The 122,917-nt window shown below is 40.1% G+C and overlaps 1 protein-coding gene and 1 non-coding gene across 2 annotated transcripts; one reads left to right on the forward strand and one right to left on the reverse strand.

Annotated features, from left to right (window-relative positions):
• Positions 1-13,907: 13,907 nt before the first annotated feature.
• On the reverse strand, positions 13,908-96,252 carry MCCC1 (methylcrotonyl-CoA carboxylase subunit 1). Its single transcript, XM_004464620.3, has 19 exons — positions 96,036-96,252; positions 86,903-86,949; positions 85,174-85,310; positions 81,809-81,904; positions 69,609-69,730; positions 69,031-69,178; positions 68,829-68,950; positions 64,412-64,523; positions 49,724-49,805; positions 48,093-48,220; positions 43,938-44,121; positions 41,778-41,887; positions 40,207-40,423; positions 38,235-38,321; positions 25,651-25,700; positions 23,666-23,803; positions 22,196-22,303; positions 20,578-20,649; positions 13,908-14,718 (listed from the first exon to the last, which is right to left on the reverse strand). Exons 1-19 carry the CDS (start codon positions 96,122-96,124, stop codon positions 14,590-14,592), a joined length of 2,178 nt encoding a protein of 725 aa, XP_004464677.2. The 5' UTR covers positions 96,125-96,252; the 3' UTR covers positions 13,908-14,589.
• On the forward strand, positions 86,534-86,609 carry TRNAG-CCC (transfer RNA glycine (anticodon CCC)). Its single transcript has one exon. It is a non-coding gene; the product is annotated as a tRNA-Gly (tRNA).
• Positions 96,253-122,917: the final 26,665 nt, after the last annotated feature.

The raw sequence follows: 122,917 nt of genomic DNA on the forward strand, positions 1-122,917 counted from the left end.
GGCGGTTCACACACCTCAGAAACTATTCCATGGCTGGAATTGGAGGCTCCGTTTTCCAGGGGTGGGCAGGGGAGATGGTTGGGCACTAACATTGGCTGCTGATTGGTGGCTTCAGCTGGCTGGGGTATGGTCCTGGGAGTGGCTGGGGTTCGGGCCTGTCCAGGTCAGGGGGAGGTTGGTGGCTGCCATTTTGGCTTAGCCCCCAGCATGAGGGGAAGTGGGGTAGACAGAAAATCACAATGCTGGTGCAGACTGGCTTCTTTCCTTCCAGACTGGATTTCAGCTCTGGTCTGGGCCCTGACCCTGATTCTGGCAGGGAGGGCTGGGGGAGCCTGCACTGGACTCTCCGCAAAGCTGCAGACCACACCACGGAGGATGGTGCTCATACTACTTTGGTGATGCAGGCTGTCTCGGGAGACGTCCTGTGGCTGGGGTTGGAGATGCCATTTCTGAGAGCAGGGGAGGGGGAGATGGTTGGTCACTGGCTTTAGCTACTGATAGGTGGATTCGGCTGGCTAGAGTGTAACACTGGGAATGGTTGAGGTTTGGGCCTTCCTGGGTTTGGGGAAGGGTGGTGGTTTCAGTTTTGACTCTGCCCCTGGCATGAGGGGAAGCAGGGCTGATTGAGGATGGCAGTGATGGTGGGGACTGGCTTCTTTCACTCAGGTCACCTGGGCTTCAGCCCCACCTCTGGCAGCAGGGAGGCTGGCAGGACCTGCACAAGCCTCTCCTGGTAACTGCAGATATATTTGGCCGGCATAAACTGAATAGGTGGAAGTCTACAGGGGCAACTGTGGTCATTTTGCACCCTCATGGCAAAGATTGCTGCCCACACCTGCAGCTCCATCCCCAGGCAGGGGAGTAAGGGTGTGAATTCACCAGTCTCTCTGGGCAACTACAGTCTAGGCCTACATGCCTTGGGCTATTACACAGGGCCGTGACTTTGTCCCTACCCCTGGAAAATGAGAACAGTGGGAGAAGCTTCATCAGTCCCTGGGGCAATGCAGGCAGCTTGAGCCTCCACAGTTTACAGCACCAACTATGTCCTTGGCTCCTACTACACAACCAGCAAGAAAGAAGGACAAGAAAGCCCTAAACTAAAGAGAGAAACTGCACCCAAAATAAATACATCTAGTAAGCCAGATGCCAAGACACCAACAAAAAACTACAATCCATACTAAGAAATAGGAAGCTATGGCTCAGTTAAAGGAACAAGATAAGCCTCCAGATGACATAAAAGAGTTGAGACAACTAATCATAGACAAACAAATCTTAATAAATTCAATGAGATGGCTGAAGAGATTAAGGATATTAAGGAGACATTGGATGAGCACAAAGAAGAATTTGAAAGCATACATAGAAAAAGAGCAGCTCTTACAGGAATGAAAGGTGCAATAAATGAAATTAAAAATACACTGGAGTCATGTAACAGCAGATTTGATGAGATAGAAGAAAGGATTTGTGAGCTTGAAGATATGGCCTCTGTAGCAGTTTGATATTATTGATGAATTCCAAAAAGAAATATTGGATTATGTTTGTAAATGGATCTTTTCCTCTGGGCATATTAGATTATATTGGATTCAGAGGTTTACTTGATTAAGTAATCAGGTAAACCTCTTGTGCAAGGAGGGCGTTGATTTCCCACCCTTGGTGGGTGTGGACTCACAGATAAAAGGCATGGCAAAGGACAGAGTTGGAGGGTTTTTGGTGTTGGAGGTTTGATGTTGGAGAGAGAAGCAAGACTGTGGAAGGGAGGAACCCAGGAAGCCTGAATCCTCACAGACGTAGGCAACCATCTTGCTTCAACACATGAAAATAGACTTTGGAGGGAAGCAGACTTGGCCAATGGATAGGGCATCTGCTTACCACATGGGAGGTCTGTGGTTCAAACCCTGGGCCTCCTTGACCCGTGTGGAGCTGGCCCATGCGTGGTGCTGAAGTGCACAAGGAGTGCCGTACCACGCAGGGGTGTCCTCCGTGTAGGGGAACCCCATGCACAAGGAGTGCACCCCGTAAGGAGAGCCACTCAGCACAAAAGAAAGTTCAGCCTGCCCAGGAATGGTGCTGCACACACAGAGAACTGACACAGCAAGATGATGCAACAAAAAGAGACACAGGGAAAACGGACTTTGGCCCAGTGGTTAGGGCGTCCGTCTACCATATGGGAGGTCCGCAGTTCAAACCCCGGGCCTCCTCGACCCGTGTGGAGCTGGCCATGCGCAGTGCTGATGCGCGCAAGGAGTGCCGTGCCACGCAAGGGTGTCCCCCGCGTGGGGGAGCCCCACGCGCAAGGAGTGCGCCCGTGAGGAAAGCCGCCCAGCGTGAAAAGAAAGTGCAGCCTGCCCAGGAATGGCGCCGCCCACACTTCCCGTGCCGCTGACGACAACAGAAGCGGACAAAGAAACAAAAGCAGACAAAGAAACAAGACGCAACAAATAGACACCAAGAACAGACAACCAGGGGAGGGGGGGAAATTAAATAAATAAATAAATCTTTAAAAAAAAAAAAAAAAAAAAAAAAAAAAAAAAAAGAGACACAGATTCCCGTGCCACTGACAGCAGAAGTTGACAAAGAAGAACACTCAGCAAATGGACACAGAGAACAGACAACTGGATAGGGGAGGGGGGTGGGAGAGAAATAAATAAATAAATAAATCTTAAAAAAAAGAAAATAGACTTTGGTGGGGGAAATAAATTATGCTTTCAGGCCTGCTATCTGTAAGCTCCTACCCCAAATAAATACCCTTTATAAAAACCAACCAATTTCTGGTATTTTGCATCAGCACCCCTTTGGCTGACTAATACACCCTCTGAAAGCAAACATACAAAAGAATAGAAGAAGGAAAGAATGGAAAAAATTGAACAAGGTCTCAGGAAACCAAACGACAGCAAGAGCCATACAAACATACATGTCATGGGTGTTCCAGAAGGAGAAGAGAAGGGAAAAGGAACAGAAGGAATATCTGAAGAAACAATGGTAGAAAACTTCCCAAACCTATTGAAGGGCATAGATATCCATGTCCAAGAAGCACTATGTACTCCCATCCAAATAAATTTGAATAGAGTAACTCTGAGACACATACTCATCAGAATGTCAAATGCCAAAGACAAAGAGAGGATTCTGAGAGCAGCAAGAGGAAAGCAATGCATAACATATAAGGGATACCCAATAAGATTGAATGCTGATTTCTCATTAGAAACCCTGGAGGCAAGAAGACAGTGGTGTGATATATTTAAAATACTACAAGAGGGAAGCAGACTTTGCTCAATGGATAGAGCATCCACCTACCACATGGGAGGTCCAGGGTTCAAACCCAGGGCCTCCTTGACCCGTGTGTAGCTGGCCCACGTGCAGTGCTGATGTGTGCAAGGAGTGCTGTGCCATGCAGGGGTGTCCCCCATGTAGGGTAGCCCCACATGCAAGGAGTGCACCCCATAAGGAGAGCTGCCCCATGTGAAAGAAAGCTCACCCTACCCAGGAGTGGCACTGCACACACAGAGAGCTGATACAGCAAGATGAAGCAACAAGAAGAGACACAGATTTCTGGTGCCACTGACAAGAATAGAAGTGTGTACAGAAGAACAAATAGTGAACGGACACAGAAAGCAGACAACTGGGGTGGTGGGGGGGGGGGGGAGGGAAGGGGAGAGAAATAAATAAAAAATAAATCTTAAAAAAAATTACTACAAGAGAAAAACTTTCAGCCAAGAATCTTATATCCATCAAGGTTGTCTTTCAAAAATGAGGGTGAGCTTAGAATATTCACAGATAAACAGAAACTGAGAGAGTTTATAATCAAGAGACCAGCCTTGCAGGAAATACTAAATGGTGTGCTACACTCTGAAAGAAAAGACAGAAGAGAAGGTCTTTTTTTAAAGTACTTGGCCCTGGTACCTAAAAATAAATAAATAGATAAATAAATAAAATAATAAAAAATAAAAATTAATGGGGGAGGAGCTCAGTGGTTTGAGTGCCTGCTTCCCAAGTACAGAGGTCCTGGGTTCAACCCCCAGTATCTTCTAAAAAAAATTAATGGGGAATTTATAGGACAAACTTTGTGAAGCAAGGCTTATTCTGTAATATCCCCTCTGTCCTTATCTTTTTAATTAAATTATTTATTTTTCTGAGGTGCTGGGGCTGGGGATTGAACCCAGGACTGCATTGTGGGAAGCCGGCACTCAACCACTGAGCCACATTGGCACCCCTGAGTTGGTTTTTTCATTTGTGTCCTTGTTGTTTGTTGTGCTTTCACCTTTTCTATTCTTGTGGTAGGTGGTAGTTTGTTGGGTCTTATACCCAAAACATGAGCAACAAAAGAAGAAATAGATAAATGTTCCTATCATTTTTGGTTTCCAGGCCTAGTAGACTGGATTCTAAGCTAAACTCAAATCTCCCCCATCTTTCAAAACCCACCTCATCACCCATTGTTTCCTAGATTCATTTTAATGAGTCAAATTCAGTCAAGGTTAGGAGAGGGCCTTGGGAGAAGGATAGACATAGAAAGACTGTGGAGGAATTCAGGACGACACTTTCAGTTTTTGTGATTTTTTTCTTAAATAGTTTCTTTAGTCAGATTTTTATATGACCTTTTTCATCCCGTTTCGCTTTTCTAATTTGGGCATTCATTTACATATATACCTGCTTGTTTAATTTTTAGCAATTTGAATAAAGCTCTTTTAAGAATTTTCATTTGTTAATTTGATATTACCATCTGGAAGTATGAAAATATACACTGAACAAACTGACAGACACAAATAGAGTTAGACACACTACCAGAAACATAACCTCACTAATCCTACTCACAGTGCTCTCTTTCAGTATGGTTGTCTTCAAGTTTTTCATCATTCCACATCTCTGGTTTTTACTGCTTTTAAGATTTCCCCTGAGATCAATGTTGCCTGTAACATGCAAGCTTGTTCTTGGAAACACACACACACATATATAAATTGGAAGAAAAGTTATCTGGGTATTATTTAGTTAATTAAGTTTTTTTGCCTAGGAAGCTATGCTTTAAATATTTGTTTTTAATTCAGTAGTAAAACTCCCCTCCCCCTGGACCCTTTCGGTCTGGGCTTGTCTGTTCCCACCAAGCTCTTCTTGGGGTTTGGCCTGGGGGCGACTAGGACAAAACCTTGTCCAGTGTCCTTCTTTGCAATATGTCCATTCATAGGTTCTCAGTTCAAAAATTTCTCCCATCCCTGGAGGGGTGGGCCCAGGGGTCTTAGCTTATTAAGGAAGTCTTGTTCTGATTATTTGCAGTTTATTAGAGCTTTGAACAGTACACTCACCTTCTGAAGAGCAGGTTTTCTTTTTTTTTTTTTTTTAAAAAGAAAAAGTGCAAATTTAATGAACAGATAACAGTTATAAATGTGGTAGATATTATTCCAGCTATATTAATAATCACTTTAAATGTGAATGGTTTAAATATACCAATTAAATGGCAGAGATTGCCAGAGTGGATTTACAAAACAAACAAAGACTCAACTATATGTTGTATATAATAAACCCACTGAAAGTAAAGGATTGGAGAAAGATAAACCATGTTAACCTTAATTAAAAGAAATCTGAGTAACTATATTTATCTCAGCAGATTTCAGAACAAGTAAAATTATCAGAGATAGAAATGGCATTACACAATAATAGAGGGTCAGTTCTCTCTCCAAGAACTTTCTAACAATCTTTGTCTAAAAATCTAATATGTCAAACAATCCTAAACATCTATACACCTAACAACAGAGCATGAAAATATATGAGGCAAAAATTTTAGACATGAAGGAGAAACAGATACATCCTCTATTAAAATTGTTCACTTCAATACTCCTCTTTCAGTAACTGATAGATGAAGCAGCTAGAAAATCAGTTGGCCTGAACAATGTTATCAACCAACTTGATCTAACTGACATTTGTAGACTCGAGCAGGTTTTCTTTAACCTAGTCCCTATCATAATAAACTTCCTAGGCAATGCTAAGTAGACTAGACGTAGGAAATACTAGTCCCCCATCAAATTTCTGTAGCTTCCTTCTTGTATCTGGAGAACTCTGGGTAATAAAGGTTATGTTTAAATGTCCAGGGAAGCGGATGTGGCTCAAGTGATAGAAGTCTGGTATTTTCTGGGCTTTATGGATCCATATTAGTGTACTGTCTATAGGCAGTATAAATTCTAGGGAAGCAGAGGGACTTTCTTCTGATTCTTGAATTATGTCACTTACCCTTTGTAAGTTGGTATCTTCAGGGACCTCTTTCTGCTCTAAATTTTCCCAGTCCTTAGCACCATTAGCATTCCATTTAAGGTTCTTGATGGGTGCCCCTAATTTCTCTCTAGCATACCCTGGGTTGTCGGGATTTTTTCTGTTTCTTATCTGTTTCCTGCTCTGTTTCTTATTTACTATTGATACCAAGCAAAAGCAGGTTCCTTTCATTTACATATACACACAGTCTTAGGCTTTCTCCACATTCCACCCTGAGAAATCATTTACCCTCAGATCATCTGCATCAGAAATTATTCCTATCAGGAAGCTGGAAGCAAATGCTACTGAGCTGCAACTCCCAAAGGCATTACTAAGGACTCAACCTCAGAACGCTGTATGGAAGCATCAGAAGGCCCACTGCCACACTGCAGGAGGCTTCTGAACATTATCCAAGTGAAAGGAGGCTCATTTTCTGATTTCGTAAAGACCCATATTTTCAGTATAAATGAGAGCTTTCTACCACCTTCCCCAGTGGCGAGCCCTTAACCTCAGTGCAATGCTTGATTAGATTTCCTCTCCAAAGTTTGAACACGCATAGAGCCAGTCTGCTTTCACTCCGCCTTATGGGCTCCCGGAGAATTGGCCTGTTTCAAAGAAAGCCTTAGGGGACAATGGGTCTTTCCTGGGTTGTTTCCTCCTCCATAAATATGGGTTGTTACCCTAGGCACAGTAAGGATACCTTCAAGAATTAGTCTTTAGCTTAATTTTTCAAAAAATTATTATAAGATAGTCTTTCACCTAGCATTCACTTCTAGGAATTTATCATAATACATAAAATTGTGGACATGCAAAATAAGGTATTGTAGGGTTATTTGGTGCATTTTTTTTTGTAATAGCAAAATTTTGAAAACAATGTCCATCAATAAGGCTCTGGTTAAATTATATCCATTTAGTGGACTGAGTAGAATAGCATGCAGCTATGAAATTGAATGAGAAAACTATATATTTTTATGAAAGAATTTCTTAGCCATATTGTTAAGTTAAAAAAAAAAAACATGTGCAGAAAAGTGAGCATAGAATGCTACCTTTACTGTAAAAGGGGAAATTTAGACTCCATATTTATATTTACTTTTGAGTACATAAAGAAATAATAGACAGACACACAAGAAACAAATAGTGGCTAATTTTTGTTAGGGGTGGGGACTGGATGGATTGGACAGAGATTTTTCACGGTATACCTTTAATATATATGTTTATTTTTGAACCATGTGAATGTATTAACTAATACAAAATTGAATTATTGAAAGTGGATGTGGCTCAAGAGATTGAGCTCCTGCCTACTACTGCACGGGAGGTCCCTGGTTTGGTTCCTGATGCCTCCTAAAGAAGGCAGCAAGCTGGTGTGACAGGCAGGTGTGACAAGCCTGAAGCAACAAGAGGATGCAACAAGAGACACAAGAAGAAAAAATATAATGAGAGAAATAACAAAGAAGGGAGCAGAAGTTCCCAATGCCTCCTAAAGAAGACGAGAAAGACAGCAAGCTGACATGACAGGCAGGTGTGTGGTGAGCTGATACAACAAGAGACTCAGGAAGAAAATCATAATGAGAGACACAACAAAGCAGGGAACAGAGGTGGCTCAAGCAATTAGGTGCCTCCCTTCCCCTCCAGAGGTCCTGGGTTTGGTTCTCAGTGTCTCCCAAAGAAACAAGGAAGACGAACAAACATAGCAAGTGAAAACAACGAGGGGGTAGGGAGAAATAAATAAATAAAATCTTTTTTAAAAATTGAATTAATACTTATTTGGCAAGAGAAAAATCAAATTTACATGGTCAGGGAAATAAAGACGCATGGTTTGTCTTGCATATAATAAATCTTCAGTAATTATTTATTTTTTAAATGTAGAGTAACTTCAGAGTTAAGGCTTATGATGGGTTGGGCTTATGGTCTGCTTGGCCTGGTACATAAAAAATGGAAGCTCTAGGAGAGGACCAGATGGGCAAGAAGGGAACAAATTTAGGAGGGATGCCAGCCTGAATTATAATGAAGCCTCTTTGAATAATGGGAAAAACTACAATGCTTCCATGATTTACTTGGAAAATAATAAAGGAATAATAGAGAAGGGGAGAAGTCCCAAGTTACCTTTTTTTGGTTAGTAAGGTTTTTTTTTGGGGGGGCGGGGGCGCAGATTTTGGACTGAGAATTATTTCTAATACCATCAAAGGGTTTAGCAAAATTCTGAGGGTTGGTATATACAGAGATTTCAGTTATCCTTTCTTCAGAAGGTGGGAGTTTGCGTCAGTGCTGCGGCTTGGAGATTTGAGGGGAGCACGCGCTGTCCTTGGAACTCACTGTGGCAAAGTGAGCAGCAAGCCGCGCCAAGGCATTCTGGTTCCCTGGGAACGCAGCGGGCGGGAGACGGATGTCAGGGTGACCGGGTCATCATCATCATCTCCAATCATCACTGACCTCAGGGCTGTGGTCCGCTAACGCCCAGGCACCCGTCAGTCCAGAGGGGAACGTGCCCCCAGGGTCTTCACGGCGGGGGGGACGAGCAGGGCAGCTCGCGCCCTTTGAGAGCGTGGGCAGGGCCTCCTGGGACGCGCCGTCCTCACAGGCCGGCGGGGAAGAAGTGCTAACCCCAAGGCTGCAGGAGCCGTAGGCCAGCTCTCAGGGAACAGTGTGCCTGCAACAGGAAGGACCCACTGACCCAAGACTCCCTGCTCCGGCACGAGGAGACGTCTTTGGGAACCTCCATCTCCTCCACTCTCACCACGCGGTTAATTTTCCTCTTCCTGGATAGTCTGAAACTTGGTATGAATATGTAGAAGTGTTTTTGCGCTCCTCCAATGAACGGTGCAATAGATGTGCAAAGTATTACTATCGACTCTGTAACCATTGTAATGACCATAGCAGGAGTGCCATGGCTGGGCAGAGCGTAGATGCATATTTAACCCAGAAGAACTAGTCGAGGGTTAAGAAGAGGAAGTGTGCAAGACTGAGGGGAGAAACCAGTCACGGAGGAAAACAGTCACTGGGCTCCGTTAAGCAAGAGACCTGCTCACTCTGCTGCCCAGGGGAAGTGGTGGTGCCCACCCACACTGCGGCTGAAGCCAGCCTTCCCCTCCAGCACAGCTACACACAGGCATGGCAACCAACGGGGCAGCGGCAGCACGGCCAGGCCAGGCCCCCAGGCAAGGGCAAGCTGCTCCGGGGCATGCTGCTGTCCCACTGGCGCCCAGGCTCCAGTGACCTGCCGGGCTGGCAACCAACTGACACAGGAGGAGGGGATGATGGGGGCTTCCCCTGACAGCGATATAATCTGCTGGTGCTTGACAGGTGCCTGGAGGACACTGGGGACAGGCTAGAGCTGGGGGAGGGAGGGAAGAAAGATGGACAGAGTGACACATGTCAGGCAGGGATTTTCACTACCCTTTCCTGATGACCTGGGAATTTTGCTGGCAAGAGATATTGGCTAGGCTGATTTGAGCAGTTTCTTAATTGCTCTTGAGTAATAAATGGGAGTTAGAATTAATAACTACCAGTCGAGGGAAGCAGATATGGCTAAAGCAGTTGGGTGCCTGCCTATCACAGGGAGGTCCAAGGTTCGGTTCCCAGTGCCTCCTAAAGAAGATGAGGAAAACAGCAAGCTGGCACAATGGGCTGGTGTGGTGAGCTGATGCAACAAGATGATGCAACGAGAAGACACACAAGGAAACATGAGAGAGACAACAAGCTGGGAGCAGAGGTGGCTCAAATGATAGAGCTCCTCCCTCCCACATGGGAGGGCTCAGGTTTGGTTCCTGGTGCCTCCTAAAAAGAAGACGAGCAGACACAGAGAGCACACAGTGAGTGCAAACATGGGCGTGTGGGGGTGTGGTGAGAAATAAATAAAATAAATGTAAAAAAAACACCAAACCCTACCACTTGAGTATATAAATGATGTGCCAGGCATAGTCTAAATGCAATTTCTACAGTTTCTCATTTAATCTCCAAAATCCTGTGAGATACTGCTGCCATCCCTAATTTACTGATAAAGCTCAGAGAGAGGAAACGACTTGCCCAAGGTAGTATAGGTAGTTAGAGTTGGGATCTGAATGCAAGAATTCTAACGCCAAAGCTGTGTTTTGACTAGGATGCTGTGTGCTCCCCAGGGATTAAAAAGCAGCATCGAGGATCTAAAGTTGTGTTGTTCTCCTGGTTATCAAAGACCTTAGCATACAGCATGCAGAACGCTACTGTCAAAGATAAGGTAACAAACTGCTTTCATCCCACTATATGACTCAGTTTTTGATTCTGTGTCTAGAAATGGATCTTATCCAAAGAGGAGCTACTTGAACGTCTGTCTTTCCCACCCCAAACTCTCAGCACAGGCCCAACACTTTGTGCCTCTTTTAGACTCACCATCTCGGGGCTCTCTTTACTTTCTAATTAGCACTCCAGACTGTGGACCGAAACAACTTTGGAAATCTGAAGTCTGTTTGAATCTCCAGTAGACCCTCACTGCCTCCAGCATAAGCGCTTTCCCGGGACAGGCAAAGCCCTTCCCTTCTGGACAGCAGCTTCTCCAACCCCTCTGAGCCAGACCCCTGTGGTCCAGTCTTGCTGCATCGCTCTGTGGCCCACACACTGTGCACTGCCCCAACTTCCTGTTATTATCAGTCCTTGCGGGTCCTTCTACCCGCAAAGGCCTGGACTCAGGCTTCTTTCTCCATCTGGCGAATGGCTAGCCTTCAAAAGCCCAGCTCAGATGTTGCCCCCTCAGCCTCTCCCTCAGCCTCCTCTGACCCAAAGTAGATTTTTTTTCCCTCTCCTCTTCCCCCCCCCCCCCCCCCGGCCCCTACCAGGTGTCTGCTCTCTGTGTCCATTTGCTGTGTGTTCTTCTGTGTCAGCTTGCATTCTTGTCAGCGGCACTGGGAATCTGTGTTTCTTTTTGTAGCATCATCTTGCTGCGTCAGCTCTCCGTGCGTGTGGTGCCACTCCTGGGCAGGCTGCACTTTTTTTGTGCGGGGCGGCTCTCCTTGAGGGGTGCACTCCTTGTGCATGGGGCTCCCCTATTCAGGGCCACCCCTGCGTGGCACAGCACTCTTTGAGTGCATTAGCAGTGTGCATGGGCCAGCTTACCACATGGGTCAGGAGGCCCTAGGTTTGTACCCTGGACCTCCCATATGGTAGGTGGACAGTTGAGCCAAATCTGCTTCCCCCAAAGTAGAATTTATTACTCCATTCACCTGGCCTCCAGTGGCACCCAGTGCACGGGTATAACATACAACTTACTATCAAATATATCACATTTCTCTATATAGCTGGGACCTGTTTTCCATTAGAGAGTTAGGGCAAGGGCAGAAATCATTTCTTACCATCTTTGTACTCAAGGACCCTGGTATACAGTAATGCATTATTATATAGGGCAAATGGAGGCAGTCGTGCAAAGGAACTCTGCGCACATAGCACCACAAGTGGTGATGATCTTAGAGAATTCCAACATGTGGGTAATTGGATTAGCTGGCTTCAAAGTTCTTTCTATACACACATCCCCAACACAGTCACTTAATGAAAGAGAGAACTCCAGTTTGTTCCACTGAAGGAAAGGAAAGGGACAAACAGGAATCCAAAATTTCTACCAGAGTACCTCTGCCTTTCCCTCTTTTACAGAAAGTTTTGTTTGGGAAAAGGTCCTATTGCCACTGTTTGAGATGGCCCAGTCCCTTCCTGCCTAAATATCTGTAAGCAATTCCTAACTCATTTTCCAGCCTCTAGTCTTATCTTCTATCCAACTTGCATCCTGCTGCCAGGTGAATTTCTTTCCTTTATATTTTTAAAAATACTATTTGAATCATAAAAAGTTTATGTGTAACATGTTAGTTGTGAAGCTTAACTGTATAAAGTATATAACAAATCAACTGCCCAACCAAACATCCAGAATATTAACAATAGCTCGTATATGCCTCACCCCCCTGCTTAATCCTCCAAGTTAATTATTGTCTCCAACACTCAGTTCTTTAAGCCGTTGCTTTTCTAAGAATAAAGGTTTATCAGAAATAGATATGTGCATTAACAATATATTGCTGAGTTTACGGATTGTGGAGGTCTGTGAAGGTAGAACCATACCGCAGGAAGTTCTGGGACATGCTTATTTCACTCACAATTATGATTCTAAGATTCATACCTGTTGATACTTTTAGTCTATTTTGTTTCTACATAGTCTTCCACTGTGGGTCCATACCATCCTTATATACTCCTTCAGCCAACCAAGTCTGATTGCTTCCAATGTTTTCCTACCATGGGGAATACAGGCTGGAACATTTCTGGTATACATGGGCACTTCTGCATTTCCAGGAGCAGAATGTTAAGTTATAGGATATATGAATGTTTAACCTTGTGAAATAATGTTAAAGTTCTTCAAAAGGATTTTAAAAGCAAAGTAATTTTCCCCAAATTATCAGTTTTCCCTGCTAAAAAACAAACCAAAAAAAGCAATGTAACCATGCCTTGTAAGACAAATTAAAAAATGGCATTCATTGCCAGCTATAATCTGGTCCCCAACCCAAATTCCATACTTTTCTCTCATAGCACCCCCAAGAACCTCCCACTCCAGTTGAGTAGATCTGCTCCACGAACACACCACCTTCCTCAGTTTCAATGGTGAAGCCCTGCTTACAACTTGAGTTCCCTCCTCATTTCTAGTCTATTACTCCCAGCCCTGGGTTCTCTCTGAATTCTATCCTGATCACAGCTGCCCACAGAACTGTCACTTACTCTAGCTCCTTCAAATACCTATTTTCTGTACCAGTCACATGATAGCAGTCTTCACCCCCATCCACATTTTAGGAGAATATTGGGCTTCAAGTTGCCTGTTGAGAAAATGGGCATTCTAACTAAGCTGTGTAATCAGATTTATTTGAGAACTCACCGTTTCCAATATAGTATCCAGAAATTTTCTCAACACTGTCTTGGCAATAGAATTGCTTCCTTAGTAGTCAGGAAATTGATTTTGGATTTAATCTTTTCTCTTTAACTTTTTTTTATAGTGGTAACATATATATGTGGTATAAAATTTGCCATTCTAACCATTTTTAAGTGTGCAGTTCAGTGGCATTATTTTTACAATGTTGTGCTACCATCACCCCAGAAACTCTTTGCCCTTTAAGCAATAACTCCCATTCTCCTCCTCCCTGGTAACCTCCAATCTACTTTGTCTCTGTGAATTTGCTTGTTCGAGATAATGCATATAAATGGAATTTTATACAAAATTTGTCTTTTTGAGACTAGCTTATTTCACTTAGCAAAATGATTTCAAGATTCATATAGTTGTAGCATCAATCAGAATTTCATTTCTTTTCATAGATAGATAGTATTCTATTGTTTGGAGAAACCACATTTGTCTATACATTCACACACTGAAGGACACTTTTTGGCTATTGTGAATAAAGCTGCTATAAACCATGTTCACAAGTAGCTGAGTCCCTACTTTCGATTCTTTGAGATATATATCCAAGAGTGGAATTATTGGGTCATACATAGAAAATCTGAAGCAGAAACAATCCACATTAACTTACAATAAAAAGTATACTTCGACTTAAAATTTTTTTCCTTTTTAAATTTTATTGTGGTAACATATATATATATATATATATATAACATAAAATGTACCAGGGAAGCCATTTTTAGGTGTACAATTTATACATAATCTTACTAATATGAAATATTTTTTAAAATTTTTATTTTTTTATTAGAGAAGTTGTGAGCTTACAATCATGGATAATGTGCAGAATTCCCATATATCACCAGTCATATTAGTTATACTCACTATAATGTGCTACCATCAACTTTATCCATTTTCACACTTTTACAGTCAAGATAATTGAAAATTCTACATACATTAAGCATTAGTACCCCTTCTCAGTCCTCATCCTAACTCCTAGTAACCTATAGCCTAGGTTTTAATTTCATGTGTTCATTATTAGTATTTAGTTCATATTAGTGAGACTTTACAATATTTGTCCTTTTGTGTCTGGCTTATTTCACATAGTATAATGTCTTAAAGGTTCATCCATATTATCATATGTGTCCCAATTTCATTTCTTCTTACAGCAGCATAGTATTCCATCATATGTATACACCACATTTCATTTATCCATTCATTAGTTAATGGACACTTGGGTTGTTTCCATCTTTTACAAATTGTGAATAATGCCTTATCTATGAACATTGGTGTGAATATGAACTATTTTGAGATAATTTCTTATAGATTTGTGGCCCAAGTGCATGGTTCTCAAATATGAAAGGGTTTTAGGTCAATCATACAATCATTTAGTAAAACTGCTGTTGATCAGACCCAGAGAAAAGCAGGAAGACACTTTCTCTTTCTGGTTTAACTGGCTATTTCTTTGATGGATTTTAATCTGATTCCCTTTTGTCAGATTCTTCCTCCTCAAACTCGACTAAAGGAGCATGTCTGTTGGCCTGAGAACCTTCTTTGTAGAAGACTTTCTTTATCTTGCCATCCTTTGGAGCCTTTATGGTATGCTGCAGAGACACAAGACATGACAAACACTGGTTACAATATTAAGGAGGACTGAGTGCATACCATGTTAAAAAAAATAGGTGAAAAGTGGAAAAAGTAGCCAACTGTTTGAACGTTTTATAGTCTAGCAGTGCCTCCCAACCATTTTGTTTTTTAGAGAAGCTGTAAGCTTATGAAACAATCATGCATAATATGCAGAATTCCCATATATCACCTCTCCACCAACAACAAACACTGTTGTGGAACATTTGATACAGATAATGAAAGAACATGATCAGACTATTACCACTGAGTATGGTCCATAGCATAAACTTTGTATATATTTTCCATATGCCTCCTATTATTAACACTATGCATTATAGTTGTACATTTATTATAGTTCATGAGAGAATACTCCGTATTTGTACTGTTAGTCACAGTCCATCTTCCACCACATGGTTCATTGTGTTATACAGTCCCATGCCTTGTGCGTTTTATCCAAAGTGCACTTACTGGCTTTCGCTTTCATCACAGATTTGTGCTGTCATCACCCCAGTAAACCTTTGAACATTTTCCTTAGTTCAAAAGAAAAAATCCCATACCCCCAATGACTGACCCTTAGTACCTCTGTAGTACCTTTGTTGACAGTGATGCAAGTATATTACAATATTGCTGTTAACTACAGTCCATAAGTTACATTCATTGTATTTTTCCCATGCATCATTATATTCTTACCACCACTAACAGTGACATACATTTGTTCTAGCTCATAGATGAACATTCTTGTATTTATTAGTAACCACAATCCTCCCCCTCCTCCAGGTTCACCATGGTACTCAATCCCTAGATTATTTTCTACCTTTTCTTCAGTTGACATTTACACCTCGAAACTACTCCTTTTAGCCACAATCCCATTTATAAACTAGCCGTGTTACTTATATTCACTATAATGGGCTACCATCAACTCTATCCATTTCCACATTTTACAGTCAAGCTAATTGAAAATTCTACATACACTAGGCAGCAGTACACCTTCTTCAATTCTCTTCTGATGTCCTAGTAACCTATATTTTAGGTTTTAACTCCATGTGTTTATTCTTCATACTTAGTTCTCATTAGTGAGACCACGTAACATTTGTCCTTTTGAGTCTGGCTTATTTCACTTAGCATAATGTCCTCAACTTTCATCCAAGTTATTATATACATCCCAATTTTATTTCTGCTTACAGCAGCACAGTATTCTACCATATGTTTATACCACATTTTGTTTATCCATTCATTGGTTGATTAACACGTGGGTTGTTTTCATCTTTTGGCAATTGTGAATAATTCCACTATGAACGTCAGTGTGCAAATGTCTGTTTGTGTCTCTGTTTTCAGTTCTTCTGAATGTATTTCTAGTAAGAGGGGTTGCTGAATCCTATGGCAGTTCTATATTTAGCTTCCTGAGGAACTGCCAAACTGTCTTCCTCAGAGACTGCACCATTTTACATTCCCACCAACAATGAAGCAGAGGTCCTATTTTTCCACATCCTCTCCAGAAGTGAGAGGTGATGTTTTCTGTTTTTCAAATAATAATCATTCTATGAGGTGTGAGATATCTCATCGTAGTTTCGATTTGCATTTTCCCTAATAGCTAGTGATATTGGACATTTCTTCATGTGCTTTTTGGTGATTTGTATTTCCTCTTTGGAGAAATGTCTACTTAAGACTTTTGCCCTTTTTTCACTTGGATTGCTTACACTTTTATTGTTGTGTTGTATGATCCCTTTATGTAGCATGGAAATCAAATCCTTATCAGATATGTGCTTTCCAAATATTTTCTTCCATTGAGTAGGCTGCCTTTTCACGTTTTTGACAAAGTCCTTTGAAGCATAAGCACAAAAGTGTTTATGTTTGAGGAGGTCCCATTTATCCATTTTTTCCTTTTGTTGCTCATGCTTCCAGGATAAGGTTTAAGAAATCACCACCTACCACCAGGTCATTAAGATATTTTCTTACATTTTCTTCTAGGAGTTTTATGGTTTGATCAATTTTGTGTTAAATTTTGTATAAGGTGTAAGGTAGGGATCCTCTTTCTTTCTTTTAAATAGCATATCCAATTCTCCAGCAGCATTTGTTAAATACTGTTCTGCCCCAGCAGGGTGGGTTTGAAAGCCTTGTCAAAAATAAGTTGACTATAGAGGTGAGGGTCTGTTTCTGAACCATTAATTCAGTTTCATTAGTCTATATGTCTATCTTTATGTCAGTACCTTGCTGTTTTTTACCACTATTCCTAGGTAATATGATTTAAAGTCCAGAAGTGAGAGTCTTCAACTTCATTCTTTCTTTTCAAGGTTTCTGGGTATTCGGGGCCTCTTACCCTTCCAAATAAATTTCATAATTGGGTTTTCCATTTCTTTAAAAAAGGCTTTGGAATTTTTTTTAGGATTGCATTGAATCTGTATATCAGTTTGGATAGAATTGATGTCTTAAAAATATTGTCTTCCTATCCATGAACATGGAATGTTCTTCCATTTATTTAGGTCTTCTTTGATTTCTTTTAGCAATGCATTGTAGTATTCTGAATACAAGTCCCTTAAGTTCTTGGTTCCCTGAGATCTTGCTCAATTTTTTCAATTCTTTTCTTTATCTATTCTTTCTTACATTCACTTTTAGAGGACGGGTCTTCAAGGTCACTGATCTTTTCTTCTGCCTCTTGAAATCTGCTGTTCCATGCCTCCAGTGTATATTATATATTTAGGAGGTACTTGGGATCAAACTTAGAACCTTGTACATGGGAAGCAGGCACTCAACCACTCAGCTACATTTGCTCCCCTCTGGTGTATTTTAAATTTCATTTACTATGCCTTTCATTCCCTTAAGTTCTGCCATTTTTCTATGAATGCCCTCAAATTGTTTTGTGCTCACCCAGTGTCTTCTTGATGTCCTTAACCTCTTCAGTCATCTCAGTGATTTATTAAGGAGATTTGTTGGAACATCTATGATGAGTTGTGTCAATTCCATTATGTCATCTGGAGGCTGAGCTTATTCCTTTGATTGGCCATATCTTCCTGTTTCTTGGTATAGATTATAATTTTTTGTTGGTGTTTGGCATCTGATTTACTAAATGTATTTATTCTCTTGCAGTTTCTTTCTTTAGGGCTTTCTATTTAATTGGCCTTGTGCTACAGCCCCTCTTTGATACTTGATTCAACTTAAATTGGAACTTTATAGTGGCTTTGGTTTAGACAATCTGAACTTTTTTCAGCTCTTTTTCATCTGTTTCTCACCCTTTCTCCCTTGCTTGTTGTGGAACTGGAGCCAAGAATGTAGTTGGTACTGTAAGCTATGGATGCTGAAGATGCCTGCATTGCCCCTAGAACTGATGAAACTTCTCCAACCTTTCTTTCCTGCCAGGGATAGGGACGGAAACCCATCTGTGTGCAGAAATTCAAGGCATGCAGGCTAAGACCATCTGTAGTTGCCCAGAAAGACTAATAAAGCTTCACACTCTTCCTCCCCTGCCCCAGGCAGGGATGGAGCTGCAGGTATGGGCAGTAAACTAAGTTGTGTGAGTAAAAACTGACTGCAGTTGCCCAGGTAGACTGAAGAAGCACCCGCCCCCTCCTCCACAGCCAGGGGCAGGAATGGAGCCCTTGGTGTGCCCACAATTTAGTCCGTGCAAGCTGAAAGTGACTCCAGGTGCCCAGAGAGGCTTAGGGCAAACTATTCCTCCTCTTACTCTGTCAGGGGCAGGGACAGAGCAAAAAATGTGTCCAACAATCTGGTCAAGTGGGCTAAAAACAGCTACAGTTGCCCTGAGAGCGTTAGGGAGCACTGTTCCTTTTGCCCTGTTGGAGGTGGAGATGGATTCACAGTAGTGTTCATCACTCTAGTCTGTATGGTCCAAAAGCACCTGCAGTTGTCCAGAGTGGTTGAGGAAACACCGCCCCCATCATACCCTATTGTGGGCAGAAATGTAGCCAGATTTGCCAACCAATTCAGTTCATGTGGGCCAAAAGTGCCTGCAGTTCTCTGGAGAGGCTGGTGCAGAGCCCCCAGCTTTCTCCCTGCTGGAGGTAGGGCTGGAGCCGAGGCAAGGTCTGCAATGCCCTGGATGGAAACAATGTGGTCCCTACTTTCCCTGTGATTTTCAATCAGCCCTGCTTCTCCTCATGTGCGGGTGCAGTTAAAATCCTCTTTCCAATTTGGACAGGCTCAAACTTCACCTGTTCTTAAGATTAGCCTTTAGCCAGCCAAATTTATTAATTAGTAGCTGAAATTGGTGACCGACCGTTTATTCTTCCCCTGATTTTGGGAAATGGGGCTTCCAACTCCAATCTGGGAATAGCTCCCAAGGTAGTTTGAGCTGCCAGTGTGGGATGGGCACTGGCCTCCACAGCGTGAAATGCTGCTCTCATGAATCTTCACTGCAGATGTGCAGTCTCCTCTTTCCGTTCTTCCAAGGATGTTCTAGGATGCTCTTCTGGTCTCCAGGGCCCACCAAACAGATAACTCTAGCTGGTTACTAAGTGCAATGTAGGACGAGCTGGAGTTCCTTACTTGGCTGCCATCTTGCCCTGTCTCCTTTTCTTTTTTAAAAAGATTTATTTATTTATTTCTACCCCCTCCACCAGTTGTCTGTTCTCTGTGTCCATTCACTGCGTGTTCTTCTGTGACCGCTTCTATCCTTATCAGCGGCACCGGGAATCTGTGTTTCTTTTTGTTGTGTAAGCTCTCCGTGTGTGTGGTGCCATTCCTGGGCAGGCTGCACTTTTCTTTCGCGCTGGGTGGCTCTCCTTATGGGGCGCACTCCTTGTGCGTGGGACTCCCCTATGCAGGGGACCCCCTGCGTGGCAGGGCACACTCCTTGTGTGCATCAGCGCTGCGCATGGGCCAGCTCCACACGGGTCAAGGAGGCCTGGGGTTTGAACCGCAGACCTCCCATGTGGTAGGTGGATGCCCTAACCACAGGACCAAGTCCGCTTCTCCTTTTTTTTTTAAAGTCACAACACAGAGGAAATGATAACATTTTTATGGCATGCTTGGGGGCTGACAGGAAGCAATACCTTGACCCTCCTGTAACCCATTCCTGGCACAGCGAATGGGAAGCTCCGGTCTAGTTAGGTAGTTCTCAATTCCAGCTTTAAATTAGAATCTTACCTGGGAGCTTTTTAAAAATACGGATCCCTTAGGCCTCATTCCCAGAGATTCCAATTCAACTGGTCTGGGAAGTAATTTTTTTTTTTTTTTGGTAAGGTCCTGGGGGCTGAGGATTGAACCCAGGACCTCAAATGTGGGAAGCTGGTGCTCAACCACTGAGCTACATTGGCCTCCCTAAGTTGTTTTTTTAAATTTGTTTTGCTTATTGTTTGTTTTTGTTTCTTCAGGAGGCACCAGAAACTGAACCCGGGACTTCCCGTGTGGAAGGCGGAAGCTCAACAGCTTGACCACACCCACTCCTGGAAGTAATTTTTAAAAGCTCCCCAAAGGAATTGTAATACAAAGCCAGGACTCAGAACCATGGGTCTATATATTCCAACCAACTAAAATTTAACCAGGTAATTTAATTTGATGAGTTTTCACTTTGATACTGATGCTTGGCATCCTAAATTTAGCTCTAGACAATAGCAATAATTAACATTCGGTTGGGTTACTGCCTGATTCCAAGCTACTGGTAATTTCATTAATTTCAGAATCAGAAATGACAAGCAACTTCACAAAATTAGAATGAAAATTTATTTAAGAGAAGGATGGTTTAGTTTTGTTTTCTTACATTAATGCTTTATCAATCTATGATTCTTAATATTTAAAATGATATTATAAAATAAGGCTAAGGAACAATTAAGTCTGATAGCTCCTTAAATTTACTTGGAAACTGAACTCATATCTTTACTTACCTCCATTTTCATAGCAATCAGAACCATTAAAGAATCTCCAGCTTTTACTTTGTCTCCAGCTTTGACAAACACCTAGAAATTTAGATTGACACATTAATATTTAAAACACATACATCCTTACGTGGCCACAGAGCAGGTAGGTAAATGTGCTCAGAGGTACAAGTGCATGCGGCTGTGTTGTATGCCAAAGTCAAAAGTACATGTGCAAACTGGACACCTATAGCTAAGTCTGGCATTGCTGGCATTGCTGTCATAGCCCAGTGCTGTTCAGTACCCCCATCTCTACCTCCAAAACCACCTAGTTTTGCTGTCATCAGATGAATAGGTTTCATATATCTTGGAATCCTTTTGTGTTTTTCATGAATGTACAACAAAACACATCAACCAACTTTGAAGAACTAATCTAGCTAAAGGTCTTCACCCACAGGTGAGGTAAAGGTCTTGACAGATTTTCTATTTTTTTTGTGTTGTTTAGGACAGTGTTTCAACTATTCAGGGCCCTGCATAATAAATATGTACACAATCTTCAAGGGAGAGAATTAAACTCATTAGTAGCTCCAGAAAAATGTCTCTATTTCCCTTCTATGTATATAAATGAATATATACATCCCATGTGGCCTCACTTTCTTCCTGCTTAAACAGGTTTGCCAAGGAGTTTTTGGAAACATCACATAGTGGGGCTAGGTTCTAAAGTTAGTGTATAGAACCCAAATTGTGAAGTCAGAAACACCCTTGAAAATCCTGTAAATCACCCAAAGCTGGGAGATGCTAAAGCAGAGCCAGATGAAATCAATGGCTTGGGTTCAGGAGCCCAGGTATGGGAAAAATATACCTCTTTAAGCGTAACACTTAACGCCTCACACAGAGATGCCCCCACACTATGAGAGGCCTGTGGGAACTGACACCAATGAGCTAAAAGCAGATCCAGGGCTCCTATCTCATACCGGCTCTGGGAAACACTTGCAGAGGGAAACAGTGAGTGGGCATAAAATTGCCCAAACTATTTGAAGAGTCATTTTCTTTTTCTTTGTTTTTTGGTACCAAGAATTTAAAGTTGAATTTTTATAACAAATGCATTTGAGGGGACTCCGTTGTATTGAGGAATATAAAAAGGGGCTACTTATCTACCACCATTTGAAGGTATGCCAGCATAAATCTCAACTCTGAACATATACTTCATTCCACACAAAATCAGATTGTTCTTGACCAATACTGGTCTTTAAAATTTTACCTTAACCCAGATGCAATTATAAACAGGGAAGAAAATGCCATTATTTCATGATAAAATTGTTTGCTGTTAAATTTAACATTAAAAAACAAGGCCTTGTAGATAATGCTGAGTGAATGTTACATTTTAATCATAAAAAAAGCCAACTTGGATTATTTGTCATTTTGATGAACATTCCCATCTTCAAAAACAGCAGTCTTATCATCAATTAGGTAAATGTGTATTTTCAATGAAAATAGTAAAAAAGAACTTGAATCTATAACAGATCCTCTTGTTTTCTCAAATTGGATGCTTTCCAAGATGGAAAAGGATATATATGAAAAAATTCAACAAGGCATATGTTAAGTCTTACTGGGCCTCATTCTACATAGGTCATGTGTAATTTATTACCTTTTCAACAGTTCCAGTCATAGGAGCTATGGCACCTCCTTGATTTGCTGCAGAGCTCACTGAAGACAAGTATTTGGGTACTGGAATGCCAATCTGAATACTTCTGTCCTAAAAGTAGAAAACAAACTTACAATGGAACTAAGACCTTATCACTGTATTCTTACTATTATACTCAAGGTAATGATTGTTTTCAAACTGTTAAATATTAGTTATCTTTAATATTAAGGTTCTAATTCAACTTTGTGACCCTGAACAAATTATTAAGCCCCTCTCAGTTTTAGTTTACCATTGTAAAGGAGCATGCCTCCCACAGGCTTACCTACAAGCTCTGTGGACATGCAAGAACCTCTGTGTTTTTAAATATAAATGTATCACTCTAAATTTCTAGGTGTTTGTCAAAATGTATAGGAGTGTAGGGAGCCAGCTGGAAGCCACCATTAGTGGTATCCTCGCTATCATGATAACAATAAGAATACTGTAGCTATCATTTATCTAGTGCTTTGTTTATGCCAGGAATTAGTCTTAACCTTTATAAATCTTCTGCCAGGTAATCATCACAACAATCCTATGAGGTAGGTACTGCTATTATTCCTGTTTACAGACAGGGGAACTGAAGTACAGAGGGTTTAACTTGCCCAAGGTCACAAAGCTGATTAGCAGCAGGGCCTGAATTTGAACCAAAGCAGCTCCATTCCACAACCCATGCTCTTTGCCATCCCCCTATAACTGCCTCTACCATCATACTGCTATAGCATAACAGACTACCCAAAGGAAGTCCTTGTAAAGGTGGATTATCCTGGACTTCACATACAGTAGTTCAATGATTGAAATACCTAAGGCATCTCACCACAAGGCAGTCTGATCTGTAAGATGGTTTCTAAATGTGAGAAGACTCCAAAGAGGTCACAGTATATTTTGCATACATTCTCCTTCTTCTGCCCATACAGAATGCTAAGGACTCACTGGGGAGCAGGCTCCTAACTGAAAACAATGGGTTAGGAAACTAGGTCCTAACCAAACCCATGCAAAGACTGCCTTAGCTATCATCTGACTGCCAAGAGTGCACTACCAACTTCACCTGTCTCCCTTCCTACTGTCCACCTTCCCCACAAGGAACATCCCATCCACAGGCCCCTCTCTCTGTGGTCACCTCCTCTAAGCTCTGAGAGCAGAGCCCCACAGAGCAGGGAGATACTCTCGGACAACGAGGGTATAAGAACATGTTTAAGAATTAAAGCAATGTTAAGTGTGTATCAGTGAAAATTCATGTGAACTAAAGGGATAAATGGAGAGATCAGGAAAGTAGGAACGTTACAAAGAAACAGAGTGGAGAGGGAAAGTGAGGGAGAATGGGCACAGCAGTGGTCATATGAAGCTGGATTCTTCTAATTTCCTTCAGTGGAGTACACCACTGGTCAAGCAATTTTCTCCCAAACCCCAAAATGTCTCTTATAAAAAAGAAACTATTACCATGGAAAATAGGTAAATAGTGTTTTCCAGGATAATAAGCTTAGCTTTACTAGCAACTCCATTAACAGAACATTTCAGGTAAGTGCAGTCTCCTTCACTATAAAGAGTACCAAGGACTTGGAAAGTTTTATCTTCAATCTGAAAAAAGCAGAAAAATAAGACACTTAACACCACAGAGTCAATAAAACAGAATCAATTTTTCACAATTAGTAATTTCAAAAGGTAATATGTAAAATACTTAAAAAACAAAAACCTTCCTCCTAGGATTCCTAAATGATATACTCCAGATAGAAACTTTAATAAGATAACTGAAAGAAAAAAATCTAGTTAAAGGACATATCCATAGCACTGAAATGCTACAGATTAAGAATATAAAGACTAGGAATACAAATATGAAGTAAAAATACAAATGAAATAAAGCAAAATTATTAAAACTTGGTCAAGCATATCACATACTAGTACTAATTTCTGGGTACCTGAAGTCAAAATTTAATTTTCTTGTGCCAAAGTCAGTATTGAAAAAGCCAGAACCACATAATTAGATGGTATTTATTTCACCAACATATAGATCTGACTTATTGGAGATTGTCCACAATTTTCTCACTCTAAAAATGAAAGAATGCCAAAGGAGCGTTTTCACACTTAACCTGTCAAGTAAGCTGACAAAAGGACATGGAAACCTCCATTTTAAGAATTTCTCACATATATTCAAGAAAAAAGTTCCCTTACACATAAAAAATCGATTTAAATCTTCTCCCACCCCCTCTTTTTTTCTTTTCAATTCCCATGATATTAGTGTCTAAGTCCTGTGGCCTTTCTTTTCAAATATTATTCTGTAGACTAGAGTGAAATAGATCACACTGGAATATTTACACATTGGTTCATACCTATTCTAAGTTAAATATTTCACTCTTCTTTTTAAGTATTACAACAGCCATCTGAATGTTTCTCAGGACATAAAGGTTAGATGCACATTCTAAATTTGTGAATGCAGCTCCATGAGTAGATAAGAAAAAATCTGAAATTTACTTTGCTATTTATCAAGGGATAGAAGGGGTCCCCAAACGAGAGGCATCAAATTTGAATTACAGCTCTCACTTACGACACAGTGGGGTAACTGTCCATATTTTCTGAGTCTCAGAGAAAGAGCCAATGGTATTAGAGGGTTGGGAGGTCTAAAGTATATCACTGATAAACCCATTTTACAGGATTTGGAAACTCAGCTCATATAAAAAATGATATATGCTATTTCCTGAATTAGTACTTTACTAGAGGAATTTGGTTAAGTTTTCACATTTTTAAAAACCTTTTTACCAGTTCATTTTACTGATAGAGTGGACTTCCGTTAATTGAGGGTTATCAAAATTTTAGACCAGAGATTTTTCAAAGTGTGATGTGCATATCTCTTGGGGTCTCCAAGATCCTTTCTAGGGGTCCACAGAGTCAAAACTATTTTCATAACCATATTAAGAGTTATTTGCCCCTTTTGCCCATATTGTCTCATGAGTGTATAGAACATGTAATGTTATTGCTCTGATGGCTAATGGAATGCATGCTTATGGAGTTTTATATTTTAAAATTGTCTTAATTTTCTAATACGGCAAATGTTCATTGATAAACAAAAGCTCTTCAGAGACATCAATAAGTTTAACAAGTGTAAAGGTCCTAAGACCAAAAATTTTGAGAACTGCTGCTTTAGATGTAAATATATGCAAGTATTTTAGGGGCTTGTTAGGTGTCTGATTCAAAGCTATTACTTATTGCCAAGTTTTTATTTGTAAGGGAATCACAGCCAAACTGAGTAAATATTCAGTTAGAAAATGTATAGGGATAATTCATTCCTCCCTGAAATAAAAGCACAAGACAAACTCCTAACTTCAGTTCTACTAGTCAACGGCTTAAGAGAAACCAGAGGGTGGGAAAAAAAGACCCACCCAGCATGGGAAAGGTCAGATTTAGCTCTGAACAAAAGCAACAGGGCTTACCTGCATGCTGTATGATCCATTGTGGTTATATGTTACAGCTATGGCTACATCTGCACATACAAAAAAGGGGGAAATGAAGAAAAAAATAGAAGATATTTATTCAGTAACAGATTTCAAAAATATCACTTTCAACCTCAAGATAACCAGCTGTTCATGGAGAATGGCTCTCTGGCAATAATCTTTTTTATTTCAGTCAAGGTGAATTTAAAACTTTTCTTTTTTAAAAGTAGAATTTTAGATCTTTAAGGTTGCAGACCATTTTAGATATTTTTCCCTCAACAGGAAAGGCTGCAGTGTATTAGTAGAAAAGGGAAAGGGGAGTAGATGTGGCTCAAGCAGTTGAGTACCTGCTCCCCACACAGGAGGTCCCAGGTTTGGTTCCTGATGCCTCCTCCCCAAAAAGCAACAAACAAGCAAAAACAAAAGGAAAAGAAAAACAACTTATGGGAGCCAATATGGCTTAGAAGTTGACCACCACCTTCCCACATACAGGTTCTGGATTTAATCCCTGCTACCTAAAAAAAAAAAAAAGTGGGGGCAGCAGGGAAGAAATTCTGGTTTCAGATGCAAATCTGCCTTGGGTGACACTATCACCCCTGTGATCTTGACCAAGACACTTAAACTCCTTGGCTTAGTTTGCCACGGGGCTGCCAATGCGAAGTACCAGAAATGGGGTGGCTTTTATAGTGGGAATTTTTTACTTAGGAAAAAAGATTACAGTTTTGAGGCTGTGAAACATCCAAACTAATCCATCAGCAGAGATGCCTTCTCACCCAAGTGATCACCTGGTGATCCTAGGGTCCTGCCATGTGGCAAAGCAAGATGGCTGCTCATCTCTGCCGAGTTCCGAGCCTTCCCTTCCAGAAATCTACCATCTCCAGGATCTCAGCTGTTGACAACCAGGCATAGGGCTTGTCTTTTTCTGGACCTCCTCTCTCAAACTTGGCTGCTCTGCCTTCTTTTTGAGTTCAGCTGTGGACTGTGAGGCATATGGCTTGTCAATTCAGCCTTGAGTTGCTCCATGTTGAACCTCTTGGAAGCTTCATGCTTAAGTTTTGGCTGCTATTGATTTTTGAGTCCTCTCTTAAATGGCAGGATCAAAAATGGCAGAATCCCTTTTCCTGTGTGTTAGTTTATATAAGACCCAGCAAGAGGGCAGAAATTCGACCTAAGTCATGCTTCACTGATAAAGTGCAATCAAAAAGGTATCACAACTACAGGAATGGATTAGTTCAAAACATAGTCTTTCACTTTTTGGGATTCATAAAAGAACTTCAAACTGTCACACTCCCTGAGCCTTAATTTTCTGAGCCATTTAATGGGTATGAGAATATAATGATTCAATAAAATGTGAAAGATATCACTCATGTTATCCCCAGTGAATACAAAATTAGTTTAAAACTATCCTAGGAGGTAGAAATCAGAAGTATTGTGGGGTAGAATACATAGGCCAAGTCATTTCATTTACCTCTGATACTTCTACCATCATTTTGATGATTCTAGCTCAAATCTGCTTTTGGCCCTGCCCTTCCTTCCCCAGAAGTCCAAGTGGTCATACCCAGGTGGACACTCCACTGGTACCTTAAAATGTACATGGTGGGCCCAACAAGTCATCGCCCCTTCTACTTGTTTCCCCTCCTGACTGGTGAGCTCCATTCTGGGCACCACAGTTCTCCTAGTCATCCAGGTTTAAAACCTGTCATTCTTGCCTAATCCTTCTCCTTTGCTTTCCACATTCCTTAGTCACCAAACAGGTGCCAAAATTTCCCCCAGTACCTATCCTTTGCACTCCTTCCTTTCTATTCCCATTACTCTACCCTGCCTGAGGCCTGGCTGACTGATGAGGTCCTTCCAGGCCTTCCTGCTTCCAGTTTCAACCCCTCCAGCTGATGTCCCCACCACACTCAAAATACTTGGCCTGGTATTGATGGTCCCACTCTCCACTATCTCTTCATCCATCTTTCTAACATACACATTTCTCCTTTGACAAATGGTAAATTCCTTGACAGAAGAAACAGGGTCCAAGAGATCTTTTTATCTCTTCTCCATGCCACTCAGCACATCTAGTTTTTCAAAAATTTGCACCAATGTGTCCCCACAAGAATAATATTTTTTTCTGAATTTTCAATTCAAGCTCACACCCCCCCCCCCAAAATCTTTGGGTCCATGGACCCCTGGTTAAGAACCCCAGGGTTAGATTGACCTTACCCTTTGTATATGGCCATTTCTAACTAAAAATCTGCCATGGTGACTATTCGACACATCTTACTTTCATATATGGTCATTTCTAATTAAGACCTGCTATCATGATGATTATTCCAGATGGACCTTACTCTTGTATATGAATATTTCTACTGAAATGTTAACCACTCCACCCTCCCATCTGAAATCCATAAGAAAAATCTTTTTTTTTTTTTAAGATTTATTTAATTTCCCCCCTCCCCCGGTTGTCTGTTCTCTGTGTCTATTTGCTGCCGTCTTGTTTCTTTGTCCGCTTCTGTTGTTCTGTTGTCGTCAGCGGCACGGGAAGTGTGAGCGGCGCCATTCCTGGGCAGGCTGCACTTTCTTTCGTGCTGGGTGGCTCTCCTTACGGGGCGCACTCTTTGCGCGTGGGGCTCCCCTACGCGGGGGACACCCCTGCGTGGCAGGGAACACCTCGTGTGCATCAGCACTGCGTGTGGGCCGGCTCCACACGGGTCAAGGAGGTCCGGGGTTTGAACCGTGGACCTCCCATGTGGTAGACGGACGCCCTAACCACTGGGCCAAGTCCGTTTCCCAAGAAAAATCTTATAGTTGACCCTCTTCTGTACCCCCTAGCCCCAGAGGCTATGTCTCTGATAATGATTATTTTGTGATTATAATAACCTTGTGACTCACCTCTGTTTTTTACTCCCCCATCCTGTTCAGCCCCTTAATGATTATTAATGAAGGAACCTGAGCCAGCCTAGCCCCAATTAGTATTAGCATAAACCGCTAAGCCTGGATATAATAAAACTACCAGGATTACTGCAGTTCTGAGAGGCAGTTTTGGGGCCCTCACTGTCCTCTTTTGTTATGCACCAAGTGAGTAAACTCTCTTTAAAAAGCCCAATGTCGAAGGAATTGGTCATTAATGAAGTGCACTGGGTAAGAACCCACTTTTGCTTGGTACCAACACTGGAGCAGTTTTAGTTCAACTTATAAAGCATGAAAAATATTTATATATTATGTGATATAGTATAGGAAACAGAGAAGGCAGCTGGCTGGTCTGAACACAGCCATGAGTCCCTGTGAGGAGACCCGGAGGGAAGGCAGCTGAGAACACAGTCATAATCCTTACAGCTGAAAAGTCCACCAAGAGCCTGGTCATGAGGTCCCATTTGAAACTCCTGGGCTCAAAGGCAGCCCCGGATAACTCCAGACAGAAAGCCCTCCACTTTGGTTCCCTGAACGCTGAAAGGTGAGGACAGAAGGGCAATCAATTATGGCTGCAATCCCTCCATAATATTCATGTGGCCTGTGCAAGTATTGGCCTGTGTGTGTATTCAAACTTATCTAATTCTGTATCCAAGTCTGCCTAGTTTCCAGAAAGCCAATTAAGTGATGTAGACTCTACAGGCTTTGTATATTCAGAAAAGATGTAGACTGAATGTGTAGTCGAGCTTGCATTCAGATGGAATGTGGGAGGTATGTTAATTCAAGCTTACCTGGTGTCCAAACAAACCCTAAGACCCTAAGAAACTGAAACCTGATCTAACAAAGAAAGTTCTGCGCCAAAAGCACTGCTTGACTCCCACTCCTAAATCCTCTGTATAAGGACATGGAAATCTTGCTCTGAGCTCAGATTTTTGGACAGAAGTCTGCTGGGCCTTGCCAGTGGTAATAAATCTTCCTTCTGAGAGAATTCTTGCCCCCCGGCTTTCAATACTGCGAACACTGACTTCTCTCTGCTGCCACAACATCTCTGGAGGCTCATTCAGAGTCGCTGCAAAGGCCAGAGATGGCAACAGTGGTTGCCCCTCTTGGACGCCTCTGAGGAAGACAGGAGGGCCCAGGCAAACCCCAGCCCAGGGCGCCCCTGTACCCCATTAGTCCAGAAAGAGGCTGTGGACTCCACCAGAGCCCTCCCAGAAGAAACCGGAGACACTGAAGGGTTTGGAAGAGATCTTGAGAATTAAACAAAACAAAATTCTGCTCACTAGATGAGAAAGTCCCCTGGGGGCATAGTATAGGAAACACCTAAATGTAAATATTAGAAAGGGAGCCTGATCAACTCCAGAGAGGACCCTAGTACTCCTGGGAAGTTTGGGGGGAAGCTGTCTTCTCCAGGTCTGAAAAGGGAAAAAAAAAAAAAAAAAAGTGGGCAAGACGCAGAAACACACTTCTGTGGGGCAAGAATAGAGTTCTAATCCGAAGCTCCGTGGCAACCTCATCTGGTAAAGGGCAGTGAAGGCACCCTCTGGGGCTCTTCATCTGAGTCAGGGGTTTATACTGACCTGCTGTTTGGTTCTGGCTAACTGCAAGTTAAAGGTTTGGCGGCAGTGAGAGAGGTTGCATGGGTTAAAGTCCCACTCCCTTGTTGGTATCCCAGTGTTTCCCACTGAGATGCATCCTGAAGAACTGGTCTAAATTTGGAAGATCTTGGTTACAGAAAAATGGATTGGTTTTTGTGATAAAGCTCAGTCTGAATATGAATTGAGTGACTGAGAAGTTTGGCCAGAGATAGGTCTTTAAATTTTAGATTTAATTGCAGTTGAGCTTGTTTTATAAGACAACAAGGGTAGGTAAAGAGTCCTATTAGAGGTTCCCCCTCACTAAATTTGCAATAATTAACAAGCTGTGGCTCAGTTCCCCCTGATATGCATTGAGGAGGGATGGGCCCCACCACCCCATGGCCTATGTGTCTGAGGGCATGGCAATTTCCCAAAAATTGAACAAAGAGACCACCTGGAAACGGGAGTAAAGAGAAAAAAAAAGCTTTACTCCCTGCAGATCAAAGGAACTGAAAGTTGGTAAATTAATGCTTTGAGTTCCCTTAGCTCCAGCCAAAAACCTTAAAAGCAATAAAAATAAAAAATGTGAAATGATGGAAAACTTAAAAACAACCATACCAAAGAAGTAAAAATTATGAGTCAAATTAATGAACTTTATGTTTCTGTCTGTGTGCTGTAACTCTTTCGTGTTTATCCATTTGTTCAATGCCAGTACATCTATTTTCATACCTCCAGCTGGTAATAATAAATTATGTAAAATGGTAGACTTAAGTTAGACTAAGATTCTAGGATGCTGGATCAGTTGACTAAAAAGGTGTGAATAGAAACCAAAATTAAAAAAGCTCATCCGCATCAATTAAAAGAAAAAAAAGTTCCTAGAAATGCTAAAGGTATAGAATTTTCTCTTCTGCTTTAATCTGTGCTTAACTCTGTGTTCGACTTTAAAATCTGCATTTAACTTTGACAGTTTGCTCATGCCTAGAAAATCACGACTTGGAATTCACTTGTTAAAAATTGAATAACAATGAAAGGTAACCTAAGAATAAATCTTTAAATGTAAATACTTGTTTTGTTAGTGAACTTAATGTGTAAATCACAAGCGAAATTTATTTAATTGCTGAAAAAACAGGATCTTCACAAAGTTGTTACTAATAAAATTGTTTTAACTGCTTAGTTAATAAAGGTGCCCAAATTGATTTTAAGTGAAAACTTTCTAGAAACTAAGAGTTAAAATCATTATAGAAATACCTTTGTATATAAGACAGCAGAAAAATAATAACAAATTGTTATGGTGGAGTGGATGTAGACTAGATTTTGGCTGTTGTAATGGTAATCTTAAACTAATTTACCTTTGTTTATGGCTACTTCAAAATCTATCTTGTGCTCCCTATAGTAATGGTAATTATAACTTAAACTTATCTTTAATTATGGTTATTTTATAACTAGCCTCACATAGCCCTTAAACTTCAGCTATTGTGATAGTAATTACAAACCGAGTTTGCCTTTGTTTATGGTTACTGCAAGTCTGGCCCCACCCCTAGCCTCTGCTTATGGTTATTTCTTAACAACTTCTGCCCCTATGGCTCAGGGAAAGCAAATTTAAGACATCCTTGTCTCCTGTTCTACTGGTATTGGTAACCCTGCTTTCTCTCGTGGCTCCAAGTGTGGACTGAGTTGCTGCCTGGTGAAATTCTTGACCCTCGAAGTTAGACGTCCACTCTCCCAGTCCAACGGTCGCTGGAGTCTTGTTAACCTCCAAGGACTGGGAAGTAAAAGTAACCTGCCTTGACTGTCCGAGTTCCTAAAAGTAGCAATTCATGAGAGAAATCAGTTCCCCTGAGGCTTTGATAGCCTCAGTGAATATACATGTAAATAGTGTTGCTCATCCAAAGTCTGCTAAAAGTCAAAGTAAAATATAAACTTCCAAGGCAAAGGAAAATTGTTTTAGAGCATTGGGAACATTATGATTATAAGCCATTAGTTAAGAAACAAAATTCTTGTGTAAAACTGCATGGTCATAGTGCAAATTAGAAAAAGCCTTCTGGAAAATCTTTCAAATGTTGTTTTACAGTTAAACTTTTTTGTAAAAGAATGAAAGTTTTAAGTAAGTTCTGTTTCCATGTCAAACTTTTCATGTCTGCCTATTTGCTCAGTATATATCTTCATACATCGGGATGATATATCAAATTAACAAATAATTCTTTAAAAAGCTCTATTCAAATTGTTAAAAATTAAATATGCAGTTTTATATGTGATGTATTTTCCTAGCACCCAAATTAAGCTAAAAAAAAAAAAAAAGACAAAAAGTCATATAAAAATCTAAACAAAGTAACTATTGAAAAGGGGAAAAGGATTTTCCTGAGCTCTTTAACCTACCCAGCCCTGAGAGCCTTCTCTATGCAAGAACTCTGAGGGAGGGGATAGGTGGAACAGATTAAAACTCTTCTAAGCAGAAGGAATTAAGAATCGGTTTGTATTAAAAAGGGGTTTAGCCCCTGTAAAAAATGGAAAAAACATTCTTTGTATAAACTATAACAGTTTCAATTTATTTAGCTTGGGTGTTATCTCTTTGGTTTCTAAAATACCAAATTAATAAATTAACATTATATATATATTAAGTCTTTAATATGATAAAAATTCTAAGTTCATATCTAACGAAATTAAGTTAAAGAAGTGTGTAGATCTGCCCTCTCTTAAATGCATAAAGTAAAATCCATCAGTTGCTAATTGTAATGTAAGGTAAATTAATCAGTCTATGTAGTTGTGGTTAATTATAAAGAGTTTGTAAAAGCATCTTCTAAACTGAAGTATTTAAATGGTTAGTTCTAAGCCATTAACTAAAAACCTAAATTGATGTTAACGGCAAAAGGTAACTTCATAGCAATAAAACCTGTTTGGAAGTCACCTCAATGTGCATATTCAAGTGGGGGTAATGAAAAGTTACCCTAATTCAACTGGGAATCTTCAGTTTTTATTTTAAAAATAGAAAAAGTAGTTTTTCCTCTACTGCTAAAGTGAAATACTTGCTAATTAACATCTTCATGGTAAAAGTGTAAAAGTAAAAAAGTACTAAAAGTTCATTTAATATGTAACACATTGCTTTGGAAATGTTTAAAAGGTATATATAAATCAAAAGATAAACTTCAGCATTGTCAAACTCTCTTGTACACTCAAACCAGGCCTTCAATACACTGCAGGTTTGCCTCTCTATATGAGTTACTGGCTAAAATATCTACTACATCTCTGTTTGTGGCTCCTGAAGTGGATGGAAACTATGCTGCAGTTTCAAACTCCTGCAGCAGCCAACGATGACTCAGTACAGCCAAATGTACAATGGATATTACCTCCAGACTGGCACTGTTGGATAGTGCCAAAGAGTGCTATGCACCAGGCTAGTGGAATACTGGAACCTACTTTCCCAGCTTCTCTCTAGGGTCAACGGTGCTGTAGCTTCTATGAAAAACATACCAAGTGGAGCAATGATCACCAGAGTACTGTGAGAAAAACTTAAATACAATTGGCATTGTGGCCTGCTCCCATGGAGAGATAACATGTAGAGTACTGCAAACCCGGAACTTGAATCTATTAATTACAGCTCAAAGAGAAACTCATGCATTAAATAGTCCATTAATTAGTATTAAGCACTGTACCTAAATCCTATTCTAAATTTATGTCTGATGATTATGGTGATATTTCTATTAAATCATACGCAGGAAAACACTGACCATGTTCATAGTCTGGGTAAACTTCATTCTCTAAGTCGTTAATAAACATGTCTATAAAATAAAGGAATAGCCACCTTGCCTGAAATCAGTAGAGCCAATGACCCTTTTAATTAAAAAAGCCACCAAATTGGCTTGGGGGCAATCTCTCACAGTCGTCACTCCACACCAGTAAAGGATATGCTTAAAGCCAGGGGCCACAAGTGGCTTACAGGTAGCCAGTTAATTAATAAGAGACTCAATTGCTGGAAATCCTTGAAGTGCAGATAAGGGTATCTCAGACTCTCAGCCCAGCCACCCTACTACTGGTAGAGGGCCCAAAGTCTCTATTCTTACCTTAAAACTCTCACCCAGTTTAGCCAAATGAGTTTTCAAAAACAGCCTAATAAAAACAGTCAAAAAAATTACCAGGAATTACTCAATTAAAGCCAAAGATGTAAAGAACTTTACTCTGTAGTTCTGATCACTCCCACAGCTATTAAAGTTAAAAGAATGTCCAGCTTGGTGCACTAATCCTGAGTGAAGCCAGCTGCCTAAGAAAGTAAGGAAGTGCCAGTTTACCAGAAGCATCTGACGAAATGTACAAATGCCAGTCACTGGACAGCCTGAAATACCTCTTCAAAAAAATCTAAGTAGTGTGTGTCAAAGTCACTTGTTCCCTCGAACTCTAGCCCAAATGCCTTAAAAAAAAAACAACAAAAAACCTTGTCTGTTTTCATCTCCTTTAACTTAACTAAAATACAATACTTCTTCCCATTCTACTGAAAAAAAAAGGATATCGTTTTCTACCAACTTTGGAAAAACGCAGCCTTTGCAGGCACCTGACCTCTTCTACTTCTGTGATCCAGTGTTCCCTTGTAAAACCATATACTCACAGAATTCTAATCAAATTTACTTCTTCCAGAACCAACATCTTGTTAGCCATATGGGAAATACATCCAGCTTCACCCAGGATGCCAGATCCGGTTTCCTCCAACCAAAATATAATAGTAAGAGAGTTTACACCTTGTCAGGTAGGGCCGACTGCTCCTAACCAGCAGGAAGTAGCTACAGAAAAAAGATCATCTCCCTTCAGCAACCCTTCAAGATTAAAGGTATAAACTCTCTGAGGAAAGAAATAAAGCAGGCTAGTAAGACAGAAAATCAATAGATGGATCTGAAACCTGGCAAGGAGTCCATGCGGACATCAGTGTCCCCCAGGATAGCTGCTGGAAGACCCTCCTCAAGATTCTGCCACTTGGAAGGGAACTTCCTCCTGAGGTCAGAAGGAGCCCCGAATATTCCCCAAGGACTTTATCATTAAACCCTCCTATAAAATTGGTGGAAAAAAGAAAAAGGGCAGTCAAAGTAGTGAGCAGCTGAAACTCCTCCCATGCTCTCATCATACTTCCCTGCTTCCTCCCCTTAATAATAGCTAAAGTACATAATTTGATAAATAATACAATCAGAACACAGACAGCCACCCACCTCATAACTCTGACAACAGTGATGCCAAAGCTTAACACACTTAAGTAGGCATCCAAGGGGAGAATCATGTGGCCTGTGTGTGTATTGGTTTGTGCGTGTATTCAAACTTATCTAATTCTATACCCAAGTTTGCCTAGTTTTCGGAAAGCCAATTAAGTGATAATAGACTCTATAGGCTTTGTATATTCAGAAAGGATGTAGACCAAATGTGTATTGGAGCTTGCATTCAGATGGAATGTGGGCAGTATGTTAATTCATGCTTACCTGGTGTCCAAACAAACCCCCAGACCCTAAAAAACTGAAACCTGATCTAACAAAGAAAGTTCTTTCTGCACCAGAAGCGCTGCTTGACCCCTGCTCCTAAATCCTCTGCATAAAAAGGACCTGGAAATCTTGCTCTAGGCTCAGATTTTTGGACAGAAGTCTGCTGGGCCCGGCCAGTTGTAATAAATCTTCCTTCTCAGAGAAGTCTCATGTCCTGGCCTTCAATACTGTGAACACTGACTTCTCTCTGCTGCCACAATAATAAGGGGGAGGAGGAAGGTCTTAAAAATATCTACCCCAGGGCCCCACACATGCGCCTCACCCTGTAACACGCTTGTACCCATGGCTGGAGTGTGTATTATCTCTTTTCTTGTTTCTTAATAAACTCTTTACTCCCTTGCCTACTCTATGGCTAGTCCTTAAAATTACTTTATGTGATATAGCCAAGAACCTAGAAACCCAGAGTGAGTGGTTGCTAACATAAATGCTATTAGAATCACAGTAAGGTCACTGCTGGGAAAACAAAATTCTTTTATATATTACAGGCAACTTAACTTGTGTTTTATCTCCTACAAGAGAACCTGAAGTATCTTCTTTTATGTTTAATAAGATATGAAAGTTGAGCATGGTGCAGTATTAGGAAAGCACTTGTACCCTGCAGTGTGGGTTCAAATCTTGGTTCCACCAATTACTTTTGGAAAATAACTAATTTGTAACCTTGACACTAATAATAGCGCCTGTCTCATTAGCCTGTTTTGAAAATGCAAATGAAATAATCCTTGACAAGTACTTAACAGAGTATCAGGCTCATTCCAAACAATAAATCTTAGCTATTGTAATACTAAGGGTAGGGCAGGGTTTTGTGAAACATGGCCACTGGTAACAAAGTAAGAACAGTTTTCAAGCCTTTAATATTTAAAATACCCTAGTATTTTAAATCTCATTCAGATGATTAGAAGTTGGCTCCATTTGAGATTTGCAAATGCTTTTAGGCCCTTAGGTTTCCTGTTTGGTCTACTCTCTTATTCAACCATGCTAGCTTCTGATTGGCATTTGTAAGAGGTGCATCATAAGATTTCTGAAAGGGGTTACATTCAGAATTGGATTATTTTCATAGAATATCACCAAGAGGGTATAGTGAACAGTAATCATGTTGGTTTTTCAACAATGTATCTATTTGTTCTTTAATTAAAGCTATTTTTTTAAACTTCAGAAAACCCTGCAGCATATACAAAGTACAGCTCAATGAAGTTATAAGCCAAAAATAGTTAGCTCATTTGAATTATAATCACACCCATGATTCTTCTGCTTCATTTAGATTAAAAAGGCCCCTGAAATTTTACTGTTCCTGATACTGTATACAAAACGCAAGAGTAAGATATAAAACCTTCAGATTTTGGAGGCTGTTTTTTTAGAATGGAATGAGTAAATACATCAGCATAAAATGGATGGGTCAGCCCATTTACAGAATGTAACCATAGAAGAGAAGTTTGCAAACTTTCTATACTTAGGTTTAGGAAGTACTCAATGTACTTAAGATAAGGACCATGTGGAATAACTTTAGCCTAATCAACTTTTATGAACAAAGAATGTGTTAATAAATGAGTGATGGCCCAAATAGAACGAGATAAGGAAAATCCTACCCTGTCCAGGGAAGGAGGATTCTATTCTACCTTGTAGGCATATTCTATGCAGCTAATATAGTTCAATGATGCCTGACATTCAAGGTTGTACAGCACTCCCAGCTCTGACTCTGTACCCACCCAACTTCCTACGCACTTTGTCCTGCAGTAGAAGAGACAGTCACCAGCTATCTCAAGATTCTGGTCTCCGTGGCACAGCATTCCAGCCATAAATTAATAAACTGCCCTCTGGCTCAGGAGTCAGCCTCTATCCGAATTCAATTAAAATCAATCAGCTCCCACCTGGAGCCAACCAAATTAGTTTTCAGTCAAAAATCAAATCTCTACCTGGAAAACTGGCAGAACTAGCAAGGGAGTCAAGGTCAGAAAGAAAGGGTGTCAATCAGACTCTGCCACTTACTAGCCTTGAGTAAGTTACTTTACCTCCTTGCCTCAGTTTCATCATATGTATGTGGGTACAACAGTAACTCCCCCTCATCAAGTTGTTGTGAAGGTATAAATTTACATGTGATGAGGTGCTTAATAAATTATAGCTCTTTAGTGACTAATTTCAACTGTAAACACTGCTTGAGCAGTAAGTAATCCTCCTTCTCTGACATAGTTTCGGATTTTTTAAAATTTAAAAGTAACATATTCTCTTTGTAGAAAAACTGCAATGCAAGGAAAGAACAAAGAAGCAAGAAAAAAAAGGGTTGCCTGAAATCCTATCACCCAATGGTATCCATCCTAGCATCATGGCATTTTTCATTACAGTCTTTTTTCTATGTATGCTTTATACATCTCCTATATCATATGCCTTATTTTTAGAATATTTTAAAAATATAGAAAAAGTGAAAGAAAAAGAAATGCCATTAGCTCCACTGCCCAGAGTTAATGAATTCCATTATTTTGGCACATTTCCTTCCAGTGTTTAGGCTAGGCATTTTAAAAAATGTAACTGATTGTAAACCCTTTTGTTCAGGTAAATGTGGAGATTTCTGTGAATCACCTTTATCTTTAAATGAAACATTACTTACCATTTTTATCATCCCTAAGAATCATGTTTCTGGTGTAACAGATATTTAGACGTCTTCCACTGCTGGATGCAAATGGAGAGAATTGATCTAGAAAATTTTAAAATTCATTAACAAATTTATGAACATTAAGGCTACTAAATACACACTTGCAAAACAAAATCTAAAAACAAAGGTTCTAAACTGACAGGTCAAATGTGTTTTCTTTATTCATTCCATTGTTTTAAATTTAAATTAGATGCTTTCAATTAAATCTCAATTAAATCCCAGATACTCTTGACAAATTAAAACACTTGCAACCTAAACTCTCATCCACTGGTGGCAATTAAAGGCACTGTGGCTGCCCACTCTGGGTAGGGCATTGCAGGTCACTAAAATCTCTACCACTTGCTATTCTTCTTTCACCTGGGCTCTTTAACCCTTATGTTACCAGTCTAACTCCTTTGGGAGTCTGAGTGTACATCCTATGTTTGACAATACCCAGGAGCCCATTGCATAGCTAAACTGAAGTGATTTATTCTGAAGCTCATAAGTGTGCCAATTATAAATTTTAAAATGGAAGGTGTGAAGGTTTGGCTAATGTGTCAACTCAGTCAGGTAACAATGCCTAGTTGTTTGGTCAAGCAAACACTGGGCTCAATGTAATACAAGGGCATTTCATGGACTTTTATCATCAGTGAGTTGACAGCATAGATGGCTGATTACATCTATAATCAACTGAAGAAATAGCCTTCAGCAATGAGTGACTTTATCCTATCAGCTGAAGGCCTTGAAAGGAGAAGTGATTTCAGCATTCAGAGAATCTCCATCTCTACTTCAGATAGCCAGCATCTCCTGGGGAATTCAACAAGGACCTTCATCTGAACCCCTGGCTTGCAGCCTGCCCTCCGGAATCTGGACTTGTGTATCCCCGTGGTTGCGTGACACAATTTTATAAAGTCTCATACAATTTACAGATATCTCCTGTTGGTTGTTTCCCTAGAGAACCCTAATACAGAAGGTGAGAATAAGAGGAGACTTTCTATTAAGAATGACAAGTTTGGGCTTAGGAAACTGGGGGCCCAGTTAGATGCATTTTCATCTACTGTAGGAGAACAAAATAAGGACAATACAAATCTCCTAAAGAACTAGTTACACATTTTAAACTTTCAATATAGCTTTATTGTACAAATTTTAAAATTAAAGATCCTAAATAACAAAGGGACAAATGAATTAAGTATTTTTTTTCTGTTTGTTTCAAAAGCCAGAAATATTTGAAAAAATATTATGAGGGAAGATTCTGGCTCAATTTTGACGAATGAACTTTCTAATGGAGAGCTGCCTGAAACTGTAATAAGCTACCCCATGAGGTAATGAATTTCTGACTTCCTGAGATGTTTGAGAAGTGGTTTTGGCAACAATTTAGTGGGGATGCTAAAGGGGGGATGTGTATATCTCATTAATGAATCCTTGCCATGGTCTGTCCTGTGCTAGGATTTTACAAATTACTTAGTACCTAGGTATCTAGATAGACAGAAATCAATCACAGAACGGGAAAGAGAGCAGGGAATACCTCAACAATTAGGGAGCCCAAGGGCATGGAGAGCTGCAGTGTTCTGTCTCTGGTCCCCAGGACCAATTAAGCTGCTGCAGGTACAGAGGCTATAACAAAGTTAGCCATGAAGAGTGGCAAGCAAAAGAAGTTGGGAAGGATCAGCATGCAATGTAGGAAGAATTAGTGTTTGGCTGCAAAGAGACCCATTTCAACAAGGTAAGGGGATTAGTTAAGACATATTGAATAGATTAAAAATTGTTTATGGTACATCTATAATGTGTGGATAGCTTTACTTCATATTTTAAAAAACATAGTAACAAAGGATAGTATCAATCACTGAGAGAGGAAAGGGGATAAAAGTGGCCTAAAGGAAAAAAAAAACATGGTCAATGAGGATTCATAAAATCTCACAAACACAGGAAAGAGAAAAGCATTTCCTACCTGATGTCTGAAGTTTGAAAGCATTGGTCATAGCTTTCTCCTTGAGAATGAGACCCAGAGCTGCCTGGCATAAACACTCCTTGGCTGTGGCCTTCCGAGTGGGAAACAATTCTCTGTGGTGTTGAGGGATGAAATTCGTGTGCACATTCCCAGCCTCAAACATTGGGTGGCCAGACAGGCTGAGTAAGAAGTCAATGTTGGTGTGCAGTCCGACAATCTAGGAAGAGAACAAAGCCCCCAGTACCTACTGAGTAGGGAAAGTAACATATTCAGGAAAACATCTGTATGGCAACTACTCTTTCTACTAAGAACCTTCTACTAAGGATAATTCTCAAGAAAAGCAAAACAAAACAAACCACCAAAAAACACTATCAGCACTGCATATCTGAATTTAACACTTAAAACTACCTTTTGTTTGTTTTCTTTTTGGTTTTAAACACTATCTTTTAATATGACAAAGAGGACAGAGTAAATGGCATTCAAGTAGGTGGCATGGAGACTTTTAAAAAAAAGGTTAGGGAAACACTAAAAATTAAAAAACATAAAAGAAATTCATTTGCAAGATGTGGAAAGGTGTCACTCAGAAACACTCCCACAAATCAGGAAGACTACAGATAGCAGATAGGATTGTTTCATCAAATAGGGGATAGGATTAAATGACCCAGAAGAGAGCTTCCTTCCAACACTAAGATCCAAATTTTATACATTGATATAACAAATTAAAGTATAAAACTAATCAAAGCCAACCCAATCAATAAGAGCAAAGGTAAAATCAACCATTTGAGACTCAGGTTCATTTGTTCATTTATTCATTCATTCATGCATTCCTATAAGAACCAATTACTGAGCATCTTTTAGGTACCAGGCTCTGATCCAGGCACTGGGGACGCAGTAAGAAACAAAACAGCCAATGTCGCTCTTCTCACAGAGCTTACATTTTAGGGAGGGAGACAGGCACTAAATAAATATCTAATATAATGTCAGGTGTTTAAAGAAAAATCTACCTGGCTAAAGGGATAGAGAACAGCAAGGGGTCCTATTTAAATAGGACGGAGGAGGCTGGTGTGAATAGAGCCACAGAGATCAGAGGTTTGATCAAATTAATAACATCTAACAATTTGAATCTCATAAGGTAAGAAAAAATCCTTTTATGAAGCCACATCAATATGGACTCCTACACCAAGGAAATTAATGTGCTACAGAAATGCAACAAGCTCTATCAAACTGTATCAAATTTTCTTCCCTATGGAGATAATATAATAGATTGCAGGTCACTCTTTTGAAGCTGGCTTATCTACAGAATGAATAAGAATTTCACAGAGGATTTCACTGAAGTTTAAACACTGACACTGTTAGTGTCTTTTCTAACTGAAATCAAAAAGTTCTGAAACCCTAGCGTTATCCAGGGCCAATTCCTCCACGCGAGGTTATTTTGTTTGTGGCATATGTGAAAATAAATTGAGAAGACCAAGGCTCTGACAGGAACAAAGCCTGACCAGTTGTGACAGACATACTTGGCAGCAAAGATGCAAAGGCCATCAGGGTCATCAATATGACCCCAGATCACTCACATTGTACTGACGGAGGCTGGACCTCAGTTTCGTCAAGGCCACCTGGCGATCCGCACCCCACACGACCAGCTTCGCAATCATGGGGTCATAATGCACTGAAACGTTATCTCCTGACATGAGAAAACTACAGTTACCACTCAAAGCCAAAACCCTAGAGAGATAAAATATGAGCACATGGTAATAAGCAAGAGGTTCTTTGGGGCTTTATGTATGTACATTTTCCCACTTGTTCTTCACAAGCTCCTGCAAGGTGGATATCATTATCACTAATTTATTCACGAGAAAACTGAGGCTCATAGGGGATTTAAAAATTCACCAGAAGTCTAATGAGGGTATAGCCATGTGAGAGCATAAGGCCCTAACATGGGGACTCAATAACACCCAGGCTGGTTTTCCCTGTCCTTCCTTCTTCTGGGCTTAGAAGCCCATGCAAACATCCTCTATCCTCTCACCTCACATTTACTTCTCGGCCCTTGGCATTGCCTCACCCTCACCCCCTCCCTCCCTCCAACCGCTCAGTTTCCTTATTAGTAAAATAAGGATAATAATTCCTCTAGGAGGATTGTCAATAAAAAGCCAAGTGCCATGCCTAGCAGAGCCATTAAAAATATGACCCCAGTCATTCCTATAGTGGATAGAGTCCTAGACAACAAGAATCTGAACGACAACACATTTCACTGGTTAAAAGTGGTTCAAGTTGATAGGATGTGATATATACTATAAAGAATACTATTCTAGTATCTTTTTGTGATTTGGGCAGGCTGCTTAACCTCTCTGAACCCGAGGGTCTTCATCTATAAAATCAAGGAGTTGAATTACACTTTCTCATTCATTCATTCACCCACTCGCTCACTCATGAACACACATTAAACCCCAAGGCCTATGTTTGAGCAAGGAGTTGCAAATATAGACACAAAAGGCACAGTCCCTTCCTTAAGAACCTTAAATTATGCCACAAGCCCTGCCTGCCCAAAAGATTATTGACTACCAAATCTTGTTGCAGACAAGCCAGAGCTCTCAAAACACTACCAATTTATCATGAAGACATAATTCCTCATTTGGGTTTTCAAGATCCTGTATGATTTGCCCTCAACCTAAGTCTCCAGCCACATCTTCAACTACTCACCTTCCTGAACTCTCTTCTCCAGCCACACCTATTTTCTTACAGCTCCTCGAACATAACTTTTTTCTTTCACTTTTCCTTATGCTGAAAAATCTACCTACTTAAATCCTACCCACTACTCCATATTTTCCCTTAAAAACTTGTCCTGATTATATCAGCCTGACATACCTTTTAGCCCTGAGAACTGCCATATCCCATCACTCAACTTATGTTTAACTCCTGTGGCAATGGAAATTAAGATGGCAGTAGGCAGCGGTGGCTCAGAGCATGGACTTTGGAGCCAGACTTCCTGAGTCTGAATCCTGACTCCAAGGGTCACCTAGAGCAAGCCACACAAATACTCTGTGCCTTGTTTTCCTTATCTATAAAATGGGGATGATGATGTCTACTCATAGGGTAGTTCTCATGGTTAGAGAAGCCCATATATGCAAAAATCACTTGCAACAGTGCCTGTTCACAGTTAAGTGCCACGTGACTGTTAGCTGTGAACACTGCTAGTAATCATATGCTGAACTGTGATAGCGCTTACATTATTTTTTACTGTTGTTTCTTTCTTTGCTTGTTATTTACCTGGTACTTAAATTATATCTTGATTCTCCAGCTGGACTTTATGTCCCTCAAAAGCAGAGTACATAAAACATAGTAGGTATCAGTCCTCTTAAATCATTTTTGGAACTATGCAAAGTAAAAAAAAAAAAAACAGTAGACACAAAATCCTTGTTGCTTTGAGACCAAGTACTGCCACATGTCAAATGAAGAATGCATTAAGAATACTAGTCGTTCTTTAAAATTAATTATTCCAGAAGAAAATTAGAAAGTAAATGAAAAATCAACCCAACCACCCCCCGCCCCTATCCACACCCCTTTTATAAAAGGTACTGGGGATGGAAACTGGGATCTTGTACATGGGAAGCAGGTGCTCAACCAGCTGAGCTATATCTGCTCCAACTTTTTATTTTTAAAGCACACTAAACATTTTTATAAGACTCTGTCCAAAATAACAAAATTCAAAAAGAGACTTTAAATTTCCACTGTACCTTGCCGGACTCCAGTTTCAATCCTAGTGGACAGGTCTGCTTGAGGGGTAGAGAGATGCACCAACGGCCCGGCTCCCGGCATGAAGTTATTGTTAGGATCTTCTGCGTATATTCTAGCTTCAAAGGCATGGCCCTGCAGGGTTATTTCTTCCTGGCTCAAAGGGATCTTTTCTCCTGCTGCAATCTGTAATAGCAGAGTATGGGCTTCTTGTGAAAGTCAACCTTTTAGCAGATATGAACCTTAGTAAATTGATGGTCTTGCTTTTTTCCTACATAAAATATACATTTGGGTTTAATATGGAGCCAAATGAAAACTTTTATTTCATCCACCCTCTCCAGTTTTGGGCATAAACAAAATAAAACAAAACAAAGTGTTAAAAAAAACTGGATGTTGCTTGGGAATAGCCTAGTAATTACAGTGGATTTCTAGAGTTCTTAAGTAGAAAAATGGTAAATTATAAGTATAAAAAAATCAGGGTTTACTAAATATAATCAAGACAAAAATTTCTTACTGGCAAGAACTTCCCAGTTTTCTTGTAAAAATCAGTATTCAGTTCCCAAACAATCTTTTTTATAGTAAATTATTAGGTGCAGAGCCATGGACTCCATGTGGCATCAGCCATCCTACTGTGCAATCTACATCAGCAAGTGAGTGATAGAGCAAAACAGAAAGAGGACCACAGCAGCTTTTCAAGTTTATGTTTGTAATACTGCATAATACTAGGTTATAAAAATGACGACTATTGTTTATCATTTCTGTAATTATTATTAGTTTGGCTATTATGAACCAATATGACAGTTCTCTGCCTTCGATTAGTATAACTTGGAAAAGTTTATTAGAGGACACTCTCTCTCTCCTCTTGAGGTTTTCCTCAAGATGAGAAAATGATAACCCTGAGAAAATATAGATACTGGAAAAAAAGAAGATAAAACTCTTAAGTAACTTAGCATGACATTTAACTAAATAGATGAGCATAAAACAGTCAAAGGTTTCCTCTCTTTGAATTGGTAAATAGGAAAGATCAGGAACCACACCAGCTATGAATGATTGGAAAAATAAATTAAATTGAATGCCTTTATGGCACAGTGTTTTAAACCACAGACTATGAAGCCATATTGCCAAATTCTGACTCTAAACTATGTAACGTAGACCTAGTTTCTTTAACTTGCCTATGCTTCAGAGAAAAGTGACCAGAATTAGCCAGCATGATTAAAGAGTTAGGTATTATCATTTCGTTCTTACTCTTTACAATGAAATAATCTTTTATGTTTTAACAAAGAATTCAATTTTAATATAAAAAAGGAAAAGGGGGAGCAGCTGTGGCTTAAGCAGTTGAGCTCCCACCTCCCATATAGGATGTCCCAGGTTCGGTTCCCGGTGCCTCCTGAGAAAACAGAAATAAACAAGTAAAACAAATGAAAAAACCAACTCAGGGAAGCCGATGTGGCTCAGTGGTTGAGAGCCGGCTTGCCACATATGAGGTCCTGGATTCAATTCCTGATACCTCACAAAAAATTTTTAAAAATTTAAAAAAAGAAAGAAAAGGATGGCAATGTGTTCTGTGTTAATATTCCAAGATGTGATCTTATTTCTGACCAGAGAGCCCCATTACAACCTGGCTTATCTTTGCCTATTTTCCTCTGAGGCTGCTTCTACTTGAGCCCAAAAGGAACTTCCACAGAGCCCAGAGATACCACGTCTCTGAGTATTTGGAATTCTGTGCCATCTGAGTTCTCTCAGGCTTACATATTATCTCTTTGGAACCACTAGGACTTGAACCTTTTCACCCAGCTTCACCTAGACACTGCTAACCATCTGCACCTGCAGCCTGGACCCTGGCTGTTTACATCACTGAACCCTCATTCCTGGAAGTCTCCAAATACTGGGAAAGGTCTTGGATTTACCAGGGGCAAGTCTCTTGTTTTACCTCTGCTTGGAAGCCAGACACCAAAGTGCCTTGATCCCTATAAACCATGTCCAGGATTGTTCCCTGAGCTGTAGGATCCCTCCCCAGATGATAAAAGTCTGTTTTTTTTCTGGAACAACTTGGCAAACTAGGACAAATTCTTTAATTTCAGAAAGAAGTAGCTTCTGATTTTCCTAACCCCCCAAAACTTTCTCTTTCCTTAACCCTTAGAAACCTTTTATCCTTTCTGTAGCAGTTTGATATTATGAATTCCAAAAATAGATATTAGATTATGTTTTAAATTGGTCTGTTCCTCTGGGCATATTAGAGTACATTGGATTCAGAGGTTTAACTTTTACTTGATCAAATAATGATTAAGGCTTTGACTGGGCCATTTCAGTAGGATGTTGAGTCTCTGCCTCCTTGGTGGGCAGGGACTCACAGAGAAAATGACAAGGCACCAAAGTTAGTTGGCATTTTTAATGCTGGAACCCCAGGAAGTAAATACATAGAGAAGCAGATACACGAGGAAAGAGAGAAGGCTTCGCTAGACACAGCAGAGGCCCCGGGAAGAGAGATGAGCTATTTGCCTGATAGTCTATAGCTAAGCTTGTAAAGAGAACAGAGCAGCTGAGCCCAGAGAGAAATGAGCCCTGGGAGAGAGATAAGACTTATCCTATCCTACACCTGGTACTGAAGAAGCTGGGACCATGGAGACTTAAGAAGAGGAAGCCTGAGCCCTTGCAGAGAGCAGCAGCCACCTTGCTCCAACATGGGGCAACAAACTCTGACGAGGAAAGTAACTTATGCTTTATGGCCTGGTAACTATAAAGTTTTATTCCAAATAAATACCCTTTATAAAAGTCAACAGATTTCTGGTATTTTGCATCATCACCCTTTCAGCTGACTAACACACTTCCTACTTTAAAATTCTAGCCCTTCTTGGTTACCTAAGAACGTTAAAGCTGCTTAAGAAAAAATATGCTCCTTTTCCTTGATGCTCACTAACTTTTATAGTCTGATGTGCCTTGTTTTCATTAGTTTCCAAGGCTTTGGAGGCTCAGAAGTCTTTTTGCTCAATTAGAACCACCACTCACCCCCAATGAACTAGCAAAAGGAACATCATAATATTGTCCACAGAAGTTCTGAAAAGACAAAATCATCAATATTTCAACATCACAATGTGGAAAAAGCAATTTAGATTCAAGATACAAAAAAGAACCAAGAATCCCAAAGAGACTGAGAACAGACTGAGAAATGGATGTGGCTCAACCAACTGGGCTCCCATCTACCATATAGGAGGTCCAGGGTTCGATGCCTAGGGCCTCCTGGTGAGGGCAAGCTGGCCCACATGGAGTGCTAGCCCACATGGGAAAGCTGCCCCGTGCAGGAGTCCCACCATGTGTGGGAATGCCACCTTGTGTGGGAAAGCCACTCTGCACAGGAGTGCTGGCCGATGGGGAGAGGTGGTGCAGCAAGATGATGCAACAAGAGACACAGGAGAGAAAATAAGATGTAGCAGAACTGGGAGTTAAGGTGGCACAAGAGAGTAACTGCCTCTTTCCCACTCCAGAAGGTCCCACGATTGGTTCCTGGAGCTGCCTAATGAGAATGCAAGTAGATAAAGAAGAACACACAGCGAATGGACACATAGAGCAGACATGAGGAGAAGGGGGCGGGGTTAGTAAATAAAAAAATTAATGAATCTTAAAAAAATACACAAACCAACATTTGAAAAAAAAGAAGAGATTGATGCTACTTTGGAAAGCAATTAAAAAAATAAATAAAGAGGAGTAGGTGAAACTCAGTGGTTTGAGCACCTACTCCCATGTACAAGGTATGGGGTTCAATCCCCAGCACATCCTAAAAAAATAAATAAAAAATGGAGGTTAAGACAAAAATCTATTTTTTTTTCAATAAAGGGAACAAAACCAGATTGAACTATTATTATTCATATATAATGGAATATACTTTGTGTAACTCTCATTTGGACCAGAGCTGTGGAAACTATCTTCAGTAAAGGAGCAGTGTGGGCTTTATACCTTGTGAAATACAGGAAACATGTCATAGCAATGTTAAAAACACCTTAAAAGTTTCTAAACGTTTACCTGGGATTTCTATACTTATGTCATCATGGACTGGTAATAGTCTGTGGACCAGCACTGGTAGGTGGACCACATATTTTTCAGGAGGCCAGAATTAACTTATTCTCAAGATTGATATTTAATAGAAAAAAACATTCACTCACTCTAAGCTGCCACTCCACCAAGTCAGTTCCCGTGATCATCTCAGTAACAGGATGTTCCACTTGCAGTCTTGTATTCATCTCCATGAAGTAGAAATTGTGCTTTGAGTCCATAATAAACTCCACAGTTCCTGAATGATGAGAAACAACGGTCATGTTTCAATAGTACATAATCAGTAGCCAAATCAAACCCTTCCAAGATGTACCACATGGTCGTACTGCTGCCTTTATTTAGTGATAAAATATTTTGCATTCCCTAAAGAAAACATCACGTTTTGCAGCAAAGGATTCTCACTCAAAAATAGAGTGCTGCATGAAATTTAGCAACAGAAAAGGTTACTTGAGGTTTTGAACAAATGGTAAACCCAAGTTTGGAATCAGTCTCAGTTGTTGCAGCAGTGAGAATATGGCTTCAGGGCACCAATATCCCCAGGGGCTTTATAATGAGACATCCCATCTCCCTTTAACCCTGTGGAGAAAAATAAAAATAACATTTTTTTTTCTGATTATGTATTTTTAAAAAGGTTCTTAAAAAGTTCTTTTTGCTGGCAACCCATTGAAAGATTTTTTTTAGCCACTAAAGTTATATTAATATCTGATCTGTTGGCATTCTATCAAGCACTATAAAAAGTATAATCTGGTTTTAATAAAAAATTAAGTAAATCTACTGTACTGAGTTTTTGTTTTTTTAAGATTTATTTACTTACTTATTTCTCTCCCCTCTCCCCCCACCCCGGTTGTCTGTTCTATTTGCTGCATCTTGTTTCTTTGTCCACTTCTGTTGTTGTCAGCAGCATGGGAATCTGTTTCTTTTTGTTGTGTCATCTTGTGTCAGCTCTCCGTGTGTGTGGCACCATTCCTGGGCAGGCTGCACTTTCTTTCACACTGGGCGGCTCTCCTTATGGGGCACACTCCTTGCGTGTGGGGCTCCCCTACGTGGGGGGACACCCCGGTGTGGCATGGCACTCCTTGCGGGCATGAGCACTGGGCATGGGCCAGCTCCACACGGGTCAAGGAGGTCCGGGGTTTGAACCACAGACTTCCCATGTGGTAGACGGACGTCCTAACGACTGGGCCAAGTCCGTTTCCCTGTACTGAGTTTTAACAACTGTGTAAAGTTGTGTAATCACCACTTAATGCATATATAGAACACTTCTCTCATCCAAAATGTTCTCTTGTTCCTCTTTGCAGTCAATCTTTTCCCTAGACCCCTGGGTCCCAGGCCTTCTGTCACTACATTTATATCACTTTTAGAATTTCATATAAATGAAATCCTATGTGGTCGTCTGTGTTTGGCTTTTCTTCACTTAGCCAAAAGTTAGTTTCATATATGTTCTTCACAATGTGGGCCACAACCCACTAGAGGATCATAAAATCAATTTAGTGTTTGTATTTTAAAATGAAACAAGAGAGAATATATCAAACATCACACAGAGGGTTCAATAAATTTTTGTTTCAAATATATATGTATATAAATACACAACTTGTGTATATATTTAGGTCTTAATATAAAAGGTATTTCTTACTGTGGATCTAGTTTAAAAAAAGCCACTGATTTAAAAATTATGTTTCTTTTGACTTATGAGAAGTAATGATTGTTTCTTATCTTCTATTAGAAGCAAATCTTAACAAACCTGCTCCCACATAATTCACAGCTTTAGCAGCTCTGACTGCAGCCTCGCCAAGCTTTCTCCTTACTTCAGGTTCAATTCCAGGCTATGAAAAAAATATTTCAAATAAATCTCCATCATTTCTATGGTTTACTAGAAATGCCCATTAAAATCCAATATTATATTTCTATGTATCAAATATTTCATTAAAAGGGTAACAGGAAAAAAAAAGATAACAGGAATAAAAAGCTAATGTTGTGTATTTCATCAAGAAATACTTTTCCACAGCACAGTTTATCACTATAACAAAGTTTAATGGTTTTGCTTGTAATTTCCATGAGTTACAGACATTAATCAGCATAATTACATCTTTGTCATTTGTACCTACATAGTAACTTTTATGACTACATGTCAATTAAAATGAAATATATCAATATGAAAACTTTCAATGATTTGAGGATGAGAAAGTGATCTGGGTCATGTGTCTAATAATTATCTTGGAATAATGAAGAAACCTTGAGATTCCAAGTTAATAAGCTAACAAGAAAGGTTTAAAAAGAAATACATATCAATAAATAAGCAAAACTTTTAACATTTTAAAGCAGTGCTCTTTCCAATCACTGCTTGGAAATAAGTCTTTATTGAAATTACTGTTGACATTTACTTTAAATAGTACTACATAATCTGCCACAGAAATTAAATTTGCATGCAATATACAAGTAGCAAACTGATTAACTAAAAACCTTAGATTTCTGACTTTAAGAAATACTTACTGAAAAAACCACATATATAACCTGGGCAAGAAGTCCATGGCAGTAGCAGGCTCCAAAGAAAGATAATTCAAAAACAGGTAATCTTAGGAGCAAGTGTCCACCCAGATATCCACTGAACCCTATCACAAGGAAGTCTCAGAGATGTGAACAATTAGCATTGAGGGAGCAAAAGATGTCAAGCAAGAGCAATCCTCTCCACAATATAATCTCTAAGGCAGGAAGATGACTAATACATTTCAGAAATACCTGAAAGAGTAGTTAAAACAAGAGAGTTTTCTTCATTAAAAAACACATTCAAGGGAAGCAGACTTGGTCCAGTGGTTAGGGCATCCGTCTACCACATGGGAGATCTGCGGTTCAAACCCCGGCCCTCCTTGACCCGTGTGGAGCTGGCCCACGTGCAGTGCTGATGCATGCAAGGAGTGCCCTGCCACGCAGGGGTGTCCCTGCGTAGGGGAGCCCCACATGCAAGGAGTGCGCCCCGTAAGGAGAGCAGCCCAGTGTGACAGAAAGTTCAGCCTGCCCAGAAATGGCGCCTCATATATGGAGAACTGATACAACAAGATGATGCAAACAAAAAAAGAGACTCAGATTCCCATGCTGCTGACAACAACAGAAGCGGACAAAGAAGAACATGCAGCAAAATAGACACAGAGAACAGACAACTGGGGTGGGGGTGGGGGTGGGGGAAGTGGAGAGAAATAAATAGATCTTTAAAAAAAAACAAACAAAAAAACCACATTCAAGATGTCATCACTGTCGCAAAGTAAGACATCCCCTGAAAAAGCCTCCCCAGAGATTTATCAAAAAAAAAGAGGATAAATTCTACTTGCCTAGAACTCTGGAGGACAGGAGAGACTGGTGAAAGACTCCACAAATACTGAATCGAAGAAAAAGAAAAATACCAGGAAGGAAAATTCCATCCTGGATTGCTGGTTGGTTCCCATTTCCCTCGCCCTCATTCGGGCCCACGCAGCTTGGGAGTCGCAGACATAGACTATAGAGCAACTCAGAGCAGCCAGTGAGAACTCCATACATATCCAGGCCACGGGGCTTAATCTACAGAGATCCAGGGTGAAACACCTCAGGGCAAAACACAACCTGCTGAGGAGTGCTGCTTACAAAAAGGTTCTCCCTGGGGTTGGGGGAAAGACAGTGACAGAACTGCTAACAAGAACTGTTGTGCCCTAAATCAGTCCAGTGTCAGTAAGCTGGACCACCTCATTGCAGAACGGTCTTTTCTGAAGTGATTCACCTTTCTGGGTTGGTCCCCATCCGGCTCCCCAGGGTGGGATAACCTAACAGTGAAGAAACCAGAGGCCGAAAAGTCTCACAGGGGGAAAAAAAAAAGGTGGGGAGGAGTTTAAAATGAACTGCTGTATGACAGGACAGGTCCCAGAACTGAAAAGTATAAGGAAAACGGCATACTGAGCGGAAAGAGAATTTAAACCAACCATAGGGCCTGGGGAGAAAATTCTGCATAAAAACAAATGGAACAGACCAAAATCCTGGAGAAGGAACAGAGGAAGGAAGCTTTCTCCTGGAGGTAAAATAATTGCACAAAAGTGCAATCTTAAAAATGTACTGTGAGGAGTGGGTGTAGTTCAGTAGTTGGGCACCTGGTTCCCACATATGAGGTCCTAGGTTCAATCCCCAGTACCTCCTAAAAAAATGTACCACTTATCAGTGGGAATAATCAGATAAAGGAGAGCTGAGAAAATCTGAACAGTAAACATAAGCTATTTGAAAGGTCTAGAATAAGTTGGACCAAGTGTCAAAGAAGAACACTGGCATAAAGCCATTTAACAATAAAACCCTAGACAAGAAGAAATGCAACTTCAGAGTTACCTCATCAAGATAATCAGATGCTAAGACATCAGTAAAAAATTAAAAGCCATACTAAGAAACAGGAATGTATCGCTCAGTCAAGGAAATGAATTAAAACTTCAGAGGAGACTCAGAAGTTCAATTCAAGGAGATGAAGGAAAATGTGGCCAAAGAAATAAAGGGTATGAAGAAGACAATGCATGAGCATAAAGAAGAATTTGAAAGTATAAAAAAATAATAAATTACGTGGATGAAAGGCACAATGACAGAAGTTAAAAATAAACTAGAGATATACAACAGCAGATTTGAACAAGCAGAAGATCTAATCAGCAAACTAGAGAACAGGACAATTGAAATCTTAGAAGAAGAGAGAGAGAAAAGAACAGAAAAGAAAAAATTGAGCAGTGTCCTCAGGGATTTGAGTGACAGCATGAAGCACACAAATATGTATCATGGGTGAACCAGAAGGAGAAAAGAAGGGAAAAGGGGCAGAAAGAATATTTGAGGAAATAATGGCTGAAAATTTCCCAACTCTTACGAAAATCATAAATACTATGTCCAAGAAGTGCAACGTACTACAATGTGAATACATCCTAACAGACCTATTCTGAGATAAAGATGAAGAATTCTGAAAGCAGCAAGAGAAAAGTGATTTGTCACATACAAGGGATCCTCATTAAGAGAAAGTACCGATTTCTCATCAGAAACCACGGAGGCAAGAAGGCAGTGGTATTATATATTGAAGGTACTGAAAGAGAAAAAGTGTCAGTCAAAAATTCTTTATCCAGCAAAACTGTCCTTCAAAAAGAGGGAGAGTTAAAAATATTCACAGATAAACAGAAACTGAGAGAGTTAATCAACAAAGGGCCTGTCCAATAAGAATTACTAAAGGGATTTCTGCAGGTGGAAAGGAAGACATGGGAGACTTGCTTGGAATTGTGTGAAGAAATGAAGATTATCAAAAAGGGTAAATGCAAAACACAAGAGTACTGCATCCTCAATATACAACTCTAATCTTTAATTCCTAAGAGAATCCAAATATAATTGAACAAGAAAGGGCATATGATTATAGACATGCAAAAAATAAAGTGGGAGAGTGGAACAAAAGCAATATAAAGAAGGGAAACTGAGAGACATGGGAGCAGAAAACATGTATGCTATTGACACTAAGTTGGTGTGTTTTCAAATTAGTAAATTATAGATAACAAATAAATCCCAGGGTAGACACAAAGAAAGTATTTTAAAAATACACAGAAAGAGAAATGAGAAAGGGATCAGTCAGATACATCACAAAAGTGCAACTATACAGAAAATGAAGTTGCAATAAAGAAGAAGAGACAAAAAGACAGACATGACATATAAAAACCAAAGGACAAAATAACTGAAGTAAGTACTGTCCTTACAGAAATAACACTGAATATTAATGGTTTAAACTTCCCAATCAATAGACAGATTGGCAGAATGGATTTTTAAAAAATGATCCAACTACATGTTGTGTGCAAGAGACTCACCTTAGACAGAAAGACACAAATAGATTGAAATTTAAAGGTTGGAAAAAGGTATTCCATGCAAATATTAACCAAAAAAGGGCTTGGGTAGCAACATTAATATTGAACAAAATAGACTTTAAGTCAAAACAGTTATAGAAGACAAGGAAGACCACTATATATGACTAAATGGAGCAATCCACGAAGAAGAAATAACAATCATACATATTTATGTATCTAACCACAGTGCCCCAAAATACATGAGGCAAACACTGGCAAAACTGAAGGGAGAAATAGATTGCTCAATAATGATAGTTGGAGATGTCAATACACCACTCTCATCAATGAGTAGAATATCTAGATAGAAGATGAATAAGGAAACAAAGAAAATGAATAATATGATATATGACCTAGACCTAACAGGTAGATACAGAACATTACATCCCAAACAGCAGGATATTCATTCCTCTAAAGCACACAAGGATCATTCACTAGGACAGATCACAAATTTGGACATAAAACGAGCCTCAAATTTAAAAAGATTCAAATTATACAAAGCATCTTCTCTGTCCATAATGGAATGAAGCTGGAAATCAGTAACAGGTGGAGAACCTGAAAATGCACAAATATATGGAAGTTAAATAACATTCTTTTTTTAAAGAGTTATTTCTCCCCATTCCCTCGTTTGCACTTGCTGTTTGCTCTGTGTTTGTTCACTGTTGTCTTCTTTTTAGGAGGCATCGGAACCAAAGCCAGGACGTTCCACGTGGGAGGGAGGCACCTAATCGGTGGAGCCAACTCCCCTCCCTACTTTGTTGAGTCTCTCATTGTGTTTTGCTTCTTGTGTCTCTTCATTACATCATCTTGTTGCATCAGCTCACCGCACCAGACTGTTGCATCAGCTCACTGTCTTGCTTGTCTTCATTAGGAGGTATTAGGAACCGAACCTGGGACCTCCCATGTAGTAGGTGGAAGCTCAACTGTTTGTGCCACATCTGCTTCCCAATAACATCCTCTTAACCAATTCATGGCATAAAGAAGAAATTGCAAGGATAATCAGTAAAGGTGTCTATTTCTCCCTTCATTTTGGCCAGAGTTTGTCTCAATTATTTTGGGGCACCCTAGTTAGGTGCACAGATATTACTGTTATATCTTCCTGGTGGATTGTCTATCAATATATAATGGCCTTCTGTATCTCTTTTAACTTTTTTGCATTTAAAGTCTGTTTTGTCCAATATTAGTATAGTTACCCCTGCTCTTTTTTTGTTACCATTTGCATGAAATATTTTTTTTTCAACCTGTCACTTTCAGCCAGTTTTTATCCCTGGGTCTAAAGTCAGTCTCTTGTAAGCAGCATATGGATGGCTCATGTTTTCCTTTTTTATCCATTCTGTCAGCCTATATCTTATGATTGGGGGAGTTTAAAGGGAGTTTAATCTATTCATGTTCAATGATATTACTATAAATACATTATTTACTTTCACCATTTTATTCTTCGAGTTTTCATATGTCATATATTTTCATATGTCTTTTTACTTTATGGTTATCCTTTCTGCTATTCTTTCTTCTATACTCTCCTCCAAGCCTCTCTCTCTTGCCTTTTTCTTTCAGGCTCTAAGGCTTCCTTTAATATTTCCTACAAAGGTGGACTCTTTTTTTTACAAACTCCCAGTTTCTGTTTGTGAATATTTTAAACTCACCTTCATATCTGAAGGATAATTTTGCTGGATAAAGAATTCCCGGCTGGCGGTTTTTCTCTTTCAGTATTCTAATTGTATAATACCACTATGTTCTTGCCTCCATGGTTTCTGATAAGAAATCTGCACCAAGTCTTATTTGGCATCCTGTTTGTGATGCTTTGCTTCTCCCTTGCTGCTCTCAGAATTTTCTCTTTGTCTTTGACATTTGACATAATGAGTAGTATGGGTCTTGGAATAGGTCAATTGGATTTATTCTGATCGGGGTATGGAATGCTTCTTGTACATGTAAGTTCATTTCTTTTCTGAGAGTTGGGAAATTTTCAGCTATTATTTCCTCGAATACTCTTTCTGCCCCTTTTCCCTTCTCTTCTCTGGAACTCCCATGACACATATGTTGTTGTGCTTCATGTTATCATTCAAATCTGTGAAGCCCTGCTCATTTTTTCCCGTTCTTTCTTCAATTTCAGCTATTCTGTCTTCAGTATCACTTATTCTTTCTTCTATCATTTTGAGACTGCTGTTATATGCCACTTTTTTGTGTGTGTGTACTGTGGGCTGGGGATTGAACCTGGGACCTTGTATATCTCTAATGTATTTCTGATCTTACCTATTATATTTTTCATTCCCATGAACTCTGTTCCTTTTCTATTCAGGTTTTCAAATTCTTCATTGTGCTCGCTCAATGTCTTCTTTTTCTTCTTCCCCCACCCTGCTGTTTTTGCTGTCTGTGTTCATTCACTGTGTAATCTTCTGTACCTATTCCTCTTTTTGTCTTCTCATTTTTTCTCTTCTAGGACTCACTGGGATTTGATCCTGGGGACCTCTGATGTGGAGAGAAGTTCCCTGTTATCTGAGCCTCCTCAGTTTCTGGTTTTCTGCTGCGCTTCAACTTGACTCTCCCCTTTGTCTCTTCTGTTCAGTAATTATCTTGCTGTGTGACTCATTTGCACAGGAACTGTCTCAGCGCAGGAACTTGGCTCACTGTGCTGGCACTCAGCTCGCTACAATGGCATTGGCTCGCTGCATAGGCACCCACATGGGCACCTGGCTTACTGTGTGGGTGCTCAGCTCACTGCACGGGTACTGGCTTGCTGTGCAAGCATGCTTTCTCTTTTTCTTTTTTACCAGGAGGACCCAGGAATTGAACCCAGGTCCTCCTGTATAGTAGGCGGAAGCCCTATCACTTGAGCCACATCTGTGTCACTCAATGTCTTCTTGATGTCATTTATCTCTTTAGACATATTGTCTTTCAATATGATTTTAAAAATTATGTGCATTTTGTTAATTAGTTGTCTGAAATCCTGTGTCTCTTCTGGGACAATGATATATTCCTTTTCTTGAGCCATGTCTTCCACTTTCTTAGTATGGCTTGTCATATTTTGCTGATGTCTAGTTTTCTGATTAGGATGGTAGTTTACTCAGATACTCAATTTCTTTCTTTCTCCTAGGGACTTAGTAGTGAGAGGCTGTGTGTTACTGATGTTCTTTGATTCTTGGTTCAACCTAGATCATTAGGATTTTCTATTAGTTACTCAAAACTGGGTTCTGGACCCAGTAATGGGTTGCAGACTCGCTTTCAAGGGCCTTGGGGAGAGAGGCTATAAATGCTGGAAAGAGCCTCTCATACTTACTTACTTTTAATTTTTTCATATGCACTTCTTTGGTCTGCCAGAAGGTGGTACTCTTTGACAGTCCTCTCAATTCAGTGCTTGGTCAGAGTGTGTTTGCTGTAATAGGGACTGGATCAATGTGATGGAGGTTCCTTCCTGGAGGCTAAGAGCCCTGTAATTCAAACTTTCTCAGAGACAGTTCTCAGGCCTTTCTGATAACTCCCTCACTTTTCCTGGGAAGGAAATAATTCTACTTTCCTCTGCATTCTCAACATTCAGTCCCAGTTAGTAGAGAGGGAGATTCAGAGGGTCGTATCTCTTTAGTTCCTTGCTGGCTCCCAAGGCAAACAATGGCAGGCCCCACCAAGCTTGGAAAGGCTCGTTGGATACAGCAAACCATATATGTGGTTCAAATGCTGAGTCAGCCTTAGGTTGTGCCCCCCTCTCCCCCTTTTCCTGGGGAGGTATGTCCTCAACAATAAGCCCTGGTTAAAAAAGAGGGAGATTGAGAGGGTTGGATCTCTCCAGTACTGTGCCAGCTCCCAGAACAAAAAAATGGCATGGTCCCACCAAGCCTGGAAGGGCACGTGAGATATAGAAGACCAAATTTGTCTGTCAAAAGCGAATTAAGCTGTAGGCTGTGCCCTTCTACCCTTCCCTGGGGAAGTGCATTCTCAACAATCAGGCCTGGTTAGAAGAGCGGAAGATTGAGAGAGTCAGATCTTTCCAGGCCCTTGTTGGCTCCCAGGGCAAACAATGGCATTGTTCCACCTGGCCTGAAAGGGCTGGTGGGACACAGCAGACCAAATGTGTGTGTCAAAAGCTGAGTCAGCCTTAGGCTGTGTCCTTCTCTCTCCTCTTTCTTGGGGAGGTAGATCTCTGGAGTCCCCTGTCTGTAGCTTCTCAGAGGCCTGAGAATTCTAAAGTGTCTTAGGTGAGGGGGAGGGTGCCAGCAGTAGCAGCCATTGGTCTCAAACAAGTTTTCCTGTCACGAATCCCCTCCTTTGTCCCTGTCTCTTCTGGGCAGTGTCCAATCTTTGCCTGGTGTCCTAAATCCTACAAGATCTTTTCCCAAGCTGTTTCAGCCTGTCCTCTAGCTATTTCTGGAAGAGAAGAGTGTCCCATGTCTTTCTAGACCGACATCTTCCTGGTTGTTCCTGGTCAAGTGGTTTTTGACAAGAGTGTCAAACCCATGTGGTTGGGGCAGAACTGTCTATTCAATAAACGCTGCTGAGAGAACTGGATATCCATATCCAAAAGACAGAAAGAGGACTGCTATTTCACACCTTATACAAAAATAAACTCAAAATGGATCAAAGACCTAAACATAAAATCTACAACCATAAAACTCCTAGAAGAAAATGTAGGGAAACATCTTCAAGATCTGGTAGTTCCAGTTTTGGTAGCCTTACACAGAAAAAACAAGCAATGAAAGAAATGGGACCGCCTCAAATTTAAACAATTATGATTCAAAGGACTTTGTAAAAAAGGTGAAGAGGCAGCACACTCAGCGGGAGAAAGAAAATATTTGGAAACCACATATTTGATAAGGGTTTGATTTTCATGCTATATAAAGAGATCATACTATTCAACAATAAAAAGGCAAGCAATCCAAGTAAAAAATGGGCAAAAGACTTAAGTAGACATATCTCCAAAGTGGAAATACAAATGGTAAAAAAGCACATGAAAAAACATTCAATTTCACTAGTTATTAGGGAAATGCAAATCAAAACTACAATGTGGTATTATCTCATCCCTCACTGAATGGACGTTATTAATAAACAACAACCAGAGAACAAATGCTGGAGAGGATGTGGAGAAATAGGAATACTCCTTCAGGTTGGTGGGAATATAGAATACGCAGCCTCTGTGGAAGACAGTTTGGTAACTCCTCAGGAAGCTAAATATAACTGCCATGTGACCCTACAATCCTTCTACTATGAATATAACCAAAAAAACTAAAAACAGTGATGTGAACAGTCATTTGCATGCTAATGTTCATAGCAGCATTATTCACAATTGCTAAAAGATGGAAACAACACAGGTGCACATCAACCAATGAATGGAAAAACAAAATGTGATATATATATATGATGGAATACTATGCTGCTGTCAGAAGAAATGAAATTGGGACATATATGTTAACATGATGAACCTTGAGGATATTACACTGAGTGAAATAAGCCAGACATAAGTGGACAAATATAGTATGATCTATTAATACAAACTAAATATGCAGAATAAACACCTGGAGTTAAAACCTAGAGTACAGGTTACTAGGAAATGGGATGAGGGGAGAGAAGGGGTACTGATGCTTAATATATCTAGAATTTTTAACTAACTTGACTGTAAAGTGTGGAAATGGATAGAGTTGATGGTAACACATTATAGTGTGTATAACTAACATAGCTAGTTTATAAATGTGATTGTGGTTTAAAGGGGCAGTTTAGGGGTGTAGAAAGCTAGCTAATAATCTAGGGATTACATAGTGAACCTGGAGATGGATGAAGATTGTAGTTTATAGAATAAATACAGAATGTTCTTCTCTGAACTAGAACAAATATATGTCACTATTACAAGGTGGTAAAAATATGGTGATGGGGAACAGGTGTAGTGCAGTGGTTGAGTGCCTGTTTCACATGTACGAGGTCCTGGGTTCAATCCCTGGTACCTCCTTAAAAAAAAAAAAGAAAAGAAAAAAAAAGGTGGTGCATGGGGAAAATACAATTAATAAAACTTACTGATTGTAGTTAACAGCAATATTGTAATATTCTTTCATCAATTTCAAAGAGAGTATTATATCAATGCTAAGAGTCAATAATAGGGGAATATGGGATTTTTTTCTTTTGGACTAAGAAAAACATTTAAAAATTTACTGAGGCGATGACTGCAGAACTCTGTGATTAAAGTGAGAACCACTAAATATATACTTTCGATAGGTTGTACAAGGCATGGGACTATACAGCACAGTGAATCATGTGGTGGAAGATGGACTGTGGTTAACAGTATAGATATGTGAGTATTCTTTCATGAAGCATAAACAAATGTACAATATGAATACATGGTGTTAATAATAGGGGGTGTGTGGAAAAAATACACCAAATGTAAGCTATGGAGCACAGTCAGTGGTAATAGTCTGATGATGTTCTTCTATAATTTGTAACAAATGTTCCACAATAATGCAAGGTGTTGATGGATGGGTGATGGATGGGAGTTCTGCACATTGTGCATGATTGTTTTATTAGCTCACAACTTCTATAACAAAATATGTATATTAAATTTTAAAAAGAATAATAGAAACTGTATCAATATTTTCATCTCTAATAAAACATATTTATGTAAAAATGTCTATTTGGCAAAAAATGGAGGTATTTGAAAGGTCTTTTATATTCTAGTTTCTCATTTTAATTGGTAAGGAATTCAAACAAAATTTGGGAAACTATATCTAATATACTCATACAATCAATGAATATTTGTTGAGCATTACTCCCAGCCCTGGAGACAGAACAACAGCATAAAACAAAGTTCCTGCTCTCAAGGAGCTGATAGTCTAATGGGGGAGCCCGTATATGTAAATAATAAATGCACACTTTAATTTCAGAAAGTAATAAGTGCTATGAAGAAAGATAAAGCACAGTGAAGAGTTCAAGCGGCAATATATGGATGTGTGAGGACCTACTTTAGACCTACTTCAGGTAGAGTACAAAGATTCCAGGCTGGAAACAGGTTTGACAAATTTGAAGAAGAGCAAGAATGGCTAGAGTAAGCAAGGCAAGAATGATGAGAGAGGTCAGAAAGTCAGTTAAGGATCAGACCATCAAAAAACAAAAACAAAAACAAATCCAACAGCTTACTTTGCAGACATGGTTAAGCCAATTATGAAATTTATTTGAAAGTATAAAGGTCCTGAATAGCAAAAATAAAACAAACAAAAAACTTCTTGAAAAAGAAGGAAGTTGGAGGACTCACACTTTCTGATTTTAAAGTGCATTACAAAGTTACATAGGTCAAAATAGCATAGTACTGGCACAAGGATATACTGATTGTGACAGTCTGAAGCTGGGTGGACCCTAGAAGATCATGTCCTTAGAGCTAATCCATTCTTGTGGGTGTGAGCCTATTGCAGGTGGGACTGTTTGATTAGATTACTTCAGAAGAACAAGACCCAGGATAGATCTTAATCCTCTTACAGGTGTCCTTTATAAACAGATGAATACAGAGACGGAGGGTCACAAAGAGAAAAAAGGCCACAGGCACTCCAACAGGAAACCACAAGAGCAAGAAGCCAAGAAAGCCACAGATGGAACACTGAGAAGCAGAAAGCAACAGAACTGGAGGAGAAGGCAGACTGGTAAACTGTGACAGATGAGTCCAGGATCACCCACAGCTGGTCTTTAGGGAGAAAAGCATTGCCTGACGAGCTTTTCAGTTAATAAATCCCCATTGTAAAAGCCAACCCATTTCTTGTATATTGCCCTGGTAGCTCTAGGAAACTAAAACAATGACCAATGGAACTGAATTTAGAGTTCAGATATAGACCCTCACATCTATGGCCAATTGATGTTTGAAAGGCTGCCAAGTCTACTTGACTGGGAAAGAATAATGTCTTCAAACATATGGTACTGGGGGAACTGGATATCCACATGCAAAAGAATGCAAGAGGATGGTGTCTGTGGTGTCTCCAAGTTTTGCACAAAATTCTCTATGAATTTTACACTTGGCAAATCATTATGCTGGAAGTAACAGTAGGCTCCTAATACAGGTCTTAAACATTGAATATATTGTTAACGTTAGCTGCCTGGTTACACTGGCTTCCTAACTCATGTATAGATGCCTGATAATCCCTTAGAAAGAAAGGGTCTGCCACTGGTGGCACAACCTGAGTGGCATTACAGGCCCTTGTTTTTTTAAAAAGATTTATTTATTTATTTAACACCCCCCCCCCACCCTGTTGTCTGTTCTCTGTGTCTATTTGCTGCGTCTTGTTTCTTTGTCCGCTTCTATTGTCATCAGCGGCAGGGGAAGTGTGGGCGGCGCCATTCCTGGGCAGGCTGCACTTTCTTTCACGCTGGGCAGCTCTCCTTATGGGTGCACTCCTTGTGCGTGGGGCTCCCCTACACGGGGGACACCCCTGCGTGGCAGGGCACTCCTTGCGCGCATCAGCACTGTGCATGGGCCAGCTCCACACGGGTCAAGGAGGCCCGGGGTTTGAACCGCGGACTTCCCATGTGGTAGACAGATGCCCTAACCACTGGGCCAAGTCCGTTTCCCGGCATTACAGGCCTTTGAACAAGCCAGAGCAATTTCTCTGCTGAAGTTAGCTTAGTTTAGACCTCACTGAATCAGGCTGTTGCCATCCTAAATGTCTGTTTGTATGAGTCTAGTCACTCATGTATCTGGCCTTGGCTGACCTTCTGACTCCCTTGTTTGTTTGCTTCCTTACTTTGGAAGGTTATTCAAGATGTGCCCACAGGGAAGTGGATTTGGCTCAATGGATAGAGCATCTGCCTACCACATGGGAGGTCCAAGGTTCAAACCCAGGGCCTCCTGACCCATGTGATGAAGCTGGCCCACGCACAGTGCTGATGTGCGCAAGGAGTGCCCTGCCATACAGGGGTGTTCCCGCGTAGGGAAGCCCACACACAAGGAGTGTGTCCCATAAGGAGAGCTGCCCCGCGTGAAAAAATTGCAGCCTGCCCAAGGAGTGGGGGCGCACATATGGAGAGCTGATGCAGCAAGATGACTCAATGAAAAGAGACACAGATTCCAGGTGCCGCAGACAAGAATGCAAGCAAACACAGAAGAAAACACAGCAGATGGATACAGAAAGCAGACAGCTACTCAGGGGGGTGGGGAGAAAGCAGAGAGAAATAAAATAAAATAAATCTTAAAAAAAAAAAAAAGAAAGATGTATCCACAATTCTTTAGGAAAGGAATTACTAAAGAATACCACTGCAAAAGGAGAGGGAAGAGGTTACATCAGAGTGGCCAGACTGGACAGCTCAAGTAAAAATGAATGATGAATTCTTTATGAAATATCAGTCTGACTTGGTGATCAAGTGATGGAATACAAGAATTATATAAAAAAGAATTGTTTGATACTGATCTGTTAGAGAGATACTCCAGAGCCTCTTTGACTTGCACATTTAAAGTTTCTAAGATTATGGCTTTTTCCCCTTTCTGGCTGTATAGCAAACTGTTTAATGCACAGTTTGTGCCTTATTGTTCCATTAAAATTATATGCTTTGATCCATCAATAAATGCTTATGGTTAAATAAAACAAAACAAAAGAATGCAAGAGGGCCCCTATCTCACAACATACACAAAAATTAATTCAAAATGGATCAAAGACCTAAAGATAAGAGCCAGCTACAGAGGGACAAATATTGTATGATCTCATTGCTATGAACTAATTTTAACAAGCAAGCTCACAGACTTAGAATTAGATTGGGTTAGGGAATGGGGAGTTGATGCTTAATTTGTACAAAATTTCTATTTAGGCTGATGGTAAAGGTTTGGAAATGGATGGTGGTGATGATAGCACATTTCTGTGAGTATATCAACTAAGTGAATATGGTTAAAGTAGAAATTTTAGGTCATGTATGTTACTAGATTAAAAATTAAAAGATAAAACGTAAGAGTGTACAACATAGTGAACCCTATTATAGGCAATGGACTAGTTAACAGCACAAGTATAAGAACATTCTTTCATGAATTATAACAAATGTATGACACTAATACAAGGTATGGATAATAGGGTGATATATAAGAAAAATATATACCTAATGAAACTATGGATTCTACTTCATTGTACTATTTTAATGTTCTTTCATCAATTGTAAAAAAGGTACCACACTAATGGAAAGCATCAACAACAGGGGGTATATGGGAACCCTATATTTTTATTACATGTCTCTTATGTAAATATAAGAAATTCTCTAAAAAAAGAAAAAAATACATTCAGTTAATCAGATGATTTCTTCCTTAAACATTCTAGTTAATTACAATTTAACACCTGCATTGAAACCTCACTATACAGCTGCTCACTGCAAGTCAGACACTTGGATCAGAGTAGATTTTCCCGGGTTCCATCCAGAAGGAACACGGCTGCCACGTCCTTGGTAAAGCGGCTCTGAACCACGAGCATGTACCCCTGCCTCCACCTTACCATGACATGACTTATGGGAAGCAGAGTTGTCCAGCTGGACCTTGGGATGTAGAAGACACTAGCTTCACAGGTTTCCGATGTGAAAATGATAGTGAATGAGGTTTATGTGCTTAGAGAAGCTTACAAATTTCTTTACGAGGTCCTTACCCCTGGAGCCTCTTCAATGATCTTCTGATGTCTCCTCTGAACACTGCAGTCCCTTTCGAACAAGTACACAACATTGCCGTGGTGATCACCAAACACCTGGACTTCCACATGCCTATTAAAGCAAACACACATTAATATATTTTAAGTATGATAAATAAAACATCCATTCAGCCAAATTGTCGGCCAAGGTAACCAGGATTTCTTCATTTTTATTTTAAGTAAGATGTTATAATTTTACTTGAATATAGACCTTATGGGGGAACCAAAACTATAGTTACTCATGTAAAAACTCAACAGAAACGTTTCCATTTTGAAAACAAACTTTAAAGAAAGAAAAAAAATTTTTTTTCCTAACCAAAATAGAATATGGAAGAAACTCATTTTAAGGGGAAAAAAAGGAGAGGAGGAAAAGTGTGGAAAACCACAAAGACAGAAATTAAAATCACCTGTATTTTCACTGAATTCCTATTTATATTCTAATACTTTTTTTTTTTAAGTAGGTACCAGGGATTGAACCCAGGACCTCATACATGGGAAGTAGGCACTCACCCACTGAGCTATTATACATCGCTTGCCCAGTGAGAGTTGGTTTTTTTGTTGGTTTGTTTGTTTTGTTTTTAGGAGGTACTGGGGATTAAACCCAGGATGTACATGGAAAGCAGGTGCTCAACCACTGAGCTACACCCACTCTCCAATAAGAGTTGGTTTTTTTGTTTTGTTTTCAGGAGGTACTGGGGATCAAACCTGGGACCTCGTACATGGGAAGGCACTCAACTGCTGAGCTACAACCACTCCCCAATGGGAGTTGGTTTTTTCGCTTGTTTTGTTATTAGGAGGTACTGGGGATCAAACGTGGGACCTCGCACATGGGAAGCAGGTACTCAACCACTTGAGCTACATCTGCTCCTCTTAATGTATACTTTTAGTCTTTTTTAATGCATATGTGTATGTGCATGTTAAATAAAGTTAATTAGGGCTATACTTACCAAAGTTTTGTAACTTTTTTTTTTAGGAGGTACCAGAGATTGAACCCAGGACCTTGTATGTGCAAAGCAGGCGCTCAACCACTGAGCTGCATACCCTCTCCACGTGTAATTTGCTTTTTATTACTTGTTTCCAATATCAGCAATCTGGTTCCAATTTTTCACTATTACTCAGCTCTAGATGTTTCCTTAGGAAAAACTCTTTAAGATACAATTGCCAGGTCAAAGGATTTGCACATTGTTTAGGGTTGTGATACTAATAACACAAAATGTTTGTTTATATTTAAATTCTCATTGATAGAGAGTTTGAAAGTAAACTGTTTCACAAAGCAATATTTTTTAATTTGCATTTTAGTAACATATATACAACCTAAAACTCCTGCTTTAACCACATTCTCAAGTCTTGCCAGTACTATTATCACATTTAAAAAAAAACACCTTATTTTAAATACTAAATCAAAGAACTTACATCTTCATAAAATGTTGCCAGCAATCAGTCACTGAAATAGGATGTTGCCACATCCACAGTAATTTTAACTTGAGTATGCTAATTTGGATGGTTAATCAATCCTTTTTCAAAAGATATTAAGGGAGCCTTCAGTTTGTCTTAGAACTACTTCCACTCTTGCCTTACTTCCCACAATAGGTGACATATTCTCCTAATCAGCTGATATATTTTGAAGATTGATTTTTTTTTTTTTTTTACTATTAAACTCTAATTCAACTTAATTTACTGTGCCATAGCCAGGGAAAGAACCAAACTTTATAGGGCCTGAAACATAAACAATTTGGGGGCCTCTTTAAGAAGAATACAAAATTACAAAACAAACTTAGATATAGGATCTAGGAAGGGGTTCTTGCAAGAAAAGGAAGGGCCTAAAATATCAGTTCATTAACTTCATGATAAATCTCTCTCCGGTCATAATTCTCAAATAAACTCTCCTTTATAAAGTCCCTTAAATTATAAGTTAAATTGGAAAAAAAAAAAGCCACAAAATCTGTGTAACAGGAAGCTTTGAGTCTCTTATTTTAGCAGGTATGGAAATAAAACTCCAGAAAAAAAATTTAGAAATTCCCACGGCCTCTGCTATCATGGTATCTAGAGCAGTACAGTACAACGGCCTAGTTTTGTTTTTTATTTATCCGCCACCCCCCCCTCAGTTGTCTGCTCTCTGTGTCCAATCGCTGTGTGTTCTTCTGTGACCGCTTCAATCCTTATCAGAGGCACCGGGAATCTGTGTTTCTTTTTGTTGTGTTATCTTGTTGTGTCAGCTGTCCATGTGTGCGGTGCCATTCTTGGGCAGGCTGCACTTTCTTTCGCACTGGGTGGCTCTCCTTACGCATGGGGCTCCCCTATGCAGGGGACACCCCTGTGCAGCAGTGCTTACACATATCAGCACTGTGCATGGGCCAGCTCCACACAGGTCAAGGAGGCCTGGGGTTTGAACTCAGACCTCCCATGTGGTAGGTGGACGCCCTGTCTATTGGGCCAAGTCTGCTTCCCCTAGTACAATGGCTTTGGGTGTGGACTTCAGAGTCAAACGACCAGGGTGGGAATCCCAGCTTTACCACTTACTAGCTGGGTGACCTCAGGCAAGTCAATGACCACTCTGTAGTTCAGTTCCTTACCTGAAAAATGGGAATAGTGCCTACCTAATAGGGCTATCGTAAAAACTAGATTAGAACTAGAAGGACATCAAGATTACTTATGGATGTAAAATACACAGAATCTGGTGATAGGCACCACAGGAGCATTAGCTGCTGGTATTATAATAACATGTTATAATTACAATTCAATTTTGTTAACTTCCCATTTTCTGAACATCTCAACCAATGCTTTATAGAGTTCTGAAAAATATAGCTTAATTTGTTATGTTTTTCTCCTTTATTAGAGAAAATTGAGGTTTATAGAACAATCATGCATAAAATACAGGATTCCCATAAACCACCCTATTATTAACACCTTTTTTTTTTAAAGATTTATTTATTTCTCTCCCCTCCCCCCCCACCCTGGTTGTCTGTTCTCTGTGTCTATTTGCTGCGTCTTCTTTGTCCACTTCTGTTGTTGTCAGTGGCACGAGAATCTGTTTCTTTTTGCTGAATTATCTTGTTGTGCCATTTCTCCGTGTGTGCGGCACCATTCCTGGGCAGGCTGCACTTTCTTTCGCGCTGGGCGGCTCTCCTTACAGGGCGCACTCCTTGCGCGTGGGGCTCCCCTACGCGGGGGACACCCCTGCGTGGCAGGGCACTCCTTGTGTGCATCAGCACTGCGCGTGGGCCAGCTCCACACGAGTCAAGGAGGCCTGGGGTTTGAACCGCAGACCTCCCATGTGGTAGACAGACGCCCTAACCACTGGGCCAAGTTCGCCGCCCCCTATTTACACCTTGAACTGCGGTGGAACACAGTTATTAGCGCAACTATAAAAGTTCACTATCGTCAATTGTAACAAATATGTGGTTATTTTTCCTTTGGAAAATGTGGCAGTTTGATATTTATGAATTCCCAAAAGAGATATTATGTTTGTAAATTAGTCAGTTTCTCTGGGTGTGATACCCTTTGATTGCATTAAATTCAAAGGTTACGTTTACTTCATTAAATTAAGATTAGGGCTTGATTCAGCTGCATCAGTACGGCATTGAATTCCTGCCCCCTTGGTGAGTGGATACTCACAAAGAAAAAGACAAGGCAGAGGAAGAGAGACAGCTCATTAGACACGGCAGGTGCCCCGGAAAGAGAGATGAGCCTGATAGTCTACAGCTGATCTTGTGAAGAGACCAGAACAGCTGGGCCCAGAAAGAATTGAGCCCCAAGGAGAGACATAATCCTTATGCCAGCCTACAGCTGAGATCAGAAGAAGCTAGGACCATGGAGCCTTAAGAGGAAGAAGGAAGGTTGAACCCTCGCAGACACTGCCTTCTATCTTGCTTCAGCACATGGCAAATGTCTCTGGATGAGAAAGTACCTCTTATGGTACCTTGAATTGGACTCCTTAGGGGCTTGTGACTGTAAGCCTCTACCCCAAATAAATACCTTTTATAAAAGATAACTGAGTTCTGGTACTTTGTATCAGTATCCCTTTGGCTGACTAAAACAGAAAAAATCTTGAATTCATAAAAAAAAAAAAAAATGGATTGAATAAATTAATGGTACATCAATAACATGGAACCAGTATACCTTCAATAAAAAGAATGAGGTAGATCTATATTTAATGACTTATGATATATTAGCAGAGATGATCCTATTCACTGTTCTACTGTGTATATATGCATATATGCTCCTATTTACATAGAAAATGCCTGGAAGAATGCATACTATTGTATAATCAGAGGTTACATTTCGGGTGGGACTGGAGAACTATCAGAATTTTATATAATATGCATGCATTATTTTTATAATTCTAAAAATCCAAGTTTAAAAAAAAAAGTTATCTCACCTTGGTGTGTCCACAAACTTCTCAATCAACATAGCATCATCATTAAAAGACTTCTTAGCTTCTCTTCGTGCTGATTCTAACTGTTCCTGAAATTCTTTTTCTGACATAACTATCCTCATGCCCTAAGACAGAAAAAATGGTCATCGCTATAGAAACAAAACAAAGAAGACCAGTCTGAAATGGAAAGCACAAGCAGTCTTACCTTTCCTCCTCCACCTCGGATGGCTTTAATCATAACTGGATAACCGATTCTCCCAGCGTGCTCTCTCAGGCACTGGTCTGACTGGTCCGTACCATGATAACCTTCCACTACTGGGACTCCAGCAGCAGCCATTATGGATTTGGATGTGCTTTGGAGTAAATAATAAAAAAAGAGATCCCCCAGAGTTCTATGAGTTATTTCACACAAGAGAAACACAATATAGTGTTTCTATATAGCCCAGTCTATAAAAAAATAGAACTTTTAAAGGAAGCATTCTATAGGTAAAGAAAGGACCATAGCTGAGGAAAACAAACTTTAAAACAGATATAAAGATGTCTGTTAGCTAGTTTTCTTCAATCTAGTTTTTGATGTAGTGCCTTATCCCACCTGTTTTTTAATCCTAAAAAGCTAATTTATACATTGATTAGCAATATTTTCTGAAACTCATTGGAATTTTCCTCTGTGGCAGATAACTTAGGCCTATGCTAACTAAAGAGTATACTTAAAATGCCTATTATAGGTAAAAACATTTCAATTGCCCTTCATACCATTATATTTAAAAAGATATAAATTCATACCTTTTTATACCCATGTCTCTAATTGCAGATGAAGGAGGACCTATAAAAATAATTCCCTCTTGCTTACATAGTTCGGCAAATTCTGTATTTTCTGAAAGAAAACCATATCCTGGATGGATAGCCTATAAGCGAAAAACAAAAAGCCAAACTTACTATGCTAAACTGGCAAAGCTGAGTAGCAGGTGAAATCAATGAGCCCCTCTTCCCACAATCTAACTATCCACAGATATCCCTTGTTGATTGTTTCCCTAGAGAACCCTAATACACCCACCAACACTTGGTATTCTCAGTTTTTAAAAATTTTAGCCATTCTAGTGAGTGTATAGTGGCACTGTTGATTTTTAAAACATCTTTATTGAGATGTAATTCACCCAAATCAATGGTTTTTAATATATTTACAAGATCTGTACAACTATTACCATAATCTAAGATACCAAATAATTTCTAATAATCTAAGTCTTCATTGCCCCATAAGGAAACCCCAGGCCCATTAGCAGTCATTCCCCATTTCCCACCCACCCCCTGTCCTGGGCAGACATTAATCTACTTTCTGTATTTATAGATTTGCCCATAATGGACATTTCATATAAACAGAATCATACAATGTATCATCTTTTCTGATGGGCTTCTTTCACATTTTCAAGATTCATTTACGTTGTACCAAGTATCAGTATTTCATTCATTGCCAAATAACAACATTCTATTATATGGATATACCACATCCTATTCCATTCATCAGCAGATGGACGTTTGGGTTATTTCCACTTTTTGGCTAGAAGGAATAATGCTGTATGTCTATTCATGTACAAGTTTTTGTGCAGACTTGTTTTCATTTCTCTTGGATATATGCCTAAGGAGTAGAATTCTTAGTTCATACAGTGACTATATGTTGAACCTTTTGAGGAACTGCCAACTGTTTTCCATGGTGGCTGCACTGTTTTACACTCCCACAAGCACTGCGTGAGGGTTTCAACTTCTCCACACCCCTACCATGTCTTTTTTATTACATCTTCTTTTGTATCATGGTTTTTTTTTTTTCATTACAGCCATCTTAGTGAGTATGAAGTGTTTATCATTGTGATTTTGATTTGTATTTCCCTAATGACCAATGATGTTGAATGCTTTTTCATGTGTTTCTTGGTCATTTGTGTATCTCTTTTGGAAAAATGTCTGTTCAAATCCTTTGCCCATTTTTCTATTAGGTTATTCACATATATATATTTTTTGCCCATTTTTCAATTAGGTTATTCACATATATATATATTTTTAAAGATTTATTTATTTCTCCCACTTCCCTCCATTGTCTGCTATGTCCATTTGCTGTGTGTTCTTCTGTGTCTGCTTGTATTCTCATTAGGCGGCTCCAGGAACTGATCCTGGGAACTTCTGGAGTGGGAAAGAGATGATCATTCTCTTGAGCCACCTCAGCTCCCTGATCTGCTGCTTCTCTTATTCTCTCTTCTCTCTTTCTCTTTTTGTTGTGTCATCTTGCTCACTGTGTGGGCCAGCACTCCTGCACAGGGCAGCAATCCTGCATGGGGTAGTACTCTGTGCAGGTCAGCACTTTGCGTGGGTTAGCACTCTGTGTGGGTCAGCTTGCCACATGGGCCAGTGTGCCTTCACCAGGAGGCCCTGGGCATCAAACCCTTGACCTCCTATATGGTAGATGGAAGTCCAACTGCTTGAGCCACATCAGCTTCCCAGGTTATTCATCTTTTTATTATTGAGTTATAAGTGTTTTACATATTGATACCAGTCCCTTATAAGATTTATGGTTTAAATTTTTTTTTCCCATTTTGTGGGTTATTTTTTCCTTTACAGTGTCATTTGATTCGCAAAAGGCTCTAATTTTGATGTCATTCAATGTATATACTTTTTCTTTTGTAAGTTGTGCTCTTGGTATCTTATCTAAGAAACCAATGCTTAGGAATTCTATAAATCTTAGGTCAAGAAGATATATTCCTTATGTTTTCTTCTAAGTTTTATGGTTTTAGCTCTTATGCCCAGATCTATGATTCATTTTGAGTTAATGTTTGTGTACGTTTAAAGCAAATGGTCCAACTTCATTCTTTTTCATATAGAAATTCAGTTGTCCTAACACCATTGGTCAAAAGACTATATTTCCATGGAGAGCTGACATAGCAAGATGACACAACAAAAAAGAGACATAGTTTCCCAGCACCGCAGGATAATACAAGTGGATACAGAACACACAGTAAATAGACAGAGAGAGCAGACAATGCGGCACAGTGGGGGGGGGGGGTAGAGAAATAAATAAATCTTTAAAAAAAAAAAAAGACTATTCCCCTGCCCCATTTAATTGTCACTGGTATAGAAAACCAAATGACCATAAGGTAAAGGTTTATTTCTAGACTTTCAATCATATTCCATTGATCTATATGCTATATGCAAGTGCCATGATCCTGATTACTGTAGTTTTGTAGCTAAGTTTTTAAATTGGAAAGTGTGAGTCTTCCAACTTGGTTCTTCTCTTTTAAGACTGTTTTGGCTTTTCTGGGTCCTTTGAGTTTCCATATGACTTTAGGACCAGCTTGTCAATTTCTGCAACAAATTCAGTTAGGATTTTGATAGAGACCGCATTGAATCTGTAGATCAGTTTGGGGAGTACTGCCCTTTTAAAATTAAGTCTTCTGAAACACTAACATAGGATGTCTTTCCAATTATTAATAAATAACTCTTCCTTAATTTCTTTCAACAATGTTAACTAGTTTTTAGCACATAAATCTTGCACCTCTTTTTATTAAATTTATTTCTAAGTATTTTACTTTTTTGGATGTTCCATACCCTGTGGTTTTAGGCTATATTTTCCTAATGATTAATGATGTTCACCATCTTTTCATCTACTTATCTGACACATATTTTTGGCCAAGTGTTTATTCAAATCTTTTGCCTATTTTTAAAATTGGGTTGCTTGTCTTATTAAGTTGTAAGTTCTTTACACAGTCCTCTATGAAACAGAATTCTGTACATATATATAGATATATTTCCCATTTTGCAGCTTGTCTTATCCTGTTCTTTTTTTTTTTAATTGATTTTGTAAAAATATTACATTAAAAAAAAAAATATGAGGTCCCATTCAACCCCATCACCCCCACCCCACCACTCCCCCTACAGCAACATTCACTCCCATCATCATGACACATCCATTGCATTTGGTAAGTACATCTCTGGGCATCTCTGCACCTCATGGTCAATGGTCCACATCATGGCCCATACTCTCCCCCATTCCATCCAGTGGGCCCTGGGTGGATTTACAATATCCGGTGATTGCCCCTGAAGCACCATCCAGGGCAACTCCAAGTCCCAAAGGCACCTCCACATCTCATCTCTTCCTGCCATTCTCCATACCCATCAGCCACCATGTCCACTTTTCCCACTCCAATGCCACCTTTTCTCTGTGGACCTTGGATTGGTTGTGTCCGTTGCACCTCTATGTCAAGAGGAGGCTCAGATTCCACATGGATACTGGATGCAATCCTCCTGCTTTCAGTTGTAGGCTCTCTAGGCTCCATGGTGTGGTGGTTGTCCTTCTTCAACTCCATCTTAGCTGAGTGAGGTGAGTCCAATAAATCCAATTGTAGGAGCTGGAGTCTGTTGAGGCTCAGGGCCTGGCTATCATATTGTCAGTCCAGAGATTCAAATCCCCTAATTATATCTTAAACCCCAACACCAACTACAATTCCAGTAAAGTAGCATGAAAGTCTTATGAAAAGAGATCCCATCTGAGTCCAGTTTCATCACGCAGAAACACCAGCTCCAAAGAAGGGCCATCTGACATGGCAATGAACCCCTCTGCCATGACCATAGAACCCGTGGGTCTCTTTAGCCCTCCAAGTCTTATCCTGTTCTTAACAATGTCTTTTTAAGAACAAAAGTTAAAGTATTTTTTCACTCCAGCTTTAAAATAAAAATTACATATTACATCAAGAAATTAAAGAAAAGGGATTGTTAGGGCACAGGCTTATATAATTTTTTCATTCAGTTCCCTTCAGAAATTTAATGGCTGTAATCTCTAGCATAAAGGAATGCACTGAGATTTCTGCAAGTTTATGATCTGGCTCAACTTCCTCCCTTGTGTTTAGCATAAGGGTCCACAGAGGAATATATCAAGTTAAATTTCTTCTTTACAATAAAGAAGATTCTTGGTAACTGTATGTAGACACACACTGAGATGGTTTAAAGAGAATACACTTGACTTACTACATTGGCAGGGGTGATATTTAAGGCATGTAACAATCAGTGCAGCAAGGGCACACTCAGAAGGCACACCTGGAATAGCAGGCCAGCTGCTCTGTGCCCCTGCTGAAGGTCACCCTGGGTCAAGAGACAAAACTTCTGGTAAAAACGGGACACATCCTACAAAATCCTCTCAACACTGCAAAAAAGTACACTTTGCTTCTTTCAATACACAAGTTTTAAATTTCAAACAATTTTTTCTTTGATGGATTTTGTTTTTGGTATCATATCTAAGAAATTTTCGCCTAACCCAAGGTCACAAAGATTTCTTCCAATGTTTTCTTCTGGAGTTTTACATTTTAGCTCTCACATTTAGGTCTATGCCACATTTCAAATTAATTTTTTATGTGAAGCATGAGATAAGGATCTATGACCTAGATTCTAGATCCATCTTTTTGCATATAGATATCCAATTTTTCCAACACCATTTGTTGGAAAGACTGTTCTTTCCCTATTGAATTACTTTAATGCCTTTATTAAAAAATCAATTGAAATGAAAATGCTCCAATAATAATTGAAGTGATGAATGCACAATTATGTGATGACACCAAATACCACTGACTGTATACTTTGGATGAACTGTTGCTTTATTAATATGTATCAGTAAAATTGATTCATTTTTAAAAATTAATTGATTGTATATATGTGGCTTTATTTGTAGACTGTCTATCCTGTTCCACTGACCTAGCTATTTATCCTTATGCCAATATTATACTGCCTTGGTTACTGTAGCTTTATATTGAATTTTTAAAATCATATAGGAAATCCTACAAATTTGGTAGTCTTTTTCAAAATTGCTTTAGCTAGTCTAGGTTCTTTGGCTATTTTAGGATTGGCTTGCCAATTTCTATAAAAAAGCCTGCTGGGATTTTGATAAAGACTGCATTAAATCCACAGATCAATCTGGAAAGAGTTGCAACTTACTTAATATTGAGTCTTCCAACCATGAACATGATAAATCTATCCATTTATTTAGAACTTCTTTAATTTCTCTTAGCAATATTTTACAGTTTTTAGTATATAGGTCTTAAACTTCTTTTTCTAACATTATTCCTAAGTATTTGATTCTTATTGGTGCTATCGTGAATATGGTTGTTTACTTAAATTTCATTTCTGGATTGTTTGCTGCTAGCCTCCCTTTTGAACAGATACTTAATTCTATGAAACTCTTAGATGAACTAGATAAATACTCTCTCATAACTAAAAAGAAAAGAGGTCTTCCGTTATGAAAATAAAATTCAACAGCATATTCTGGGAATGGCTTTAAGAAGTTTAAGTAGTTTTTCTCAGGAAGAACAATTTAATATACCCAAACCAAGGCATTCTTGAGCATTTGAATGGATTAAAAGGAAAAAATAACCACACTCCTACTAGCAGTGGGCTAATTTCCTAGCTGTCAGGCATGTTTTTAACTGCCAATTCATCTTGAGGGGTCACAGGATTGTAAGCCTCTTTAGATGGTTTATTCCACAGTATCAATGTATCTTTTTTAACACTTTATTTTTTAAAAAAGATACTTAGATCACATAAATGTTACATAAAAAATGTAGGGGATTCCCATATGCCCACTTCCTACCCCTCCCACATTAACAACAACCCTCATTAGTGTGGTGCATTTGTTACAACTGATGAACACATAGCGGAGCACGGCCACCAAGTGTGGATTATAGTTAACATTTTAAACCTTCTCCCGCACAGTTTTTTAAGTTATGACAAGATACGTAATGACCTGTATCTGTCATTACAACATCTTTCAGGACAATTGCAATGTCCCTAAAATGCCTACATAGTACACCTATTTTTCCCTTCTCTCTCCCCTCAGAAACTCCAGTGGCCACTGCCTTCACATCAAAGATAAAAATACTTCCATTGCTAGAATAACAGTAAGTCTATAGTAAAATACCAGTAAATCTACTCTAGTCTACAGTTCATTTCCCAATCTTGAGGATTCTGGGATGGTGATGGCTACTCTGTCTCTTGTTGAAAGGGGGCTGAGATCTCATGGGGCAGATGGATAGGACTATCTTGCTTGCAGTTGCAGACTCTCTCTGTTCCTTGGGATGGTCGTTATCCATCACCATTTCCTTGTTAGATGTTCTGGGTGAGTCCAATGAACTGGAGAGTAGGTGTTATAACTCTGTTGAGATTCAAGGCCCAACTGGTATATGGAAAGCCCAAAGATTTAAGTCTCTTGACATAAACCTATCAACTCTACTACTAACTATAGGTTCAAATAGACGGGGCAGTAGAGTTTTTAACAATAAAGACAGAAAACTAGTACCTCCTACCCTTAAATTTTTGCCAAATTCTTCTTGCACACTTTGTTGGTATTTATTTTGCTCTGTATTTATTCACAAACCCAAAATTATTGTTTTTAGACAAAAGTTGTCTCTGCCTTCAAGTAGGAAATGAGATGTGTCCTTTCCATTTACAAAGGGACAAGCCATACATTTTAAATTAAATTCTCATTACCAACAATTTCCTATGTATATCTATGGATTTCCTTTTGGCTGTCCACATACATTACCTTATTAAACTAAAGTATTTAAACAACTTCTACATGCATTTAAGTTGCTTGTCAGTTTAAATGTCTGTAATAAAGTTCCTCATTCTTGGTGACATATTAAAAGAAACTAGTGTGCTTTGACAAAATATTAATGTTCAAGGATTAGTCCAGATAACTTAGGGGATGAGGTTTTGTTTCTTTTTACTAAAGTTTAACATACATGCAGACAATGGCACCTAATAAATGTACAGCTCTTAAGTACATAATTTTCAAAAACTGAATACACATGTTTAGTCAGCTTTCAGATCTAAAAGAACATCACTAGCATAAAAAAGATCCCTTTTTGCTCTCTTCCGGCTACTATAGCCCCTCAGGTGATTCTAATCTGCAGCCAGAAGACTACTATGCCCTTTTCTCCCAGAGTAAGTCTGAGACAATCAAGAGAAGTAGCGAACTCCTATGTCAAATGGGCATATTAAGGGAGTGGATATGGCTGAAAAAGTTGGGCACCCGCCTCCCACATGGGAGGTCCCGGGTTTAATCCCTGGTCCCTGGTAACAACAGGCAAACAAACAAAAAAAAACAACTCAGGGGAACTGATGCGGCTCAGTGGTTGAGCACCAGCTCCCTACATACAAGGTCCTGGGTTCAATCCCTGGTCCCTGTACCTCAAAAAGAAAAGAACAGTTTTTAAAAATCATGATACATTGCATTATTTGATACCTTTTATTAGAATTATCAGTAACTTTAACTTCAAACTCAAAGTTAGGGCAAGGCTTGTTCTAATTGGCAGATGTCCTTTTATTATAGGAGCATTTTGTAAATTGTAACCCATCAAATTTCCTTTTTCATCAGGGCTGCCAGGAAGCCCAGAGCTAAAGCAGCTTTCCTTGGCCTACATTTTCTGACTTATGCTCCCTGGTCTGCTGAATCTTTTGTTATCTCTCCTTTATGTCTCTTTTTGTTACATCATCTTGCTGTGCCAGCTGTCCGCTCAGGCCAACTTGCCTTCACCAGGAGGACCAGGGAATTGAACCCTGGATCTCCCATATGGTAGACAGGAGCCCAATTGCTTGAGCCACATCCACTTTCCTAAATTTTCTGATTTAATTCCAACTCTATCCCCAATTATAGTTTCCCATATTATTTGTCTTTTTGCTCTTTTATCCTTTGATTTAACCACTATCTGTAATGTTTGCACACCACCTCAAATCTTGAATGTGCAGGCAAAATATGTGAAAATTATTTATTCTTTCTCATTATTTATGTTATTATAGTATCGAACATAAAACTAGTCCAAATAGACATGGACTTGGAAAAATTCCTTGAAATCAGCATATCCTAGGTTTGTTAGAGGCTTGTCATTTAAACTGAAAAATGGTCTCAGAGAATGGTCATTAAAAAGGGTCTGTGTTTTCATTAATTTTAATTAACTGGAATTTCTTATTAAACTACATCTTCCCTTTCCCTAAAATGCTGGGCAAAAAAATAAAAAAACTCCTGCTCAGCTTGGTCAAATGGACAGAGACTAGCACTGGTAATCAGGGAACTGGTTTATTCCTATCTTTGTCCTTGGTAAGTTTTGAAATCACCTGGGGATCATGATAAAAACACAAATTCAGGTATAATAGGTCTGAAGTGGAGTCTAAGAGTGTGCAATTCTGACAAGTTCCCAAGAGACGCTGTTGTTGCTGGTCCATGAACCACATGTTGAGAAGCAAGAGACTGGAAAATTTTAGATAAAATCATGTAACAATCTGCATCAGATTTTCCATGCATAAAATGAAGGCAACAGAGGAACAGGTGTAGCTCAGTGGTTGAGTGCCTGCTTTGCATGTGTGAGGTCCCAGGTTCAATCCCTGGTACTTCCTAAAAATAAAAAATAAAAATTCAAAAAAGAAGGTAATAATACCAGGTCATGTATGTTCAAATACGTACATGATAACTAAAGTGAAATTTATGTTAAAGAGTCTAGATTCCTAAAATAACATAGTACATAAAGGCCATATATTATTATCTCTTTGCCTTCCGAAGGACATTTTATACCAAGCAATAATTTAAAAAGCTGTAGAAAAAAACATTTTAAATACCCATGTGTATAAATTAATGCCTAAATAATTCAGTCTAAGAACTCTGATGCTAAAGAAGAGAACACTGATGCAGGAACACACAAGTACAACACAACTACATATACTCATTGATGCAAATTAAGGACCTTCTGTGTTCTCTGGATTGCTGGGAGGTGAGTATAGGATGAGGGTACTTCCCTTAAGAAGAGCACAGGGGACTTAAGGAGGAACCCAGATATGCATTAAAATCATAAAAAAGATAATAGCTAGATAGTTATAAAATTGACTGGAAAAGGAAATCAAATATTAAAGGGAAAGGGAGATGGCCAAGTGACTTGAGGAAACATGAAAGAATTTAAAAGGGGCAGAAATGCAGCAAGCAGTGAAGGGCAAGACTACTGCAAATGACTCCTAATTATTCTGCCTTTCACTGTCATCAGCCCCACCTCTCACACCACCCCACCCCATCTATTTCCCACTAGGCAGCCACAGTGATCTTAAGTGAAATGTAAATCAGAGCCCTTCACACCCTTGCTTAAAATCTTCCAGTGGCTTCCTTTGTACTTAGAAGGAAAAACAAATTATAGTGCCGGTAATGTTCCTTTGGGCTTCATCACCTTCTAACACTTTCTTCCCATGTGGGTTCTCTCAGCTCCAAATCCAAACCTTCCACCCTGTGCTTTGTGATGGGGCTCTGGCAAACCACTATTCTTTGTCACCAGGCTTCCTGCTAGGTACTTCCAACAGGCAGTGCTAGAAGGAAACTGGAAGCAAGAGCTTTTCTATCTCTTCACCTTGGACAGTACAAGCAGGTTCCAGTCTTCAGCTTCTTTTGGAACTTCCAAAACTAGCTCCATTGTGCCTGGTGGGTAGCAGCAACAGCCAGGTAGAGCCCCCTCCCCAGAGGTATGAGCCACAGCTACGGAAGGCAGGCCAGTCCCCTCCTACAAACCTCCAGTCTGAAAACCTCCACCTCTTCCCCAGTCCAGGAGGTGGTTGTTTGCTCAGTTGAAATATCTACCGGAATTTCAGTTCGACAGACTGGACCCTAAATGACACAGCTCCTCATTGCCTTCACTCCAATCACACTGGCCATTTTTTGTTCCTTAAATGCACCAAGCACATCTCAGAGCTTTGGCAATTCCATCTGCCTGACATTCTGCCTTGGGCTCTTCACATGGCAGGCTTCTTCTCACCATTTAGGTCTTTCTCAGTTATCACCTCCTCAGAGAGGTCTTTCCCAGGCCACCCATTTGAAAAGCATCTTCACTCTCTGTTCCTTTTCCTTGCTTTATTTTCTGCCCACCACTTATCATTCTTACTTGTATTCTTGGTTTAAATGGTTACTATCTGTCCCACCTAAGAGACCTAAGTGCCATAAGGGTAGGAACTTTGTCTTATTCACTGCTTTGTCTATCTTATTCATTACTTATTCCTAAGTATCCAAAACTTAGGAGACCAATTAAAGCTTGCTGAGAGAATAAATGCATGAAAGATCAGAGAAGGGGGAAGACGGAACAGGGCAGGTGGGACAATATAAGTATATGAGTAAGTGTTTAGAAGAAGAAATAAGCATGGTGTACAAAGAAGGTAAGAAACAAAATTTTGCAACAGGGTTAAGAACTAACAAATATATGACTCCTGAATCATTATATACATGCCTTTTTACTTTCTAGTATATTGTAAATCTCTAAAATTACTGAAACTTGCTCAACTAGAATCCAGATGCCCTAATCTCTGATGTAAAACTATATAACCTTTATCTTGTGGTTGTAAAAACCTTGCGACTGATCCCTGTTTCGTATCCTTCCCCTATTCAGTCTTATAATCACTGGGGCGCTCCTTAATGTTTATTAATGAAGGAACCTGAGCCAGCCCCATCCCAGTTACTCATTAGCATAAGCCTGTTAAACCTGGATACTGTAAAACTACCAAAATTACTGCAGTTCAGGGAAACAGATTTTTAGGTTGCTCGACCATCTAAGCTCCTTGATATATGTTAGTGATAAAAATGCTTTGTCTCTTTGAAACCCCAATGTCTCAGGAATTGGTCTTTGAAACGCACTGGGCAGAGAAACCTGATTTTGCTCAGTATCCATTTGAAAAAGATGATAGGATCATACTGGAAGTTCTTAAATGCCAGGCTAAGCATCTAGAGCTTCATTTTGTAACCACTGAAAACTAACTGACTGGGAAATAGCATGATGAACAGGTGATGTTTAAAAATAAAGAGCAGGGGATAATAATGAAACTAGTGCTCAAGAGGCATTTATCTAGCAGTATACAGAAGTGATCAGATGGGTAAAGGACTCAGAAGTAGGGAAACCAGCCAAGAATCAGGAAGCCAGGTAAGAGATCATAAGAGTCTGGATGTGTGATAAAAAAGAAATACTTCTGGAGACATTTCAAAGAAAGATTCAACACAAACTGGTTCCTATTTCATCTTGAAGGATGAAGAAAAGATTAAGAATGCCAAAAGTATGACCCTGGGATACGTGCAAACAAGTAGTGGGACATATTGAGAGAGACCGGGAAGTCAAGGGGACACAGATTTCTTTCTTGACTATATTCTTTTGTTTATATAGGGTACCACTTATATCCCCCAAAGAATATGATGTTCATAGGATCTGGTTTTGTACAAGTAGAAGAGGAGAGTTTTCCTTAATTTTAACTTATAATTTAGACCCTCCCCTCACCTATCTCACAAAAGTTCTAAAGAACATAGGATCCAGTATAGAAGGTGGCTAAGGAATGAGAAGGGACATGCCTAGTGTGATGGTTAGGCAAATGTGTCAACTTGGCAAGGTAACTGTGCCCAGTTTTTGGTCAAGCAAGCACTGGGTTAACTGTAATATAAGGACATTTATGAGCTTTAGTTATCAGTGAGTTTACAGCATAGATGGCTGATTACACCTGCCATCAACCTGGGAGACTGCTGTCAGCAATGAGTGACATTTTATCTAATCAGTTGAATGCCTTAAAAGGGGAAGTGATTCCAGCATTCAGAGAGAATTTCCCAGCTTGTCTTTGGACAGCCAATGTCTCTTGGAAACTCATCAAGAACCTTCAAAAGACTTTCACCAGAGTCCCTGGTTTGCAGCTTCTCTGCAGGACCTGGATTTGTACATCCCCACGGTCACGTGAAGAGAATCTTATAAATCTCATACTATTGACAGATATCTCCTATTGATTCTGTTTCCCAAAAGAACCCTGACTAATACAGCTAGTTTACAATGAAAGCCTAATCATCAAATGTAAAAACTCAGGAACAGCTAAAAGTAGATTTTAATTTTTATGACAAATTAGTAATTTTATGTCAATTATACAAATCTTATTTCTTTTCCATTGTAAATATCTTTAGTTCTTACCTGTGCAGCTGCGATCTTGGCCACTTGAATGATTTTCTCCATAGAAAGGTAGCTCTGCTGTGAGGGAGCAGGGCCAATGCAATATGCTTCATCTGCCTGTTTAAGATACATTACATGCTTAAAAGACTACATGGCTAGTGCACTATAGCACTGCTTCAGGATCATTTTATCAAATTAAGAAACTTACAATGCAAGAATTGTAGCCCATGTCTATGTTATTAAAAAAATCCAGTCATGGAATCTTTTGTAAGAAGAAGATGTTAAAGCATGATTTTCATTAATAATCTACATACTTGAATCAAAGTTAAAGTGCCACAGGACAGACAGCAGCAGGCATCAGTCATGTTACTATTATTACCAACAATAATCTTACATGTATTTAATGTCAAAAGTTTACAATTTGACAAGAGACAAAATATACAACAGGTGTGTATACCGAGAAATAAAAGTATAAAGTTTGCTAAAGTTTACACAATTATTAGAGTATAATGATAATTCTCCTTCTATACACTTGTGAACTATTGTATAATGTCACTTAAAACTTTCACATAATCCTAACACCCCTTGAAGTAAACCAGATGAACGTCATTCATTCAATCAAAGACTTTCTGAATGCCCACAATGTACCGGCTTTGAGGTGGGAGTTGCCTATACACCAGTGAACAGTGAACAGACAAATGTCCTGTTGGCACTACCCCTTCTCCCCATACTTATCCCCTTCTATAATAGATAGACCCACTATGATCAATTTGGGACAAATTTTCCATACCTATATTCCTATATATATATAAACAAATACAGTTTTTGTTTTAACACAGATAGTACCATACTATGTCATTTTCTTCTGTAATTATCTTTTTTTAAGTTACAGAAGTTGTGGGTTTACACAATAATCATGCATTAAAAAATACAGGATTCCCATATACCACCCTATTAGTAACACCTTGCATTGATATGGTACATTGGTTACAACTGATGAAAGTACATTTTTATAATTTTACTACTAATGTTTTTCATTAATAGTATATCTTGGGAGCTCTTTTCTTGCTGGTTCACATAGATCTACCTCATTTTTTAAAGTAACAGTTGCATATTCACTTAACCATATACTTGTTAATGGACATTTAAGTTGTGAAGGCAAAAAACTGGTTGCAGACAAGGCTGCAGAGGACATTCTTGTGCATGCCTCTTGTTTGCATGTTATGTACGAGCACTTCTCTGGTAGACAGACCTAGAGGAGTGTTTGCAGGGTTAGGCTGAGGAATATGCATATTTTAAAGCTCTTGGTTAATCATCTTTTTAAATGGTTTTACCAATATATATTTCTATCAATATGTATGAACATATCAATTCCTAACCACTTTCACTGACAATAATATAAATCTTTTAGATTATTTCTAATCTGATGTATCATTTTTAAAAAAAGTTTATTAAAGGTTTAAAGCAGGAAAGTAACATGATCAAATTTTGATTTTAAACTATCAGTCTGGCTGAAGTACAGAAAATAGACTGTGGACAGGGAGTCAAAAGTAGAAGCAGACAGACTACTTAGGAGCCTACAGCATTTGGCCAGTCAAGGCATGATAGTGGCTTTGACTTAAGGTGCAGATAGTAGAGAGCAGAAAAAAGAGAAAAGAAATAAACAGAAAGTAGAATTAAAAGCACTTGGTGATTGACTTGATGTGGGGGCTGAGGGGAGGGTGAATATAGAGTTGAAAGGAAGAGAGATGTTCAAAGAAGAATTCCAGATGCTAGCATTATTACTTTATAAGGAGCAGTGTTGCCATCCACTGGGTTAGCAAAAAGCAGGTTCAGTAAAAATGAAAGATCATGAGTCCAATTTCAGACAATTATGTTTGGTATCTGTGACACATTTAAGTGGAGATGTTCAGTAGGTAGATAAACATGTATCATGCTCAAAAGTCTGGGCTAAACATAAAAATTTGGGAGTTTTCAGCTAAGCCATCAGAGTAGAGGTAATGATCTAGAGTGAGACTACACTGCGAGAAAAGAGGATCAAGGACTAAGTCTTGAGGAACTTCAACATTAAGGGTCAGGTGGGAGGGTAGGATTATTAAAAAAAAAAAGACACTGAGAAAAATGGACAGAAAGATAAGAGGTCATGAGTACCAAGAGAAGAATTTATTTCTAGAAGGAAGGAGTGGTTTACTATGGTGTTAAATGCTATGGGGAGGTCAAGTTGGCTGAGAACTGACTCCACTGGATTTAGGGAGGTGGACAACATAGGGACATGACAAATTCCAGTGGAGAGGTGAGAACAGAAGTTCAACAGGTGGCTTAGAAAAAGAATGAGAGGTAAAGAAGAGGAAATAGCAGGACAAATGATTATGAAACAGACTATAAATTGGAGAAAAAAACTGAAGGTTGGATGGGGAGAGAGGAATATGGGGTAGTGATAGAAGATGGGAGAAACTACAGAATATTTAGATACTTTTAGGAACAATCTAGTGGAGGAGTGGTCAAAGACACATAAGTCAAAGTGGAAGATTCTTGACGAGGGGTAGAGGAGGATTCCAGAGCACAGGCAGAGTAGTGGCGTTGGATGGGAGAAGATAGCTGCAGGTGCAGAAAGGTCAGCAAATTCTGTAGAAGGCAGCTCAGATAGTTCTTTTTGCTCCCTGAAATCAAGACGATCTGCTAAAAATAAGATGGGTAGAGGGGGAGACAGAGGTTTGAATGAAGCAAAACAGGTTTGTAACAGTCAAAGCACAAAGTGAGAAAGAGAAGTGGCTAGAGAGCCACACCAGTCTGCTCTGCAGTGCTGAAAGCCCAGGTGGAGTTGGTCACCATGAATTTATATTGGTGCCTGGAGTCTTGCTGCAGGCATAAAGAAGGTCAAGAGTGGAATTCATCCAGGGTCCGGGTTCTATTTAATGGATAATAGGTAGTCATCACTGATAACATTTACAATCTTCAAGGAACAGAGTTTCTTTGGTTTCATTTTGTTTTGTTTTTTTAGTTATGATTTTATAGATAAATTAAACATCAGGAATGTTAAGTGAGTTGCCTAAGAGTAGAATCTTGATCGTTCTCCTTGCTAACAGTGATGAACATGGGTTACTCCAAGTATGGTCTGTGGATCAGCTACATTCTAGGAACTGTTTTAACCAGTCCTTGATAAGCTTAGGACATTGCCTGTAAATCAACCACACCACTAGGCAACTCTGTTTAGTTCCACTAGCATTCTCACTGGAAAATGTCCCTAAGAGACACTGTAGTTTTAATTTTACTGAAATACTGCTAACACTAACAAATACAAAGTGTTAATATAAAGAACTAAAATATTCACACAATAAACAAACACATCACTCATAAGACGTGACTTCCAGTTTTTAACCACATACCATGTCTACATGCAAGGAGTTCCTGTCGGCCTCACTATAGACAGCCACTGTCTGTACACCCATTTTTTTGGCTGTTTGCATCACCCTGCAGGCAATTTCTCCTCTGTTTGCGATGAGAACCTTGGTAATGTTTCTTCCTATTTAAAACACCATGAAGATCATACAAAAATATTATTGGGGAGCAAGGAACAAGATTGAGAACATATTCCAAAATATTAGCCAGCTTCTAAAACACTGTTCTGCTTATAAACATATTGGTAATTTTACTAATTTTAAACAGTGCATTTCTTTGCTCTTTACTGAAATTAAAGATATCCTTACTAATATAAAATTTTAAATTACTCAGTCTTTTCAACTTAAAATAAGGTCCATCAAAACCCCATTAAGGGAGCAGACGCAGCTCAGTAGTTGAGTATATACTTTCCATGTACGAGGTTTATCCCTGGTACCTCCTAAACCAACCAACCAACCAACCATTAAAAGGTCCTTTGCTATGTCCAAGACTCCACTTGTCCAAGACTGACTTATAATAGCTAAAAAAATCATCCTAGTTAATAATAACTAATATTTAATAAGTATTTCCTATGCTGCAAGTCCTGTGCTAAAGATTCCATGTGGACCTAAATCCTCACAATAATCCTGTGAAGTAAATTCTGTTATTGTTACCTCAATTTTAAAGATGAAACTAAGACTGAAAGAAAAATTATTTTTCTGAAATTATACAGCTAAAAATAGTGGAAGATGCAGCCTTACAACAAAGGTTGAACTTTCAGTCACTCTACTCTACAAGCCAATCTCCTGAAGCCTCTGGATCATCCTTGCTTCTGAGGCTGGCATACATGAGCACAGATTCAGAGACAATTCACAAGTCCAAGGTACTGCTCTACTGCCTGTACCTCTATGTATACAGGCATGTGTATTTCTCTTGAAATATAAATGAATACTGAACCAGGCAAATGACATCAATGCCATCATGATATGCTATTGTATTAATATATAAAATGGACTTGGTCATTACATATTAAATAAATGTTCCTTGACAGTTTAGAATAAAGTTATTTCTTCTCAAAAATATAAAATTTCATATAATTTAAAACTGTTTTCCAAGAGAACCCAAGGATCTTTGCAGGATAAATATGTGTTTGGGATGGGGTTTCTACACCCAATTGACCAAAAGTTACACTTTTATATGCTTTGTAACTGGGAATTCTTGTAAAATTTCATTAAAAAAAAAAACCAGTCTGCTACTTTAAAGAATTCTAAAAGCATCAATTTAGATCATCATAGTTATGCTTTTCTAGTTCAACAGCACTGAAGAGGCCCAAGCAGAAACAATAACATAAATATAAAATGTTCTTGGGGAACAGGTGTAGCTCAGTGGTTTGAGTGCCTGCTTCCCATGTATGAGGTCCTGGGTTCAATTCCCAGTACCTCCTAAAAAATAATAATAGAATTAAATTAAATTAAATTAAAAAGCTTAAAAGATATTACATAAAAACAAAATTTCTCAAGTATTTATATATTTTAAACGCAAAAGCAAGAAAAGTCTGACATAAAAAGGGTGAAAACCATGAGCCAATTCTTACCAAGAAAATTATCATGAATTACAAAACTTCAAAGGTGTATGAAAACTATTTCTATTATGTACAAACCAAGGGATTAAACATTTCTCTTTCTTAATTCAAAATCTGAAGCAAAATCTAAAAATCCAAAAATGAAGACTTAATACCTGCGGTGGTACCATACTTCATGGTTCTTTGCTTCCAAGCCCACCTCCTATAAGATAAATCCAAATGGCATTATATGAAATAAAATATGCAAATTGGTCATTTTTTCCCCCAAAACTTGAAACTAAGTCCAGACATGACTTTCGTTAAACCTCACTAACCAACTGATTTAGTAAGACTGTCTCTGTGGAAAGAAAACAAACCTAGAAATCAGTACTTATTTTCTTCCCTTGCACTGTGTGTCCCTGAACAAGCCAATCTCCTGAAGCCTCTGGATCATCATTGCTGGTAAGGCATGAGCACAGATTCGGAGACAATTAGAAGTCCAAGGTACTTCAAGATCATCTAGCTCACCTTTTTTCACACTTTTTTTTTTACTACAACACACAAGAAAAACCGTATTTTACCTCACAGCCCAGAGTGCACAAAATTAAAATGCTGGTTTCATAAACGAAGATTCACCCTGCATTTTGATACATTCTGTTCTAATCCATTTTATTAAATAACAAATGAACAAACCACATTTAAAAAAATATTGATCTAATACAACCATCCGATAAGATAGTTTTGAACAATTAAACCCAGAAGGAAATAGAAGGAAGCTGAACAGGGTAGCAGAAAGAATGCTGGCTGGAGGTCCAGAAGAGCCAAATTCTCATCCAAACCCCACTACTGATCCGCTGATGAAACACTCGACGTAAGTATTCCTCAACCTTTTATTCATTATTGTCTTCCTAATAAGAAAAATTAAATACTAAGGAATAAGATTTTGTTGGTAGGGTTGAACATTGGAGGGCTACAAACCATGATAATACCTAAGATTTCATGATCTCCCAAGAACCAATATTTTGCTTTACATGCCCTCACATAACGAAGTGTCCTTACATAACAAAGAGAGGATGAGAAGTGATCTTTAAGAGATTTCTCAATTGTACAGTTGTACTCCAATTCCTTGTGCTAACAGGAAATGGAGAAATAGGCCAAATGACTTGTTTGAGGTGTCCAGGCTAGGCAGAAGCCCATTAAGGTCTCAAACCATTTTTAAGTTCTCTGATGCCCATTGATACAATTAGTTAAAGCTGCACTTTAACCAAGAGCTGACAGAAAGCCAGCCAGATTCACCTTGGGAACAAAAAGAAAAATACAGCAAAAAGCATGCAGCTGAAGTGGCTGAGCTCCTGGTTCTCATGTACGAGGTCCCAGGTTTGATCCCTGGAACCCCCTAAAAACAACCAAGCAAAAAAAAACCCAACTCTAATTGGGAAGTATATGTGGCTTGGTGTTCCCATGTACAAGGTTGGGGGGGTGGGGAGGGGAAGAGCAATGCCTACTAGGTTTCAGCTAAAACGAATATGGTAGGAAACAAATTGCAGAAGCAATTCTACCTTAGACTTTTCCATCCATTTCTGTAATATCTGACAAAACAGTAGTTAGAAAGGACTAACCATTTTAGAGCCTTCACAAAGCGGGACACAAAAAGCACAAATACGGGACATCAGACACTATATAACTGTATGAAGCTGAACAGGAGGAGTATCTCTCCAGGACAGAGGCAGGAGGCAGGCTTACTGTAGCCCAGGGGTTCTTAACCTCTTTTGTCCACAGACCTCTTTTCCAGTCAGGTGAAAACCATGTACCCCTTACTAAGTCTACACTAAATTGCGTATTACTTAACTATATCATATCTGCACCAACACGTCCCCACAAGAATAATATTTTTTTGGATTTCAATTCAAGCTCATGGACCCCCTTGCTGAAATGGGTCCATATACTCACTGTCCCATCATGCACACTCAATCCCATGATGCCAAGATCCATGAAGGGCTGAGCGGAGACCGCGAGCCCACAAGACATGGTGCCTGAGTTCCACAAGTCAGCTTTCTCAGGAAGCTGTTACTTTTCCATGTCTCTCCAATTCAGCAGACCGCACTCTCATAACCTTCAAACAGGGATCAACTTTCCTGATCTTTGTAAGGTATTTTAACTCATAGCATCTTCTTCTCATCACACTCTTCAGACAGATTTCTGATAAGATTTAAGGCAATCCTGAGCAAATGTGGCTACAAAATGATTGCTTCTTGATATATCCAAATTAAAACTCAAGTTTTAAACTTAAGACTGTTTAAGGCCACTGCTGGTCTAAAACATTCCTCCGCCATCTTCTCAGCAAAGACAGACATATGCACACACACACCACTTGACTATACGCCTCTGTTGCAACAATGTTTTCATTGGTCTATTTCATTTTTCACAATTATCTAAGCCACAATTTAAAACAATCAGTGGCATAATCAAGATTTAGAAGTTATTTCCATGAGATAATTACAACCCATTTGAGACAGCTTCTACACCAGCCTATTCTCCTTTCTAAAATCCCATCATTTAAGATTCTTTTCTGAGTTACTAGAGAATCATGACATAAAAAGAATCATAAACATGTTTTATACTGATAAGATATTTAGGGATGCAGACTTGGCCCAATGATAGGGCATCCACCTACCACATGGGAGGTCCACAGTTCAAACCCCAGACCTCCTTGACCCGTGTGGAGCTGGCCCATGCACAGTAATAATGGCGTGCAAGGAGTGCCGTGCCACGCAGGGGTGTCCCTGCACAGGGGAGCCCCACGTGCAAGGAGTGTGCCCCATAAGGAGAACTACCCAGTGTTAAAGAAAGCGCGGCCTGACCAAGAATGGCACCACACACATGGAGAGCTGACACAGCAAAAAGAAACACAGATTTCCTGGTGCCGCTGATAAGAGTAGAAGCTGTCACAGAAGAACACACAGTGAATGGACACAGAGAGCAGATAATTGGGGGGGGAGGGGGAGAGAAATAAATAAATAAATCTTAAAAAAAAAAAAGATATTTAACTCTATAAGACATTAACAATTTTAACACTTTCCATGGTGACAGCTACTTGAGAATAGTTCTACACACACACCTAAACTTGGAAGAGAAGACAGTAAGTTTGCATAGTATCCTGAAGAGCCCTGGGAACTAGGAAAACAAAAAAAAACCAGAAGAAAGAAAAGGGTACTAACATTACTTGCACCAATGTTACTATTTTGCCTTGGGGCTAGTTCTACAATTAAGAAAACGGAAAATCCAAGGTATTTTATAACTTATGGAAAATAAAAGCAAACACAGGGCTTTTAGAATAACAAAGTTAACCAACATATCCCAAACATCTGCTATGTAGCAGGTCATGAGATCTATGTTTATTAATTTGATGGATTCCCAGTGAATTCAAAGGAAAACTCTGTATTATCAGTATTTTAGATTTCAGTCAATAAAGTGGGTGTGCAGTATGTGATTATATTTGTATTTCCCAGTGATTGATGATATCGAGCATATTTTCATGTGCTATTCGGCATCTATATATCTTCTCCAGTGAAGTGTCTGTTCAACTCTGTTACCCATTTTTAAGCTGGGTTTTCTGTAGTACAGTCCTTGGAGTAAGTCTCACTTCTCACTAGATTAAAAGTGTCAAGAAAGTAGTGTCTCTGTCCTCTTGCTCTTGAGCCCCAGTGCTTGACAGAACTGCTGCTAAATAAATGCTGTTGAAGGAATGAGTAACATCTGGGTGAACTCTGCAGGAAGAGCTAAAATTAGTTGTTTGAATACAGAAGAAAAACCCTGTCAGAAATATCTGGGCTGTGTTACCTGGCTCCTCCCCTTAAGAGTCAAGACTACATCCAGCAGCACCATAAGAGGAAGGCTCCAGGGCCAGCCCCTAGGACATTTAAAGCAACAGGACACATATTTGGTCTGTGCACCCACTGGAGATCATGGGCAGAAATTTTCCCTCCACTGAACTGCAGGCTGTTAGGATAAAACCTACCCCTCTCCTCTGTGTAAGGAAATCCCTTAACCTAACTCTGTGGGTTGAAGATCCTCCCATTTCCTCATTCTGAGTGTCATGAGGGCCAGAAGTAGCATTAAAGCCCACCCTACTTCAGCCAAACTCCATGATTCCATGACTTGATGTAATGACAGTTCCCTCTGGGGTTCTCCATCCAAAGTTGCATTCCTCATTTGCGGACTCAATTGCCAGACCTTTCCCAAACTTTTACTCCCTTATCCTTCTTAGAAATTGTCTTGCGTTCAGTTCCTTACTATATATATATGTTAGATTAATCTAAAATAATGGGTTCAGTTATTCTTATGTGATGCTTTTCTTCTTCAATAGATTGAGACAGTCTTAATAGGATAATTATTGGTGAGAATTTTAAGCACCATAGATTGATGATGAGCTACTAGTAGAAGATAATTTTAGGCAACAGATCATCTTTACAGAGATATATAACCTTTACATGGGGTTAGACTGAGTTTCAAATATACTTAACCACATTAGAAAAAATGTGGGACTTTATGGGATACAGCCTTAGTTTTCTAAAACAAGGGCATAAAAATATTTTGATTCTGCATTGCGTATTTTCAATAGTGTTCAGAATCAGACACCTTACTGTTTATCCAGTCCAACCATCCATTCTGATGCCACTCTCCAGCATCATATCTGAATTGTTACCCAATACTTGCTGGCACACTTCTAATGGTAAGAAACCCCCCTAGGCCCCTAAAAAGGTATATTCCATCCTCGGATAGGTCTGACTACTAGAAAGATTTCCTGTATGCTGACTTGAAACGTCTTTCTTGCCTACTGGCCATTCTGAACTTCACAGAAAAACAGACAATATGTGCTTCCACCTGTGATGTAATAGTAAATACACATCACTACCTATCACATATTCTGGCCATAAAATCAAATCTCAATCTGACCCAGTCTCTAAAACTACCAGTTTACAGGAAACGTAGGTGATGGATGAATGTTAAATAACATCAGGGGGATGCAATCAACAAAATTCAGAATGCAGGAAATTCTAAGCCAATTTACTGTTTCTTTTAATCAAAATCTGTAAAAGAAACTAGATGAAAGGTATTACATATTGTTGATTCCATCTATACAAAACATAATTACAAATAAATTAGAAAGATGGAAACAATAGCAGCTATGTATGGCAGGGGAAGCATAGAGAGATTGAGAGGTGATTATTAAGGGGTAGAGTTTTCTGTTTGTCTGTTTGCTTATTATTACTGGAATAATGAAAAAGTGCTAATAATGACTGAAGTGATGAATAAACAACTATGTAATTAGACCAAATACCACTGATTGTATATTACAGATGGAGTGTATGTTTTATTAATACATATCGATAATACTGATTTTTTAAAAACTGTAAGAAACAATAAAAGAGTAAGGGCGAAGAGATTAAGAGGCTTAGTGGGTAGATGGGGTTGCATGGAGAGAGGCGGAGGAGGGAGGGGCAGGCCTGAGGACAGGATACCTTGTCCCCAACTCCTGACCCGAGGGGTGCAGCCCATGCCAGGCTTGCACCAGGTTTGTGAGACTTGCGTGGAGGAAGCAACAGCATCACTGCTGGCAGGGCTTCTGGGGAGTGAGGGTGGGAGGGGGCCTGTCAACCCGTCTCTGCTGCTGTCTCAGCATAGTGTGCTGGCCACGTGTTAGAGGTGGTCAAGCCCCTGGCCCAGTTCACCATCATGCTGGAAGACATATGCTGACTCCAGGGAGCCCACCCAGGGCAGCCATGCTGATGCAGAAGAGCCTGGAGAAGCCCAGGATATGAAGAAGCACATGACCATGACCTTGCTGGACACTGAGCAGAGGTATATGGAGTTGCCACACACGCTGAGGCAGGGCTATATCAAGTCTCTTAAGCAGCCAGAGATCTGCTTGCTGTGTGACCCACTGCTGGTAAGCGACATCTTCAGCCAGGTTCCTGGGCTCCTGGACCACCACAAGCAACTACTGGAATGGGTGTGCAATTGTGTACAGACTTTGCACACCCAGCAGAACACGGGAGACCTGCTCATCTGGTTCTTCTCCAAGGACGTCCTGGTAAACATCTATTCTGTCTCTATTGATAGTATCTTCAACTTGAAGGATGCTGTGCATATGGCTAAGGAGGCAAGGCCTGCCTTCCTCAAGTTTCTGGAGAAAAGCACAAGAGAACAAGAAGCAGGCACCATCTGACCTCATGATCATGACTGTATAGCAGATACCACAGTAGGAGCTTCAGACAAAGGACCTCTTGAAGCACACACCTGAGGATACCCAGACCACCTGTTCCTCCTGGACACACAGTGGAACGTCAAGCAGGCTGCTCAATGCATCAACCAGTGTGTGCGGAGTGCAGAGGAGGCTGAGTGGCAGGCCTGAGACCTACAGGAGATTGTCGCTCACGCTGAGGGCATGGAGATCTCCAGGCACCTCTACAGCAGTTCGAGGCAGGAGATGGTCACTGAAGTGAAGGCCATTAGAAGGAAGAACCATCTTCTTCCTGTCCATCAACAGGGTTGGCAACACACTGAAGCAGAAGTCCGGCCCCTGGCGGTGCAGCTCCATGAGCTTGTCCATGGCTGCCAGCCTCATCCATGTGGCCAGCAAGTGCAGGTTACTAGGGAAGCTGCTGCTGGAAGACATCGTCAAAGGGGCATCCCAAGTAACCAATCGGGAGAATATCCAGAAGCCATCAGCCACCTGGATGAGGACCTGACCACCCTGGGCCAAATGAGCAAACTCTCAGAAAGCCTCAGTTTCCCCTATGTGAGCCTGGATGATGTGCTGCATGATGCCTCCACCGCCAAACATCAGGACCTGTCCAGGAAGCAGGTGCTGTGCCATGAACTTTTCTTCCTACCACCAACCTGGAGCGGTGTACCATACAGCCTGAGGTCACCAACTCCATTTTTGAGTTTACCTGCCCTGAAGCCAAGCAGACTTTCAATGAGGCCAAGAAGAAGCAGGTGAGCCAGGCCCATTGTTAGTACTCTCCTCCCAAGAGCCTCAAGGCAGTGGACATTGCCTGGTAGTTGTAACTTAAGAGTCAGAAATTCCAGAAGTGCAGGGTCATGTGCAGTCAGCAAGGAGGGTATCTGAATAATAACTATGGCCTCCCCAGGGCCTCCCTTGCAGGAAGTGAATTCCATAAAGGGGGTTTGCTTAGGGCAGGGGTCCCATTGTGGGTGTGGATGGTTTAATCCTGCAGGCCTGCATCAGAGAACACTGCAGGGTCCCTGACCTACAAGATGCTTAGGGACCTCCAGGTATAACTCCCTCATTGCACAGATAGGAAAATTAAGGCCAGGGACAAGCAGGACATATCCCACAGCCACCTCATTCTACTGTGGCTGAGATCAGGCCCCTCCCTAGAGAATCCCTGTGGGAACAGGGAGGAAGGGAAATGTGACAGGGGCAGGACCAAGGTGAGGCGGATGCTGAGCAAGGTCTGTTTCCCCCTGCCCTGTACCCTTGTCTGTCTATCCACCACAGTATCTACCAAAAGCTGTCTAGACCCTAAGTTTCAGGGAAGGCCATCCCCCAAAAACATGCAGTGGCTGCAGGTGTGTGTATAAACGTGGGTCATATGGGTGCAGGTATTCAAAGTCAGCATGCATTCATGCATTTTTGTTTTGCGTACAATAATGTATATATGTCTTGAACATTGCCTATAGACTTAGACGAAATCAACCAAAGGCAGTCTGTGAACCTTGTTTGCATACTGATTTAAACAAGTCAACATGGAACAAGTAGAGGAATTTGAACAGTGACTGGATGTTTTATGATATGGCTCAACTGATAGAGCATCTGTCTACCATATGGAAAATCCAGGGTTCAGTACTCAGGGTCTCCTGGCCTGTGTGGTGAGCCGGCCCACACGCAGTGCTGTTGCACACAAGGAATGCCATGCCATGCAGGGCTGCCTCCCTCATAGGGGTGCCCCATGTGCAAGGAGTTTGCCCCGCAAGGAGAGCTGCCCGGCATACACACACACAAACTGCAGCCCTCCCAGGAGTGGTGCGGCACACATGGAGAGCTGACACAGAAAGATGAGGCAACAAAAAGAAACACAAATTCTCAAGATTTGTTTCAAAATAATTCAGTGGAAGGAGAAGGAGTGGATAGGGATATGGCTGAAACCAGTTTGGCCAAAGTTAATAATTACGGAAGCTAGACAAAAAGTACACAAAAGTTCATTATACTATTCTAAATCTGTTTGAAAATGTCTTCAATAAAACATTAATGAACCCATCTCCTATGGTACCTCAGAGTCATATACAACAAGTTTATTGGCTATTTCAAAAGACAGCCCTTACCATACCTGAAGATAGCTTTTTGCCTCTAAGGTAAATAGCCACAATTCTTTCAAAAATTCCTCTTTAGAGGCTTTTCTTTTTCTCTTGTGCTTGGTTCCTCCCCCCACCCCCAACCCCCTTGTTAGCTTAATGAGTAGGAAGCTTTGAAATCCTGGAAACTCCAAACACTTTTAGTCCATACAGCAGCATACACTGCCCAACATGTATGTAGATGTGTGCAAATGTGCACACGAACACATACTGCTACAAAATTATTCTAAATGATTGAATCTGCAGAGGCTAAGTTTATGGATTGATTTATATGTCCCAGGTCCTGTTTGAACCTCTTTACACGTATTCGTTTAATTCTCGTAATCTAAGGTGCTAGCATTATCTCCATTTTACAGGTGAGAAAATTGAGAAAGAGGTATTAAGTAACTTGCCCAAGGTCACACAGCTAGTAAGTGGCAAAGCCAACACCCCAGCCTTCTGCTTGCAAAGTGTGTGCCATTTAGCATTAAGCTATACCCTAATTCCAGAATGACAACGAAGGTAATAATGACAAAACACAGGAAAATAAACCTGCTCCCTGGAAGCCTGAATTTCTTCACCTGTCAAAGTCATTATTTACTAAAGCTTAGAGCTCTAAATTTGAAAGTGATCTGGAGTTGGTTAACTACAGTGAGTCATCTGTTAGCTTTGTTCAAACTGTAGTTGAATTTTTGGCAAAACAACTTTTCAAATCTCTGGAAGGTAAATTTGCTTTTGTCAACGTGATTCCTTCCAACAATGAGAACGAGCTCCAGGAGCCTCTCTGAACTGGACACCCGATGGGAGACAGCTGACCTGATGCCGGGACTGAAAGCAGAACAGAAAGGGGCTGGGGTTCTGCTCGCGTCCTGCCCTCCCGCCCCGGCCCCTCCGCACTCACCGCGCCCCCGCCTCTGCGCGCCTCCGGCGCCCTCCACCCGCCGTTACCTCCGCGGCCGCAGCAGGCTCGGGAGACGCTGCCACCGGTTCCTCTCCGCCGCCAACAGCAGCACCGACAAGGCAGAGGCCGCCGCCATGTTCCTGGAGCCCCGCGGATCTCCGACTCCCCAATTCGCAAGAGACTGCGTCTCTCAAACACAGCAAAACCTTTCCTCCGGTCCGCCAGCCTATTGTCCTCCGTCCGCTACCATCCGGTCAAATTGGTGCAATTGGCCAATCGAAGTGTGACCTTCGGGCGAGGGCGTCTCCGCCAAAGCCAATCAAAGAAAGGAGCAACGCTTCAGGAGCGACGATTGGCTAATCGGACCGCGAGGCCGCGGGGGTGTGGTCTCTGCTTCCTGGGTCTTGTTGGGGTTCTGCGCCTACTCGCGGAGGGACTGCTGTTTTTTTGCGGCCGGGACTGCGTTAACCTCATAGCCCACGGGGCTCGTTCTCGCTGGTTTCGCTCCAGGGCGAGAACCACCTCCCGCCTTGACTTTTACTATTAAAACCGCGGGAAAGACGAAAAAATTAAGATGGGCGTGGAGAGAAAGTGTTGTCAAGATTGGAAAGCAGTAACAAAGAAGTAAAATACAAACCAAAAACTATGTTTTATTGACTTGGGAAAAGTCAATACCAAATTCAAAACAAAATTGTAGGATATTTATAGTATAAAGACAATGAAAACACTACATGTAGATGCTTATTTGTATAACTAAAACCCCAGTGAAAGTAAATCGAACATTTACTTTCAAAGGATTAGAAAAAGAATACAAAGTAAACATAAGGAAAGCTGAAGAAAGAAATTAATGAAGATAAAAAAAATTAATTAAAACTGGTATTGAAGGACTAGTAAATCCAGGGATTCAGATAAAATAGTTAAGTAAAAAAATAGATGATAAGTTAGAATAGATAAATAAAAGAAAATCGATAATACAATAGTTAATGACATAGTCATCTAAACAGATAATACAAAATTAAACAATCTCTAGCTCTTTCCATATATACACGCATACATGCACATTTTTTTTCCCTGAGCTCTTTGAAAGCAAATTGCTGACATGATTCCTCCTTTTTTAAATAATATAATCCATCTTTATTAGGTTGTAACTGTTAAAAGTATAATGTCATATAAATATTTAATGGTAAGTTAAGTATAATTAAAATGATACTATTTTAAAACATTTTTATTAAAATATATGCTTTCAGGAAAGTAAAGAAATCATAAATGTATTGCTTAAAGAATTATAAAATGGACATAGCTGTGTCATATCACTTGGGAAAATATTTGAAAATCTACCTCTGCCATAAACATAATGTTAGTTTGACTTTAGAATCTTCTTAAGTTTATTTTTTTTTTAAGATTTATTTATTTACTCCCCCCTCCCCCACCCACCCCAGTTGTCTGTTCTCTGTGTCTATTTGCTGCATCTTCTTTGTCTGCTTCTGTTGTCATCAGTGGCACAGGAATTTGTGTTTCTTTTCATTGCTTCATCTTGTTGTTAGCTCTCTGTGTGTGCGGCGCCCATTCCTGGGCAGGCTGCACTTTCTTTCGCGCTGGACAGCTCTCCTTATGGGGCGCACTCCTTGTGTGTGGGGCTCCCCTATGCGGGACACCCCTGCATGGCAGGGCACTCTTTGCGCACATCAGCACTGCGCATGGGCCAGCTCCACATGGGTCAAGGCCCGGGGTTTGAACCGCGGACCTCCCATGTGGTAGACAGATGCCCTAACCACTGGGCCAAGTCCACCACCCTCTTCTTAAGTTTAAATGATATAAAAGGCTATCTGAAATGAGTCCTAGTACTGATGAAGTAACATCCAATAGCAATTTCAATTTTCAGTCATCAGATTTATATCTATTCTAATGTGAAAAATTTTAAAGTTGTACAGATAACAACACAACCACTTATAACAATTTAGTGTTTGTCATTACTGTCTACAATGATTGAAATAATAACAGTGAAGTAATAGGAAGCATATTCTGGTTTAGTTTTTTTAAACTATAGTTCTTACATAAAAGCTTTAAGCAAGTACCTGAAGTAAAATGTAGAATACCTTTATTAGATGAGTTCAAAAAATATATAATTGAACCTTTTAGAAAATTCTTTGGTCCCTCCTCTTTACCCCCAATTAATAAAACTAACCCTTATTATTGGCTTTGGAGTGAGGGGCTAATGGCTATTTTCAGACATGCTGTATGTAGAATAATTTCTTGTAGACATAAACTAGAACTGTGCCTTATACACTAAAAATATTGTTAAGGCAAAATTTGCCTTATGTAGGAGTATATCATGAACTATTACGTTTGCTTAGCTCTTCTATGCCTTTCCAGATCTTTTTTTAGTGTCTCTTTATGAAAAAGGTGAGGTAGTGTTGAAAAAACTACAACTAAGACAGTAATTGTGTTGACAAGTACCCTCGAAGTTCCAGTTTAGCCAGTTAGAGCTCACTATTTAAAGTAAAAAATATCTGAGTTTTGAAAACTCATTGATTTGGTCTATATTAAATGTGCTGGACTTGAATTTAACATACATTTTAACTATGCTGAAGTGGGGGAAAACAGTTTGAATCTGCTCTGTAGTAATAGTAGTAGTAATAGGGAACACTAACTGGGTTGGTAGGAGAAGAGAGGAGAAAGACTGATTTTGACTGATTCACCATGAACATAACAAATAGGAAGTCCGTGGTTCAAACCCCGGACCTCCTTGACCTGTGTGGAGCTGGCCCATGCGCAGTGCTGATGTGCGCAAGGAGTGTCCTGCCACGCAGGGGTGTCCCCGCGTAGGCGAGCCCCACGCGCAAGGAGTGCGCCCCTTAAGGAGAGTTGCCCAGCAGGAAAGAAAGTGCAGCCTGCCCAGGAATGGCGCCGCACACACCGAGAGCTGACACAACAAGATGACGCAGCAAAAAGAAACAGATTCCCATGCCGCTGACAACAACAGAAGCAGACAAAGAAGACACAGCAAATAGACACAGAGAACAGACAACTGGGGTGGTGGGGGAGGGGAGAGAAATAAATAAAAATAAATAAATCTTAAAAAAAATTTTTTTTTTAAATTACTTAAACAATGGGAATATATTGGGTCACAGTTTTGAGGCTAAGAGAAGTCCAAAATCAAGGCTTCAACAAGGCGATGCTTTTTCCCAAAAGATTGTGGGGATGTGGGTTGGCTACCTGTGATCCTTTGTCCTTGGCTTCCTGTTACATGGCAGTGCACACAGCTGCCTTTTCTTACTGCTCCCTTCTTTTCCAGATTCTGTTGACTCCCAGCTTCTGGCTGCTCCCTGAGGCTTTCTTCTCTGAGGCCTACCCTGGAAAGCCTCCAGTAATAGAATGAAGGTCCATCCTAATCCAGTTTAGTTTAACAAAAACAATCTTGTCAAAAGGTCCTATTTACAACAGGTTCACACCTGCAGGAATGAATTAAGTTTGAGAACATGTTTTTCTGGGGTACTTAGCTCCAGGCTACCACACAGTTATGTTCGTGGAGATGTTAGCCAATACTGCTTTGAAAATGTACAATATAAGAAAACCACAAAGTATACTAAAAATAAGTGCTAGCTACTTAGAGCACCCCCATAAGTGTTTATAGTGTAGAATTAATTTAGGTCTTTGTGCTGACAGTTTATCTTCCTTCAAAGCTGTTTCAGGCATTGCTCTCAACTGGGACCCAGCACCAGCCTCCAGTGCATTAAACGGGTGATATCCTAATGTGCCCCCAGAAGAACTTGCCTCAGAATGACTATAGTGACTTTCACAAATGCGGGTTCCCAGCCACACCCCTCCCTTCGTCCCTAGCACCATGCCTATTTCATTAAAATGAGGAGAAGCAGGGTTTGCATTTCAAACAAGCTTTGTGAGTGATTCTTTTTTTTTCTTTATTAGAGAAGTTGTGATTTTACAAAATGATCACGCATAAAGCACAAAATAAAGAACTCCTGAACACCTCCCTGTCATCATTGGTATGGAACATATGTTACAGTTGATGATAACATCCTAAAAATATAATATAATTATACTATTTTTTAAGAGTAGTTACCTTTGTTACAATTTATTATTAAAATAGTTCTATCTATAGTCCATTATATACCTTAGGTGTATTTTTCCCATATACCACCCTATTGTAGCTGAATTTTGAGAGCAAGCTGGGTTAGGCCAGTAATTTATTAAGGAATGATGAGAAATGGAATATTCTGGAACTATTGTGATTAGTAATGGAAGTAAATGTAGCATTGATGTGGAGAAAGTGGCCACGGTAGCTGCTGAGGGTAGGGAGTGGGAAGAAGAGATGTGATGTGGGGGCATTTTCAGGACTTGAAGTTGTCCTAGGTGGTACTGCAGGGACAGTTACTGGACATTGTATGTCCTCTCATGGCCCACTGAGTGTACTGGGGGAGAGTGTAAACTATAATGTGAACCACTGACCATGTGGTGCAGCAGTGCTCCAAAATGTATTCATCAAGTGCAATGAATGTCCCATGATGATGGAGGAGGTTGTTGTTATGGGAGGAGTGGGGTGAGGGGGGTGGGTGGTATATGGGGACCTCATATTTTTTTAATGTAACATTAAAAATAAATAAATAAAGACAAAAAAAAAAAGAAGAGAAATGGGAGAAAATAACAGATCATGGGTCCAAGGTAGTGAGGAAAGGGGCTGAAAGTGATAAAGGGGGTCATTTACAGACTATAGTTCCCCATTATAGATTATAAATGCCCAAGTTTTATTTGTGTGTTATTTCAGGCGGAAGGTGAAAAAGTCCAGAACAGGGGGCAGGACACAAGAGCAGGGGTCTAAAGACAAGAGAGGGCCAGTTCAGTCTTTGCATTTTGAACGATTAATTATTCCATCCCTTTGCTAATGACAGGGGAGGAGACCCAGCTGTTTGCTGTTTTGAAACAGCATCAATCCCCTGGGAGGGCCCAGTGATAAGGCCCCTGGAGAATATCCAGGGCTTATCCTGGCTTCTGGAGGAAATCTCGTTCCGAACGGGGCAATCTCACTGGGGTCTTCCTGCAGCCATCTTGGGGGTACCGAGGCCACGTGTTAATGGTTGTGGTTTTTCTTCTGGGTCCCAGCTCTGTCTATTGATTCCCTAACTAGCCTGCTTCACTATTATTACCAACTTGTATTGATATTGTACATTTCTTATAATTCATGAAAGAACATTCTTATACTATTAACAATAGTCCATTGTTTACAATAGGGTTCAAGCGTAGTACAGTCCTGTGTTTTGTCTTTTAATTTTTATTCTAGTATCATATACGACCTAACATTTCCCTTTAACTATATTCACCTACATCACTCAGGGCTGTTGATACACTCAAAAAAATATGCTACCATCACCACCATCCATTTCCAAACTTTTACCATCTGCTTAAACAGAAATTTTGTACAAGTTAATATCAACTCCCCATTCTCTAATCCTAAACTATCTCCTGGTAACATATATTCTAAATTCCAACTCTATGAGTTTGCTTATTATAATTAGTTCACAACAGTGATGTCATACAATATGTGTGTGTGTGTGTCTCGCATTATTTCACTCAACATATATCCTCAAGTTTCATGCATGCTGTCACATGCATCATTTTTTATGGTTGAATAATATTCCATTATATATATCCCACATTTTGTTTATCCATTCATCAGTTGATGGACACTTGTTGCTTCCACCTTTTGGCAATGGTAAATAATGCCACTATAAACATGGGTATGCAAATATCTGTTCAAGTTTCTGCTTACACTTCTTTTTTTTTTTTTAAAGATTTTTATTTATTTATTTAATTCCCCACCCCCACCCCGGTTGTCTGTTCTCTCTCTGTTCTCTGTGTCTATTTGCTGTGTCTTGTTTCTTTGTCCGCTTCTGTTGTCGTCAGCGGCACGGGAAGTGTGGGCAGTGCCATTCCTGGCAGGCTGCACTTTCTTTTGCGCTGGGCGGCTTTCCTTACGGGTGCACTCCTTGCACGTGGGGCTCCCCTACGCGGGAGACACCCCTGCGTGGCACAGCACTCCTTGTGTGCATCAGCACTGCGCATGGGCCAGCTCCACACGGGTCAAGGAGGCCCGGGGCTTGAACCGCGGGCCTCCCATGTGGTAGACGGGCGCCCTAACCACTGGGCCAAGTCCGTTTCCCTGCTTACACTTCTTTTGAGTATATACCCAGTAGCATGATTGCCTGATCATATGGCAATTCTACACTTAGCTTCCTGAAGAACTGCCAATTCATCTTTCACAGTGGCTGCACCATTTACATTCCTAACAACAATGAATGAGTGTTCCTATTTCTCCACATCCTCTCCAACACTTGTAGTTTTCTGGTTTTTCAAAGTAGAGGCCATTCTAAGTAGGTATGAAATGATATCTCATTATGGTTTTGATTTGCATGTCCCTAATAGCTAGTGATGTTGAACATCTTTTCATGTGCTTTTTTAGCCATTTTTATATCCTCTTTGGAAAAAAGTCTGTTGAAGTCTTTTGCCCATTTTTAAATTGGGTTGTTTGTCAATATATTGTTGAGTTGTAGGATTTCTTCATATATTCTGGGTAATAAATCCTTATCAGATATGTGGTTTCCAAGTATTTTCTCCCATTCAGTAGGTTGTCTTTTCACTTTCCTGATAAAGTCCTCTGATGGACAAAAGTTTTTAATTTTGAGGAGGTCCCATTTATCTAATTTTCATTTTGTGGCTTGTGTTTTGGGTGTAAAGTGTAAGAAACAATTGCCTAACACTAGACTGTGGAAAATGCACCCTATATTTTCTTCTAGGACTTCTGTAGTACCGACTCTTATCTTTGGTCTTTGATGCATTTTGAGTTTATTTTTGTATATTCTGTGGGATAGGGTTCTTCTTTCAATCTTTTGGATATGGATATCCAGTTCTGGCACAATCTGTTGAAGAGACTGTTCTTTCCTGGTTGAGTGGGCTTGGCAGCTGTAGCAGTTTGATCTTATCTAATGAATTCCAGAAAAGAAATATTGGGTTATGTTTGTAAACTGATCTTTTCCTCTGAGCTTATTAGATTATATTGGATTCAGAGGTTTGCTTGATTAACTAATCAGGTAAACCTCTTGTGCAAATACACATTGAACCCTCTCCCTTGGTAGGTGGGGACTCACAGATAAAAGGCATGGCAAAGGACAGAGTTGGAGGGTTTTTGATGTTGGAGTTTTGATGTTAGAATTTGGTGCTGAGGCCTTAAGCTGGAGCCCTGGGAAGTAAGCTCACAGAGGAAACAGAAGCAAGCCCCAGGAAGAGAGAAACCCTGAGCCCAGGAAGAAGCAAGCCCTGGGAAGAGAGAAACCCTAAACCCAGAAAGAAGAAAGACCCTAGAAGGGAGGAACCCAGGAAGCCTGAACCCTCACAGTCATTGGCAGCCATCTTTGGTGAGGGAAGTAGCTTTATGGCCTGGTTTCTTTAAGCTCCTACCCCAAATAAATACCCTTTATAAAAACCAACCAGGTTCTGGTATTTTGCATGAGTACCCCTTTGGCTGACTAATACAGCAGTTTACCAAAAATTGTTTGACCATAGATGTGCAAGTCTATTTCTGAACTCTCCATTGGATTCTATTGGTGAATATATCTATCCTTAGGCAATACCATTCTGTTTTGACCACTGTAGCTTTATAGTTAGCAAATTTGTGTCATTTAACTTTGTTCTTTTTCAAGATGTTTTTGGCTATTCAGGACCTCTTATCCTTCAAAAAAATTTGATAATTGGCTTTTCCATTTATGAAAAGTAGGCTGTTGGAATTTTGATTGGGATTACCTTGAATCGGTAAATCATTTTGAGTAGATTTAACATCTTACCAACATTCAGTCTTCCAATTCATGAACATGGAATGTTCTTCCATTTATTTAGGTCTTCTTTGATTTCTTTAAGCAATGTTGTGTAGTTTTCTGTGTGCAGGTCCTTTATACCCTTAGTTAAATTTATTCTAAGTATATTTGGTTCATTTTTTTTAGGAGGTGTCTGGGATTGAACCCAAACCTCATACATGGGAAGCAGGCACTCAACCACTGAGCTACATTTACTCCCTATTTGATTCTTTCAGTTGCTATTGTATATGGAATTTTTTCTTGATTTTCTCCTCAGATTGCTCATTATTAGTGTTTAGAAACACTAGTGATTTTAGTGTGTTGATTTTGTATGCCACCACTTGCTGATTTTTTTTTCTTTTTTAGGAAGTACTGGGGATTGAATCCAGGATCTCAGTCATAGAAAGCAGGCACTCAACCACTGAACTACATCCACTTCCAAATGAGAGTTGGTTTTTTCATTTGTCTGTTTGTTTGTTTTGTTTTTAGGTGGTACTAGGGAACAAACCTGGGACCTCATACATGGGAAGCAGTTGCACAACCACTTGAGCTATATCTGCTCCCTCTAGTAGCTTTTTTATTTTTTAAATTTCCTTAATTATTTAAATAATTACATCATTTATTTCTTTTTTTTTTTACTTTATTTTTAGGGAAGTTTTAGATTTACATTTACAGAAAAATTGCAGTGAAAGTATAGGGAATTGTCATATATGACCCTCACAAACACCCCCACACACATACTTACCCCAATTATGGACATCTTTTATTAGTGTAGTACATTTGTTACAATTGATGAACCAATATTGAAGCATTGCTACTAACCAAAGCCTATATTTTAATTATGGTTTACACGTTGTGCTGTACAGTTCTATACATCTTAACAAAGGCATAATGTCATGTATCCATCACTGCAGTATGATACAGAAGAATCTCACTGTCCCAAATATGCCCTGTTCCACCTCCCTTCCAAACCCCACCTCCCTTCCAAACCCCACCTCCCTTCCGAAGCCCAGGCAACTCCTATTTTTATACCAATGTTGCAAGATCTTCTGCCAACCCAAGATAACATCCACAGTAACAACTAATCCACTTTGGTCCATGGCCAACCCCTCTCCCTCCTCATTGTTAATTCCCCAATCCTGAGGTACCTGGGACAATGCTTGCTCTGACAGCCCCAGGCTGAGAGGTAACCCTGACACCACGGCAAAGATAAGAGGGTTTTCCTATCTGAAGCTGCAAACACCCCCTATTTTTTGGCATGGGATAGGATCATGTCATCTGTAAATACTGAAAGTTTTACTTCTTCCTTTCCAATTTGTATGCCTTTTTAAAATTTTTCTTCTAGCACAAGGTTGAATAACAGTGGTGACAGCGGCATCCTTTGCTTGCTCCTGATCTCAGAATGAAAACTTTCAGATTTTCCACCATTGAGCATGATGTTAGCTCTGAGTTCTTCATATATGCCCTTTATCATGTTGAGGACGCTTCCTTTTATTCTTGTTTTTCCAAGTGTTTTTATTAGGAAAGGATGCCTGATTTTGTCAAATGCCTTTTCCACATCAATCAAGAGGATCTTGTGTTTTTTTTCCCCTTGTTTTTTTAATGTCATATATTACACTGATTGATTTTCTTGTGTTGAACCATCCTTGCACATTTGGGATAAAACTTATGTGATATGGTATATAATTCTTTAAATATGCTTTTGGATTCTATTTGCAAGTATTTTGTTGGGGATTTTTGCATAAATATCCATAAAAGAAATTGTTCCGTAATTTTCTTTCCTTGTAGTATCTTTATCTGGCTTTGGTATTAGGGTGATGGTGGCTTCATTGAATGAGTTAGGTATTGTTCTCTCCTCTTCAACATTTTGGAAGAGTTTGAGAAGGATAAGTGTTTATTCTTCTTGGGATGATTTGTAGAATTCACCTGTGAAGACACTTGAGCTTTTCTTTGTTAAGAGGTTTGGATGATTGATTCAATCACTGTACTTGTAATCAGTCTGTTGAAGTCTTCTGTTTCTTCTAGGGTCAGTGTACATTGTTTGTGTATTTCTAGGAATTTGTCCATTTCATCTAGGTTGTCTAATTTGTTGGCATACAGTTGTTCATAGTGTCTTCTTTTTTTAAGATTTATTTTATTTGTTTATCTCTCCAAACTCCCTCGTTGTTTGCACTTGCTGTGTCTATTGTCTTCTTTGTTTCTTTAGGTGGCACCAGGAACTGAACCCAGGACCTCCAATGTGGGAGGGAGACACCTAATCACTTAAGCCTCCTCTGTTCCTGCTTTGTTGTGTCTCTTGTTATGTTTTTCCTCTTGTGTCTCTTGTTGTGTAATTTTGTTGAGTCGTCTTATTGTGTCAGCTTGCCATACCTGCCTATCACATCAGCTCGCCATCCTGCTTGACCTCTTTAGGAAGCACTGGGAACCAAACCAGGAGGCTGATCACTTGAGCCACATCCACTTCCCCTCATAGTGTCCTCTTATGATCCTTTTTATTTCTATGGGGTCAGTGGTAATGTCTTCCCTCTTCTGATTTTATTTATTTGCATCTTCTCTCACTTTTTGCTTTGTCAGTATACTTAGGGTTTGTCACTTTTATTTATCTTAACCTATTTTTGGTTTTGTTAATTCTCTCTATTCTTTTGTTGTTGTTGTTGTTGTTATTCTCAATTTCATTTCTGTTCTAATCTTTGCTATTTCTTTCTTCCTTATTGCTTTGGGATTAGTTTGCTGTTCTCTCTCAAGTTCCTCCTGTTGTACAGTTAGGTTGTTCTTTTTTAATATAGGCATTAAAGGTTATAAATTTCTCTCTCAGCACTGCCTTCATTGAATCTCATAAGTTTTGGTATATTGTATTCTTGTTTTTGTTTGTCTTGAGATATATACTGATTTCCCTTGCAATTTCTTCCTTGACTCATTGGTTGTTTGAGTGTGTTGTTTAACTTCCTTAAATTTGTACATTTTCCAGTTCTCTGCCTATTATTTTTTTCCAACAACATTCCATTATGGTCAGGGAAAGTGCACTGTGTAAATTCAGTCTTTTTACATTTATTAAGACTTCTTTTATAAGCCAACATGTGGTTTGTCCTGGAGTATAACCCATGTGCTCTTGAGAAGAATGTGTATCATGCTGTTTCGGGGTATGTTCTGTATATGTCTGTTAGGTCTATTTCATTTAACATATCCTTAAGGTTTTCTGTTTCTTTATTGATATCCTGTCTAGATGTTCTATCTAATTATGAGAGAGGTGTATTGAAGTCTCCAAATATTTTATTTTAGAGATATCTATTTCTCCCTTCATCTTTGCCAGTGTTTTGTCTCATGTATTTTGGGGCACTGAGGTTAGATACATAATAATTGTAATTATTATTTCTTCTTGGTGGATTGCCCCTTTCACTAATATATAATATCCTTCTTTTTCTCTTATAGCAGTTTATGCATTTAAAGTCTATTTCGTTCAATTAGTTTAGCTACCCAGTTCTTCTTTGGTTACTATTTGCGTGGAATATCTCTTTCCAGCTATTCACTTTCAAACTATTTGTGTCTTTGAGTCTAACGTGAGTTTCTTGTAAACAGCACACAATTAGATCTTGCTTTTTTATCCATTCTGCCAATTTGTGTCTTTGGGGAATTAAATCCATTAACAATCAGTGTTTTTACTGTAAAGGCAGTACACTTACTTCAGTACTTATTTTAGCCATTTTATCCTTTGGTTTTTATAAGTCATATTCTTTTTTTTGTCTCTATTTTTACCCTTTTAGTTACCCTTCTGATAATCTTAATTTCTTCACACCACTCCAAGTCATTCTCTTTTAGTTTTCTATCAGCCCGCACAACTTTCTTTAGTACTTTTTTATAAGGCAGGTCTCTTTTTGGCAAACTCTCTTAGTTTCTGTTTATCTGTGAATATTTTAAGCTCTCCCTCACTTTTGAAAGGCAATTTTTTGGTACCTTTTTGCTGATGTATAGGCATCTGATTATCTTGATGAGTTTACTCTGAAGGTCAGTTTCTCTCCCTTTCCTAGGGCTTGTTGTTGATTGGTTTGTGTCAGTGTTCTTTGACTCTTGGTTCAACTTATTCTAGGACTTTGGAATAGCTCATGCTTAACTCTTTAGATTTTTTCAGCTCTTATTCATCTGTTTCTTTTCCTGGACATGTGGTACAATTTTTAAGAATGCACATTTTGTGCTATTGTTTTGCCTCCAGGGTAAAGCTTCCTTTCCTCTGTTCCTTCTCCAGGAATCTTTATCTGTTCTGTTTGTTTTTGTTTACCTCTATAGTTTTTTACACTTCTTTCTTTGTCTCTAGTCATTTTGCCTAGACAGCAAATTCTGGGAGGACGGTCACCCTGGAGAGGACTCTCCCAAGACAGTGTTTCTCGAGCAGAATGGGGCCAGCTACTCACAAAGGAGGAGCAGACCAGCTTCAAAGTGCCCTAGGGAAGCGATCAGGAAGGATGCTAAATGCTACTTTGATGCCTTCCTCAAAGATCTGCTTTCCTGGCCTGCCAGCAGATGCCACCCTTCAGCTGACTGGCCCCCACCGCTCTGAGGAAGCAGTGTGTTTTTATTTTTTATTTATTTATTTATATATATATTTAAAGATTTATTTATTTATTTTATTTCTCTCCCCTTTCCCCCTCCTCACCCCAGTTGTCTGTTCTCTGTGTCTATTTGCTGCATGTTCTTCTTTGTCCGCTTCTGTTGTTGTCAGCGGCATGGGAATCTGTGTTTCTTTTTGTTGTGTCATCTTGTTGTATCAGCTCTCCGTGTGTGCTGTACCATTCCTGGGCAGGCTGTACTTTCTTTCCCGCTAGGCAGCTCACCTTATGGGGAGCATTCCTTGCGCATGGGGCTCCCCTATGTGGGGACACCCCTGCATGGCAGGCACTCCTTGCATGCATCAGCACTGCATATGGGCCAGCTTCTTACAGGTCAAGGAGATCTGGGGTTTGAACCGCAGACCTCCCATGTGGTAGGCGGACGCCCTAACCACTGGGCCAAGTCTGCTTCCTGCAGCATGTTTTTAAATCTCCACCACCTCCCCTCCTGTTCAGTGCGGGGTTGAAACAGCATCTACAACTGCCTTTGTCCAGGGCAGCTTGAAACAGTAGCTCAGAGCCAGGACCCAGCAATCTGAATTCACTAATCAAAAGCTGTGATCAGTTATTAGCCATGCCCACCCCTCTTCTTAGGGAAGAGGATTCTTAACTCTTTCTATTCCCATGAGCTACCCAGGGACTGGACCCCAAGGCGACTCACAAGAGTGGGGGGTGGGCTCCAGCCGTTGTGGCATGGAGTGAGAAACTCTGTTCTTTACTGTAATTTACTAGTCTCTTCCTCCTATTCTTCCTTGGATGCTTTACAGTGTTCTTCTGGCTTCCAGAATCTCAGAACAGTTGTTTCAGACAGTTCCTGCCTGTTTAATAGCTGTTTTGGTGGGAAGACTGAGTCCTGGAGCTCCCTACTCTGCCATTTCCCTGGAAGTCTCTCTCTGTGATTCCCTTTTACCCCTAACTAATTTAGTGTGTTTTTCCTAAAACAAGGACATTCCTGATTCTCAAAATCAGGAAATCATCAATGATACAATACTATTATTTATTCTAAAGACCTGAGTAGAAAGCCACTAATTGTTTCAATAACCCTTTTATAGCAAAAGAAAAGCCTCTGTCCCAACTGCATTTAGTGGTCATGTCTCTCTCTCTCTCTCTTTTTAAAGATTTATTTATTTTATTTATTCCGCCCCGCCCCCCCCCCCCCCCCATTGTCTGCCCTCTGTGTCCATTCACTGCCATTCCCCTGTCTCTGCCTGCATTCTCACCAGGCAGCTCTGGGAACTGACTCTGAGACCTTCTGGAGTGGGAGAGAGGCAATCATTCTCTTGTGCCATCTCAGCTCCCTGATGTGCTGCATCTCTTATTGTCTTTCCTCTGTGTCTCTTTTTGTTGCTTCATCCTGCTGTGCCAGCTCCCCATGCGGGCCAGCACTCCTGCATGGGGTACCACTCTGTGCAGGCCAGCACTCCACGCAGGCCAGTCCTCTGCGTGAGCCAGCTTGCTACACTGACCAGCTTGCCCTCACCAGGAGGCCCTGGGCATCAAGCCCTGGACCTCCTATAGGGTAGATGGGAGCCCAATTTCTTGAGCCACATCTACTTCCTGGTCATGTCTCTTTAATCTCCTTCATAACATCTGGAATATTTCCTCAGGCTTTCTTGGCTTTTTCCAATCTTGACTAAAGAGGCATGACTACCAAATCAATCGGTGATACAGGATTTTCTTTCTATGCCCTTAAAAGCTTCACAGAAGTATTCAATTCCAGAATCTTGGTAGGGTTTATCTTCCTACTCTTAAGGGTCTCTTATGTGTCTTCCAAGGCCTTCAGCCTACTAACGTACTACTTGTCCTGTCCAATTAGCATGATGTTGTCAATGTAATGGATCAGTATAATATCCTGTGGTATGTCCATGTGGTTCAGATCTCATTGGACTACATTATGATACAAGTCAAGAGAGTTGAAGTGCAGAGGCAGAATTGTAAAAATGAATATTGTTGTTCCACATGAATGAGAACTGGCTTTGATCCTCTTTTTAATTGGAATGGAAAAGATCACATTTGTCAAATCAATGACTGCATATCACATACCAGAGACTTTATTATTTATCTGCTCTAACAATAATATCAAATCAGACACAGTAGCTGCAAGCAGGAATACTATTTGGTTAAGCTCTTGGTAATGGTCAATCATTCTCTGGGATCCAACCAATTTCTGCAGAGACCAGACTGATGAATGGAATGGCCAAGACCACTACCCCTGCATTTTCTAGGTCTTTAATGGTGGTGCTAATCCCACCATCCTGTTCCAGAATTGGTTTGTTGTTGTTTTTACAGATTTATTTATTTATTTATTTTCCCCACCCCTTGTTGTTTTGCACTCTCTGTCTGTTTTCTGCATCCATTTGCTTTGTGTTCTTCTGTATCTGCTTGTGTTCTCTTTAAGCAGCAGTGGGAACCAATCCTGGGACCTTCCAGAGTGGGAGGGAGGCACTCAATCTCTTTCACCACCTCAGCTCCCTGCCTGGTCTGCTGCATCTGTTATTGTCTCTCCTCTGTGTCTCATTTTGTTGTGACATCTTGCTGTGCCAGCTCTCTGCTCATGCCAGCACTCTGGTGCAGGCTAGCACTCTGCATGGGCCAGCTTTCTGCTCGGGCAAGCTTGCCTTCACCAGGAGGCCCCAGGAATCGAAACTTGAACCTCCTATTTAGTAGATGGGAGCCCAATCGCTTGAGCTACATCCTCTTCCAAATATAGTTTTTTATTTGCTATGTTAGTAGACCAAGCATGACCTTTCCCCGTGATCCATGAATGAACACTCTGCATAGGATCAGATGTGTCAGTCTGGTACTTAGGACAGATGATAAATGTGAGCTGACTCCTTCCTTGGAGCCCCTTAATGTAACTAACAGAGAGTGGTTTGCCAGCACATTCCTCCCCCTTTTGCCCTGAGTATATGTAAGCATTGAGGAAAACCATTTGCCTAAGTGTGTGTATTTTATGGCACCTGGCCAAGCCATATGTTCCCTGCAAGGAGGGAGTGGGATCCTTGGCTTGCAATACAGAGGAGGTGTGTGCATACCATTTCCTGGCATTGGCTGCGAATTGAGACCCTCTGGCCATGAGACTGATTTTGCTCTGTCTCTTCTCTATGTGAGTAAAGCATTATTCTATCCAGTGCCTGTGTGTCTGCTTCTGTTGGAGACACCTGTAAACCATGGTTGCTATCTTCCATGCGGTGGGACCTCTCACTTGGAGGTGGTACCTTCCTGACGGGTACTTTGTAAAGGCAGGCCTAGGAAACTTAAGACACCTAGGGTTCTTGCTAGGGTGTTAAATACCATGTTATTTCATAAATGTACCCCTAAGTCAATGAATTCTTGCTTACCCCACCTTACATTTTGGTCCCTTTGATCAAGCACCTTAAAATCCAATCCCAGGAGTATTCACCTGACTCTTGCCTCTGCATGCCACATAATTCTTGCAGTTTTTTAGGGTATAGTCTCCCCACTTATAAAGCCCAGCATGTCTTCAGCTGGAGTTTTTTTTTTTTAAGATTTATTTTTTGTTTATTTCTCTCCCCTCCCCCCGAGTTGTCTGCTCTCTGTGTCCACTTGCTGTGTGTTCTTCTGTTTCTTTTTGGTGTGTCATCTTGTTGGGTCAGCTCTCCATGTGTGGCGCCATTCCTGGGCAGGCTGCACTTTCTTTTGCGCTGGGCATCTCTCCTTACGGGGCACACTCCTTGTGCATGGGGCTCCCCTATGCGGGGGACACCCCTGCGTGTCACAGCACTCCTTGCTTGCATCAGCGCTGCACATGGGTCAGCTTCCTACAGGTCAAGAAGGCCCGAGGTCTGAACTATGGACCTCCCATGTGGTAGGCGGATGCCCTATCCATTGGGCCAAGTCTGCTTCCCTTCAGCTGGAGTTTAACACTAGTTATCAGCCCGGCAACCAGAAGAGATGGAGATAGCTACTGGAGAGGAGTTACCTCTAACCTTGTGAGACAAGTTTCTGCACCTGTATAGTAATGAATTTGGCCCCCCAAAAGAGATATAGTCTTTGTCCCGGGTCCTGGGGGAGGGGGTGGTAATGTATGAATCTTTGGGATTTCCCATGTTAGGTGTCTTTGTTATTCTCGGTAGGTTCCTGAACCATACCTGATAGTCTGTGCTGAGATTACAGGGTGGCGCCAGCCACATAGGTAATTTTAGGGTAGGGTGCTGGCCACAACCAGAAAGGCAATCATGGGATTAGGGTGTTGGGACTTTGAGCCAGGTCAGGTCAGCTTGACCTCCATGAAGGGAATGAGGGCTGGATATTGAGTTCAATCTAGTGGACACCGTTAATTCCATCAATCATGGCTGCATAATGAAACCCCAATAAAAATTCTCCAGCGCTGAGGCTTGTGGAAGCTTCCATAACCGATAATGAACATTGATGTGCCAGGAGGATGACACATGTGTCTGAGACCCTCCTAGACCTTGCCCTATGTGTCTCTTCTCTTGGCTTCTTATTTTTGTATTCTCTTTCTATAATAAATCTATAGTTGTAGGTCTAGTGCTTTCAGAGAGTCCTGTGAGTTGTTCTAGTGAATCATTGAATCTGTGGGGGCTTGGGGTGGTCAATGTAAAGTTCTGAATTTGTAGTGACTTGGTCAGAAGTGAGGGTGGCCCCCAAGCTTTGCCTCTTCCAGGAGGGCAATCTTGCAGAGGAACTTGCTTAACCTGTGGACTCTGGCCTAAATCTGGGAAGAGTCAGAACTACATTGTACCTGTAGTTGGAACTGAAGTCATTGCAGCAGTGTCTTTAGACAGCTGAAGGGCTAGAACTTATTAGGGAAAGATGGGCCACCTTTGCACCCAAGGGTTTGGGGCTTTTGCAGAGTCAACCTTCTCAGGGGTTTCCATCTAAATGTTCCTGTCTTGGGAAGCGGACTTGGCCCAGTGGTTAGGGCATCCGTCTGCCACATGGGAGGTCCGTGGTTCAAACCCCGGGCCTCCTTGACCCGTGTGGAGCTGGCCCATGCACAGTGCTAATGTGTGCAAGGAGTGCCCTGCCACACAGGGGTGTCCCCCGTGTAGCGGAGCCCCACGCACAAGGAGTGCGCCTCCGTAAGGAGAGCCACCCAGCGCAAAATAAAGTGCAGCCTGCCCAGGAATGGTCCCGCACACATGGAGAGCTGACACAAGATGACACAATGAAAAGAAACACAGATTCCCCTGCCGCTGACAACAGAAGCGGACAAAGAAGAAGATGCAGCAAATAGACACAGAGAACAGACAACCGGGGGTGGGAGGGAAGGAGACAGAAATAAATAAATAAATCTTTAAAAATAAATAAATAAATAAATGTTCCTGTCTGAGGTTTCAGGATCCCAGGTTTTCCCCACCAAGGCTCAACCCTGCCCCCACCAGACCTGCACAGGCTGAGTATTCAAATGTCTCTGGTGCTCTGCAGACTCTACTCAACTGAGTCTTCCCTTCCACTGAAAGAGATCATGCCCCTTTTGTAAGTTACTACAAAGGCTCTCCAACTCTCACACTTAGCTGTTAACTGCTTGTTAACAGCGCTCTGTCTCTGGGTAGCCTTCTGCAAGACCTTACTACAACTTAGCAGTAACCAGCTAATTCTGCTGCCTCTCTAGACATAGAGAGACATGTTTTTCAAATGCTTGCAAAATCACACTGGCCACAGCATTCCCCTCCAATAGGACATTTTCTCAGGTCACCACCAATGAAATCTTTAGCAAAAGAGCTGCCACCCAGAGTCAGGGGCATGCCCCACACAACCAACCAGGACAGTATCCACTTTACCTGCCAGGCAATGATGGGTGATCCAGTTCCAAATTCCTCTCTTCTTGTCTGTTTTCTCAGACCAACCTCAAGTACCACTTATGTTAGTTTTAGTCCTCCAAGATAAAGATGCCAAGATAATATTAAACATGGAAGAATTTTATTAGGGTGGGAAGCCTATGAAAGAAAATGGGGAGGGAGCCAGAGGAGGTTGGGAGAGCCATCAGAGCAGAAGCAAGGGGAATCTGAGTGAAGGGGAAAGGAAACAGTGATTGGGTCCTTTTCTGACGAGGAGTCTATGCAAAGTGTGGCAGATGGAGAGTTACAAGTCAAGGTCAGTTGTCAGATGAGTCCTGTGTCTCCTAGGAATGGACCTGCCTTAGTCATTGCCTGAGAGCTGCCTGTGGAAGTGGTTTTGGTGCAAACGTGGCAATAGTATCCAGTGCACACAGCTGGGGCTCTTGGTCAGTCTTCCTCTAGTCAGTCTGTGAAGCACATTGTAATAGCTGCTACAGGCTGGAACAAAGAGAAAATCCCACCTCATCCTGTTTCTGCCTTCCCCCATGAAACTTAATGATGGTTAGGAAACAGAAAATAAACAAATAAATTAATTTCAGGTGGTGATAAAGTGTATAGTGAAAATGAAGGGTAATACAATAAAGAGTGACTCAGGGGAAGTGGGTGTGGCTCAAGTGATAGGGCCTCCACCTACCATATGGGAGGACCTAGGTTTGATCCCTGGGGCCTCCTGGTGGCAAAGAAGAAGAGAAAGTGTGCCTGCATGGTGAGCCAGTGTGCCTGCATGGTGAGCCAGTGCCCACATGGTAAGCTGAGTGCCTGCATGGCAAGTTGAGTCCCCATACACCAAAGCCACTGCACTGTACCTGTGCAGTGAGCCAGTGCCCACACAACTGAGTCATGCAGGAAGGTGATGATGCAACAAAAGAGAGACAAAGGGGAGAGTCAAAGTGAAGTGCAGCACAGACCAGAAACTGATGTGCTGCAATTGACAGGGAACCTCTCTCCAAATCAGAGGTCCCCAGGATTGAATCCCAGTGAATCCTAGAGGAGAAAGACAAGAAGAGAAAACAAAAAGAGAAACAGATACAGAAGATCACACAGTGAATGGACACAGACAGCAAAAAAAAACAGCAGTGCAGGGCAGCGCAGGGGAGGGGAAGGGGAATAAGAAGAGAAAGAGGAAGAGGAAGAGGAAGAGGAGGAGGAGGAAGAAGAAGAGGAAGAAGAGGACGAAGAAGAGGACAAAGAAGAGAAAGGAGAAGAGGAAGGAGAAGGAGAAGAAGGAGGAGAAGAAGGAGGAGGAGAAGGGGGAGGTGAGGTGGGTCCCACACAGGTAGGCTTCTGTTTTGCCCTGAATGATGAGAAGGAGTGAAAGAAACCTAATAAGGTATGGGGAAGACCCAGACCTGAGTAGGAAAAATTGAGGACCAGAGTTGTTGTCGCTTGTGTGTGGTGAACCCAGGGGAGAACAGAAGGACCGAGATTAGTAAGGAAGGAGGACCAAAAGAATGGGTCCTTGATGGCCACAATGGGAAGCCATTGAAAGGTTTTTTTGTTTGAAATACTTTCAGATTTACAGGATAGTTATAAAAACCCATAAAGAGATACATTTCTGTCTCACCCCCAGACATGTAGACCTACCAATATTAACACTTTATCATATTTGCTGTATAATTCCATTCTATCTGTCCATATCTCTCTCTGTCTCTCTCTCATTCTCTCTCTCTCTATCAATCTATCATCTATCTATTCTCTGTACAATTGAGCGTAGTCTGTATACATCATGTTCCTTGACCACAATATTGTCATGTACACTTCCTAAGAACAAAGATGTTCACCTATGTACCAACTGAGGTGCAGTTATCAATTTTAAGAATTTGGCATTAATATAAAGCTTACAGTCTATATTCTAGTTTTTTCCATAGGTTCCAATATGTAATTTTGAGCCCTTTCTACTCCTTTGTTAAATCCTATCTAGGACCATGTATTGCATTTAATTTTCATTGTCTCTTTAGTTGTTCTTTTAAAAAATATATGGAAATATATATACAACATAAACTTTTCCATCTCAAACACTTCCAAGCAGACCATTTAGTGGGATTAATCATGTTCACAACATAGCAGTGTTCTCACACCTTCCATTACCAAAACTTACCAATCTCCTCAAACAGAAACCTTACAACCATTATGGCATTAACTTCCTATTCCCCCTGCCCCTGCCCCTGCCCCTGGGAACTTGTACTCTAGTTTCTGTCTCTGTGAGCTTGCATATTCTCTGCTATTTTTGTGTGTGTGGTTACCATGAGTCTTAAATTTAACATCTTATAACAATCTCATTTACTTTGATACCAACTTAACTTCAATAGAATACACAAACTATGCTCCTATACTCTTCCCCCTACCTTTATGTAGTTCTTGTCACAAATTCCATGCTTATACATCAAGAGTCTAAAACCACTCACCAATCATTACATTTCAGATCCTGTAGGGAGTAAAAAGTAGAGCTACAAATAAAAAATACAATCATACTGCTATTTATATTTACCTATGTCTTACCCTTACTGGAGATTCTTATTTCTTAATGGGTCCTTGATCTTTTGTCTATTGTCTTTTCCTTTCAACCCGCAGAATTTCTTTAGTATTGCTGGTAGGACTGGTCTAGTGACGACTTCCTCAGCTTTTGTTTATCAGGGAACATTTTAATGTCTCCCTCATTTTTAAAAGAATTTTTCCAGATATGGAATTCTTGGTTGGCATTTTTTGTTCTTTCAAAACTTTAAATATGTCATCCCACTGCCTTCTTGCCTCCATGGTTTCCAGTGAGAAATCAGTCCTTAATCTTATTGAGGTTCTCTTGTAAGTAACATGTTGTTTCTCTCTTGCAGCTTTCAGAATTTTCTCTTTATCTTTGGCATGTGACAGTTTGATTGTAATATGTTTTGATTAGGTCTATTTGGGTTTATCCTGTTTGCAGTGCATTGAACATCTTGGATATATATAGGCATGTCTTTCATTAAATTGGGGGAGATTTTAGCCATTCTTTGAGTATTCTCTCTGCTCCTTTCTCTCTTTCTTCTCATTCTAGGGCTCCCACAATGCATATATTGGTTTACTTAATGGGGTCCCACAGATTCCTCAAGGTCTGTTCATGTTTCTTCATTCTTTCCTCTTTTTGTTCTTCAGACAGGATGATTTCAATTGTCTTATCTTCAAGTTCACTGATTCTTTCTTCTGAGGCTCCAAACTGCTGTTAAACCTTACTCTACAGAATCTTTAATTTCTGTTACTGTTCTTTTCAGCTATGTTTGGTTCCTTTTCATTATTCCTATCTCTCTTTGGTGTTCTCTTTGTGTTCATCTATCTTTTTCCTGATATTCTTTGTCCATGTTTTCCTTTAGTCCTTTGAGCATTTTTAGGATCATTTTTAAAAAGTCTTTCTCTGTTTTGTCCCAGGTCTGGTTCTCCTTGATGGTTTCTAATACTTTAATCTTCCCCTTTTTCTGGGCCATAGCTTCTTGTTTCTTTGTATGTCTTACAATCTTGTTTTGAAACCTGGCCATTTTGATATTTTAATATTTAACACTAGAATTTAGACACTAATGCATCTGTTCCTTAAGCTTGTATCCAGATAGTGCTCTGACAGAGCTTTCCTTAAATGCCAGTAGCAAATAACAAAAAGATAAAGAAATAAAGAAAAAACCCCAAAACACCTTTCGCCTTTTCCTAGGTTTTGCAGACTGGTGTGTGTGAGCATTTTGGAAATTAGTTTTACAATGAGTTTAGAGAATAGCTCTAGGACAAAATGTAGGGGCCTCCCTGATGCTTTCTATGTATGTGGTTTTCCTTGGGCATCTGTTTACAAGGATGCAAATATCTCTTTTTCCCTACAAGACAGTTTCCTCATGATCATGGGCACTGTCCTGTATGTCCTTCAAGCAGCAATCTCTTGCCCCAGGCAGTAATGACATAAATGCTCTCCCACAGCATTCTGTAGGAGAGCTCTTTGAGGTGCCTTCAACACACAGAGCAAGTTCTGGGACAGCAAACCTGCAATGAGTGTTCTGACTCAGTCCTTCAGGTTGCCAGCAGAGAGACTGAACCAGACATACATGCTCCCAGTATATGCATGAGGGTTATTCTGCTCCCTCCAGAACTGGGACTAGGGATTGACACTGGGAGCATAGGTCAGCTTTGTACTGAGCCAGTGAGGGTTTGGGAGAGGAGTCAGCTTGGGCATCATGAGATTCTACTGCTTTTAAGTTGCTTGTATCTTGATTCAGCCCTTGCCCTGTTACTGCAATCCTTTAACTATTTTCTGGAACTTTGAGAAAGCTGTATCTGCCAAGTCTTGCTGGTTGTTCAAAAATTCTGTGGGGTTGGAGCCCTGAAGTGCATCATTCTACCATCTTGATTGGTCAGGGCCTATTTTAAGGGTTTTAACCCAAAGTGTGATATGATCTAATTTATACTTTAAAAAATTGACTCTGGGGCAGGGGTCAAGAGAACATTTTTGCAGTAGACTGAGAGAGAGCTATTAGGTGGTTTTGACTGGGGTGGTAGGGGTGGGGTTGTGAGAAGTGGTTGGATTGTGCATCTATTTTAATGGGGGGTATAGACAGGACTTGCTCAGATAGAGTATATGGACCAAGAAAGCTCAGAGATAGCTCTGAGGTTGGGGGTTAAACAGTGGCTTTGAGATGTGGATAAGGAGCAGGTTTGAGGGTTTGGAGTATGTCAGATAGAGATTGAGATTTTTGTTTTTAGCAGGATAGGTTTGAGATATCTGCTATAAATTCATGTGGGTCACTGAGGGAGAGAATGTTGAAAAAAATGATTGAGGAGAGAACCTTGAGGAAAGACTATTTTTAGGGAATTGGGGGAAAGCAGAAGAATCCACAAAAGAGACAAAGAGGAAAGATGAGTGGTAGCAAATGGAAACTTAGAGTATGATGGATTAAAGGTCATGGATGAGAGTGTTTCAAGGAAGTTTTGGTCAATAGCTTCAAATCATAAAGAGAAGGTTAGGAAGGTGGAAATTGGAAAGTTTGGCCAAGAAAAATTTTGTATTCAAATATCTACATATCAACCATTCTATAATCATCACTCTACTATTTATAACTTGCCTATCTCTGAAAGAAAATTTGAGATGTCTTTTTAAAGTGTCTTTTTAAGTATTTTTATTAGAGAAGTTGTGAGCTTACAAAATAATCGTGAATAATGTGCAGAATTCGCACACAACACCCATCCACCAATGCCTTAGTTGTTGTGCAACATTTGTTACAGATTGTGAAAGAACATCATCAGACTATTACCACTAATTTAAAGTGTCTTTTTAAAAAAGTATCTATTCAGTAGCTAGTGTAGTTACAAAGGCATGTGAGTATTGTTAGGGGCCCCTGACAGGTGAGGTAAATTGATGGAGGCCAGGAGAGTCTGCTGCCTTGAGAGATGTCTTTTGTCAATCTCATGCTCAGGTCTAGGGCCTCATAATCAAAGCTGTATGCCATTGGTTTAAAGTGCTGTCTTTGGACAAAATGCAAATGCCCTTGCAAGAGAAAAAAATGTACCACTGTAATCAGATAATAATATATAATAAACAAGTTAATAATCAAACACTTTGGGAATTGGCTAAAGCAAACTGATGTGGGGTTGTGGGTTGGTGGACATATGATGAAATTAGAACAACGCATGGGCACTTCCCAAGAAAGTTTGTTGGGGCAGGCAGGAGGTAGTATCTGGAAAACAAGAGAGGTCTGAGAATTTTGACAAGCGACTTTACTTCGTGGTTTTGACCTTAGCCAGTTGAACTCCTAATAACCCAACAAGAGCAGCTAAGTTAAAAGCAAAATAAAACAAACAGAAATACTTGCAGTCTCTTCTTCATGCCTGCCAACTGGAATTGACTTGGAAGCATTATGTGGGGATGAAAGAACTTGATGATAAAGGGAGAGTGGGGGACCCAAGGTGTTATAAAACAAAAATCTTTCCTTGGCAGAGAGTCTTCCATCCTTTTAAGCTTCTTTTACATGGAGGGCAGAGGGAAACCTCTCAATGAATCACCCTAGAAAACCCAAGAGTTTGGGTGAAAAATGAATGGCTCATCTATTTGTATCTTTAGGATTTCCAGGTTTTCAAATAGGACGTGAACCTGAGGTTGGCTTAAACCAAACAGGAGTTCAGAGAAAGGATCTCCTGGGATCTGGCCCCTTTTAACCAGAAAAGGCTTTCTGAGAAGAACAAAGGTGGGGCAGACCGGGAAGATGGTGATAGTCATCTGGCACATGCCTTAACGGAAGATGAAACCCTGACATCAGCACTGCAGAGCAATGGGTCAACCACCAGCCTTTGTGAAAAGGCAAACCAACCTAAGCAGCAGCTGGTCATAGACTGTCGACACCTGGGGTTGGGAGGCTGCTCTCCTGGGAGGGTTTATATCTGGGGCAGAGTTGGAAGCAGGCTGGAAAGGGCCTAGTTCTCATTACACTTTTATAAGTTTCCATGAAGGCACATCTCTTAGTGTGTGTATTGGACTTTATTTACCTGACTTCCCCCACAGTGTGTATCTTAAGAGTAGGGACCTGTGATGGCAAACTGCCAAGATAGCTGTCAATGATTCCACCACCACTTGGCCAACCTATCATCAAATCCCTCTCACATTGTACCTGGGGTATCTGTGACCAATAGAATGCAGTAGAAGTGATGGTGTCACTTCTGTGTTTAGATTATAAAGATGCTGCAGCTTCCATCTTAGTCAATCTCTTTCTCTCTTGGTTCACTGGTTCTAGGGAAAGCCAACTACTATGTTGTGAGCAGATCTATGGCTATAGCCTATATGGTAAGGAACTGATGTCTACAACAACCAAGTAAGTGAAGTTGGAAGCAGATCTTCTAACTTCTGTAATGGCTTGGAGCTGTAGGCACCCCCAGAAAAACATGTTCTTAAAGTTAATCCATTCCTGTTAGTGTGAGCCCATTGTAAGCAGGACCTTTTGATGAGGTTACTTTAGTTAAGGTGTGAGCCAACCCAATCAGGGCAGATCTTAATCCTATTACCAGAGTCCTTCATTAGTGGAATGAAATACAGACAGAGAACCATGGGGGAGCAAGAAGCTGAAGGTCAATGGAATCCAGAAAAGAAGTGAGACACCAGGAGGGGCCACCATGTGCATTGCCATGTGACAGTCTTCCAGAAGAAAGCATCACCTTGATGATGCCTAGATTTGGACTTTTTCCCTAGCCTGAAAAACTGTGATTCATTAAATTCGCATTGTTTAAGCAAACCTACTGCATGGTGTTTGCTTGAGCAGCCAAGGAAACTAAAACAAGATCCTTCAGTCCCAGTTGACCCTTCACGTGACTGCAGCTCTGGTTGATGACGTGACTGCAACCTGGTGAGAAACCCTGAGCCAGAACCACCCAGCTAAGCTGCTCTTAGGTTACTGACCCTCAGAAACTACAAGATAATAAATGTTTGCTGTTGTTAGCTGGTAAATTTTGGGAATAATTTGTTACACAGCTATAGATAACTAATACACGATCTGTTCTTATTCATCTTAGTCCCATCCATGGTGTCTGCATTTAGTAGGTCCTTAATCCATGTTGGCTGATTGCATTACTGGTTTACAATAATGCAATCAGCCTAGATTAAGAGTAAAAATTGAGTTTGTATTCCTAACTTTGATATGGTTATCTTCTCAGGAATTCAATTTCTCTCATATGGCATCTTCTGCCCAATAATTAAATTATTATCTCAATAATAATAGGATAAAATTACTTATAGAAAGATGATTTAATTTATTGATTCAAGCAACCACTTCCTTATTAAAGGGCTACCACTAAGAAGACTGTAAAAAAAAAATTTTAATAGCACGAAACAGTATTATAAGAAATAAATGACCTGAGTGAGCCTCCAAAATAAGTTTTCATTACAAAAACTTTTTAATACAATTCAACATTCTTTTGAGACTAAAATAGGACCTTATTGACTGTTCTGACTCATAAACAAGTCAGGAAGGTCAATATGTACTCTAGGTTTACTTAAATTACTCCTTTACTGTAGAATTTGAGGGTTATGTGATCTTTTCTGATAATATTCTAATTTAGTTCCTCTCATTGGCAATAAAAATATGCAGCAAGAATATTCTTTGCAGGACTGCTCTACAGAATAACATGAATCAGAATAGAAGTTGTGAATATAAAAGTACAGAAAAAGCAAGTTCCTCCAAGGAGGGTTCTACATCAAGAAAGAAAAGTTGCTAAGAGGTCAGAATTTTTCTGTTTTCAAAGAAGTAAAAAAATACCTTGAGAAGTTTATTCCATCCCTTCATCTTTAGAGCCACAGCTAAACAATCCCATAAAAATGAGAAAATGACTACTGTCTTACAAAACTATTTCATTATATGTGAAGTCCTCCTCTCATCTACCCTAAGCTGTCATGGTACCGGATAAATCCATTCCTCTGTAAAAACAGGCATATGCTGGTGTGAACCTTTGGGCAGCACTTAGTGTCATTGTTCTTGTAGGCAACTTGGTATAATAAAAAGGCCAAGGGCCTTGGTACCAGGTCAACGGGAATTTCAATTCTTGTTCTGCCACCTGTTGGTTGGGTGACATTTAAGTGATTTGATTTTGTTAAGTCTGAGTTTCCTTATGTACAACTTGGGAGAACTGAATGAAATGTATGTAAACTCCTTCGCCT

This window comes from Dasypus novemcinctus, chromosome 4 (assembly GCF_030445035.2).
Source record: "Dasypus novemcinctus isolate mDasNov1 chromosome 4, mDasNov1.1.hap2, whole genome shotgun sequence".
NCBI lineage: Eukaryota > Metazoa > Chordata > Mammalia > Cingulata > Dasypodidae > Dasypus > Dasypus novemcinctus.

Excerpts from the sequence above, each read along its gene's own strand:
- MCCC1 (XM_004464620.3), bottom strand. The coding sequence starts at position 96,124 with ATGGCGGCGGCCTCTGCCTTGTCGGTGCTGCTGTTGGCGGCGGAGAGG. Across the intron at positions 40,424-41,777 it reads CCAGCCTCCGTCAGTACAAT|ATTGTCGGACTGCACACCAA; the intron begins GTGAGTGATCTG and ends TTCTCTTCCTAG. Across the intron at positions 25,701-38,234 it reads TCTTAGGGATGATAAAAATG|ATGTAGCCATAGCTGTAACA; the intron begins GTAAGTAATGTT and ends TTGTATGTGCAG.